This window comes from Anguilla rostrata, chromosome 11, assembly GCF_018555375.3.
Source record: "Anguilla rostrata isolate EN2019 chromosome 11, ASM1855537v3, whole genome shotgun sequence".
Classification (NCBI taxonomy): Eukaryota; Metazoa; Chordata; class Actinopteri; order Anguilliformes; family Anguillidae; genus Anguilla; species Anguilla rostrata.
Genome location: NC_057943.1, coordinates 4234361 through 4378539, shown reverse-complemented (window position 1 = coordinate 4378539; position 144179 = coordinate 4234361). Strand labels below are relative to the sequence as shown.

The 144179-nt window shown below is 44.8% G+C and overlaps 6 protein-coding genes across 15 annotated transcripts in view; all 6 read right to left on the bottom strand.

Moving 5' to 3' along the window:
* Positions 1-19721, bottom strand: part of bcap31 (B cell receptor associated protein 31) — a 24803-nt gene extending 5082 nt beyond the window's left edge. The window contains exons 1-7 of one of the 2 annotated variants that reach the window (XM_064300608.1): positions 19590-19721; positions 13989-14095; positions 13329-13429; positions 12658-12802; positions 9243-9378; positions 1985-2114; positions 1075-1175 (exon numbers count right to left, since the gene is read on the bottom strand). In XM_064300608.1, the coding sequence (XP_064156678.1) occupies positions 1075-1175; positions 1985-2114; positions 9243-9378; positions 12658-12802; positions 13329-13429; positions 13989-14080 (705 nt within the window). In that variant the 5' untranslated portion in view covers positions 14081-14095; positions 19590-19721. Of the gene's footprint in view, positions 1-1074; positions 1176-1984; positions 2115-9242; positions 9379-12657; positions 12803-13328; positions 13430-13988; positions 14098-17627; positions 17820-19589 lie in introns of those variants that run through there. The other variant, XM_064300607.1, reaches the window with a different exon arrangement.
* A 1801-nt stretch (positions 19722-21522) lies between these two features.
* Positions 21523-38391, bottom strand: slc35a2 (solute carrier family 35 member 2). 2 transcript variants are annotated; one of them, XM_064300606.1, is made up of 5 exons: positions 38252-38391; positions 34939-35121; positions 33696-33847; positions 32249-32973; positions 21523-23393 (listed from the first exon to the last, which is right to left on the bottom strand). In XM_064300606.1, the coding sequence occupies exons 1-5, from the start codon at positions 38262-38264 to the stop codon at positions 23366-23368; spliced, it is 1101 nt and encodes a 366-aa protein (XP_064156676.1). In that variant the 5' UTR covers positions 38265-38391; the 3' UTR covers positions 21523-23365. The 2 variants fall into 2 exon arrangements, with proteins under 2 accessions (XP_064156676.1, XP_064156675.1); XM_064300605.1 differs by lacking the exon at positions 38252-38391 and adding an exon at positions 37344-37739.
* A 3457-nt stretch (positions 38392-41848) lies between these two features.
* On the bottom strand, positions 41849-47061 carry pim2 (Pim-2 proto-oncogene, serine/threonine kinase). Its single transcript, XM_064300604.1, has 7 exons — positions 46721-47061; positions 46354-46454; positions 46172-46222; positions 45072-45292; positions 44479-44648; positions 43994-44170; positions 41849-43834 (listed from the first exon to the last, which is right to left on the bottom strand). Exons 1-7 carry the CDS (start codon positions 46782-46784, stop codon positions 43680-43682), a joined length of 939 nt encoding a protein of 312 aa, XP_064156674.1. The 5' UTR covers positions 46785-47061; the 3' UTR covers positions 41849-43679.
* Positions 47062-48583: 1522 nt separating this feature from the next.
* On the bottom strand, positions 48584-92572 carry otud5a (OTU deubiquitinase 5a). 6 transcript variants are annotated; one of them, XM_064300597.1, is made up of 10 exons: positions 91718-92570; positions 89065-89151; positions 83679-83772; positions 62312-62376; positions 62000-62156; positions 61315-61463; positions 53258-53446; positions 50580-50787; positions 49926-50042; positions 48584-49154 (listed from the first exon to the last, which is right to left on the bottom strand). In XM_064300597.1, the coding sequence occupies exons 1-10, from the start codon at positions 92273-92275 to the stop codon at positions 49033-49035; spliced, it is 1746 nt and encodes a 581-aa protein (XP_064156667.1). In that variant the 5' UTR covers positions 92276-92570; the 3' UTR covers positions 48584-49032. The 6 variants fall into 6 exon arrangements, with proteins under 6 accessions (XP_064156667.1, XP_064156668.1, XP_064156672.1 ...); XM_064300598.1 differs by having other exon boundaries at positions 53258-53443; positions 91718-92566; XM_064300602.1 differs by lacking the exon at positions 49926-50042 and having other exon boundaries at positions 91718-92572.
* A 4488-nt stretch (positions 92573-97060) lies between these two features.
* On the bottom strand, positions 97061-120652 carry si:ch211-180f4.1 (uncharacterized protein LOC100144405 homolog). Of its 2 annotated transcripts, none has more exons than XM_064300595.1 (2): positions 120375-120652; positions 97061-102290 (listed from the first exon to the last, which is right to left on the bottom strand). In XM_064300595.1, the coding sequence occupies exon 2, from the start codon at positions 102179-102181 to the stop codon at positions 99947-99949; it is 2235 nt and encodes a 744-aa protein (XP_064156665.1). In that variant the 5' UTR covers positions 102182-102290; positions 120375-120652; the 3' UTR covers positions 97061-99946. The 2 variants fall into 2 exon arrangements, with proteins under 2 accessions (XP_064156665.1, XP_064156666.1); XM_064300596.1 differs by having other exon boundaries at positions 97061-102287.
* Positions 120653-130870: 10218 nt separating this feature from the next.
* Positions 130871-144179, bottom strand: part of elk1 (ETS transcription factor ELK1) — a 29690-nt gene continuing 16381 nt past the window's right edge. For both annotated transcript variants that reach the window (XM_064300594.1, XM_064300593.1), the window contains exons 6-9: positions 144123-144179; positions 142584-142807; positions 140644-140745; positions 130871-140276 (exon numbers count right to left, since the gene is read on the bottom strand). The exon at positions 144123-144179 is cut by the window's right edge and continues 79 nt beyond it. In XM_064300594.1, coding sequence (XP_064156664.1) covers positions 140178-140276; positions 140644-140745; positions 142584-142807; positions 144123-144179 — 482 coding nt within the window. In that variant the 3' untranslated portion in view covers positions 130871-140177. The remainder of the gene's footprint in view (positions 140277-140643; positions 140746-142583; positions 142808-144122) is intronic.

Here is a 144179-nt window from a genome sequence, read left to right as displayed (position 1 = left end):
ACAGTGTAAGTATTGTTTACAGTGTAAGTGCTGAGAGTTGTAAGTACAGTGTAAGTGTTGTTTACAGTGTAAGTACAGTATAAGTGTTGTTTACAGTGCAAGTGCTGAGAGGTGTAAGTACAGTGTAAGTATTGTTTACAGTGTAAGTGCTGAGAGTTGTAAGTACAGTGTAAGTGTTGTTTACAGTGTAAGTACAGTATAAGTGTTGTTTACAGTGTAAGTGTTGAGAGTTGAAAGTACAGTGTAAGTGTTGTTTACAGTGTAAGTGCTGAGAGTTGTAAGTACAGTATAGCTGTTGTTTACAGTGCAAGTGTGGTTTACAGTGTAAGTACAGTGTAAGTGTTGTTTACAGTGTACGTGCAGTGTAAGTGTTGTGTACAGTGTAAGAGTTGTTTACAGTGTAAGTACAGTGTAAGTGTTGTTTACAGTGTAAGTGCAGCATAAGTGTTGTTTACAGTGTAAGTACAGTGTAAGTGTTGTGTAAGTGCTGAGAGTTGTAAGTACAGTGTAAGTGTTGTTTACAGTGTAAGTACAGTGTAAGTGCTGAGAGTTGTAAGTACAGTGTAAGTGTTGTGTACAGTGTAAGAGTTGTTTACAGTGTAAGTACAGTGTAAGTGTTGTTTACAGTGTAAGTGCAGCATAAGTGTTGTTTACAGTGTAAGTACAGTGTAAGTGTTGTGTAAGTGCTGAGAGTTGTAAGTACAGTGTAAGTGTTGTGTACAGTGTAAGTACAGTGTAAGTGTTGTTTACAGTGTAAGTACAGTGTAAGTGTTGTGTAAGTGCTGAGAGTTGTAAGTGCAGTGTAAGTGTTGTGTACAGTGTAAGTGCAGTGTAAGTGTTGTGTACAGTGTAAGTGCAGTGAAAGTGTTGTGTACAGTGTAAGTGTTGTTTACAGTGTAAGTACAGTGTAAGTGTTGTGTAAGTGCTGAGAGTTGTAAGTGCAGTGTAAGTGTTGTTTACAGTGTAAGTGCAGTGTAAGTGTTGTGTACAGTGTAAGTGTTGTTTACAGTGTAAGTGCAGTGTAAGTGTTGTGTACAGTGTGAGTTGTGTGCGCGGCTGTAGTGGGGGTCTGACCTGCAGTTTGGCGTGCTCATCCAGCAGACGGTCGTACTCCACCGTCAGGTTCTCCGCCTGTTTCCTCATGGCCTTCACATCACTGTCAGACTTGTGCAGGACTACAGACAGACAGACAGACAGAAAGACAGTTACAGAGGCAGACAGGCGCACACAGACACGCACATATGCACACACACGCACACACGCATCACACACACGAGTACAAACACATGCACGCACACACACACACACACATACGAGTACAAACACATGCACACACACACACACACGCTCACACACGCATGCACGCACGCACACACACACACACACACACACACACACACACACACAGCTAGGAGGAACGGTAGCACGCAGTTTGCCAGAAATAGCTGCGTTAACATTGCATGGCTTATTACTTACATAAAATGTCCTATTTGTGTCAGACATTTCACACAGAGTGGCTCAAAAGCAGGGCAGGGAGGGAACTGCAGCTGCAGTGCTGCTGGACCATCGTTCAGGGGATACAAATGCCGCATTGAGACTAGCAGCGGACTAACAAGGAATCCGGTTGTCACCAAGATTGTCCATTTTAGTATTTTTTTTATTTTTTTTTATTATGTAAGATTCTAAATCTTTTCATATTGGCTTCAGATGTCCTCATGGGACACTTGGTCACCTGTGTTTGATTGTAATGCACGTCCCAGGTGCACGGCTTGATTGAAGACCATGATTAGCAAATTCATTGAATCAGGTGTGGTAGTGCTGGGCCAAAACGAAAACCCCTGCACCCACACACCGGCCCTTTTCGGGTAAGACAGGACCCCCCCCACCCCCCGGCTCTAAACAGTCAGCCCTGAAACTCAGGTCCCACGCTCGTCTTTTTAACAGGCCTTGAAACAGCTCACGGGGAGTGGGGGTTAAAGTTCACCTTTTTTGGTGGCGTCGAGCTCGTCCTTCAGCTTCTTCACCTCGGTCTTCAGCGTCTTGTTCTCCTCCTCCAGGCTGGCTCCGGGCTTCTTCCCGACCTCGGGAACGTCGATGCCGGCATCCCTCAGTTTCTACGGGGAGAGGGAGGGGACATTCCTGTGAGCCGGACTCACCGATGACCCGCCGTGTCCACGAGGCTCTGAGTCACCAGTCAAACGAGCGAGCGCAGCCCACTGCGGTTTGGGAATCCAAATTTTTTTCTTTCTTTCTTTTCTTTTCTTTCCCCTCAATTCGCTGGCAGCGCGCTGCGGAACCCGTGAATGTCTCTTAAATGCAATTAGTAATTCCACTAAACTGAAACTGCAATTCACGGTGAACGATGGCAAATAAACATGTCCAAAATGTATCTGTCGATGGGTTTGCGAAATCAAGACCACAACGAGTCTTCGCTTATTTCCTCCTATTTCCACAATGGGTGTTTTTTTACCAGCCTGTTACCATTATATGTTTCAACAGATAGAACATAGCCTGATGCAAAGGAATCCTTCTATCACTGAAAAAATATAAACCTGTTTGCTTAAAACATCCATGGCCTTTGCAAAATATTATGAAAAAAAAGCATAAAAGAAAAAGGCACTCCCCACAGACCAACTGAGAATAATCAAATCAGGTTAAATGCCCCAACATGAGGATATTCGCTTTTTGTAGTTTTACATCACATGCCATGCAGATACGAGCAGACGCAAACCCACTTCTAATTTATCCGTTAACTATGACCAGCCGCAGCAGCACGTGATGAAGTAATAACTGTGGCAATACGCGTCCTCCTAAGAATGATCATGGAACTGATTCGATAAGCAGTATATTTTTAAATATATGCTAGTAAATGTGATGACCCTAGCTACTAACAGCGCAGTCCCGAAGTACTGAGTTATCCTAAGTCAAAGTCTAAAGTACATGCAAAACCACAGCATCCACTTGCCACACTGCACGCCGAGTCTTGTACTTTTGGAATCACTGCCATCATCGCAACCGGCAAACTTCACCCGATACTACCTCCCTCTTATCACGGGGACTTAACCATGACCTCAGCCCTCCGCGCTATCTGTAAGGTCACCAGTAACCGTGGCAACTGCGCTTTATCTTGCACTGTTCCCTGAACCCGGATTGACTACATATATTGCTAATATATGCCTATACACTGCTTGTATATACTGCTATGCTCTGATGCGCGAGATGACTGCATGTGTTAACACAATATATACAAGTCTTAACATTATCATTAGAAAAAAAAACAACATATTACTGTATCAAAGCGCAACATTTCGGGCATTGTCATCGGTTCCATGTAGCCTGGCAACAGAGTGGAAAAGTTTCAAATTTCAGATCTACTTTAGTGATTGAAAGTTAAACATCAAATATGTCTATCTGGCTTTAAGGAAAGCAGGAAAACGTCCAACTGTTTTTGTTTTTCCTTTTTTTTTTTTTTTTTTTTTAAATATATATGCCAATTATAAGGGCTGGACAGCCAGAATAACCAGGATGCATTTTAGAATAAGCTGCTGTTCTGTTTCAGAGAGGTCCAGCAGCTCACACAGAAAGCACCTGCAAACACAGGTTGAGCCCCACGGCTCAAGAACTGAGCCGCAATGGTGCCATTACCCAAGCAGGTGCCTTACTTTAGGAATCACTGCCAGAATCGCAACCTGCAAACTTCACCTGATATCACCTTCTTATCGTGGGACCGAACTATGACCTCAGCACTTCACACTATCTGTAAGGTCACCAGTAACCGTGGCAACTGCGCTTTATCTGGTATTGCTCCCTGAACTTGGACTGACTACATGTTGGGCCTGTACCCTACTTACATATGCTGCAGCTGTATGCTGACAGCAAGTCTGAATACGTGTCCTCACTAAACCACTTCCAAATGTTCCTGAGCAGTGAGATTACTGCATGTGACTTAACACAATTACAAAAAACATAAATAAGAACATATACATATTATATATTATTGTCTCACAGCACGAGATGTTGGCTATGGTCATTAGTTCATGCAGTTCGGCTGGAGAAGCATTATTTCGGGTCTACTCTAAGGATTGCAATTAAGTTATGAAATAAGTTTGACTGGCATTAATGAAAGCATTTGTATTTGTTTTTATACACACACGCTTACTTAAAAGGGTTGGACAGCCAGAATATCAAACAAGGATGCAAGTTGGAATCAACAAGTTTGGGCGGATCCAGGTGCTCTTTGGGTAAGGGTACCGGCAAACGTAACCAAGAACAGCTGACGTTACAGAAGCTGATGGAAAAATGTATTTTGCTTCCACGTATCCAAGGTACTATAGATGAAATGGCAGAACTACTTTAAAAAGCCTTCATTATTACATCACGACAAACAACTGAAAAGAAGCATTTGGCACTAGCCCAAATGACTACAACAGCACTTTACAATGAAGGCAAGAACTCAGTCAACTCTTTGCCAGGCCATAAACTTGCGAATGATGTGAGGTCTGGCACGTACTGTAGTAAAAAACACCTTTAATGACATGTACTGCATTATGAAGGCAATGGAAGTGGCTGAACAAGCAAACACCTGAGCCAGCCAGAAGTGACACCGCTATCAGCTCTGGCTCCTGCAGGTACACACGGAGAGCCGGGTTGGGTTTGATCTGCACACACACCTGTTACTCGCATCTCTGCAGGACTTTTAACGGGAGCAGAGAGACGCCTCTAAATCACAGGTCATTCACGAGACAATTGCTGTTGGTTTGGACAAATCTTCACTTCCAAATAAAGCATGCATGTAGGCGTGTGCACACATAAGCACACACGCGTACGCAGGCACATAGGCACGCACGCAGGCACACAGGCACGCACGCAGGACTGCAAAGAAGAAAGCGAAGAATCCGCTTCGCAGCTCTCTGGCGTGCTCGGAGAGCTGGGGGGCCCAGCGTGTCACATATGGAAATAATGGCGTTTAGATGAGAGGTGGACCGTTGCCTACTGTTAGCCAGATGTGCGGAAGGGCTTGGGACCCAAAGCTCAAATTCCAGAAAATGACAGTGGGCTCTGAAATTCATGAACTCACTGCATTTTCCCAGCAACAGGGAGGGTCTCGTTTCAAAGAAACTTACTGCGTTAACAACATGAATTTAACCAAATGTGCTCCTGAAATGGTGTTTAAACACATTTGGCTTTGCAGATGTTAGACCAGGATAGTGTTCATTGTTCTCGGCTAGAAATAGCTGTACAAAATAAGTAATTGTACCTTACTGAACCCGTGTTCAGCAGTTGTCTACGATCATGAAATGCACTTTTTGTACGTCGCTTTGGATAAAAGCGTCTGCCAAATGAATGTAATGTAATGCTTTGATACAAACATTTCCTTAAAAGCACACATTCTGAGGGTTTTTTTCATGGTATTGCACACTCACACAGCAGTTTCATTCAAGACGTACAAACAGAAAACGAACGTGAGCGTGACAAGCGCACAGCCACTTGGGAGAATGGAAATGGGAATTCCGCTATTCCACACAATGGGAAACAACCCTGGCCAAACCTGACCTAATTGCGTGTGATCGATTGAAACTACTCAAATCAAATACATTGAACTGAAATGCAGTTGATATACCCCTTTCACAACTGCCGGTCAACCAGTGATTCAAATAGATTTTGAAAATGAGAACTTCTTCCTATTTTTTTCCCCCCCAAAACTCAGCTTTTTGGAGGGAATCTCCTCGCTCTGGCAACCCTGACTACTACGTGACACTTAGCACTGCACCGCGTCCAAGTAGTTCAGTGTGACTCATCCGAGGTCATCCAGAGTGATATGAAACTGCCTTAGGGCTGCAGACGTCCTGAGGAACTCAACCAGAACATGGACATGAACTCGCAACAGCACAAAGTAAAGATGCCGTCAGCAAAATCTTTTTATTTCTTTTTTTTTTTTTTTTTTTTTTAAAGGGGAACGTCTGAGTGTTCGCCTTTCAGAGAAGAACAAAATTGTGGTTTTCCTCCAGGAATTCACACGGTCGTTGTATCTGGGACAGTTGGTGTGTGATTTTCCGGAGGGAGTGTTCTGTAACCAGACAAATACCTTAGCCTACTTAAGAAACAAAGAAGTTTATACAGCAACTGTTAGGCAGAGAACGATTTTCCCTTATCCAAGATCCCAGCAGACACCGTGAAATGTGCTTGCCTGCAACTTTTCTACAAGGCACACACAACTTGTATTTTTCTGCCCAGAAAGAGCACTAGAAGAGCACAGCTAGAGCACACTCAGACTTTGCCTCTCACAACGTTGATTAAACATCCAAAATTAAATCGCGTGCAAATTTACGCAGTCACTGACAGATCAGACTTCATGACCAAAGTTTGCCACTGGACAAGGGTTTTATAAATATTTGGCCTTACGGTTGGAAAATCACCGTGGCGATGAGGCCGAACCAAAAAAACAATTTTTTTTTAATCTGTTTTTTTTTTTTGTCTTTTTTTTCCAACCCCCAGGAGAATCTCGCCCTGTGACATCAGACAGTTCAGATATTGATTTTGACACGAGCCCTGATATTTCTCACTGTGAAGCCGAGGGCCGGTCACCAGCTCCGTCTTCCTCAGAAAAACTGCGCTAATTTGTGTGGCTGCAGATCGATGGCCATCCCGGTCAGCAGGCACACGAGATCGTGCAGGGAATCGATGCCGGTTTGGACAGCCATCGCTCGAGTGCAGTTAACCAGTCCCGGGCTTCGGGGAGCAGGCGTAAGGACTGGAGGACCCAGGTAACGGAAGACGGATCAACGTTTACGTCTTCAGAGCACACAACCAGACTACGGCGGCCGGAGGCCTCGTGGTATTTACGGCGACTCAAGAACCACTCGAGCCTGAGTCAGGACCGCTCTCTCGCAGGTCATGTGACACGTGGCCAAGAATAGACTGAGCAGAGCTCGCCAACGCGTATTCCGTCACCAGCGGCCTGGATCAATACGCTGCAGCAAATAAAACCTCTCGTTATTCATGAAGGTTTCAGCCTACCGATTTATGAGTTCCTTTCAGAACACCGGTCAGAAAGACGTCTACGTTTTTCTGTGATGACAAAGGGTTCCTTGACTAGTTTGAGGTACCCATCGGGGTTCCCAGACTCATGGGCTAAAGAGCCACAGGGGGTACCGGTTTAGGTCTTTCACCTCTAAATCAACAACCAGAACCATTTCAGACCCAAGAAACCAGGTGAGGAGAGCTAACCTTGGTAATCTACCATTTTACCTGAGCAATCAGGTGCTGAGGAAGGTAAACCTGAACACCCAGTGGCTCTCCACAGTTAGGGTTAGTGTTAGACAACCTGCTTAACAGGATGAGGTCCGGCACAAATCAGTACCATCTATACAGAAACTGCAACTGCACAAACTACTAACGGCCCACCAATCAACTAATACCAACCAGTCAGTGGATTCTGAATCAACTTGATGGTCACTATAAAACCAACCACAATAAAGACCCACAATGCATTGCCAAATACCGGTGCCACTGTCGTATTAATCCTCAGTATCCTGCCAATATTATTCAAGAACTCAAGTAGACTTTCGAATAACTGAGTGTAAATAAATACACTTATATATAGATCACTTTTTTTCCCCAATGTGGAAAGCCCAACTGTAGTCACGGGGCCCTTCGTAACCACGGAAACGTCCCCCGCCAACCCGTGAGAGAGCACAAAGGCATGTGTAGCTAGGCACCACTGTTCCTCACAACAGGGCAGTCCAGCCAGCGGCCATAGTTTGTTTGTTAATGTCAAACTTAAGAATGCTCAGCCTTGTTCCATAGCAACAACCCAGCTCTACTGTTTTTTTTAAAATCATTATTGGTGAAGATATCATTTAAACATTAGTCAGAATGACTAAAGTTCCACCCGAACACTTCTGCAGAAAGACAAAGGCTATTCGCTGAATAAAAACATCTGTTTAGTCGCTGGACTATATAGTCCTTCCCATAATCATTCGTTCTAAAACTTAATTACCATTCAACATTTACAAAATCCACCATCCAAAGTCCACTTGTTCACTCGAAGGATTCGGTACACAGCATCGGCCATTCTGACCCGACCCGAACACAGCAGCATAACGTAGGCATGGTGGAGGAGAGAATCTCAAATTCGCACGCTAGACATGTGCAGTTGGCTGGTGTCGGGAGTTACACGCGTACACGCTATCGAGCACACGCGTGAAGCTGCAGTAATCCCTTCATACAGTAATCCCTTCATACAGTAACCCCTTCATACAGTAATCCCTTCATACAGTAACCCCTTCATACAGTAACCCCTTCATATAGTAATCCCTTCATACAGTAATCCCTTCATGCAGTAATCCCTTCATACAGTAACCCCTTCATACAGTAACCCCTTCATACAGTAATCCCTTCATACAGTAATCCTTCATACAGTAATCCCTTCATACACTAATCCCTTCATACAGTAATCCCTTCATACAGTAATCCCTTCATACAGTAATCCCTCCATACAGTAATCCCTTCATGCAGTAATCCCTTCATGCAGTAATCCCTTCATGCAGTAATCCCTTCATACACTAATCCCTTCATACAGCAATCCCTTCATATAGTAATCCCTTCATGCTGTAATCCCTTCATACAGTAATCCCTTCATACAGTAATCCCTTCACACAGTAATCCCTTCATGCTGTAATCCCTTCATACAGTAACCCCTTCATACACTAATCCCTTCATACAGTAATACCTTCATGCAGTAATCCCTTCACAGAACGCGTAAAGTAGAAGCCCATTGCATTTGAGCGCGAGGCCTTTCGGTCTATGAAGAAGAGTTAAAATGGCCTCAGACCTGCAGAACTCTGCAGGAACCCTGATGGGAGGGTTGGTGTGAAAGAGATGGTAAATGGTAAATGGACTGCATTTATATAGCGCTTTTATCCAAAGCGCTTTACAATTGATGCCTCTCATTCGCCAGAGCAGTTAGGGGTTAGGTGTCTTGCTCAAGGACACTTCGACATGCCCAGGGCGGGGTTTGAACCGGCAACCCTCCGACTGCCAGACAATCGCTCTTACCTCCTGAGCTATGTCGCCCTATGTCGAGATGGTTTTTAGAAGGCAGTGGTTGCTGAGCGGAGCGAAACTCCGCCCCCCACCTTCGCCCTGGCCCCTGCACTCGCCCTCCGCCCTCCGCCCTCCGCCCTCCAAACCTCCGCCCCCCCTACCCCCCACCCCCCCCGCCCCTCGCCCCGGGCCCTCACCTCCTGCAGCTTCTCGTTCTCCTCCATGTACCTCTTGGCGGCGTCGCTGGCGCCCTCCGCCTGCTTCCTGAAGGCCTCGTTGGACGCGATCATGGTGGCCTGCTGGGACAGGAGGGTGGCCAGGCGCCTCAGCAGCCTGGGGGGGGTGGGGGGGGGGGAGGAGGTCAGGACTCATGGGTCAACCACTGCTTTGTCACCTCCTCCTTTCAACTTCATTGCCCTCTTCGAACAGAACTGCAAGGCCACTCTGACAGTTATCATAACAAATCAATGCCACTTTCCACACATATAGCTCACAACATACACATCATACGCCGTCCCTGCAAGCTCAGTTACAGACAGCCCACATCGATTACAGCTCCGTATGCATTCCCTGGGTAAAGCACCGAACAACCGTTTTGAGTTACAGTGCGCAACAAAAAAATCTCTAATCTCCGGTTACATCATCGGGACGCCAAAGGTTTTTTTTGGCAACAGCTGGCGGCAGACCTGCGCTGTAGTGGTGTTTACCAAAGGCCTCGGAGGGGGCCTCGAAGACCCCCTGCACCACCAGGGGTGCGACCGCTACCCCCCCCCCCACCCCCAAAGAACACAGAGCTCCTCAGGCCCCTGTACCCCGGCCAAAAAGAGCGGGAAGGTTCGGGGAAGCAGAGCTTCGGTTACAGGCCAGCGCAGCGAGGGAGAGCACACCCCTCTTCCCAGAACTCGAACACCCGCCCTTTCTCCCTTCTCAGGCCAGGGCTGCGACTGGACGGGACAGGACGGGACGGGACAGGGAGCGGCCGCCAAAAAAGATAAATCACACGTGTGTACTCGCAGCCGGAATCACACTTACTTCTCGAAAAACAAGAGGCACGCGTCAGATGTACCGGACAGCAGCGAGGAGGGTACGTTTCGCGCAAACACTGCCAGGAAGGACACGCTGTTTTCGTCGAACGCGTCCGACGCGGCGACGAATGCTGGCCGGGCACACGTCAGGAAGTATCGCAGGACAGGGCGTCAGGGGGAACATTAAACATTAAACTGAATATTGCAATCGTTTCGCTAGAATATTACCCAACTCGAGTCCTGACGTTCTCCTGTGTGCTGTACGCAGTGTGCTCACCCAGAAACAAACACGCATCCCGGTCTTACGCTCGCTTTGCCATTAACGGCAGAGCGACCGCTCGAAACCACAGCCGGACGTGTTCGGACGGTTCAGTCATTCATGACAGAACAACACGGTTTTAGCAACAAAAAAAAAAAACAACATGTTTTTAAATGCAGTCCTATAGACAGAACGGAGAGCTAGGAGTGACAGGTCATGTGACCGGCTGAGGAGCCAGGGGCCTGCTGGGGGCGAGTGTGACCCCCCCCGCACAGCTGCAAGGGACAGCGGGCGACAGGGCTCACGCGTGCCTGTGTGGTGACTCACTCGGGTCATTTCGGGGGAGCGGTGTGCTGGACCCGGGACTGCTCCCGCTCCCGCTGCCCCCCTCCCCCCCTCCCCCCACCCTCTGCAAGAACTCCTGGTTCCGTACGGGGGAGGGGGTTCCATGGGGTCTTTCGTTGGCGGGTGGCCGAAAAGGAGCCGGGTGTTTTCGGGCGTGGCGCCCACACCGCGAAGCAGCGCGAGCGCATGAGGCAATCAGTCAGCGCGGGCGTGTCACCGTGCAGAAGCACACCGCGGGCCTGTAACCAGAGCCCGGAGGAACACAGCCACCTCTGTGGCATCCCCCCCCGCGTTAAATATAACCGTCCGTTACCAGCGCCCCCGATCACATGTCAGCCAGGCCCGCTAACGCGCAGCTGTCCCCCTGCACCCCGAACTTGGCAAGGGGGGAGGGGGGGGAGGTGGGGTTGGGGACAGTGGTAGCGCACGCGGCTATAGTAGCCACCCTGCAAGCTATTAATAAAGGGCCATTGAGAGGAATACGCCAGGGTCCCTGTTTGGAGAACGCAAGCAGGCAGGACACACACCTAGAGCCTGCTACACCCTTACGCTGGCCTGGGGGGGCGGGGGGGGTGGCTGCACGCTGTCTTTCCACAGTCCCTGTGAAATCCACTCATTACATTAATGCAGCTTTCCAGTATGTTCCAGGTGACCAAAAAAAATAAAATTATATCCAGAATAATCTGGGTCACAAAACCCTAATCGCGCCAGTGCTAACCGGGCCAGTGCTAACCGCGTCAATGCCAAGCAACCCATGCCAAGCGGGCCGATGCTAAGCGAGCTGATGCTAACCAGGCCGATGCTAACCAGGCCAATGCTAACCGGGCCAGTGCTAACCGGGCCCATGCTAACCAGCCCAATGCTAACCAAGCCAATGCTAACCGGGCCCATGCTAACCAGCCCAATGCTAACCAGGCCAATGCTAACCGGGCCCATGCTAACCAGCCCAATGCTAACCAGGCCATTGCTAACCGGGCCCATGCTAACCAGGCCATTGCTAACCGAGCCCATGCTAACCAGCCCAATGCTAACCATGACTATGTTAAATTGTGGGATGAAGCCAACACAGCATCACCCAGGGCAGGGTGGATACCCCGCCTCTTCACACCGCAGAAGGCCGTCATGGTCAAACAGGTGCCCGCAGCCTGTTAGCGCCACCTGTGTGCGTAGCGCCGCCGCCGCAGCGAGCGCACAGCTGAAGCGGCAGCTGGCTACCGCCATTCTGGAGGCCGCGCACGTTAGCCAGCGCTTCCACGAAGCCGCAGAGCAACATTAAGCAATCTCAGAATGTGCTGTGAACACAGTTGGGCCTGCCAAATTTAGAGAAGACGAAATAATAATAAATAAATTAATTTAACTGCGGATGAAGTGGGGCTGTCCTCCTGGAAGCGGGTGATTTACAGTAGCGGGGGCCCCCCCCGGGAATCAGATACACCCCCCCCCCATGCCTGGCCAAGCGCAGAGAGAGGAAGAGCACCTGTCAGACGTTTGACTGGCATCCACTGCTGCGGTCCTGTGACCGTTACTCACGCACTGACACGTAAGAACGGTGTCAGGAATCATGACCCCCGCCCGCCCACCCGCCGTGCCTCGCCCTGCTGTTATGTAACCACCCACAACTGGCCACGAGGCCGGAGGAGCAGGGAGGAGGGAGGAGGATGGAGGAGAGAGGAGGCAGTAGGGAGGACAGAGGAGGGAGGAGGCAGCAGGGAGGACAGTGAGACAGAGGAGGGAAGACAGAGGAGGCAGGAGAGAGGACAGAGGAGGCAGGAGAGAGGACAGCGAAGGGAAGACAGAGGAGACAGGAGAGAGGACAGAGGAGGGAGCACAGAGGAGGGAGGAGGGAGAAGGGAGGAGGCAGGACAGAGGAGGGAGGAGGGAGGAGGCAGGACAGAGGAAGGAGGAGGGAGGAGGCAGGACAGAGGAGGGAGGAGGGAGGAGGCAGGACAGAGGAGGGAGGAGGATGAGGCAGCAGTCACTCACAGGCAGAGCAGCAGGGCGAAGCCTGCGATGTACTCGTTCCTCTGGGCTCTGAACAGCTTCATGTGAATGTGCTCCACGGCTGAGGGGTTGTTGTTCAGGTCCACTGTGTCCGTCACACTGTACTTCCTCACCTCCCTGACCGCATCTGCACAGGAGCACAGAGGCTCAGATACACAGACACAGACACAGACACAGACACACACACAGACACAGACACAGACACAGACACAGACACAGACACAGACACAGACACGCACACGCACAGCAACCGCACACGCACACGCACACGCACACGCACAGACACGCACACGCACACGCACACGCACAGACGCACGCACACGCACAGACGCAGGCACACACACACACACACACACACACACACACACACACACAGGGTAGGCCCAGGAGGGAATGGGGGGGTCATTTTGCTGTGCAGGGGAAGCATCTCCACACACTGCAGCATTTTGTCGGGGGGGGGGGGGGTGTTACCTGCACACCCGCAGCATCGCACTGCACCATTAGCCTTTGTGCTCACAGGTGCGCGCCTGTCCTGACTTGCAGGACCGTGGAGGTTTATTAGCACACATTAAGAGTGCACAGCGCAGGAGCGGAGACGATGCTCAGCGCTAACACGCAAACGCAAGCCCACGCAACAGGGGGCCCGCTCTCACCAATCAGCAGGAAGACCAGGATCCCCATGGCAACCATGAAGAAGGTGTTTCCGTACGTCCTGATGGCCGTCACCAAGCGAGACTTGAAGATCTTGCTCCATCTGACAAAAAAAAGAGAAAGGAAACGGTCCCGTTGCCGTGACAACGCAGGTACCCCCCCCCCCCCCAAAAAAAAAAAAAAAAACCGTGCAAAGAACTGCAAGGAACATTCCTGAAAGACTCAGGGCTCCAGTGTCAGATGAGTGGAGCATCATTAATGCACAGCCCTGTGTTTATAATCATCCTTCCCACAGCTGGATATACTGCATTGCCGATTGCGAGCATCAGTGATAAATGCGGCCATATTTTTAGACAGCACAGCTCGGGGCTGATTTATATCAGCCTACACCATAATCGTCAAGCGTTCCGCTAGCTTTGCCACAGCAAACGGAGCAGCGTGTTCCACGTTCCAGCTTTCTATTTTTAACGCCTTACCTGTCGCTTAAAAAAAAAAAAAAAAAGGCCCTCAACAAAAACACAAACTGTAATCCATTCAACCGATTATCTTTCACTTTCTAATGCCGTGCCGCGAAGGGTGAGCGGGATGAGGGGGGAGGGGTTTGGGGGTGTGGCCTGTGGATGGGCTGGGCGGGGCTGCGGGGGGGGGGGGCGTGGCCTTACCTCTGGGGGGAGATGAAGGGCACGCAGAGCAGCAGTACGGCGAACACTTCGGCGTACAGGAAGGTGGCCACGGCCGTCCACTGGAGACTCATGCTGACCGTGAGGGGCTCTGTCAGGGAGAAGGCAGAGTACAGTGACGCAGGGCTCACCCACTCCTGCCCTCACGGACTCACACGACTGGCTTAACCCCTTAAACTGCTACATCACAAATGCGTGATCGGAACGTTCGTACCCGAACATTCTAATGCTGACGTCACAATCACTACCGGTAACTGAAAGCAGTGGAGTTCTAGAACACTGACTTGAAAACATTCCAAAAAAAAAAAAAAAAAACCTACTCTTCAAAGACCAGGCCAAACCCACAGAGGCCTTTCGTGTACCTACCTACACACGATTGTACGCGTCACTTTGCAAAAGACAAAAACGCCATTCCAAAGAGCCACCATCCAACACTGCAAAAGCCTATTCAGTACTCCTTAAAATTAATTTAATACACTATCAAAACGTGTGAAATTGCAGGAGGGGTTGAGACTTCAACTTTTCATGTAGGCCTATATGGTACCACGTACCATCAGCTGCACAGACATAGTGCGATGCAGAATTAGGGCCAGTCTGCCTGTAAGACCACCCCCCACCCTTCCATGATAAAAAAATGACATTATTAACCATTACAGTAACCATTAATAAACACAATCTCGCAGGTTATCCATTGACAGAGAGCCTCCATCCAGTAACCCAATGTTGAAAGATGAGTAACCAAAAGTGAAGACGCGATTCGCCGTTCTTGCGCAATGACCTCAGGTCAGACCTTACGGGGCACGAGCGAGGCTTCTGAAGGGTCTCAATCTCTCGAGCGTGATAGTGTATCTGCTTTAGACACAGAGAATCAGCTGGGGAACTGGGCGCATAACCGTGATTATACAGTTTCGCGGTGGGACATTTGCACCTTGAGCAAAGGGCATGACCCGACACTGCTTCGGGGGCCAATAACCAAGCTGTACCAACGGCAAATATGTCATATGCAAGCCATGTTTTATTTGCTTAACAGTCCAAGACAGAGGCTGTGTATCTGTTCTACATTACCAATACAAGTTACCAAGAGAATAGCACCATCTCCTTGTTCAGGTCAACTTAATTCTATTTGTACAGCATGTTTTTATTTTTTTTAATTTTTTTTTTTTTACAGAGACAGTCACAAAGATGATTTACAAATGAAAAATTGCCAGAATTTGGCAAAAAAAAAACAGCTGTAAGCCCACAAAAAGCGAGTCACTGTTCAAAGAGGCACACAGTAAACTCTATATAGCAAACTCTGTACAGTAAACTCTATACAGCAAACTCTGTACAGTAAACTCTATACAGAAAACTCTGTACACTAAACTTGGTACAGTAAACTCTGTACATTAAACTTAATATAGTACCATGGGTCACCCATCCAGCACTGCGTCATATGGCATGCTGTAGATGAGTGATTATGACACAAGGTCAGTATTCATCATGCTGCTCACAGGCCAGTCAAACTCATCTGGGGTCACTATATAAAACTCACCTCACCGGCACTCCAGCTGACGGGACTGTAACAGTGATGCAACAGTGCCACCTTCTGGTACTGAGGGGTACATGCACATGTCAAGCCCTAATATAAAAAGCTGCCATTGCATTGTACACTTGGGGAGGGGGGGGGGGAGGATTTCACAAAGCAGGATTACTGAGTTACTTGGGTAACTGAGCGGAGTAAAACCCAGAACAGCTCTTTTTACTTCAGTCCTATGTTCCAGACTTGGGTGGGTTCTGGATTTCACTCAGTGCCAGTTATCTAGTTTACTCAGTAATCCGGCCAAGTGAAATACCCCCCAGGTGGAAGAAAAAATAAAAAATCCACCGTCCCTCCCAGTCCCAGACCATCAAGCATAACATGAGCAGAGCAAAGAACTGGACCAATAGGCTCCTGCAGTCTACACACTGGCCCAGCCAACACACAGGATGGAGATGGAGGGGGAAATTAATATAAAATTATAATAATTATTATAATATTTATATTATATGATTTTATGAAGTCATATAATAGTCATGTAATATTACCACATAGAAAGCATAACCAAATTTTCCATAAACATACTGAACCTAAATTTTAAGGTGGATATTCATCGTTTTGATGTGTAGGTCTGACCTTGTTTCTTGCTGAAAGTCAGTTCTCTTGATTTAGTTGAGTAATTAATTTATTATTATTTTAGTATTGTTTCAGATTCATAAAATTAAAACACATCTCTTCATTTTATGAAGATGGCAGGACCATTAAAAGTTAAGTCCGCATTCAGCATAAACTCAGTGGAATTAGGTTTTTATAAATTAGGTTTTTTAGGCTTTAGGTAGTTTTAGGTTTTTGTATGCAAGTGCAAACCCAGAGGCGCACAAAAAGCAGTGATTAAAAAAGGTCTTGAGCAGGGCTCCCCAACCCTGAAAAACTGCACAACGGTAGACCTCCAGGAACAGAGATGGGCAGCGCTGGTCTTCAGTAAAGAGCTCATATATCTCAATCCTGCCATGAAAAACTGGTTTTCAAAATACTAACAATAATTATTAGTGTTGTTAGTGTCGTTATTATTATTCATTAATTCAAGGTGGGGCGTCAGACACTTGTTGAGTTTGGCCAGGCTCATTTGCTATACTGAGAACAGCAGGTTGTTAAAACTTGCTTTTTTTCCAGTCGAGTCTCTGGCTGTGTGGAAAGCAAACATTGATTTTAGTCACTGTTTGCTTCATTTCCAAATGGAGTTTTAGATTATTTGCTTATGACAACAGTTGCATTGCATATGAAGCGTATGACAGTCAGTTGACTGCATTGGCTATTTTTCTATTCAGTCCTTTTTCTTTCTTTTTTTCGGAGACTGCTGTTTGTTAACGTTTCGTTTCAGACGTGGAGACCAGTAGAGTAACGGCTGAGATGGAGTGGAGCTGAGCGGTTTAGCGCGTTTATACCAGCCGCGGTCTCGCGCGGAGCGGCTTCTACAAACGATCTAATCCTTTGTCATGGGCGCCAAAAGGAAATAGCGCCGCACAGCGTCCGCTTTGCTCCTGGTGTAAATCAGGCAGAACAACTCCCTTTGGTCAGTCAGGCACTTTGATCCGTGGCAATCTGACAAAGGCTATAAATGGGAAAGTCCACAAACCCAAGCCTGCGATTGGACGATCCAGACTGAGGTGCAAAATGAAGGAAAATGATGTTGAAAGAGTAAAAAAAAAAAAAAAAAAACGAGAATGAAAACTGAATCTGAGGTCATTACTTTCAACATTATAGGCCTCTTGAAAGCACATTTTGATTTGGCATACTGGCAAAAAAAAAAAAAAAAAAAAACCATGTATGCTGAAATACACTAATCATTTTAGTAAGGACACTGCTGTAATGCTTTCTTTCACATGAGTGCGTGATGATTATTTCCCTTCAAACCTGGGTTTTCAACAGGGGTCCACAGACAGCTGGACGTCCATGCAAAGTACCGCAGGGGGTCCTTCTCCAGAATTAATGTGCAGTGACTACATAACGACTCAATAGGAAAAGTAGAGTGTTGCCAAAGAATATTTTACGCAGATAAACTCCAGGCAGCGCAAACCAAGGAGCTCTAAAGGTAGGGTACTTACAGCGTCGCTGGAGGAATAGCCGAAAAGATATCAAGAATCCGACTTACTAGAAACTTCAGGCACAGTTGCGCGAAAGAAAATATTTTAAAAGCCTTTAATATAGCGACAGGCTATATCTGCAGATATTACGTTTTTTTTTTTTTTTTTTTAAACCAACCGGTTTCAACCTCGCAGGGTCTTCATCAGGGTGAAAACTAAAGAATGACTCAAGATGAAAGGTTCAGGATAGGGATGAGCAAACAATCGATCACACGTGACAGGTAGGCATGGACTGTCAATCAATACCATGTGACAACGTGATGGGATATATAATGGAAAAAATAAATATGTATATAAAGAAAATAAAAGCGCAACTTCGATGTGTGTGACTGAAATATTTCAACAGATAAACCCTTTAACTTGTGGTAGAGTTTTCGCCTCTGCGCCTGGGTGTGGAGTCAGTCAGTCAGTGAATCAGAAAAAAGTTTAAGACCCCTGTTTTAAAGTAATCAATGCACAGGACCCAGTCTCGATAAACTGGACGAGACAACCGTCTGTGGCAACGCGATGCTGAGTCAGTAATCCCGTTTAAACTTCCAATCAGTACACATTCTAAATATATCAGATGCGATCATGCTGACCAGCGCCCACAACACTGCAGATCGGCTAGCCTACAACAAGGTCACAGGATGCTTTCTTTAGTCTTTTCTCCTTAGAAGAGAAACAGTCCTTGGTCGCAGATAAGACGCATGAAAGATCCTGTTAGCCTGTTAGATCATCATTCCTGCATGACAGGATGACAATTGTTATTGTGTCACCAACAGGCAAAAAAGATGAAAGCAAAATGGTATAAATTTATTTAAAGCGAGATAAAATTCAGACCTTCACTTGCTGCATTAGGTGCGCGAGAAGGCCTATTCACAGCCATCGCTGGGATATGTAACTAGCTAGGCTGTAGAAAGACACGCAAAAATGTGATTGGTGCCAGGCCCCATATCTTCCACTGTAAATTACTTATTCGGCAAAAAAAACCGCATAAGTCAATGTTTCGGCTTTAAGCAGTCTTATTTACAAAGTAAATATTTGAAGAAAAACAGCAGTTGCAAGGAATGGCTGACGTTTAAAACACTGCATGCGCAAGAATGCTCGAACGCACAGCGGAGTTGGGCCGAATTACATTTACAATATTCCTGAAACCACGAACTGACTGCGCCTATGAAGGAATGTTAAATGAATACGCAATGTCCTTATGAGTGTCCTAGCTGTTAATGTTTTCAGTCATCTAACTTGTCACTTAGCCAGGAGTCCGGGATCTCGTTCATGGCTAATATATTAGTTTCCAACACCACCGAACGCATAATATGCATAACAACGCAGTTTAATTATATTTATAATGTTCCTGAAATTTCAAACCAGCCATCTAAGCCAGTCACCGCAAGCAAGTGCTAAATGAATACGCAATGTCCTCGAGACTGTCCAAGATGTTTAATATTTCCAGGAATCTATCTTATAAAGTTCCTTAATTCAAGCAGTGCCCAGATCTTGTTTTTAGATTTTATTTTCCCCAACACCACTGAACGTATAATAATACTGTGTAACGTTAATGTCTTCGGTTTGTAACCTACGCTAGCTAGCCAGTCAGGATAAAACGTGCTGACGCTTTAGCTATGCATTGCAAAGTCTTCCTATAACACACGCACCTATGTTAAAATCTAAACGTTTTCAGTTAGCTAGTCACAAGCTAACATGCATGCACAGCATCAAGCCATTTCTAAAACAATCAGGTATAGCAAGTAATTTAATCGTTAATACATCAGTTGTGGGTTCTAGCTAAACCCTTGTGCTACAAGCTATAAGTAACAGAACACACCCCTTTGAAACACCAATCCAGGCTATTTTAGTTTTAGCTACTTCGTTAAGATTAGCTAAAACAACGTTTGCGTTGAACTTATTGACCATTTGTATCAATTCACTACCACTTACTTTCGTTGCACACAGCAGATTATCCAGAAAAGAGAGCTAGATTGCGAAACCTCAAAATGATATTTCTTTTTCCCTTTCTTCTAGATACACTGTTACTTCCTGTTTTCAAAGCCAACTCATCACTGTCTGAACTTTCACCTCTGAAACCATAGACATATATACATAGACGACCCATTGCCGCTTCGGCCATAGACACGAAACTACGACACCACAGAAACTAAAAGGGTAACAGTAGGCATATTGTTCAAGTTTCTGATATCAAATGGGGGAAAAAAACATCGGACGTACTTTTGCGGCTTGACCTGTATGAAACGTAGCTAATTTTCTAACGTCAATCTACAGTAGCGAAGAGTTAATAAAACTGGAAATGTAGTACATCATAGTGACCCCGAGGTGTCAAACTCTGTTTATAAAATCTAGTGACTGAACCTGGAACATAATAATATTGCATGCAAAACCGTTGGTATTAAGATTCGAAGTGAGCAAACTGATCTCAGATCCGCTGACAGAACAACCAGCCATTCATAATCTTGTTCTACCCGGAGGCTCTTTCGTGATGCACAGGGAAAAACAAATTGAAAGGTGTTAGTGCTGCCTCTAAGTGGCCAGGAGGTGCCGGTGTTAAACCTTAAAATTCTCTACAATTCTTCAGAATTGAGACAAAATGTCTGTTTCTAACAACATCAGTTTGCATCTTAATTCGATCAAAATGAGGAATAGTTTTTATAGCTACCTCTCTTTGGTTGATCTCGTGAAAAAATACAGAAATATTTTCCCCATGATGGGGTTATGTTTAGGATTCTGTATGCTCAAGATCAACTCATAAAATGGAATTTTATTTTTTATTTTTACAGCACAGCAAATTTAGCTGATGCCGTACATTTCTGTTTTCTTCCATTACTATTCTGCCGTGTCTTGTGTGAAGTTTGCTAGGAATGCAATTTACTTGACTGGATCTGAGTCTCCATCTCCTGCAAATTAGCAAATTGGCTTAATAAGAGAGCTGTGGCAACATTTCATGGAAGTCACAAGATATTCCAAGAGGAAAATTTAAATGAAATCTATTTAAAAACAGGAATGCACACACACACATCCCCCACAAAAAACTTCATAAATTATTTCTGCATGACAGAGGCAGGGTTCTGGCCTTCTACCTTGCTGCTACTTTTTTGTGCAAGGAATTTCAATGAAAATAATTTATGCTCATCCAATAATTTTGTGAACAAGTAAATTATTATTTAGGAGATCAGCCCATTTTTACAACTATATATTTTACTACAACAAATTAGGTGAAGTGATTGGCTGGATTGAAAACCTGCATACCCTCAGACCTCCATGGCACGCGACTGAGCACCGCTACTTAACCCAGAGATCTTCAGTCCTGATCCTGGTGGGCCGCAGGGTCTGCTAGTTTTTATTGTTACTCGACACTTAATTGATCAATTAAGGAAGCTAACCTGGCTTCTTGGGTCCGAATTGGTTGCTGATATTAAGGTGAAAACAAAAAACAGCAGACCCTACAGCCTGCCAGTACCAAAAATGAAGATCACTGGCTAAACAAGTGGTCTTTGCAGATGAAACTATAGTAGGGGTGTGCAACTCCAGTCCTGGAGGGCCACTCCACGTGCTGGTTTTTGTTCCAACCAATTGCCTTAGTTTCAGTTTTCTGACAGCTCTATCAACATCACTGGTTCACTCCTGTACTTGAGCTCAGTGAAACCTTTAGGATACACTTGCAGTCAACGGCTGTAGCTGGTGCTTATACAAACGTCCAATCAAATATGATTGCGCTAATTAAATTATTAAGGGCAGAAGTCGGCACAAAATTGTAAAATGGATTGGTACTTGTTGCACACCCCTGAGCTATAGTTTTTATAAAAAAGTAAAAAATAAAATAAAATAAAAACTCATGACACGAAACTTAAGGACTACATCCAGGTCAAAGCACAAACAACAGCGAGATTTTTAATGAAAAGTACATTTAATTGCATTATTCTAAACAAAGGTAACATAATAAGTACACTGTGTGAGTAAAGCAGGAGCCTGAAAAATGTTAGTGTGTAAAATTAAAATTCTTTGAACAGTAATGTACAGTACATGTGAAAGGGGGGGGAGGCACTCCTAGAGTTCAACATATCAACTCGACAAGGTAGTAAAGCTGTGAATTTCTGATTTGCAATACATTTTATATAAAAAAGCATTTCGGTCTACATCCTTTTTTAGTACCATATACCAACAGCGCAACTCTAAAATATTGCATATTAGAAAAATACATTTTTTACCTTGTCATTATTAATAAATATATTTGAAATGAAACTATTTTAGGGCTTTTGTAACTACTGTACAAGACCATACAAAAGCACCATACATAGAGCTTATCTGAAACATGTATAAAAACACACTTTTAATGTCTAAAATATAACGTTTATGATAATGTCAAAGACCGTAATCACGTCAGCCAGTGCACAGATGCTTTTTACTCCTATCAACCATTTCAATGGAAAGGGAGACCTGACAATGCTGAGGACACACCAGGAACAGTACCGTCTTTAATCAGCCCTAAAATTGCTTGTTTTACCTTTGTTGTACAAATAGCGTTTTAGAAAGCCCTGGATCAAATGCATATTTGTTTTGGATTCAAACGCTTTTCCAAGCTCGACTGTGCTTGTCTGGCGTATTGGAACCTATGAAATCCTCTCAAAAAGTGTAAACCCCGCCCCGCCACCTGGTCCTCTTGGCAGGCTCAACTGCACCAGGCAAGATCAACAGAGCACCGAAAAGGTTTTTTTTAACAAATATGTATTTGACTCAGGTCTGGTTTAAGATAATGTTTTATCTTGCAGTGGGGTAGCTAGCAGGTAGCTAGAAGCAGCAGTGTTTCCTCAGGTATTGAAATGCATCGTGGTCCAGTGTAATTCACGATAACAACAGTGAAACATGGGACAATTATAGTTACTAGTGAGTAAAAGAAATGTCAAGTAGGCCATCTAATGAGCTTAAAAGTAGGGCTCAATGGACATGCTTACTATTAAAATATAAGCTGAAATCAACCCTAGGTTTGTATTTGTTGTACCTTACATGCAAACTAACTCTGTAAATAAAAAATAAAAAGATTATATATAGGCCTGTAAATGAATCAGAACACAAAATTATAGCTAAATACTGGCTTGGCTGAATGGTTTACCAATACACTGTCAGTTAAATAACAAATAAGTCATATATAAAGCAATAGCATTTTCTGTAAAAAAAAAAAAAAATTGGAATTCATTATAACACAGACATTACAGTCAACTGTCATTACATATTTTAAAGTGTGTCAGTTCTGTGTCAAAATTCATAAGGCAGCATAAAAATCCAAAAATACTTTTACACCTAAATGGGTTACAAAAGGAGTTTTGTTTTTTTTAAATATGTAAACAAAACAGAGTCCAAGGTCTTATGAAACTCCGTCAATCTCTGGCAGTCAAAACAAACAAGCAAACAAAGAAAAAAAATCACATATCAATGGATTCAATGCCTACTTTTGTCCATCTGTGTATTAGAGGTTAGTTATTAAATTATTAGTCACACATAATAATGACAAATTATTTTTGTTACACCGTCCACGTTACACCGCATGAACCTTGAATGTTGATGTACACATTTGGATTCACAATTACTTAAAAAGGCGGTATGTGACTTCTGATGAATTCCTTTCATCCCTTTGGCGCGGGAGAGGAATGCTGGAGGACGAATCCGGATCCGACGCCACGTTCCGAAAGAACTCCAGAACGGCGTCAACACCCTTTTTCCTTCCCTTGGAACCTACGGAAGAACAAACGACACACAAACCGGCAGTCAGTCGTTACACAACCTGCGCACAATGCGACAGCACAAGAGCAGTTCTCTGAAGTGAAATAAAATCCTGCTAATCCTCTTCATAAATGTGTTGTGTAAGGGAAAAGTGAATCCACCATTAAGCAAGTGTTCACATTTTCAAACAATGCACAAGCTGTGGTTCAACCCATTCGGACTGACCCGTGTCACTGGCCTGCTAAAATGAAGTCGGCCTACGTTAATAGACTCGTAAAGGTTACTTTCTCGTCTTTCCAGCAAAACTCCCTTTTCCGCGTGTCAAATTCCAAGCTTGTCATGTAGACAATGTGACTGAAACAGGTTTAACTGGACTGGGTAGAAAATTGGGTGTTAGCCGTGTGAAGGAACTGTCAAGTGTTGGAAAACTACGGACGCTCCACATCCACAATAATTCAGCAGGTGCACTTGCAGTCTCTGTGCTGTTGGTGGTGAAGCCTTAAATCCTTATAAACCCTCCTGATGATAATGTTTATTTTTTAGGACCAGGACGTGCCTAATTTTTTCCTGACTTGTAAACACTGTTGCTGAAGGTCATAAACATTGTCTAAAGTCTAGAACAGGGGTCCCCCACTCTGGGCCCCAGTGACTGCTGGTGTTATTTTTCACCTTAAAATCAACCACCAGTTCAGACCCCAGAAATCAGCAGAGGTGAGTTAACTGTGTAAACAACCAGTCTAACTGAGCAATTTGGTTCTGAAAAGCAAATTAAGTTGGAAGGAACACCCTCTTTGGTTGTATGAATTTCCGAAGCATCCACTGCAAATACAGTCACTTACAAACTGAACATCACACAAAAAAACAGAGAAATCTTCTTTTCTTCCTAGTAGGTTAACAACATACATACAGTATACTATGATACCAACTATAATAACATCCCACTATTAAAAGTCAGACACACACTTATTTTTTTAAATGAAAAATAAAATATTTAATTTAAAAACATACCAAAGAAATAACATTCGCTCTGTAAATGAAACACATAGAACAGAAAGTACTTTAAAAAAAAAAAAATCCATTCAGTACAAATAACACCTTGCTTTAGTGTTGAAAATGAGTAAAGAAAAAAGAATAGCCACAGGAATTATCAAATCATCAATAAACACATGCATTCAAAAATGTAAGCATGGCATTAGGGCTAGCCGTACTATAGATTATGATAGGAAAGTTTAACATTGTTTAGCCAAATTATTTCTAAGACGTAATACCCAGGACATTCTCAGCTGTCTTCAAGATGTTCACAATCACATGTTTAACAGAAATGCAGTCAGACAGTTTTTGGGTGTGGAGACACGGTATGCATCCTTACACCTGAGCAGCCCCAACCCTGTTCATCGAGATCAACCTGCCTGCAGGTTTTCACCACAACCATAATGTGGCACACCAGGTCAGGTTATGAAATTAACATTGTGGCTGGTAAGATTTTCTACTCTAGCAGCCATTTTGGCAGGTAACCAACCAGGTTGTGTTATACTGGGAAAGGTGATGTGGCTGGAAAAATGTTGAAAAATTGCCGGTGAACTTTTTTTAGAATCCACATGCCACTCTGGCCAGTGGGTTGTGATAAGTGAATTTCATGCCCTACTCAATTCGACTAATTATCAACTCAAAAACATCTGGCTGTTGACTGAGGTGTGGCTTTGTTAGAGTTGGAGAGAAAACCTACAGGACAGTAGATTTCCAGGAAAAGTTTGGCAGCCCTGCTCTAGTTGCTGAATGAGGTGTGCCTTGCTAGGGCTGGAGTGTAAACATACAGGACAGTAGATTTCCAGGAAGAGTTTGGCAGCCCTGCTCTAGTTGCTGAATGAGATGTACTTTGCTAGAGTTGGAGTGAAAACCTACAGGATGGTAGATCTCCAGACACAGGGTTGGGCAGCCCTGCTCTAGCTGCTGCATGAGATGTTCTTTGCAAGAGCTGGAGTGAAAACCTACAGGATTAGGCAGCGGGGGGGTTACACCACTACTTCCACTGTTTCCCTGCCCTCTGCCTTGACGAGTCACATCTACTTTTTAACCATCTGTCTGAAAGTAGCCACCTGGCAGCCAGTCTGTTGTCCATGTCTTACAACTCATCAACCAAAGGTGAGGAAATGGCTTTTTGAGGACTGAACGCTATTTATTAGCATCCGCTGCACCGCTGACACTTTCTGGGCATCACAGAACCTCATTTTCATTCTGTCACGCATCAAATTTATCAGTGGAGCAAGTGACTGACACTTGGGCTTCACCCAAGAGAGTATTCAGATTACTCCTTGGCTGAATGGTGACAGTTACTGCTCAACACCATCAGTGATACGTACATCAGAACCCACAAGCCAGAAAACAACGCTGACGCCCAGCAATCACTGAACACTGATGTCTTTGGGCACTCCGAGTAGACGCCCCCATCGGGACCAGGAACAGTCGAGCAAGGAGCCAACCAATTTACTGCCAATAAGGACTAATAAACAAAAACGAGTGCAGACTATGCTGTATGATCATTTTCCATTCATAAGCCTCGCTCCTCCAATAGTTCACTGAAACATTCTTGTTAAACAATGATGTACATGCCACCCAAAAAAAAAAAAGAAAAAACAAAATATAGGATTATAAGCACTTAAATAAGAATTTATGTTAAAATTCTCTTCACATGTTTACCGCACTACATTCAGTTTTTCCACAGAAAATAAGCGTTTGCCTTGAAGTTCGTATAAAAATCTGAAGGCTTTATTATGGTGTGCTACATAAAATCAAGAGAACATCTTTTTCAAAGCCTCAGCTGAATTGAGTAAATAGTCATCATTTTAATTCATATAGATCCTGCTAAACATACATTAAATAGTCCAGTATTTGGTCACATTAATCGATCTCACGACGTCTGCCCGTGGCAGGACGCATCTTTCACACACAGACTACGCATAGCAACCGCTGCCCCATAGCACATCTGCATTACTCCTTCACAACATTATTGTTCAATTTGTGCACTGAAATCAGTTAATCCCACATACAACTTTTTTTTTCTTTTTTTTTTTTTTTTTTAAAAGGAAAACACATATCATTACAAATTACTCAGACCAAAAAAAAAAAACAAACCAAAAAAAAAACCAAGAGAAAAGTTGTAAAGTTAAAAACCCCACTCCACGCCACCAACGCACAGCCCAAAAATCACCCCTTCCCCAAATGTTTTTAAGTGCATGACTGTCATGCACTTAACCCTACAGTAGCATACACACACACACACACAAAGTACATTCATTCAGTTACTACTTGATTCAATTCCAGTCACGTATCAAAACCTTCTATTAATAAGCTGATTATGTTTGTACAGCAGCTGACTGATATGACATTATTTATGTGATGTAAAAATGTACTTTGCCTACATGAGTTTCCAGTTACTACATAGAACTTTTTTCCCTTTTTTTAAACAACGAGACAGGTGTGAAACCCAGATCGTGTGTTGCTTTCGTGTAGATCAGAGCTGAAAACTGTAACACAAAATTGCAAAAGAATCCTTTCAATTACAAATCAAGCCAAAGCATTTTTTCTCCTCCTTCTATTATATACTTCTTTGATGTAGCATGTGATTTCAATATTTACAATGATTTTTTTTTATTTTTTTTAAAAAAAGGTAATTCCTTACACCTTCCTTATTTGTACAATTTTTGGGCACAAACAGCAACATAATGAATTTAATCAGTAAACAATGACTGATTACAGCCAGTAACACCTGTAAGCCGCCAAATTACATGGAGACGCTGAACCCCTCCACCAAAAAAATTAAAAAAGTACAAACCGAAAAAAAATTGCTTTTTGTGAAATTCAAACAAAAACAACAATGACAGAACAGCAGCCTTTCACATATGATAACGATAAAGCATTTACCAGACGGCAGCCCCTCGACACCTCACTGAATTCACTTCACAGCTGAGGCCGTTATCCCAACGCCAGTTCCTCCACTGCCTAACCCACCCAGGGCCCCCAGGCCTGCTAAAGCCAGATAGGGAAGCGGATCGGCTTTTAGTTCTAACCGCAGAAGCAAGGAAAGTGAGGGAAAAAAAAAAACAAGTGTCCCATGGTTCCTTCACACCAACCTCCAACCGCAGGCCTGCAATTAATCAACGCCGGGTTTCGCTGTGGATTCAGACATCCCTTCCCAAAAGAGCGTGATCGTACCGGCGCGTACTGCAGCGCTACCACACTAACTTAACATCCAACACCAGAGATCAGTCAAAAGAGAATTAACTGGAGGCCTTTGTGAATTCATACCCGTCACACCGGAGGGGGGGGGAAATAAATGAAATATTAAACCGGTCTTTTTCACCCGAGCAGAACCGTTTGGAATACACAACAGCGCTTGGCGTTATTGCTAATGGCAGAGAGAGGCCCAGGGTGACCTGCCTCAGCGTACCACTTCTGCTGGGATGAATCTTCTCCGAAACATTTGGAGAGGGTTCACTTGACCCAACTTTCCATGGCCTGCCCTTGAACAAGTCCTCAATAAGACTATTTCCACAGAAAGTGACATTTATCCACCATCAACCCGGGCTTCAGGGTTTTCCTAGGCTAGTTTTTGAAAGGGTTTCTAATTAATAGCTGCTTGCGTAGGGTGATGTTTAAAAAGACAACTAAAATAGGTACTTTCCCCCACACAAATGCACATAAAGTTTTTCAAACCATATGAAAAGAGATAATCTTATTTATACCTATACGTTAATACCCGTGTATTTTAAGAGTAATCTAATCCCGCATGAACAATTCAGATTAACATCCGAGACCATGACAAGGCAAGTGTTACAAACATACAAGCAAAGGTGGATGTGAAATGGCATTGAAAAATTAATTAATAATAATGATGCAAAAGCAAATTGAACACCGATCTATTATACTAGATACCATTTTGCTGTGGATAAACTTTTTATAAACTCTTAATACCATAATCTAATGGACTTCATTATTAGATGATCAAACAGGCCACTCAATCCCAGAATATCTCCGGTGAGTTTGACAGGACTTTTTGGTTGAATTACAAAATGACGAATGACTGCAATGAAACTTTTCATTATGTTTTTTATTTTATTGTTGGTCTCAGATGAATCAGCAGTTATGCTGCCGTTCCTTTAAAGTTATAGTCTCCACACACTGCTCTTTCTCACGAAGCCAAAGATGGTGACTATGGGCAGAAATTTAAGATGGGGAATAAAAACCAAACCAAAACCCGATAGGCCTCAGAACACCTTATTGTCATTTAAATCCCTCTGAAACTCAGGGCTTCTTACAGCCGAGCATACTTCTTCAATCATCCTGTTTCCATAAAGTCACCTGTCAGTGTAAATCTCCTTTGATCACCCCACCACTAATTTAATCGAAGTAGGCTTCCATAATTTTTTACTTCATGTAAAAGAGTACCTTTCTAACTAAATATGTACTAAACCAAATTCTAAAACACCAATTTGTACATGCAAAAAAAAAAAAAAAAACTTTATGGACAAGCATAAACATTTACATACGCCCCTGACACTTTCTTTAAGTCATTAAAGCACTGATTTTAGGAAATACCATTTTTCAGTTACGCACACACCATCGTATGGAAATACATCGGCACGGATTAAACTAGGTTGAGAAAAGGCACAGCAGCATAATCATGTGATCTCCAAGGTCCATTGAGAGGCAGTATAATACTAGCCCCATGGACCTCCATTTTGTCTCCTCTACAGTGTGGATTGGATGTGAGGCAGTATAAAACTAGCCCCATGGACCTCCATTTTGTCTCCTCTACAGTGTGGATGGGATGCGAGGCAGTATAAAACTCGCCCCATGGACCTCCATTTTGTCTCCTCTACAGTGTGGTTAGGATGCGAGGCAGTATAAAACTAGCCCCATAGACCTCCATTTTGTGTCCTCCACAGTGTGGATTGGATGAGAGGGAAGTACAACCAGGCTTGCCAGGATTAGATTTTCATCATTAAAATGTTAATTGGTGTTTTGTATTGAAGTGCAGTCCAAATTTGGTAACATTCCTAAAAACCCAGTTCCTAAGCGATACGACAATCCTGAAAACATGAGCTTGCAAAGATGAGTCAACTGATATTTTTGAGCAATCATGAACACAGAATTTGAGTGTTTTTTTTTTTGTTGTTGTTGTAAATACCAGAAAAAACATTATTACAGTGGATTATGTATTACATGGAGATAATAAATGAATGATAAGGAGCAAATGATTAAAAATTATCAGACTTATCTGAAAACTGTACTTGCCATTGAAACATAGTTTTACCTCAGAGAGTAACAGCAAGAATGCTAAAAAATAACATTCTACTTCCATGAATTTTTGGTTACATGAACTTTACTATTTGATAATGCTGTGTCGACCACACTTCCTTTTTGAACAGAGGTCATGAAGTTAAAGTAAATGCCGGTGTTTTCAATGAAAGACAAATGGCATTTCAATTGATCTGGGCTATAAAATGTTATGTTAAGTTATCTCAGCGAACCAAGGTAATTATTTGCAATGCAAAGCATGTAACGTAATTATAATGACAATAAAATTTAAATGATTAAATCTGTGTATTTTCTTTTTGCATAAATCACTCGCATAATGGCTGTTTCTCACTTGTTCGATAAAGGAATGCCTTTCATTTTTTTTAAAAGTGTATTTTCACATTTTAATGTGACTGGGCTTTAGTCATGTGGGCAATAGCTAAATAAATAAATAAATAAACAAAGGCCTAATTAACGGCAGCTTGACTCCACAGCGATCACAAAGAGCCGCGCCGAGGTTGTTTACGAACTCGTTCCACAGCGAACAGCGCCAGAGACGTTTTATTTATACGAGCTGTTTTTTTCATTTTTTATTTAATTTATTTAATAAATTCCTCTCCTGGTAGTGCACCCTGGCGTTTTATCCCAAAAGAGGGTGAGGGTGAGGCCCGCTGAATATTTAAACACGCTGTCTGTTGCTACGATTTCTCAGTGACTAGCCATTAAAAAAAAAAAATCAGGAAAGACTGGAATTCACTAGTTGAAAACAAAAAAAGAAAAAAAAAAGAACAATTTTATGATGTGAACAATCCAAACAGCTGCCTGACACCACTCGTTCTACAGAACACTCACACAGCATGGCGTGTCTCAGAATAAGATACAAGTTGATCCTTCATTAATCATCACACCTTCATCTCAAGTCTGTTTAAAATGTTGCCACGTGACATTCCCGGCCAGCTCTTCGGCATTAAACGTCTCGTTACAGTTAGGAACACATCACGGTGATCTGGAAATGCGGGAAAGTATGGCTATTGATGTCATAATTAATATCATGTTACTAAAAGGCTGTTTAAACCGGTTTTTCTTGAATATTAAAAGTGGTTCCATTTCAACGGCAGCAATAACTAGCTAAAAAGCCAGTTACATGTAGAGAACACCACTTCATTAGGCATCCCTGAATGCAATGCTTTACACAGACAGGACCAGGGGAACCCAAGATGTGCTTTTATATAGATTATCTTTGCTATAGGTCCCTTTATGAACTACCCTACACATACTACCTTATGGCTGTAAGTTGAGCTCAAATGGCACAAACTGGAACGGTATCACTTTGCTTTAAATGAGGACTTCTACTCCTAGCAGCCATCTGCAGTTTAGCTATCAATGCAAAAAAATAAAATAAAAGAGGAATCAAGCTTCCACTATTGAGGAATTTGGATTTTTGTCATATATATTCATGCAATATCGGACTATGGACTTGAGTAAAATAGTCCCCATTTACACACATCCTTCAGCTCTCACGTGCAGTAGCTGCACTGAAGTAGTTCAGTTGGGATTATAAATGTTGTGGCAACTTAGTGTATGTAATGTCTTAAATAGCAATGAAATGAGATAATAACGGAAAGGGGGGGGGGGGTACATCATCGATGCAGAAACGCAGAACTGCAGACGACGTTCGGTACGTTGAGTTCTTAATAAGCTCTGATGCGTTTCATGAAAATTAAGTAAGATATTAATAGCATTAGCAATAAGGCAAAGGATGCCATTTGCAATGATGTTAGTTTCTAGAGACTTACTGTATGTGTTGGTAAGGCATTCCAAAAATAAAAGAAAACGGAACATGTAACATTACTGCTCCCAGTAAGGACAATTTGTTTGACTTACGTTCTAAATCATCAAACAAATTTGTTAAGGCAATCCTACAGATAAGTGTAGATGTGTGCTGGATCATGCGTTAGAAGAAATATCGATACTTTTGAGAAATATGTATAAAATAAAACAAAAGGCATTGAGCAGATTATGGTGACATTATGAAGCCACATGGCTCTAGGACTTCATTCAGGCCTTCGTCTATGCATCTTCGTCCGATATCCCTCCGTAGAACCTCGTCATGATGCTTCCATTGGTAGTTTTTTTTTCCTTCTCCTTTTTTTTTTTTGATAATCAAAACTTATTGTGCGAACTTCATTGGCCAAACGCAAAGAAGGCATACAGGCCAAAACGGTGGTCTAGGCGCAGTGAAAAAGGGAGAGGTGCATTCTGGGAACAGTAGTCCAGAGGCTGAGGATCTTTCAATGGCTGTGGCTACAGAAGTGAAATACAAAGTCTCCATACCCTTCCTATTTATTTTCTTTTATATTTATATATATTAAATTAAAAATTGGTTTAGTTCAGAAAATAAAAAAAAGAAATGTTCAAAAGCAAAAAGACAAAGACGAAATGTAGAAAGAGGGGTTAGAATTAGTTCTCTGGGGGGGTGGGGGTGGGGGGGGGGTTGGGGGCAGGCGACAAGGATTTGAGGGACAGGAGACAGAAAAGACGACAGGTTTGTTCATTTCACCAGGACTGACTTGGGGAGGAAAGCGTCCGTCTCTGAGTCTCCGTCGCCGTTGGACAAGTGGCTCCGTGTGTGCGAGGAAGAGACGGAGGAGACGGAGGAGGAGGCCGCGAGGGAGGGCGCCGCCGCTTTGGGCAGACTGTACATGTAGACGGCCCCGATCACCATGCCCGCGCCCAGGGTGAACAGCAGGTCCACGTGGAAGCCGAAGAGGTAGACGGACGTCACCGTGGAGACGATGATGGAGAAGGAGGTGGCGAAGCCCTTGAGGATGTTGTCCGCGTACTTGACCACCACCGCCACCAGCAGGCCGCCGAAGGCCTGGTTGAAGATCACGCCCCACACCATGGGCGTGTAGCCGAACAGGAAGCCCTGCTGGGCGATGGCGGCGCCGTCGTTCCACCACAGTCCCAGGAGGCCCAGCAGCGTGCCGAAGAGGCCCAGCTGCACGTTCCGCAGCCAGACCGAGGCGGAGCTCCCCTTCAGGATGCGCTCGAAGTACACACCGGCGAAGCCGGACGACAGGCAGGACACCACCACCGCCACCAGGCCCTTGGCGTAGTTCTGGTTGGTGTTCAGGACGGTGGTCTCCTTCTGCTTGCCCTCCTGCTCCACCTGCACGATGGCCACGCCCGCGAACAGCAGCACCAGCGACACCCACTGCACCCGCGACAGGCTCTTGCGTAGCATGAGCACGGAGAACAGGGCCGTGGTCAGGATCTTCAGCTGGTACGTCACCTGGAGGGGAACAAACACCGCTGTCTCACTCTGGAATGGGTGTATCTCACTCTAGAGCGGGTGTATCTCACTCTAGAGCGGGTGTATCTCACTCTAGAGCGGGTGTATCTCACTCTAGAGCGGGTGTATCTCACTCTAGAACGGGTGTATCTCACTCTAGAGCGGGTGTATCTCACTCTAGAGCTGGTGTATCTCACTCTAGAGCGGGTGTATCTCACTCTAGAGCGGGTGTATCTCACTCTAGAGCGGGTGTCTCTCACTCTAGAGCGGGTGTATCTCACTCTAGAGCGGATGTATCTCACTCTAGAGCGGTGTATCTGACTCTAGCGGGTGTATCCCACTCTAGAGCGGGTGATTATCAGATGAACAGGAACGTGGCTGCAAGGGTCCCACTCCACGTGATGCAGCAAACATTTATTTTCTCATAAGAGAAACTAGTTTTTATCCCATGATATATTTATCTTCTTTGGGGTAAAAAATTAAAAAAGGTTTTTCTTTTTTATAATTAAAAATTTGCAAACATGGTACTTGTGCTCATACACAAATAAGAGCAGCCCTTTAACCCTTTAACGTGTAAGATAACAAATATGTGATTAGAATGTCCTTAACTGAACGTTCTAATGCTGATGTCACAATCACTGCAGGTTACTTGAAAGCAGTGGAGTTCTAGAACACCGACTGGCACCCTACAAAAAGGTCCGTTACAGCCGGAGGCGCCTCACCTGGAAGGTGGCAGCCGGTAGGTTGGAGATGGCCACGTACTGGAGATTGTTCTGCAGCGTGTAGATGAGCGACGGGACAGCCAGTTTCAGGGTGTCCCAGTACTGAATCGCGATGGAATCGTACAGCAGTCCAATAAAGTCCCTCACGTTCCCTTCAGTCACACAGGCGGAGAGAGAGAGAGAGAGAGAGAATCGGGGGATTAATACAGGTATTATCAACGGCAGCCACCGTTTAGGTGTGTGTGTCTGTCTTTGTCATGTGTCTATGTGTGTGTGAGTGTGTGTGTATGTGTGCAAGTGTGTGTGTGTGCATGTGTGTGTGTGTGTGTGTGTGTGCACAGCCCAGTGTAAGCTGACATATTGGGACTGCTGGCGTGGATGCTTAGATCAGGGCTGCCCAACCCTGTTCCTGGAGATCTACCATCCTGTAGGTTTTCATTTCAACCTTGGCACACCTGATGCTATCAAATAGCAGCTCAACGGAATCTCTAGCTGTTTAACAAGGTGCGTTCTGTTTTGTTAGGGCTGAATCAATAAATGACTACTTTTACAGTGCTACATACTTCAGCTACAGCGACTAGCACACAGACTGCGCCATACAGGCCAAAGTTTGACACAAACCAACATAAACCACCGCCAGAGTAAATGCAGCTGCTTGTCTGAGGGTATGCATTTAGGACGCAGTTCACCGCAGTGATGGGTATGAGAGACACTGCTTACAATATCAACACTTCTGGGGCAAACCCAAACATGACATGACAGGTCACGAATACAAAAATATGAAGCCAGAGGCCTGTATCATGAAACAGGATCACAGAGTTAGCTGGATAACTACGGCAAGTAAAACAAAGAACTGCTCTTTTTACTTCAGTTCATGTTCCATATTTGGGAGAGCTCCGGGTTTTACTCAATGCAGTTATCCAGCTAACTAACTAATCCTGCTTCATGAAACAGGGCCCAGCATGACTGAGTTAGCTGGACAACTCCACTCAGTAACACCCGGAACCACTCTTTTTACTTCAGTCCATGTTCCATATTTGGGAGAGCTCCAGGTTTTAATCAGTGCAATTATGCAGCCAACTCAATAATCCTGCTTTGTGAAATACCACCCACCCCGCCCTCCCCTCCCGCCACCCCACCACACCCCTCCTTCAAGACAGTCTGGATTGTTATTGGGGGGGGGGGGCGTGTGCGATACATTCCAGCAACGCTTCACATTTCGACGCGATTACGCAACACACACCTCTCCTCTGGAGCAGAAGGATGAAGAGGCAGGTGAGCACCTTGAGCACCTCCGCCATGACGACCGCCGACGTGGTGAAGAAGCGGTCGCCGGGCAACGTGCGCACGTAGCGGATGCTGAGGATGAGCGAGGCATTCTGGACCACCAGCACGGCCAGACTTATGTACTTCAGCTTGGTGTTACCTGTAACCGAGAAACACACCAAATCCCCTGTGAGCTTTGTGTTAACCTGTAGCCGAGAAACTCACCAAATCCCCTGTGAGCTTTGTGTTAACCTGTAGCCAAGAAACGCACCGGATCACTTCTTCTGTGACGCCTCAAAGGCACTCCTAGTTTGGGTGTCAGCGTAGTACAATAATGCGTAAGGAACTGGCTTTGCAACCTAAAGGTCACAGGTTTGATTGCCAGGTAGGACACAGCCGTTGTCCCCTTGAGCAAAGGTGCTTAACCTGCATTGGTTCAGTATATATATCCAGTGCATATATGGATACATGCATTGTAGAAAAATAAATAAAAAATAAAAGGTTTTGTATATTGCTCTGGATTAAAGAGTGCCTGCTGTATGTCAGTAATGTAATGTGCTCAAGAACTTGATGTGAACCTTCGGGCACAGTACAGATTCTAATGCTGCTGTGCATCTACGCAAGTGTCAAGCATGAACCTAGCACATATCTGGGGAACTGAAAACTACAGGCTGTCTAAAAGAGCAACTGTGTGCACTCTTTCAAAAGGACACGCTCCTTCAGCTCACCACTCCCTTCGATTCCCACCACATTTCATTGACAAGTTCATCCTTCAGCCACAATCTCTATCCTTTTATTCCTTTATTATGTGCAGTACACCATAAAACCAGGTTACTGTCCTAAAGATCTGCATAAAAATAACAAGTGAATCCTTAAAACAGTTGGAAAACAATGGATCCCCTTACATATTGAGGGTGGGTTCATATCATAGGAAATACACACCTGTCTTTATTCTGAATTTCACAGGCATTCTACTTTGCATGAGAACAAACAATCACGGTTCGTACTCCAGTGTTTACTTGAGCAATACCTGTGCCAGGACTACTAAAGGTAGCTTTGAGGCCAAATGCATATTTTGATATTCAATAGTGCACTTAAGATGCATGTAATTATCAGGGAATACATATGCAATGCACCATTGCAAACAGATGACTTATCTTAGGATGAAACCAAAATGTCCAAATAAATCTTTCAGCACAACACGTAGAGCTGACGTTTTGAATACAAAACCTCCATCTCAAGTGAAAAGGCTCCTCGAAAAATTGCAAGATTTCTATTCTTTTAAAAATTCTGCCTGCATCTTTAAAACATGCACACATCTTTATATAGGCTATACTGACCACAGAAAAAATATATATATATGGACTCAGTTTATGATGCTATATGAAGAACAAACTAAAGTTGGTCCTTCCGCTTATCAAATAAAACATAAATGATGAAAGCATTCGGAGTACGTTAGACTATAGCAGTTACACCTGTGCTTCGCCTTGGGTAAATATACCTGGCCAAATCATAAAGGTAGGCTCATTTCAGTACACGTCACCACTACCACCCCACATGCAAAATCACGGTGGAAGAAAAACCCCCCAAGGAAGTTTTTAAGTCCCTTAAAAAACCACCAATAGCAACTCTGCTTTTACAACTTTCAGTAACTAACGTTAGTACTTGTCGATAAGCCAGTCTGCACTAGGATCTATTGCCAAGTACGCGACACTAGCTATCATTTTTCCAACGAGCTTGCATTTCACAAATTGGTATCCTAACTTTTTGAACCAACAATCCTCGGGTTAACAATGCAACTGATGTTCCCTCATCCACAAGCATAGACGTTACTCAACACAATCAATCAACTTTAGAGAAATGTTCTCTAACAGGCCTAACGTTAATTTACCTAGGTAAATTAACCTAGCTACAATGAAGGGATAGTTACATCTGGGAGATTGCATTTCACTTCATGCTTATTGCTGTCATCTTTATTAAGAGCAAAATTAAGTTGGGTAGCAAAGGATCCTTCTCGATTATTGGTTAGCATAACTAGCTGGCAGTGTATACAGCTCACTTGATCAAGGTGTACCAGTTATCCATCTATTCCCAGCGAATAACATCTAAAGACCCCACAAGCTGCAACGTTTACGCATTTTCTCGTATGGTTTAGCATTCAAAAATCACACCATGTAATGTTATGCATTTTCGTGGAGAGCCCACACAGACAGTAAACGTCAACCCATCCAACGTCAGCTTAGAAACAGCTAGCTATCTCTTGCTAGCCAGCTAGACAACGGTAATTATGTTGAGCAAAATAAAACAGACGATGGGTAAACCCTATCAAGAATTTTCGTTGAAGTTTGCTAAACAGACTGTTATCGGGCCGTCTTCACTTACCTTCGCTCTGTCTACGTGCGGGTGTCTTGTCTTCCCCGACCCCCTTTCCTGGGCCTTGACTGCTCGCTGCCATGTTGGCATTAACGTTACGGTGCAGCGAGCAAGCTACCTCCTACCAGTTTCCGGATCTGAAGTAAACTCCCCCCCGAACAACCACGGTCAAGCCTGCATCGTCAGTTAACAGTCCTGTTTTTCGTGTTCTGAATTGCCCTCTACGCCATTCCTGGCTTCGTGGAGCACTGTCGACCGGGATCCAGTTAAGATAGCAGTGAGCTTTTAGATGTGACCAACACAACCATTTCCTTGTTTCGAACAGCTATGTTACACCAATGGCTACGTACAACATTATTGAGATCGGTGGTATAACTCCCAATGTTCCATCAACCCCCTCTAGGGGCGACGAAGCTGTGCGTTCTATTGGTGAAAAGGGGGAGCGCAATGCCATTGGTGGACGCTGTTAGGAATGCAACTCACAATGGGTTCATTGTGACATACATCAGTAAGAATACATTTCTTTTGCCTAGCGTGCCTATAGAAACTGAACTTTACATGTAGATTTCAGAGTAGTCATCCGGTTGAAGCGGTTTCTGCCTTTTATTAAGCTGGCGTCATTTTTTATTTATTTTACCCATCTGTTTTGAACCATGCGAAACCAGGGATCCCGATGCATCCATAACTCAAAACCACGGGCGCGGAGTGTTATAAATCTAAAACTGTATGAGCCGAATTGAACGTCCAGCTGCAAAATAAAATGCGATTGTTTTCATTGCGCGCATCTAAGTAACTCAAAGTAAAATACTGTAAACACATTACCTGCTATCTATCCGTCACTTCTGTAAGAACAACAACGGTGCTGATACAATTCATTTGAAACACAACTATATAGGGTATAGAAATAGTTAACATACCTATGACACACATGGTATTAATGGTTCTTGTTGATCAAATATGTATCAGTGGCTACATTTGTTTACCACAATCGACGTCTTCTGGAGCTTCTGTTATAAAGTTCAACCGACCAAATTAAATGCTTGGGATAATTAGCCTTCGGTGAACAGTAGTCCCCACTGAGAAACGGGGACACTTTCGCAATGTTCACCAGCCCACGAAACTTAACGTTTTACCTTCGTACTGGGTGTTGAAAAAACTCCACGCCTGCTTTCAGTGAACTGGATTTTCAAGTGTAAATCCTTCCTACGCCCTGTTGCTATTCATGTCTGTTAATATATATATATAAATCACTTGAAACGTCCTTATCCGGACTACGATCCTATCTTTAATAGAAAAGTTGATTCCTTCTTCCGGAGGTTTAAGATCTTAGAAACATCACAGATGTTATATAACCTAGTTTACTACGCTAGTTTGTGGTTTAGACAGTCAAAAGGAACTCTCTGCTATATAAAGAGAAGTGATTAATCCATTGTTCAAGCATGGTTCACTTAATCGAGCCATCTAATATTATGTTTGTTTATATCCACACTATTCAAAGTGCATTAACATGTTTATCAATGAACATAATCAATTATTTTCATCCACCCCTCGAAGAAATACTACACATTTTTCCAAGTTAATATTTCTCACCTTATTCACCACTCTTTCTCTGCTCAGAAGGCTTAGCCAATCATAATGCTATGTTCAAAACGACAAATAAAGTAATTTACCTTGACACAGAACATACTAGGAAAAACATACCAAAAGAAAATCAAATAAAAACGTATTAGGCATTATCTTTATTTGTAAAGTGCTTGCTGCTTAATATCTTGCAGGAAATTGCTCAGTGTAGTAGCTTTCAATGCTCGATAGTGATGTATATCCAGTCCATTTTATGCACATCCATTCCAGTGGGCTTCCACCTTTCATGCTTGAGAGTCTTTGCACGTGCCAAGAAATACTTGGAAATGTTCAGTTTAGTTATTATTTACCTGTAATATGAAGTTGTGTTCTTTGGTTCTTGTTAACCTATTGAGAGTAGAGGGTGGCATTAAGAGAGAAATACTGTTACTTTATTATACTTTGAGCCACAAGAGCGTGTCCTGCTTATTTGTGCTGCTTCCTGATGCTACGCTGTCACTGTGACAAACCGGGGTCAGAACTGCCACAAAAATACCTTTGAATTGTCAAATTTTCCTCATTATTTAGCAGTAACACAAAGTTGTTTGTTCTATGGTTTCATGTTATCGTTTATCCTTTTGAGAGTCGAAAATTACTGGAGATTTGTCATGTTACAAGTGGATACTCAAGGTGATATCTTTGTTTAACGGGAAACCCTGTATGCAATTGCATTGCTGTAGTGGTTTGCAATTAGGCTCCTGGTGTAGCTAATGATATGTATTATAATTCAGCTCATCATTAACAATAATCTCCAAAGAGAGGAGAAGGTAGTGGGGAAAATGTCAAAGAAAAATGAACCACAAAACAGTAGTGGCAGCAGTCTGATATGAACCTCAGGACCACATCCACATATGGCCCTGCCTAAGCTGGTTTAAGCTGTGTTTTCAACATTCCTAGCTGATTTTAGCTGGTTGACCAGCTGTTCACCAGCTGACTAGCCTATATGGTCAGCTAGCCCATCAGGTGGACCACCAGCATACTCTACCTGCTTTGTTGAGCTAGAGACCACTTTTGACCAACCACAGACCAGCGAGCAGTGCAGAAAACACAGCTTAACCCATCTTAAACCTGCTTGGAATCCCAGCTGGTCTTAGCTGGAATTTTCGGTATGGGTCTGCACACGATCCTGCTGCACAGCTCCATGCACAAGTGTGGGAGGGACAGACGTGGTTTGAGATGCACAATTGGTGATGTCACAAACTACACAAAATACTACTACTACTACTACTATTACTACTACTACTAATACTACTAATAATAATAATAATAATAATAATAATAATAATAATAATAATAAACATGTATACAGACTCTTGACCTGCACAATTCACAAATGTTTTGCAATGGTGTGTCTATATATACAGCTTGAAAGGAAAGAAGGGTCGCACACTCTGTTTACTCCAATGCAGATTTTTATCTCCAATGTTTCAGCAGCAAGCTGCCTTCGTCAGGGCTTCAGCACAGCAGTTCTCACACATACATATAAGTTACTGACATACTGGATGCACCTGTGAGACAGACAATCAAAATAGCGTGGTGTTTAAACACAAATCTACACACAGAGTTGCGAAAGACAGTCTATGGGAAGAAGAGAACAGTAGTAGCTTATTATTACTAGTTGTGTTCTCTTTTGATCACATAATGACATAAATTTTGAAAAAAAAATGTGGCTGTTGCATTGATAGCCATTCAGCCAATGACTGAACTCATTGAGAATGCTGTTGCTGGCATTCAAACGCATCATTGTTGTGCTTTCCTTTCTGATCCTGTGGCCATACATTTGCATCCGTCTACCTCTGCTCATATGCCCTTTTTTGGTGTGGTTCAGTCCTAACCTTGTGCAGGTTTGGATTTAGATGTGACCCCGATCACCTGTATGTTTTAAGAACATTTCTGGGATTTTTGCTTAACAAGATTATCATTGTTCCTTTCAGAACTGGACATTCTAGTTTCTTAATTTATTACCCTGTGTAGTCAATAGCATTATTTGTAGGGTATTATTATTATTATTATTATTATTATTATTTATCCTGAAAGTTCTTATACTGCTCATAGAGGATTTGGTATTGGTCTTCCGGAGACCATTTTACCAATAAGGGTACATTTCAACCAATCAGCAGTGAATCATTTAGTAGGATGCAAATCGTGTAGCGAGCTTGAAATTAATATCCATTACAGAATGAACACGCCATGTCATCTCAAGCTCTACTGTTCTGAAATGGTATTTCATCAAAAGGAAACTTTATTATTTTAATGTTCATAAATTTTGAAATAAAAGTATGCCTTTTTTGTTGTTGAATGAATACTTTAGATATTAGAAAAACGTGTTTGTTCAGGGTCTTTAAAAACAAATTGTATGACAAGCACTGTTCAAGTGGCGTTATAACATTAATGTCACAAATGCTAAGCACTTGATGAAATTCCAATTCGTATACATCCCACGCGATGGCGCTGTTTAGCTGCGGTCGCACAACTAAAGCGAGGGGACGCAGTGAAATGAATGACTTGGTTATTTTCTGTTGCCGTTTTTTTTGTGCCTCACGTGCGTCCCCCCGTCCCTCCCGCAATGTAGACTACAGCTTCCTTGGAATTAGTCACGTGAAATGTGGTATGACGCACTTCACTGGCTATAATCCAGGCTCTCGAACATTTCCACTTATCAATGCCTAATACACGTATGCCTACGTGCATATTTTCTTTCAACGCACATTCACTGGAAAACTAAAAATTCATTTTTTGCCCCCAGTTTTTTTCAGACATAGGTCACTATATGTGTGGGTCCACTGTTATTGTGGGACAGATAAATTAGCTAATTCTGAAGCGCAAAGAATATAAACTTGTGCTATCCTTTGGGGGTGATAGAAGCAGGAACAGAAATTAATCGAAGAAAAAAATCAATCTTTCAAATATTTTATTGACAAGTAGTTATTTTCTTTGAAACAATATTTTAATAAATAACATATTCAATTTGTCTTTGCATTTAAATATAACATGTAATGTGACAATTGTCACATTACAACAAAACAATACATAAGTATTTACAACAAATAGAACTGTTCCAACCCCAGTGGGTAACTAGGATTACCTAAAATAGAAGAAGTACTGCAACATCATGTTGTTTTAACCCCATCTCCTTGACAACTGGTCAATATTGAAACGTGTGCAATTGTTTTCTTATTGAACAACAATTCAGGAAATACACTCTGAATAATTCAACCACTTTTCAACAAAAGAACACTTCTTTTTTCCTCCCAAAAAGAAGGTATCAAATGGCAGGGTATTAGAAAAGTTATTTTAAGCATGTGTTGAAGTCATGAATGGATATTATAAACTGAACATCCAAACTGTACCTGTTTTAAGTACCTAATGTGGGCACTACAAAGCATTACAGCTAAACCCAACGTTCAATGCTACTTCCCCACATGATATATTTAAACAGGTAAGTGGCCAGGAGAAAGTGAAAACAGAATTCGGTGAAAAACAGGGTACGTTTGGTCCAAAAGGTTCCTGCTTTCGCCAAAAAAGGAAACAAATAAATAAGCAAAAGTAGGCGAGCCGGCTCTCAAGGCAGACTGTGTTCTGGGGCCTGCTGACGCCAAGCTTCCTGAGGCAGACGAGGTTGTTTTTGGCTCTCTGGGTAAACATTCAGACTTAACCTGAGACACAGACTGAATAACTTGCTCAGTGTAAACAAAAAAAAACACAACTAGTTGACTCAACATTTCTGGAGACAATGTACAGTTATGTTCGACTAAAATAAAAATCTGTACTAGGCTTCATTTTCCTGGTTCAGTGTGACGTTCAGAATTCCGGTTCACTGCTCCAGGCAACCTTGACGATTGTACCACCCGAGGATGAGTAGATCTGCCGAAACATTTAAAGTAAAGCACACGCACAAACACACACATCTATACATGTGAGGGACTCAGAAGCCAACTGCACGACCACGGCCCTTGTGAGAGTCCACATGGTTTTCCCCTCCATAACTCCACAGTGGGTGGCTTCAACGTCCCAAGATGCAGTTTGGCAACGACTCGATCTCAGGAGCTCTTTGGAGATGAAGGCTTTTCTGCCGTGTTCCTCTTGTGAGTGGACTTCCTCCAGGGGCAACGGAAATACGAGTCACTGTTCCCTCATAAAACTGAGGTACCAAACGCCACCGCTTCTGATAATAACCTGTAAAACCAGGTCTCCACATGGCAACGTACACAGATTCAGCTAATCCATATACCGGCCGTTTTCAGACTTCGGAAAACAGAAGAGAATACGGGAAACTTCAACATGCCCATTGCGCTACCAAGACTTAAATAAATAGATAGACCACCCTTGAAAATAAATAGCTGCTCAGAAAATAAATAGAAAACATTAAGATTTAAATCCACAATGATGCATGTGGCCAAAGGAGTACTGTGTAATTCGACAATGGCTTCAACCCTTCAAACCTTTATCTTTAGAGTCTAGTTATTTCTAGTTGTTTTCAGATTTTGCAAAACTGCTGTTACAGTTGCAACTTCACCCCCCTATTCAAACACCACAAAGACCATCAACAGTAACTACTGCTGAAGCTTCAGACACTAAAACGATTTAAATTAAAAGTATAAATATGTTCACTCAAGGGGGAGAGATGAGGTGGAGAGAACCAGTGCATTAATAAATCGGAGTTGGCAGTCGTAAAAATAAGGCATGTGAAGTTTCCCCCAGACCCTTTTCCTAAAAGCCCAAAGTTCACAGGCTTGACTGGCTGGGCATGCCGTCCCCTCCCTGCAGGTCCCCACAGTCGTCCGCTGCGGCCTCCATCCAGGGGTGGAGCAGGATCTGCTCCAGGGACGGCCGATCCTCCGGCCGATAGGCCAGACACCAGCGAATCAGAGACTGGCATTCTGCGGGAGGAAAGAACAGCAGGGGCTCACTGGTCTGGCTCATCGTGTGTGCATTATTCAGCAAGGCAAGCGCAGGGTCATTCTGAGCAGCACCGTTCCTGCGCGCGCTCTCATGGGCAAAACGAAGATAACGACGTGAAAGAGTCGCTCGAGACTCACCGCTGGAGACGCGCTTGGTGAAGCTGGGCTGGGCTTCCACGATCTCGCCGTCCCGCTCGAAGGGGATGTCGCCGCACACCATGTCGAAGAGCAGCACGCCCAGCGACCACACCGTCAGCGGCCGCGCGTGGTAGCGGTGGTGCACGATCCACTCCGGGGGACTGTACACTCGAGTGCCTGCGCAGGGACAACAAGCACGGCAACGTTAAGACACCGCAATGCGCAAGAGCACCGGGAAAACTGAACAGCTACGTTAGACACCGCAATGCGCAAGAGCACGGTACACAGAAAACTGTACACGCGTCTCTGTTTAATCACACACATAGAGCACGGAGAAAACTGAAGCATCTCTGTTCAATCACACATGAACTGGTGTGAACATACAAACGCTGTTTCCCACTCTTTGGAAGTAAGCAATTTAAGGTTTAAATAAATATGAGATGGACCGCTTTTCATGGTGCCCCTGGGCTAAAGATCTCACTCACCCTCAAAGTCTGTGTAGGCGGAGTCTTTGAGCAGAGCGCCGGAGCCAAAATCGATGATCTTGACGTCCCCGGTGCGGGTGTCCACCAGGACGTTTTCATCCTTTATGTCCCTGTGGACCACGCCCCTGGCTTGGCAGAACTGCAGAGCTTCCACTATCTGCCTCATGAACCTGAAAAACACAGCAGTCTGAGTATCACACAAGCTCACATGCTAACAGCACACAGCACCAACATACAACCTTACACCCTCTAACAGCACCAACACACAACCTTACAATCTCACAACACAACACAACACACAACCTTACACTCTCTAACAGGGCTCTGTGCTACCATTTTTCTTTTTTCCTCAAGGGTTGAAAATTTTTTTAAGCACCCTAGTAAACCCCAATTAGCAGATGTGCTCCTAAGTCAGCCAGTTTGCCAGTTAGCACACATCAGCTTTCAGGAGCAAATGCTCCTAAAATGGGAGCACTGCAGAGCCCTGTCTAAAATGTACTGCACCACTATTTCACTCTTTCGGGGGTGAAGATTCCCTTTTCCTGCAGGTTCAAGCCCATAGGCCCTAACCTCTGACTGACAGGCTACCGTACCTCTGGGCAAGAGGCTCCTCCAGCGCGCCGCGCTCCGTGATGAAGTCGAAGAGGTCCTGACAGGGCTGCGGCCTCTCGAACACAATCAGGAAGCCCTGGCCGGGGATCTCGAACCAGTCCAGCATCCGGATCACGCCGCGGTGCAGATGGCCAGCTCCCGCCCCGCCCCCCAGCTGCAGCAGCAGCGCGATCTCCATGGGAACCAGGCCGGCCTCGCCAGGCTGCAATAGACACAGGTTGTGTAAACACGATCAGCTGATTCGTTCAGTCTGTGACATTTAAGACGCTCTTTGCAATCTAGCCCGCTCAATCTGATAACATCAAGCTTCAGTGTCTTTTGAACTAGACTGGCTTTTTCCAACGGCGACTGAACTTTGTTTTAAATACTGTCAACAATGTTCTGTAGTATTGCAGTAGTTCAGTATTTGTATGCAAAACAAACTACATTTTAAGGATTTGTCTTAAAATGTAGCCGGATCGACACGAAAGCTACAAGGAAAAAGCCGTCGTGCAAATTTCCCGTTTGTTTTGAAAACCCCGCAACACGTCACTGCCACGTCACCAAGGATAGAAAAAATGGAAGCAGTTGGTATTGTTTTTAGTTTCCAGTAGGGGGGGTACAATGGATTATTATAATAAACCACGCTATTTCTGGGAGGGGGAGGCCCGATGCGGAATTTCCACATCGCTCTTTTTCACCGAGCGTCATCAACATTCTGGCTCGCAGCCACGACTCCACGGACAGTTTGTAAACACAGATTAAGCAGCTAGCCAACTTTACGGGCATACAACGACAGATGAAACTGCAACGTTTCTTTAGTTACCATCATTATCATCATTATTAGCAATATTATTACCCCGCCTCCCCGCTAATTAAAATATAATCACTGTTTACGCATGAGCAATAATTTGAATGTTTGGAAGGTAGATAACTGGCTATAGTACGCTACAGTACTGTATACTAGAATAGACTATTAATATTAAAACGCATTTTAAAAATAAGGTGTTAGCTACTGTAGCGACCTATCGTTAGAGATGGCAACAGTCACAAGGAGTAGGCTACAGCAGCTGCAGAGTTCTTTAACCACAACACAACTTACCAGTCGCGCCCATTGCTGTATCCTGTCACTAGAAATTTTCTTGATGGCCACCTATCAGAAGAAATAAAGTAACGTTAAAATTACAACGTGAACAGCATTTTTAGTATTCTTCGGTTGATTTTCAAGACAGGTATGTAAAAAAAAAAACACAAAGGTTATTCTATTAGTTTGCAATTAGCTACCTGCAAGCCGTCAGCGATGCGTTGTCCAGCGAAAACTGACCCGAAACCACCGCTTCCCAGCAGCGCACCAACATGATATAGTTTCTCAAATGGCTCCTTGGCTACGAAAATGAAAACATTTAGTTAGATACAGTAAATGCAGCTTGCCTGGTATACGCAGCATTAGTTTACCATAGCTAGACTATGTTATCGTTTACACTCTGCAATGCTTGCTAGTTAGCAACCACTACTAGACTAAGTTACTGGTGCCCAACTGTCCAGTTTGATCGCCAACGTTAGCGATACAGGAGGTTAAACATAACAACTTTCCATTTGGGCTACGGAGAATTGTCCGTTATTACAGTTAACGTAGACGGCTTCTTCTTACCAGGTTTTCCTCTAACGTCGTTAACTTGGTGCAAGTACAGGTCATCCATACGTTTGTCCAACATTTTCAAATCGAAGCTCAAAGAAGATCAATGTTATCCAAGAAAGACAGCAGTGATGTCGCAGTGAAAGCTTCAGTTCAAAATGAATAGTAGTCCATACCGAGGAGACACAAAATCTGTTGGAGAAAAAGCTAGATAAAATCCACACCGCGAATTGTTTCAACTGCGTTAGTAGACGAGCCTTCTCATCTGAACGGAGACTACTCGAGTTTCCTTTCGTTCAAAGTTTGTTGGTGTTTTTAAGTTTACATGTGTAATCACGCCCCACTCGCACATCCGCCCAATCACCACTGACTTGCTTTGTGTAGTTTGAACATTTATCCAATCAAAACGGAGCATGATTTAAATATTTAATGTTAACACCTACAATAGATACCTTTTCTCAGAATTTAACCGCTCAGTCAACGTTCCAGTAAATGAATGCGCTCTGGCGGGTTACTGCCTTGTGGTTTTTTTTAGCTTCTGCTTTCAACCAGTTTCTCAAATAGCCTAACCTGGGTTTCCCGCGTTCGCAAACTGATAAAAATAAATTCACGTTAAACTAACATAAACTGTCGGTTGCATCCCAAAACGAATGTGACATGGCCGCTTTTTTTGGTTGTGTTATACTTTACGCTATTATGGTGGTCTAAATGTCAAGTATATGGCTTAACATATCTAAGTCGGTAACATGTACAAGGACATTAGAAATTATAGCTATGGACATCGTGAATTTGTAAACCTGCTATGGACATTGTGAATTTGCAACGTCTGAGAGTTCAGCGTGGATAGAAACGATGGCATTTCAAATGGTTCTGAATCGTTCACTGCATTGAAACAAATTTACTTGCAACAACTTTTTTTTACAAAATCTTTTGACTGAAAACACTCATTCTAGTTTTTGCACCACATCACTTAGGGATTTGAAAATAACTGTATTACACAGTACTGTACCAACCACTTGGAAGGGCAAAGGGCATCACATTTTTTTTCTTCTTTTTTAAAAAAAATATCATTTTTGTAACATTTCTGGATTGGCCTCAGTGCGATTTCCTCACAAAGAACAAAAAAAAAAAAAAAAAAAACTGATTTAGACATCTAGATCGTAAGCCCCGTGCTACCCAGGGGTGCCATGGGGGGGGGGGGGGGGGGGGTGATAGTCATAGAATCATAGTTAGGATGATTCCAAGGGCCCTGACTGAAGGGGACCCACAGAAAATATTACAACATAGGATTTTCTGGGGTGGAGGGGGCCCAATGTGGGCTCTTTTCATGGGGCCCAGAACCCCTGGCGCTACCTCTGAGAGTAGCCCAGTGAAATACTGAAGCATTGCCGACGATGGGCGATCTGGACTGAAACATTGCGTACGAAACATGCCGTTGAACACAAAACACTTAACACGGCACCCGGCAATAAGCAGTCAAAATCTAATCATTCCCCACTGGAATGTTGAGTGATGTTATAATTAGAGTACATGGTGTGCATCCGAAGAAAGTCCTCTGTTCTGGTACAGGTACATTACGCTTGGGGGGGGGGGAATGTAGTTGGCTCCACAGAGCAAATTCTATGATATATACTATGTTTCAAATGACTGCAGACTACACAGTGACTGAATTATGGGCCTATTCATGTTTAAAAACCTCACAAATACTTACAACCACCACTCTGCACATAGTTCTATATATATATATATATATATATATATATGTTTTATAGCGTTTCACACAATTAAGAATACAATTTTGGTCAATTATTTACACGACTGGTTTTCTATTAATGGAACAGATTAAACAGGAAAAAGGTAAATAAATGAAAGTATGCATTTTTCTTCAGAAAGTTTTCTTTTTTATTCCAAGAAAAACAAGTATTTTTCATCCCAAAAAAGAGAAAATAAAATAAAACAAAATTATATTAATTAATCATTAAGAAGATAAGTATGACATTATTACAATTTTAATTCTTTCTTTTTTCTTTTTTTTTTTTTTTGTATTTTCTATGATGATGTTCGTTGTGTTTATTTTAAACATGCACCTAAATAAGTCCAATGGTGGTCAAGGGTATTATAAAGGAAGGGGCTGGAGAGGCTGATTATGATGGTACTGTATAGACGTCGTGAAGAAGAGTCAGAGATGGAAAGATGGGAAGAGTAAAAGAGAAGATTGGAAGATATTTATGATGACTGAGAAAAAAAATGAGTTTTTTTTTCTGTTCTGTTACTTCCCAGTTGATTTAAAAAAAATTTTTTTTAAACCAACACCCCCATCCCCAATATCAACTACTGTCTGGGGAAGGTTCTCTGTGCATCGCGTTCTTTTTCATACTGTCGAGGTACTCTTGTTGTGAAACCGCCAAGACGGAAGCCAAAATCTCATCATCCTCCCAGTCCGTTAAGCCTAAAGCAAAGAAGAAGAAGAAAAAAAAAAGGACACAAATATGATTTCTGCAGTGAAAGAAGTAAACGTGCACATAAATTAGCACACAAAATACAACGATACAAAAGGGCGGGGGGGGGGGGGGCTGGTTCCGTTCGATCAAGTTGTGAAGATCGCCACCCACTACATCAACAAGGGATGCCCCCTTCAAGATCCTTTTTTCCCTCGGCTTGTGTCATATTCAAATACTGGAACTGTTTGCATGCTCTTCGCCGACGCTTCTGCACCTGGCAAGTTTCAACACAAAGTCGGCTGTAATGTTTGAAACCGGCAGTTGTCTAGTGTGAAGCCAAAAAGCATTCCTTTTCACTTTCGCTCCACTTTTTTTTGCCACCGGTGGTCTTTCTTGTATAAAACCTAAATCATCCAATCACCTACTTTTATAGATTTCAACGCAAAGGTAATTGAGACATGTCTGTAGAAGCGATCATTTCTGTCACGCGGCACTAGCCTACGCCAACATGGCATCCGCCTCCAGTGTTAAGAACTGAGAAAATGACTCCCTCATTAGTTGAGCATCAAAGTGCACCTCATGTATTTTCTCAACCGGATTAAAGCAGGTTCAAGACTACAGTCTTACAAGTAACCTCTGATCCATTCCCCCTCTGCAAACAGAAGACGACTTCACGTGAGTGCAGGTGTTCAAAATGGCCGACCGTCAGATGTGGTTCTGAAACCTGAAACGGGCAATTTGCCTGCCGTTGTGCGTTCGCGGAGAACGAACCGTCTTACCGAAGGCAGTGGGTGACATTTCCTGCATAATGGCGCGGTACTCCAGAGCGGGGTACAGAGACACGAGGGAAGAGGAAGTGGCTCTGTCCGGCCCCACGCACGACTGGCTGCTGGGACCTGCAAGACAGCGAGAGCACACTGGCGTCGGGCACACTGCAGCCTGCACAAACTCCGGGGTCCGCGTTTTACGCCCAACGTTTCTGCTCGATACGCACGCGATATGCCACTAGCCCTGCAAGGCGCAAGGTCACAAATACGTGCTTCGAGTGCTCTAAACTGAACATTCTAATGCTGATGTACCAATCACGACTGGTAACTGGCGGCAGTGTAGCGTAATGTCTAAGGAGTTGGTCTTGTAACCGAAAGGTTGCAGGTTCGATTCCCCGGTAGGACACTGCGGTTGTACCCTTGAGCAAGGTCCTTAACCTGCATTGCTCCAGTATATATCCAGCTGTATAATTGGATACAATGTAAGTCGCTCTGGATAAGAGCGTCTGCTAAATGCCTGTAATGTAATGTAATGTAATGTGATGCAATTGAAATCAACAAAGTTCTAGAACACTGAAATAGAATTCTTTTGGGGGGACACCCCAAATCAAAGGGTTAAATGCTATACTTTTAAAACACTTGTTTATTTCCCGAAACTAGACAGACCTGGAGCACAGGGTGACGGGGGCTTGGGCATCATGAGGGCTGCCCCAGCAGGGGAGGGGGGCTTGGCAGCCGTGTCCGAGTGGGGAGGGTCCGGGTGTTCCGGCGAGGGGGCGGAGCTGCGTTGCCGGGGGGAACGGGCGCTCCAGTCCTCCAGACCGCTGGACGCGGCCGCGGTGGCTGAGCTGCAGGTGGCGCTGGCCTTCCGGGGCTGAAAAATGGGGGGGGGGGGATGGCATTAAGCCAAAGTCATGCTCCATGGCACGACACTTTTGACAAGCGTCGCTTGAAGAAAATGAAGACATCACACAAGGTTTATACACTTTAGCCAAGGCCGACGGGGAGGGTTCTGTTGTTTCTATGGCAACAGGACAACAAAATCCTGACCATTTCTTTACATTTGCAAACGTTCCAATTACATAGCGCAACAAAGTACAACGGCACCTGCAAAAATGTAAAACTGTAGAATTGCGCAACATTTTTTCCATTGCCATTTTTGTTGTACGACAGTTGTCGAGAGTGTCATGCGACAAGGTATAAATCCAGCCTAAAACACCCTATTTGAGATCTGGGGACCTCAAAATAAGATTATTCAAACAAATACCAATTCCAGACACTTGTCTATGTTTATGTTTGCAAGAAGTAACTTTAAATTGACGTAACGCATGCATGTTACGTCCAAAGGTAAACGTTTATTATTGGGGGGGGGGGGGGAAGGCTATTTTGACTACGCCTTCAACTCCAACACTACAGCTTTGGAAAAAGAATCCAGCAATGACTGGTGGAGGTGTTAAAATTGTTTTCCAAATATCATAAACACACACTTGGACTTAAACGCGTGTTCAAACCTCGGTTTATGTTTATTTCCAGCCTGCCCGCTGGTCAGCAGCTGTCGCTTGCGGTTTGTTTTGTATTCTTTCGGTGCATTTAAAAAAAGAAGCCCTGGTTTAAGGAAAGCTCAGCGCACAGTCTGACACACAGCGCGCCTAACTACAAACACAGACTCCCGCATTCACGCTGAGGCACGGGCAGGAAATGCCCAGAGGCACCAGCCCGTCGTGATCTCACTCTCTGCAATGTCTGCCTTCTGTTATTCGCGCTGCGTCTGCACAGCAAGGTACATCACAACAGGCCTCCACCCAGCGCAGTGTGCCAGTCACCATGCAGTGCTTCCCTTTATTCTTATACTGCGTTTGTGTTCACACACATCTTTCAGTATCGCCTGCAATAAGTGAAGGAAACCAACAGCTTCCTATGTCCCTGGGGAGTGCTGTACACGCTCACTGCTGCAGGCAGAATGCTGCTGCCCGCATGCAGCTCCATGTATCTGTATACACAAATATCAGATTTGCCATTTAAGAACGCAGGAAAATCCATGCAGAACCTGTATTCTCAAATTCAGACCAGCTCCGTTGATACCCAACGAGAATGGCTTGGCAGAACAGCTTTTGCTTTCGATAAACTATTTTGCTTTCATTTTCTATTTTGTTAAGATAACAAAATATAAAATGAATTATGTAATAGATTCCAGAGCCAGGACAATGCACTGGTCATCACTAATATCTAGTATTAAAATCATTTTGTGAATACAAATGTAGCTTAATATAGGTTTAACGCATTTTTTCTTCAGATAAAAGAAAAGGCAAAAAACTAAGCTACATAGTATTTCTACAGGAATATTTCTGTGATTTGTATTCATCATGTATTAAATATTCATTGTTAAACCTATAAAGCCAACTTATAAAGAAATAGCCAAACGTGAATATCTGTTGCTGTTTTTCCCCTCCAAGATCTCAGATATGTACATTTAATTAGTTAAAACATAAAGTAGCTTCACAAACCTACAAACACCTACATTGATTGACTGTATTTATACTGGCAGTTTCTAAGGGCAAACTCTGTGTTGTTCAACTACGTTAACAGATGCCTGACTGTTCCCCGATACTTTGCCAATACTTCACATAACGATCAAAACTGACTTGTTACCAGCTATCTTTATAACATCCAGTCTTCCTTCAGACATTTTTTCTTACGTTTCCCCACCTCGACCGCCATTTTATTCATTTTGACTATCTTAATCGATTAACCATATCGTATTCTACACATGATTCAATTTAACGAGCACGCAAAATACTACTACGCAAGGCCAACAGGGTCACCTGACCGAACGCCGGGTTCACATAAACTGGTGAGTTATAGGAATACCGCAGACTTCACAACACTAACCAACACCATCACAGGCGGGCATGGTGACAATGTGCAGGTGTGACAATGTGCAATCTCGCAAAAGACCTGGTAACAGACTGTCAGTTTCTTTTTGATATTTTTTTACGCGCAAAAACGAAAATAAAACCAATATAATAATAATGGAACTAGGTAGACGAAGAGAACGTCGTTTTTTAACTGAAGTTGTGATATTCTCTGGCTAAATTAATTTCAGCAATTTCTGAAAAAGTGTTTTTTTTTTTTTAGTACATCGATGGAATCTTTTAAATGGCAGACATAAATAACTAAATTACAGACACCAAAAAAAAAAAAAAGGAAAAAATCCTCAAAGAGGACAAACTTTCTCAGGTGGCAGGCGGAAGCGTCCATTAAAGGGGACGCTCGGGGGCGGAGTTACGGGGGAACCGGGCGGGCGCGGAGCGAGCTGGCCGGCGGAACGTTCCGGAAGCCCTCACCTGCCGGGCCTGCTTCTCCTGGTCCTGCAGCCACTGCAGGTAGGACTCGCGCGCCACCTGCTCCTCGATGGCCTCGTTGGTGGCCTCCCAGTCGGTGGCCCGCTTCTTGTCCTCCAGCATCTGCTGCTCGATCCACGACTCCTCCGAGGTCTTGATGGCGTTCTTCATTAGCGACTGGTCTGCATACTGCTGGGAGCGGGAGAAAAGGGGGGGGGAGGGGGGGTCAGAGTGTAGCACAGTGGGTAAGGAACTGGGCTTGTAACCGAAAGGTCGCAGGTTCGATTCCCGGGTAAGGACACTGGCGTTGTACCCTTGAGCGACATAGCTCAGGAGGTAAGACCGATTGTCTGGCAGTCGGAGGGTTGCCGGTTCAAACCCCGCCCTGGGCATGTTGAAGTGTCCTTGAGCAAGACACCTAACCCCTAACCCCTAACTGCTCTGGCGAATGAGAGGCATCAATTGTAAAGCGCTTTGGATAAAAGCGCTATATAAATGCAGTCCATTTACCATTTACTTAACCGAAATTGCTTCAGTATATATCCAGCTGTATAAATGGATACAATGTAAAATGCTATGTAAAAAAAGTTGTGTAAGTCGCTCTGGATAAGAGCGTCTGCTAAATGCCTGTAATGTAAAAAATGTAATGGGTCAACATGGAGCACGCGAACCCCGCTATTGGGTCCTCTGCCTTCACCAGTATGTACGCGCTGACGCATGGGGCACGGACACAGGAATGGGTCTGAGGTCATATCAAAAATAAAAAAGCGTCCACACGAACCTCTCCTCAGTGTTCATTCATGGGTAGCACTTTCACACCGATGTTCACATTTTAAAATAAACCCCATTACCCTGAGGTAACGCAGAGAAAGCCACCAGCTACAGACCGAGGACTTCATATAAAGTGTGTTTATGTTCATAGTTTTATAAGTGTGTGTTCTGTCCATAGAGTTTTATAAAGTGTGTGTTCTGCTCATAGAGTTTTATAAAGTGTGTTCTGTCCATAGAGTTTACCATAAAGACACAGAGGGAGATGCATCGCAGTATTCTGCATTCACTTCTTTTTGGAGAACCCATGGCAGTGCCACTGATGTGTCACAGCGAACACAGGAAAATGCTAAGGTCAAGTGAGGTCAGCGGTGTGTCGAAATGACCAGAAGTTGCAGTTCCAGCAGAACACTGAAAATAACATGCATTCCGATCGCTGCACTTCACCCGGTCCAGTGTCCACAGTGTAACAAATATTATTTTATTTTTTCCCAAGGTGGAGTTTGTACTTTGGGGATGCCGAGCTTACATCTTTTTTTTTTTTAATCAGGCCGAAACAGATGAGCTCACCAGTTCACACGTCAAAATGATTTGGAAGAGAGCTCGACAAAGCAGATTTTTTTAAATGCCACCGTTCGTTTGTCTTTTTGTTTGTCTGGTAAGGAGACGACGTGTGAGAAGGAGATGCAGCGTCAGGTGACCGTGCCTCCTGTGCAGAAGCCCCACGGCCTTGATGTCGTCGAAAGAAGCGGAGCTTCGGAAACGCGAATCACGCGTTGAGGCCCCGCTCCAAGCGCTCGCCTTATAGGTCTGCTTCTGACCTCTCTCAGCACATAAAAACAAGCTCTGTGGGATCATGGTCCAATAGCAGGACCCAAGGTAGGAAGAAGAAAAAAAAAAAAACCCATATGCACATCCCAGTCTGTAGGTGCTGGAGTTATAGGGGAATTCACATGTAATAAGAAGGAAAACCCCGTACACTACTTCAACAGCAGGAACCGTCAGCGTCAAGGCCAAATAAAACACACCGTAGTAAGAATACAAAGAGGTGCCCAACCTTCAGGAAACTGAAGACCACATCAGTACTACCTCAACTGTAACCTGCTCAACCCATTTTACTTGCAGTGATAGATCCCCTATTACACTATTGTTACTATCTATTCTACCGCTCCTTTGCACCGGGCTGGTCAGTGGAGGACGGGCTTTAGAGCCGGGTTCCTCCCAAGATATCTTCCCATCGGGGAGTCTTTTTTGTCATCATCATTTGAGGGTTTTTATTTTTTCCTCAGGTGCTTGCTATTTTGGGGATTACTAATGCAGTGATTACTAGTGCAGTGTGGTGTGTGCCTCCGTGGTGGTTCTGGGGGCTTGTTGAGCTGGTGCAGTGTGTGCCTTGTCTCTCTCTCTCTCTCTCTCTCTCTCTCTCTCTCTCAGGGAACACTGAACGTCCTGGACTCCTGAACACCATGCCCACACAGCCTGTTCACAACGCCCGCCTCCCACTGTCACCAGACAAACAGGGAGCTAGCTACACACAACTGACCCTGATACGCACACACACACACGCAGTAACTCACACACACACACACACACACAGCGTCACTATCCTTGGCAAACAGGGAGCTACACACAGCTGACCCCGATACACACACACACACACACACACACACACAGACAGACGCAGACAAACACACACGTACCCAGACACACAGCGCCGCTGTCCTCAATAAGCACAACTCCCCGGCTCCGCAGATAAGATCAGGACTGCATTTCAGGCACAGAAAGTTCCAGAACGGCCACACTGGGACCTTTCTTTTTTGTTTTTTTTTTGTTTTTTTTTATCTTCGTGCCCGTTTTGAGTGCGGCAGCGTATTTGCGTTTTAATTGTTGTTTGCCTTATCGCCCGGACGAGGGACAATCTGTGAATGCTTGTGAATGCTTAGGAAATGTGCTCATATAAAAAAAATAAAAATAAAAAAAAGGCCCTTGCTGTTCCTGGGCATGAGAGCGATAAGCAGTGGTTCCCTTTATCCCGAAATGACCCCGCCCTTTACTCATTTAAAACACTGCAGCTGTAATGCTGCGGCTGCATGATAAAGACGAATGAAGTCATTCTTTCACAGGGGGTTCTCGCTGTACCCCCGTCAAACAAACGCAGCTTTGGCGAAGCTGCAAAATGCTTATGACTGAAGAATAAAAGATCAATGGAACAGAATCAGCGGCTGTAAAGAGCCACGAAGAACAGCGACAGATCCATCCTTAAGGCCCCGAATGCTCTTTATAGAGAGTTATACGCAAAGGAGGTAAAGGAGCAGAACACAGCCGTGTGTGTGAGAAGGCCGCAGAGGGAGCGGGGGCAGTGTCCAGCGGCTAACGCTACGCTGAGCAGGAGCGGAGAAGGAGCTGAGCAGCGCGTGACTCTCCGCTGGCCCACAGTGACATGCTGCTGCAGAGATAATTACGGCGCTGCCAGTTTGTTTTTCATTTCATTCAGACGATGAGGGATGAGCTGCTGCTGCAGGACAATAGAAGCCTGCTGCCCCAGGGGCCTGCTATACGGCTACAGAGATACACGGCTACACAGCTACACGGCTACTCCACACGGTTATATGGCTACACTGCTACAAGGCTACTCCACGCGGCTATACGGCTACACTGCTACAAGGCTACTCCACACGGCTATACGGCTACACTGCTACACAGCTACTCCACACGGCTATACAGCTACAAGGCCACTCCACACGGCTATACGGCTACACTGCTACAAGGCTACTCCACACGGCTATACGGCTACACTGCTACACAGCTACTCCACACGGCTATACGGCTACACTGCTACAAGGCTACTCCACACGGCTACAAGGCTACTCCACACGGCTACAGAGATACACGGCTACAAGGCCACTCCACACGGCTACAGAGATACACGGCTACAAGGCCACTCCACACGGCTACAGAGATACACGGCTACAAGGCCACTCCACACGGCTACAGAGATACACGGCTACAAGGCTACTCCACACGGCTACACAGCTACAGAGATAAACGGCTGCACGGCTACTCTACACAGCTACACGCCTACTCCACACGTCTGCTCTACACTAGGGTTGTCACAATACTAGAATTTCTAACTTCGATACCAATACCCAGGAAAATATCGATATTCGATACCGTTTTCGATACCACGGGGAAAAAAATGACAACACACTAAGAGGCATAAAAAATATTTTTTAAAAACACGGGAACAATATTTTAAAGTTGTCTGAGTCTGTGCGTTGTTAACAAACCAACTAGCCAACAGTTCGCAAGGCCGGGGTAGAGATGCATGCACAAAAGTAAAGCCCACATTTCTGGTCGGAAGGAGAAACACAGCTACTTTTAAACATTGTGAAAGGCTTGGATATCAACAGGTTATTGGATATACGCAAATATCGCAACGCCGACGTTTTCAAGGAGGTGGTTGAACGGATGAAAGAGGGAGGCTGTGTTCGCACGGTCGAACAAGTCCGCCACCGGTGGAAAACTTTGAAAAAATCCTATTTTGACGTGTAAAAATAGCCATGTAAACAGCTTAGTAGGAATATTGTCTTTTTCGGAATGAGGGCAAAAACCGGAATATTTTGTGCATGTAAACGTAGTCAGTGATGTTGAAACGGGAGCTGTCACTAACCTCTCGAAATTCCATATCGAGACTGGGGTGTCGGTCCTTCAGGTGCTTCGCCAAGTTTGACGCGCTACCGTGCTTTGTCGTCACCACTTTGTAGCACTGTTTGCATACAGGCCTGTCGATATCCTTAAGCCTTTCCTTGTTCGTTTGCCTCATATGCAAAATACTTCCAAACAGCACTTCCGCCGTTTTCCTTTTCGACCAAAACTGGTCGTGGAGGCTCTGCAGCACTTGCCATGTCGACAAGGCCCTTCCACACTGTTTTACTGACGACAACGCCGCTGACGGCTGCTGACTGTGCCGGTTTGCAGCGGTGCGGGGTGTGTGTGTGTGTGTGTGTGTGTGGCTAGTGGAGGAGGCGGAGAATGCGCTGTTGGTATCGACAGATTCGATACTGTTGCAAACGAGCATTGTACCCGTTTCAAATTTTTGGCATCGAGTAAGTATCGAAGTGTCGGTATTTTTGACAACCCTACTCTACCCGGCTACACACTTACTCTACGCATTTATATGGCTACACAGCTACATGTCTACTCCACACGTTTACAAGGCTACAGAGCAACACGGCTACACGTCTACTCTACATGGCTGCACAGCTACAAGTCTCCATGGTTACACGCCGACACAAATACTCAGCTACGTGCCCACAAAGCCGCATGGCTACAGCACACACACACAAGGACAGGGGCCAGATGACACCCTGACTGAGTCGAGAAGAATGTCGAATGACGCAGACTTATTTTAACTAGGCCTGAATAGTTTTGAAGTACATAGGCAATTACTGTGTGATGTATTCCAAATATGCGGAATACACGAAAGCCCAGGCAAATAACATTAATAAGACGATTCACAGCTGCAAGTGCATAAAATGGTCTCGTATATGTTAAAAAGCGTTCGAATCGAAGCTGAAATTTGACCACCAGTTTGACCGAATGAAGACAGATTCCTGAAGGAAAGGAGGAGCAGAACGTAGAGATACAGAGTTCTCTGACTCTCGAAGGGGCACCTCAAACATCTGCTGGGCTGCGTGTGGACCGTCACAGTGTGGTCATTAGGCACCTCCAGCACAAACAGGACAGATCGCCGCTAATGGGCTCCTCCCGGGAGTCAGGGACGTGTGGAATGTTTCTCCTCTCCCAAGCCCCGCCCCCTGGCCCTTTGATGTCAGCCTGTCCTGGAAGGGGGACAGCCCGGGCCACGCTTTCCAGCCTTTCTGGTCTTTGATTGAACTAACGACTGTCGGCTTCTGCTCTGCCTCTCTGCTAAACAAAAGCCACGGGCCCCTGAAGTTGAGCTCGCAGACAACGGGGGGGTATCCCGAAGGTGAGCTCACAGACAACGCAGGACCGTCCGAAGCTGAGCTCACAGACAGACAACGTGGGACCGTCCCGACTGGCTCCTTCTAAAGCCGCCAATCCAGAAGTCTGGGCGAAGCTGTCGCAGAGAAAAATACATGCTCCGTGCTACAGACAAAACATCGGAGCCACGCGATTTAAAAATGTACCCTTAAACGTCATAATCAAGGCTGGCATTCCGTCCCGAAAGCCCAGGCCTCAGACGCGATGTTTGGGCTGTTCTGCCTGGTGCACAGCTGCCCTTACACGTCATAATCAAGGCTGGCATTCCTCCCGAACACCCAGGCCTCAGACGCGGTGTTTGGGCTGTCCTGCCCGGAGCACAGCTGCACATTAGCGATCCCAGCGCCAGTTTAACATCGGGCCTGTTTATAGGGCGAATGCAGAAACGATGCCCGGACGATGATTACTGGGCTCGCTACGTCCATCGCTTAAACAGCTGCTCTCCGGTGACAGGCATTTCAGACTCGCAGCGCTAATGATAATACAGCCACCAGCTTCCACTGAACTGCCACTGAGCTGTGAGCTGAGTGCTGTGAGCAGGGTGCTGTGAGCTGTGTGCTGTGAGCTGAGTGCTGTGTGCTGTGAGCTCCTGTGGGCTGTGAGCTGTGAGCTGTGTGCTGTGAGCTGAGTGCTGTGTGCTGTGTGCTGTGAGCTCCTGTGGGCTGTGAGCTGTGTGCTGTGTGCTGTGAGCTGAGTGCTGTGAGCAGTGTGCTGTGAGCTGTGTGCTGTGAGCTCCTGTGGGCTGTGAGCTGTGTGCTGTGTGCTGTGAGCTCCTGTGGGCTGTGAGCTGTGTGCTGTGAGCTCCTGTGGGCTGTGAGCTGCGTGCTATGAGCTGTGAGCTGTGTGCTGTGAGCTGTTTGTGTGGGCTGTGAGCTGCGTGCTATGAGCTGTGAGCTGTGTGCTGTGAGCTGTTTGTGTGAGCTGTGAGCTGTTTGTGTGAGCTGTGTGCTGTGATCAGTGAGCAGTGTGCTGTGAGCTGTGAGCTGTGTGCTGTGAGCTGTGAGCTATGAGCTGTGTGATGAGTGCTGTGAGCTGTGTGCTCTGTACTGTGAGCTGTGTGCTGTAGGCTGTGAGCTGTGTGCTGTGTGTGAGCTGTGTGCTGTGAGCTGAGAGCTGTGTGCTGAGAGCTGTGAGCTGAGAGCTGTGTGCTCCTGTGTGCTGTGAGCTGTGTGCTGTGTACTGAGTGCTGTGTACTGTGAGCTGTGTGCTGTGTGCTGCGTGCTGTGTACTGTGAGCTGTGAGCTGAGTGCTGTGAGCTGTGAGCTGAGAGCTGTGTACTGTGAGCTGTGTGCTGTGTGCTGAGAGCTGTATGCTGTGTGCTGAGAGCTGTGTGCGTGCTCCTGTGTGTCTCCCAGGTCCAGCTGGCTGACAGTGAAACGTGCTTGTGTACACAGTCGGGGCCACAATTACACACCACCGCTACACTTCAATCAGACAGACAGGGGGTTAATGGGGTCGGATTAGTTTCTTTCACACCAAGTCACCAACCGCAACATCATAACAAACGGCCTCAGCCCTTCACTTCAGCCTCCCTGCTTGTCCCAGAGAGAAAAGGCCTCACGTCTAACTCCACGAGGAGACTGTACTGTGTTATTAAGACGCTAGCCCATAGCTCTGAACCATTGTGTTTCTGTTTGGGTTCGCAGTCGTGTTGTGGACGTGTGTCCCGGTGTACCATGTTTTTGTTTGGGTTCACAGTCGTGTTGTGGAAATGCATCCTGGTGTAACGATTGTGTTTTTGTTTGGGTTCACAGTCGTGTTGTGGAAATGCATCCTGGTGTAACGATTGTGTTTTTGTTTGGGTTCGCAGTCGTGTTGTGGAAATGCATCCTGGTGTAACGATTGTGTTTTTGTTTGGGTTCACAGTCGTGCTGTGGAAATGCATCCTGGTGTAACGATTGTGTTTTTGTTTGGGTTCACAGTCGTGCTGTGGAAATGCATCCTGGTGTAACGATTGTGTTTTTGTTTGGGTTCACAGTCGTGTTGTGGAAATGCATCCTGGTGTAACGATTGTGTTTCTGTTTGGGTTCGCAGTCGTGTTGTGGACGTGCGATCTGATGTAACGATTGTGTTTTTGTTTGGGTTCACAGTCGTGTTGTGGAAATGCATCCTGGTGTAACCATTGTGTTTTTGTTTGGGTTCACAGTCGTGTTGTGGAAATGCATCCTGGTGTAACGACTGTGTTTGTGTTTGGGCTCTCACTCGTGCTATGGAAGTGTGTCCTGGCGTAGCGTGTTTTTGCAGGACGTCCCGTTCATGGTACCCACCCCTGGTTTGAAGGCCGGTAGTCCCAGCCCGACCCCGATGGTCGCTTTGTTGGGGTTCACCACGGAGTTGTAGTGAATGTTGCGGTGGTAGCTGACCCTGATTGGCTCGTCGTTGTTCTGGTGGATGCCATGGAACGTGTTGATTGGTTCTGGAACATTTAAGACAGGAGGAAGGGGGTAATTGCAGATTTATAAACATCAAAAATGCTACTTTTCAGTTGTCTTGAAGAATAGACACAGTTACTGTTTTCAAGTTTTGAACTTGAGGCAGGATATTTGTTGAAACGTTTTATAAATTAATTAATTTAAATGTTATTGGCTTAAGCATGCTTTTGAATGCTTTAAGCTACTACTGTAAATTTTGCTCATGGCCAAAATAAAGGCCCATCTTCTGCTTTTTCTATTTGCTCTGCGAATTTAATGAACTTCACTACCTAGGGTACTCTAGGGTGAACACAAAAGCAATCCCTATTGGTCCAAAACTTCTGTACTTCAGTATTATTTAGGCAATTGATGTCTCGGTCAAAGGCTTCTCCATTACGAATTGGATGTACTTAAAAAATTGGATGTATTTAGAAGTGACTTCACCATTTTGCTTTTGACTATTTTGGGGGCATTCTAACGATCGGTCTGAAGACCCCTCCGCTCCTCTAACGGCGGGTCAAGTTCCCCGGGTGCCACACACCTGTACCGTACTGGTAGACCTCCACAGGCCGATTGTACATCTCAGCCATCGCCTGCATCTCAATGTGGTTCCCGTGACAGTTGTTTTTCCTCTTCCTGTTGATATATGTGGTGAAGTCTTCCGTCACGTAATTCGAGAAGTAATCGGCGTTCTTCATCTGCGAATGAAACACACGTCCATGTTGTTTTCAGTCTGTTGTTGGCGTTGCTTTTCGGTCTTAAGCAGCCAGGGAGCATTATTACTCTGGGCACAGGTCCCGAAGTTTCATAGCTGACTTTCGTTTTGATTGGCAGACGTAGAGAGATGACTCACCAGGTAATCCATACAGTGCTTTCGCACCACTTCGTGCATATCTTGGTCTCCATACACTTGATCGGCTGTGAACAGAACAAAGAAGGAAGAAGAATGAGGTCTTCAGTGCAAATTCTTACAACTGTCCAAAAACAAAGCTTTTCTTCAGTTTAAGGATATACAAGAGAGCAGTATACATCTAATCATGCCAAGTCTGCACTTTGCAGTTTATGCATTTCAAAGTTTGCCACACGCTTGAAAATAGAGACTTCTGCAATGACTCTTCTTGATCTGACTGAGCAAAACATTTCCCTTATTAAGTCAACCCCAAAAAGAAAGATGCAAAAACATTCACTGCCAAAGCTGTTCCTTGTAATATTTTTATTGAACCTTTATTTACCCAGGGTAGGTTCGCTGAGCACGGATGCTCTTTTGCAGCAACGCCCTGCTTCACATTCACACACATTCACACCTGGGAGCTGCCCGGTACAACCACAATCCTCTACTGTTGGCCACTGAGCAGCTCCACTGGAGGGAGAGAACATTTTTTAGCCAATTAAATCAGGGGATGATTAGGTGGCAAGTTTTTACCTGTAACTGTTGAGAACAATTCCATTCATGACAACACAGTTTCATTCTTTTCATTACTTATTTAATTTGTGCATCTGCCACTGCGGTTCAGTTGGATGCACTGTCCCTCTGTCCCTCTGTCCCTCAGCTCCTCTGTCCCCCTGCCTCTCTATCCGGCTCTGTTTTTGTTTTCGGCCAATGAGTGGATCACACTGACACGCATCGTGTCATCCAGGTGTGTTGCCGGGATACACACCCTGATCCACATGTGGTCACTGAGCACAGGCCTGAGGCCACTGCTGCTGTGATGTTTATAGGGCTGCCGGAAAGGGCTCAGGCTGCCTGCCATTACACACTTCCTCTAATAGTCTACTGTCCAGTACAGTAAAACAAGGGATTCCGTTTAAAAAAATTAAAGTGCAGTGTTATTTTTCCTTCTTTTATTTCTTTCCAATTATTATGTTTTCCATTTATTTCACCCAAATAAGTCAAATGAAACGGTGTAAAAATGTCTGCTTGTGTCTTTTTAATGCGTCAGGTCTTTTAGTGCCATGCATCATTGATCTGAGCTGGCCGTGGAGACTGTGAAACCGACGTTTCATTGCTGAAGTGGGTGCGAACCCAATGCCGCTTTGGTGACGACCACACGCACCATCTACACCAGTCCCTGTGTTGAGTCACCGACGACAACCGCAGATGTAAACAAGACCCGGCTCTGGCCCCTCCCTATTCTCTTCTGCCTCGGCCCCCACCTTCCTGAATCTGATATGCAAATGAGCGCCAACCTCAGCGCCCGGTTCCAGCAAGTCACATGATGCGGCAGCAACATCTTCTCAGAATTTCTTAGTCAATTTCCTCTTCAGCAGTATCGCCCAAACGTAGCGAGAAGAGTTAAAACGGAGGCCACGGAAGAAGAAGAAGAAAAAAAAACAAGCTTATCAACTGAGGACAGAAACCTCCACATTCTGTTTAGTTTTAAAACTCTCACTGTTGGGCTACTATGAATTCATTGACATGTGAATTTTAATTGACAATTTAAATTGAATTTTAATTGATTTAATTGTCTCCATGATCACAATGTGCCAGATATCAATCACTTGAATGGGAACATTCCTATGTTAATTAATATACTACACGATTCTTTCACTGCAGACTGTTGGTGCCGCAGCAGCATTGTGGAAATTGAACATGCCCTGCAGGTTCTGTTTGAACGAGTGCTGTGGGTGGCAACTTTCTCGGCTGTCCCGGGACCACGGCTCAGATATGGTTTGGGTTTCTCATGCAAATAGGGGAAAAGCCCCCGTGGCCGTCCAAGGGTGGGGGGGGGGGGTGTTGGGGTAGGGGGTTCTGAAAATTCCAGCTTGAGCTTTTGCATTGGTATCACACTTCCATGCAAAAATGAAACTATAGGCACAAAGACAAGCGATACAGTCACAGTATAATTAAAGTATAATTAGTATAATTAAATAACAAATGCACACGGGTACATTGGATTTTACTGAAAATAAGACTCTGTAGTTTGACACTTGACACAGTTAATTGACACAAATTGACATATTTAGCATAATGACACACGTAATGACCACATTTTCACACAGTTAATGAGGATGACATGTAGGCAGAGTTTCTGTTCTGTGCGCTGATGTTGTTTTCATTCGACAGGTTCACCAGATGTGTGTTTGCCCAGGGACAGATAAGAGGTGGGTTTTTCTCGGTCAGAAATTCCCCTTCTCTTTTTCACATCACTTTGACTCATCTGTTATTCTCATCCCTCTCTCCTCCCCCCCTCCACCACCCTCCCCTGCCCTTTTCTGCCCAGGCTGCACACACCTGAAAGCCTGCACCTGTTTCGAGTGAAGTCATTTATGATCATAACGCACATCAAGTCATCGCAGCAGAGACGCGTGACCGACAGCTGCCTTTTTCCACAAATAAAGGTCAGCATTCACACGCGCTCCTGCTCCCGCTGGTGGGCTGCCACACTGAGCCCGCCGTGGCGCATCGGGCATCCGATGGCACAGCGAGCCCGATCAGAGCCGTTAGCCCTTCAGCGCGCCCGGGGAGAAAGAGGAAGAGGAAGAGGAAGAGGAAGGACTGCTTTAAGCGCGACACGGCCAAGGCGTCAGCTTACCGCAGAAAAAAAAAGAAGAAAGGGTTTTCACGAGAAAAGAGAAGTGCAGAAGGCCACATGCCTGGAAAAGAGTCAACCGCAAGCTACATCTTCGACAGGGGAGAGACGGCGCCAAATAAAATATTATCACTGATAAGCAGTAATCAAGTTTCTAAGAAAAGGGGCGGGGCCTTAGAGCTCCGCTGACGCAGGCAGTGAGCCAGAGTTCCGCCCGGCTGGCCTGCTCAAGGCTGATAAACAGGCCCAGCATCGGCCCACTGCAGCTCCGCTGTGGGGCTCAGTTACAGCCCACTGCAGCTCAGCCGTGGGGCTCGGTTACAGGCCCAGCATCGGCCCACTGCAGCTCAGCCGTGGGGCTCGGTTACAGGCCCAGCATCGGCCCACTGCAGCTCCGCTGTGGGGCTCAGTTACAGCCCACTGCAGCTCAGCCGTGGGGCTCGGTTACAGGCCCAGCATCGGCCCACTGCAGCTCCGCTGTGGGGCTCAGTTACAGCCCACTGCAGCTCAGCCGTGGGGCTCGGTTACAGGCCCAGCACGGCCACTGCAGCTCAGCCGTGGGGCTCGGTTACAGGCCCAGCATCGGCCCACTGCAGCTCCGCTGTGGGGCTCGGTTACAGGCCACTGCAGCTCCGCCGTGGAGCTCGGTTACAGGCCCAGCATCAGCCAACTGCAGCTCCGCTGTGGGGCTCGGTTACAGCCCACTGCAGCTCTGCTGTGGGGCTCGGTTACAGGCCCAGCATCGGCCCACTGCAGCTCCGCTGTGGGGCTCGGTTACAGGCCACTGCAGCTCCGCCGTGGAGCTCGGTTACAGGCCCAGCATCAGCCAACTGCAGCTCCGCTGTGGGGCTCGGTTACAGGCCACTGCAGCTCTGCTGTGAAGCTCGGTTACAGGCCACTGCAGCTCTGCCGTGGAGCTCGGTTACAGGCCCAGCATCGGCCCACTGCAGCTCCACTGTGGGGCTCGGTTACAGCCCACTGCAGCTCAGCCGTGGGGCTTGGTTACAGGCCCAGCATCGGCCCACTGCAGCTCCACCGTGGGGCTCGGTTACAGCCCACTGCCATGCAGCTGCCTGGGGCTCGGTTACAGTCCCCTGCAGCTCGCCGTGGGGCTGGTTACAGGCCCACATGCCCACTGCACTCCGCTGTGGGGCTCGGTTACAGGCCACTGCAGCTCCACTGTGGGGCTCGGTTACAGCCCACTGCAGCTCTGCCATGGGGCTCGGTTACAGGCAAAGCATCAGCTCCTCTCCAGCATTTTACGGGTTTTCCTTCGCTCTCCAAGGGCCCGTCCTAAAACCCTGCAACCCCCCATTCACAAGTCACACACGACCCTTTCACCCTCTTTCTGAAATTCCAGACAACGTACTCCACTTCAATAGCAGAGCAAAGGAACACTGAAATACACTGCTGCGCATCAGACGTTATAATTCCCCATTGTGTGTGTGAGTGTGAGTGTGCGTGTGCGCGTGCGTGTGAGTGCGTGTGCGTGTGTGTGTGAGTGTGCGTGTGTGAGTGCGTGTGCGTGTGAGTGCGTGTGTGAGTGTGCGTGTGTGAGTGTGTGCATGTGTGTACGTGTCGGCTCCTTGGCCTGATAAAGTGATAAGAGAGGCAGCTTCCTTACTCTGGAAAGCACGCGGTTTAAGAACTCAGCGCCACGTGGAAACGCGTGGAGACTCCCAGACTAACGTGCCCCCCCCCCCCCGCTCCCTCCCCCCCAGTGAGACGGCAGACCGCGCCGGATGCAGGCTAGCTGCGCGAGGGCTACGCTCGGCTCCGTCGCCCTGCCACCGTGCGGTTTCTGAGCGACAGCCGTCGACTCGGGGGGGGGTTGCCAGGGAGACGGCAGGAAGTGCTCTGTCGGCTGCCCATCCTGCCGGGTGCCCGTGACCCACATCTCACTGGCGCGCCACGAGCCGGTCCCCAAAACGAAAACACAACGCGATATTCCCCATGAACGCGCGGTCCCTCCGCACTCTCCTCAGCCCGGTCACAGTCCCCTCAGCTGTACGGCAGCCCCCTGCCGATGAACGCCGTCTGCCTCCCGTCCACACCTTCACCAGGAGACGACACGCTACGGTCACATCATTACACTGCAGGGTTAAACTGATCCTGTCCTCCAGTCATTTTGCATGCTGTAGTAAGCACGTAATCCAATTTAAATACATGTAAGCCTCTACGTTCTCCAGTTGTGTCCCATAACTTTGTCAGGAAGTGATAAGCTAGCATTTATAGTTCTGGTTGCGGTTTTTACCCTTAAACTGATTGTTTTGTGTGCTGTAATGACTACGGGATTCAGGATTTGAATGCGTTTTTAGGCCTTTATGTAGCCGCTGCTCTCCAACTGTGTGCATGAGTGCGTGAGCGCGACCCACGGGCTAGCTGCTATGTCACAGATCACCCCCTGACCTGGCCCGGTCCCCTACAGCCCAGACAGCGCCCGCCTCGCTGCAGCCTGTTTCAGCCGGCGTCATGGAAACCATCTTACGATAGCGCCAGGCAGCGTGCCAGCACTGAACGAGACCAGCGGCAGGTCAGCGCGGTGAAAGGCCGAGCCAGACTAGGCCCGGGACCCGTCAGCCAATCGGCACTCAGCCCTGCCCAGACGCGGGACGCCAGGGCACAACGGAGAGAAAAAAAACACCGGCGGAAAGTCACCCAGGAGGCCGGGAGCCGGGACCCTGACGCAGCCTGGAGCTCTAGATCCACCGCCCGGCTCCTCTAAGCTGCTCTATGCTCAATCACACCATATCAGTCCTCTGTTATTCCTGTTTGCTTTCACCTCTGCTGTGACCTGCTCGACCCATTCTGTTTGCTGTGATAGATCCCTCGAAGCATTTCTGCCACATTCCATTCCACCGCTAACTTTACACCAGGCTGGCCAGTGGAGGATGGGCTCCCCCCTCTATAGCCGGGTTCCTCTCCAGATTTCTTCCCATCGCCACCGTTTGAGGGTTTTCACCCCACTGGGAGTTTTTTTTTTTTTTTTTTTTACATCTTGTACCTGCTATTTGGGAGTTCAGGCCAGGTGTTTGCTCTTTTTGCTCTGATTCTTGTCTTGCTACTCTGTAAAGCATCTTTGCAACAGCTCTCTATAAAAAAGCGCTATACAAATAAAACTGAATGGAACTGAATTGAAAGTAGTAAGACCGTGAAGGTACAAATCGATAAAAGTCATTGAGAGGTCCACATTCATTTCAAATTCATGTCTAGATAATGCTTCCAAAAAAAAAAAATTTTTTTTTAAACCCCACAGCTTTTACACGAAAGTGTGTGAAAGGTCATTTATGCATTTCATAAGAGTGCCCGGCTTTTTTCACAATGAGACAGGGGTGACCGTCAGGATTTCTCAATGGGAGCGTTTGCACTGCCGTCTGTGTTTACAGGGGGGACCTTGGACAACCCAAACTGTTGTTCCCCCCAGCCCAGGCCGGGGCGAGACGAGGCCGTGGACTCGGGGGGGGGGGTATGTGGGTGAAAGGGAACTGGTTCAGTCACTCCCGGGCCACAGTTCAACATGCCGTCGCGTCTCGAAGCCCTTTGGCCCACTTCGGACCTGGCCACGGAGGGACCTGCTAAAAATATACCCGTGTCTCACATAGATTATTTCAAAGGTTTCAGAGAGATTTCAAGGATTTACAGACAAGCCGGCCGCAACGCGTTTGGCCGAAATATTCCGACGCTCTCCGTGAACGTTCGGTTCATCCCCCTCGATGACGTGGACCCGCTGGTGAGAGTTCGTTCTCCGCGTGTAATTCGGCGCAAAAACGCGGCAGGTCGAAGGTCGCGTCGGCTTTGTCTCGAGGCGCTCGCGTCGGTCGGCGGTCAGCGCCGTTTGAGAAAGCCACGGCGCCGTGGCATTCCGGCCCGGGCGGATCGATTGGACGACGGCCCTCCTCGGAATGCGCTGACCGCCGCGGACTCCGCCACCGCCTCACAGCTCCGCTCTGCGTTTGCGAAACGCGACACGACGCCCTGTTCTCTTCGCAGGTACACCGTTGTGCAAGAACGGGCAAAAAGAAAAAAAAGAAGCTCACTGGTAAATACTAATTCAGTACGGCACACCACCATTAGCAGCTCTATCCTATCCTGCGCTGCACAGTGGCCTGTTTCATTTGAAAGCCAACTGCAGGCGTTAAAATTTGTTTCATGGATTTACGTTGAAACTGACGAGAACAGTTACGTGAACTCAAGTACTGTTTCCAAAAAAAAACAGCTACACGGCGCCTTTTATTCGCTTCTGCTTCAAATGAGCAAATATTTCCCATGTTTTTTTTGCTGTTGTTACCTAGTTTTTCCACATTTGACTGTAGAGTGATTCTCTTCAGAACACAAATGAAATCATTTAGTATTGCTGGAGGACCGTTCTGTCTCCACGCCTCACAGAAAACGTTTTGTTTCGACTTAAGACCCCCACAGCGTTCTGAGCACGCGGTGAGCTCACTTTTCAGTCCCTGGAGCTGCCCCCTACCCCCCCCCCCCCACACGTACCCCCTCCCCGTGCCTCCACAGCCGAGGAGCCAGAGAGACTCTGGTCGGGGTCGGGGGGGTTATGGGGGGGGGGGGGTTGGGCAGGAGAATTCCCCTCTGTGAGAGTGCACGTGTGCCTGGGGATCAGCTGCTCTGACCACATGTGCACCCCCGTCCCCCCATACACACCCCCCCCCCCACACCGCTCCCCCCCCGGTCCCCCCCGTTTGGGTGGAGAGAGGCAAAGGGGAACCTGTGGAGTTGTGTAGTCATCCACACACAACATGCTCTCCCTCACGTACGCTGGCTTCAGCCCAAAACTCAACACCAGGCCACTATTCTGATCAAACTGATGATAAATATGCAGGAAACTAGTTTAAAATAAAGTCCCTAAAAGAAGATGGCGGAAATAATTCTTGACCTTTCTTGTGTGTCATCAAAACTGTACTTTCAGATCATCTCGAAGTAAACCATGTGATAATGTGGATATATGCATATTTAAAACAATCAAACGCTACACAAAAAAATCACTTAATAAAATGTATGTAATAAAATAAAAAATTGCGCTTCTTTATGATACAGCACTAAGAAGGTGAACACATCTAGTTTGATATGACACTCAGCCCAGCAGCTCAGTGCACTGGCAGAAATCCAACAATAACTTAAAAAATAAATAAATAAAAAAATCAGTTTCGTTTTCCAATGTTGTTCATATCCACAGCCGCAGACAGAGCCAGAGGAGTGCTGCAGAGGAGCAAACAGCAGCTCTGATTGGCCTGGTGGAAAACATGAGCACCGCCCCGGAGTCTTCCCCTCCTGAAGCCTGCCTTAGCCTGCCCTAATGGGTAAATGGGGAAAGTGTTCTTCCAGCGCTGTGGAGAGCAATCCAGCAAAACCTCAACCTGCATACAGCAGCGCAGTATCCATTCTACACTGAGTGGAGGGGCACTTAAACAGTAGCAATGGAACCTGTACTGAGTAGTGAAGAAGGATGTTTGGGGGGGGGCTGGTAAAGGGGGGGGGGGGGTGGGGGGCTGGTAAAAGGGGGTTTGGGGGGGTTGGAGGAAAGGGAGGTTGGGGGGGGGCTGGTAAAAGGGAGGTTTGGGGGGGGGCTGGTAAAAGGGGGTTTGGGAGGGGGGGTTGGGGACGGTAAAAGGGAGGTTCGGGGGGGGGGCTGGTAAAGGGGGTTTGGGGGCGGTAAAAGGGAGGTTTGGGGGGGGGGCGGTAAAAGGGGTTGGGGTGGGGGGGGGGGGCTGGTAAAAGGGGGGTTTGGGGGCGGTAAAAGGGAGGTTCGGGGGGGGGCTGGTAAAAGGGAGGTTGGGGGGCTGGTAAAAGAGAGGTTACATCACTGCAGCCCCCCCTCCCCCGGTCTTCATATAAGCAGCATTCTCTTTGTGGTGTGGGTGCACAGATTCTTCCCTGTGCCGTGTGTTTGTGTGTACGGGCTGCAATTATAATAATTAGCCTTCTTTAAGGTGGCAGTACAGAGATTCCCTTCAGAGAGAGAACTTTCCAGAAGGGGGCGTTCCCGCGATGGCGAGGGAGGAGAGGGGAGAGGGGCAGACGGGCAGGTAAACACCCTGCGCCGCTCTGTCTCCACACTCCTCCGCCCGTCAGAAAAGAAAGGATGGAGCTCAGGAGTGCGTGATCCGGCGTGTGACCCAGCATGCATTGGGCCAGGCTCGCCGATGCATTTGCTTTCTTTTTCCCTGCTCAGACAACACAGTTCATGTGTATTTTAACCCCGTGAAGAGGATTCTTATTTAGATTTAGAATGCTTTTTCAAAATTCCAAGTCAGTGTTCTAGAACGCCACTGCTTTCGGTCACCAGGGGTGATGGTTAAGTCAGCTTCGGAATGTTAACAACATTCTGATTACATATCTGTGACCTCACACCTTAAAGGGTCAAAGGCACAGCCGGTGTATTGTAAATAAGAATACGATTCCGGGAAGGTAAAACGCATAATGAAACCAGCTGGGAACGAGAACGTGAATTCCTCATTCCAAGCCGTTCGTGACGAAACATTATTTTATATGTTTACAACAGATGAAGCTATGCGCACATGCGAGAACAGGAACGCGTATTTACTGGACGGAACAAAGCAGTCGTTCCGTCATTAGCCTGCACCTTTGTTTCGCCTCAGAAAAGCCCTGTGAGAAAACTTCCTGGGGGAAAACAAAACAACACGGCCCCGTTTTATTTAAATGCAGCCATGCTGGTTTTTGAGTGTCTGTAAACAAGGGTTATTGAATGCCGCTGGACTAGGAGAGAGTAATTATAGCATCACAGTGTGCTAACTGGTGTTTCATGTAAAATAAACAATACGTTAAAAAAACACCTTTAAACTAACTGAGCGGAGGACGATTCCCAAGGACTGTGGAATTTCCTCAAAGTCAGTCTGAGTTTCACACAACCATTATATTCAATGACCCCCCCCCAGGGCAGGAAACTAACTTTTTCATCCACCAGCCACTGTGCCTCGGTGCGTCACAAAACACAGCAGCCAATTTCACCGTTTTACCATACAGCAAGACATTTATAATAGAACAGGGCCCCTCAGTGATGGGTGGGTTACCTGCCAAAGCGGCTGGTAGAGTAGACAAACTCACCAGCCACAGGCAAAAATGCACCAGCACTCAGCTGGAGGCTGGTGCTCATTACCACCACCCCCCCCCGCCCCCACCCCCACCCCACCGGGACCCTCGGTAAATAACAACAGACAGTTTACGAAACCCAAAGGTGCCGCAGCAGAGTCTGTGCTGGGGAGGGGGCGGAGCCCGTTCCGGCACGTCAGCGAGCCAATCAGACGCTTCGAAAGCAGCGTTCGGATCCTGCAGACTCAGGCGGGTGAAACCGGAACGAAGCGTCGCCGGGCTTCCGCCAGGCGCTCTCAGCCACCCCCGCGAGCGCCCAGGGGGGCAATCCTTCAGAGCGGAGAGTCCACATTCCGGCATACCGCGCGCGGGAACGAAGGGAGCGTAGAGAGACGCGCGAAAGAATGTCGGCCGCACCTTCGACCCTTCCGTGCGGCTCGCCTCCATTCCATCACCCATTCCGGTCGTTCACCGGGAAGCGCGTCTGTTGACTTCGCACTTGCAACCGCGCTTTTGTTATGACTGGGTGTGTGTCGTGCCAAAAAAAAACCAAAAAAAAAACTACCTTCAGTTTCCACCTGCTGTTAATTCCAGTTTCGTCGGGTTTTAATCCAGTATCTCTAGGGGGATATACTTCGTAGAATTTACCAAAAGGAAAAAAAGTGATATATATCGTATGACGTATTTTGGGTGATACAGAATATGTGTTTTGGGTAAAAAAACAGCCTTGGGGGAGTTTTTTTTTTTTGACACTGATAAAGACACACTTTAGGGGAAATGTAAAATTTGATATGCCGTATTTGTACGCAACGTACATTCCTTTATTCAACAAGGATGTTTCGGCTTGCCCGGGGCAGTGTCCTTACTGGTGACAACGATGTGGTGACAGGAACTTATTATCCAAAAAACCAAAAAAAAAACAAAAAAAAGTGCGGGCCACACAGAGTGTAAACTGCACACTCATACGCAGCATGAACACACCCACCCCGTTTGGTGTGTTTTTACAGGAAGAAGACGAGCTCTGGTGAACATATTCCCACTTCCCCCTACTGTGTCACAGCGAGAGCTGAGTTTCCTTTAGCCACAGTTACATCACCAGCAGATCAGAGGAGCTTCCTCCCCAGGCCCACTGCACTGTGGCCGTGACATATGCCACGTACAACGCTACATACTAAATTACAGATGCATTCATCCATCTGCCTATCCATCCATCAAATTAGATGCATTTATATATCTGTCGATCCATCGATCTATCTGTTTATCTATTTATCAAATTACAGATGCATTTATTGATCCATTTATCTGTCTGTCTGTCTGTTTGTATATTTATCCATCCATCCATCCTTCAATCCATCCATCCATCCATCATCTTGGCTCAAACAGACTTTTTGTTCCTAGAGAAGTACACCGTTTCTATTTGCTTCCATTCTCTTCCACAGGTTGAAACCTCTCTGCAGCTTGCTACAGGGCAACTTTAATGATTTCTGCTTTCTCTCTTTCTGAAACGGTTTTTTTTTTTTTTTTTTTTTGGAGTACAGTACTCTGGGGCCAGAGGCTCCATATGAACACACGTGCATGTCTTTCTTCAAGAGGATAATTGGCTGCTTCAAAGAGCTCAAAACACTAATGTCAGAAAGGTTAGGGCATCATGTTGCAGCAATGGTTAAAATTTTAGTTAGAGCCAGAATAAAACTGTAATTCACAAACAAGCGGACACATCAACTGGAGACTATTGGAAACTGAGAGGGAGATTGCTGTATTGTATGTTTACTGTTTGAGGAGGTTACAAACGGGTTTGGTGATAATTGGGAGTTGTGGGAGAAAAATATGGAATACTGAGATGGGCGATATTCGTTTTTTCATTCATGTTTTACGCTCAAAAGAAGAACTACTCATCAGATTATCCATCAATCCATCAATCCCCAGTAATCAGAACAGACAGGCTATACGTTTGGAGAGAGGCTCAGGCATTCAAAGAAGCCGAAATCCTGTGAATCCTGTGACATTCTGTAACAATGCAGTTACAAAATGAACTCCCACATGACACATGACTTCTGCAGAAGAGGATCACATGCAGCTCGCTGGAGTAACTAGTACTTACTCAACAGGGCGGAGAGCAGACAGAGGACTGGTTCGGCTCAACCCTATACAACCGTTCAGGAAACACGGTTATGCTGAAACTCTGAAACGCCCGGTGTTAAGTAAGAGCGGGGGCCGGTATGGGCGTGAACACTCTCCGCAGTGTTACTTTTCTCTGCATACTTATTTCTGGATGATGTGACAGTGTTTCAGGGGAGAGTGCCGGAGCATTAGGAAGGCAAGCACACGATAGGAGCACAAGCAGCACAGGCACACCCCCGCTCCTGGCACAAGACCAAGACCAGCAGCTTCAGAGGCTACAGGGGGCCTCCCTCAGCACCTCAATACTTCCAACACTTAGTACCATAGTACTGCACCCACTCAATACTGTCTACACACCCAGTACCTCAGTATTGTCTACACTCTGCACCTCAGTACGGTCTACACACTCAGTGCCATAGTAAGCACATGGGCACCACTGGAGTGCCTACGGTCCATACACACTCTCACCGTGCCATAGTACCAAGCACACCTCACTGAGGTACGGTCTACACACTCAGTGCCATAGTACTGTACCCACTCAGTACGGTCTACACACTCAGTGCCATAGTACAGCACCCACTGAGTACGGTCTACACACTCAGTGCCATAGTACAGCACCCACTGAGTACGGTCTACACACTCAGTGCCTCAGTATTGTCTACACTTAGTACCTTAATAAGGTATCCACTCAGTACTGTCTACACGCTAGATATTTACCTAATAATGGTCTTCAGTCAAGACCTAAACAAGCGGAATCAGGTGTCCTAGTGCTGGGACAGGTGCTGGTGCTGCATCCACACCAGCCCTTTATGGGATAACTGGATAACCCTGCTCTGGGGGCAGCTCCAGACAGGACGAACACCGTACTCATCGGACAGCCAGAGCACTGACGTCTGCCGAGAACCCCTCAATCCACATCCCCAGTGTCCACGGCGTGTGCGAAAGGAACATCACTCACTTCACAACAGGTTTGACTCTGGGTTTTTATGAGCGCCGATCAGAATGTCTTATAAGCAATAAGTGCTACAAAAAAACAAATCTGTGGTCAGTGTTGTGATCTTACAACTAAGAAAATGGAAGCAAACTAAAGTTTGTTTTGCCATCTTTAAAATATATCTTGACTGGTTCAATGCTTAAGCTTAACAGGTTGTTAAATTAGCTGCGCACTTCAACCTGACCTAATTAGCCAAACCCAGGACATTATGACTGAAACCCAGCGTAGGGGGTGGATCCCCAACCCGGGACTGAGGAACGCGATTCAGGTCATTTGCACCGCACTTCCTCTGCTCTTGCACAAGAGCCTGTTTGTTATTGGGGCTCACTTCCACCCGCGACCCAGAGCGGTGCAGCTCTGTGAACCAATGAGGAGACGGCGTTCTTCACAGAGACGCCGCAGAGGCCCGGGTGGGGTAAACAGCACGGGTTTGTGTCGTAGCGGGGCTGGCCGCTCGTACCTGGGTCAGGGCACTCCGCTCCCACGCCTGACCTTGTGTACGCAGCGCCACGGCGGTCGGCGCGGCAACGACCCCAGCCCTGAATGCCATGCCACGCCACGCCAACAGAGCGGCTCCCGATGCCTTCTCCCGCGCAGCGCGAGCGGAAGGGAACAGGGCCGGCCCGCCCCTGCCGCGGGCCGTACAGACGCGCCGCTGCGCCGCTTGTTTGTTTACACGGGGAGCCGCGCGCCTTTGAATGATTTTTGAATGATTTTTGAATGCGTTTAATGGTCCACACGCCTGGCCTCAGGCAACCTCACGAACCCGGCTCAACCTCTGCTGCCCAGGAACACCCGCTGCCCACTGCCCGCTGCCCAGGAACACATACCCGCTGCCCACTGCCCGCTGCCCAGGAACACATACCCGCTGCCCACTGCCCGCTGCCCGCTGCCCAGGAACACATACCCGCTGCCCACTGCCCGCTGCCCGCTGCCCAGGAACACATACCCACTGCCCGCTGCCCAGGAACACATACCCACTGCCAGCTGCCCAGGAACACATACCCGCTGCCCGCTGCCCAGGAACACATACCCGCTGCCCGCTGCCCAGGAACACATACCCCTCATGCCCAGGAACACATACCCCCACTGCCTGCTGCCCAGGAACACATACCCGCCCCGCCCGCTGCCCAGGAACACATACCTGCCCGCTGCCCAGGAACCATACCCGCTGCCCAGGAACACATACCCGCTGCCCGCTGCCCAGGAACACATACCCCCTGCCCAGGAACACATACCCCCTGCCCACTGCCCAGGAACACATACCCACTGCCTGCTGCCCAGGAACACATACCCACTGCCCGCTGCCCAGGAACACATACCCACTGCCCGCTGCCCAGGAACACATACCCACTGCCTGCTGCCCAGGAACACATACCCACTGCCCACTGCCCAGAAACACATACCCGCCGGCCTGCTGCCCAGGAACACATACCCGCTGCCCACTACCCACTACCCACTGCCCCTCACTACACAGGGCTCACAGCCTCTCCTGCCCAAGAGCAGATACCCACTGACCGCTGCCCACAGCCCACTGCCTGCTACCCACTGCCCCTCACTATGCACAGCTCACGCGAGTCTACACAGGGCCATCTCTACACTACTGGAGGCCTGAGGAAAAAGCCCTTTCCAGTCGAACTGCATCCCACACAGGCGTGAGGGGCTGTGACTGCGGACCATGGGGGTTCTGATTAGGGACCGGGGGGGGCTCTCGTGGTGGTTACATGAGGTTAACATGAGGGTTCTCATGGAGGTCGTGATTATGGACCACACCCCCCAGGCAATCCTCTATGTCGCCTAAAACCGGCCCTGGGCCTACATCCGACTATTTCCATATGTGCTGCCTGTGACCCGCTGACCGGGCCAAGCCCAATGTAAATGACCCAGACCCGAAGGAAAAAACGCATCACTCCACTTCCTGCCATCACACCCCGCCTCCCACACCAATAACACACACAAATACGCCCTGCCTCCAAATCACCAAGTAACACACCAATGACAAAACACACAAGCACACACTGCCGGGCCAGCTGCCCAGCCACACCTCCACTGTGTTCCTGAGCATTGCAGGCAATGCCGCCATTTCCTCACCATCAGGATCTCGCCGAGCAACGAGGCTCCCTGTATACACGCACGCCTCATGTGCACGCGCACAGACCTTCTGTGCATTAGCCTGTGCTTACTGTGCGTACCAGACTCGATGTCCACGGCTACGGATAACGGCTACGTAAAGACGACTGCCCCTTATCTGACCTGTGTTCTGCATTTGTTCCACTGACCTTCGGTACGCACTTGCTGTACTTCGCTTTGGATAAAAGCGTCTGCCACATAAAATGTAATAATAACAACGTGCACATACGCATACGTAGCCTATAATTACATACATAACTGTGCCTGTATACAGTGTATGTTATGTGCATGTATGAAGTGCTCTTGTAAGAGAGATAGCCACCCCCACCCCCGCACATATACATACATAGCCTACATACATGCATACGTATGTGAGCGTATATGTGCATGTATATAGGGCTCTCGTAAGAGAGATAGTGCCCCCCACATGCCCCCCGCCCCCCCCCCCCCCCACGGGCTGTTTTTCTGCGGAAATACGAAGGAAACGCAGGTCCCCTGGGAGGAAGGTGAGACCGCCACAGAGTGTGATGAGTAAAACTCAACGGCGGCCGACAGCCGGCAAAACCACAGCGGTGTCGCTGAAACTAAACTACCCACAATGCACCTCACCGCACTGCAGGGAAACTTACGGGAAATTAGCAGCCCTCCAAAACCCCGCCCCCCTGCGCCCCCCCCCCCCCCCCACCACCACCACCACCACCACCACCATACTGCGTGTAAAATGACTATTCTCCTCAATGACCCCGCTGACATTTTCTCTGAAAAAATTCCACCGAAAAGACCACCGCATTTGCGCAAAAAAAAAAAAAAAGAACAAAAAAAGAGAAGAAAGAGAGCGGTCTTAGGGGAAAAGGAGGGGATTGTTTGGTTTGTTCTTTTCGAGGCACTCGGTCGCACCGCCCTGACCTTGCTGGAACCGGGCCGGGGCGTCAATGAATGACCAGGGCGAATGGACCCAGGGGAGTGTCGGAGTCCCCTTCGTGTCACACACTCGCCCCGATGCCAACTACCCCCCCCACCCCCCCCCCAAAAAACGGCGGTTCATTCACAGAGCAGCCAGGATCCCTGGAGAAACACAACAGCCCCCAGTGTCCGCACGTGTGTGCCACTGCTTCAAAGCAAACGAAGCAAGCTTAACTAGCTGCCACCACCATTACTTACTCCACCAACAGAGATATCAATACAGGACCGGTACTTTGAGATTAGTACCGAACAGCCTATATTCTATTATACACTATTCATTGTATTTCCAAGTGACAAAATAAATGGTAACACTTTACTCAAACCCTTCGACATAAAGCTAACGGAACACTGTCATACAAGTGACGTCACAAGATGGCATAACAGATAATGTCAGTTTGTATGTCAAACGACATAAAGCTTGTTGTATTTTCATCGGCAAAATGTCACGCGGTGCGTGTTATGTCGACATCACGTCAAAGGGTGAACTACAGTGTTACCAAATAAAACTATCGGCTCTTTGAAATTCGCAGTCGAGTCCTCCGGCAGACGCTTCCAGGCAAAGGGACTTTACAGAAACTCAGCTCTGGCTCGAGGCCTGTTTCTAAGCGCACGTGGGCCCGTTCGACGGCAGCACGCGTTGGATTCGAACCCGAATCCCCCTCTGCGAAACGGGGTGCGGCGTTGCGGCGTACGAGCTCCCGCAGTCCGCGGGCGGACGGGCGCGGATTAAGGGCGAGAGGGGCCCGGCCCCGGCGTCACTACTACTGAAGGGCCGGGAAAAGGCCGATGCAAAGCGACACGGTCCCCATGCAAACGGCTCCGGGCCGGCCGAGAGAGAATGCAAATGCACAGGGCGCCGCGCCTGCCTTCGATGCCCACGCCCGTCAGCTTTTCATTCATACAGCCTGTTTGCAGAATGAGCTGTCACCAGAGGCGTGTGCTTCACGTGAGAGAGTTCGTTTGTAGCCGTGTGTGTGTGTGTGTGTGTATAGTGTGTGTGTGTGTACTGTGTACAGCATGTGTGTGCGCATGTGTGTGTGTGTACATATAGTGTGCGTGTGTGTATGTGTGAATAGTGTGTGTGCGCATGCGTGTGTGTGTGTGTGTGTGTGTGTGCGTGTGTGTGTGTGTGTGTATAGTGTGTGTGTGTGTATAGTGTGTGTGTGTATATAGTGTGTGTGCGTGCGTGTGTGTGTATAGTGTGTGTGCGTGCGTGTGTGTATATAGTGTGTGTGTATAGTGTGTGTGCGTGCGTGTGTGTATATAGTGTGTGTGTATAGTGTGTGTGTGTATATAGTGTGTGTGTGTGTGTGTGTGTGTATAGTGTGTGTGCGTGCGTGTGTGTGTATAGTGTGTGTGTGTGACTGTGTACAGCATGTGTGTGCGCATGTGTGTGTGTGTGTGCGCGGGTGTGTGTATATATAGCGTGCGTGTGTGTATGTGTGAATAGTGTGTGTGCACATGCGTCTGTGTGTGCGCGGGTGTGTGTATATATAGTGTGTGTGTGTGTATAGTGTGCGTGTGTGAATAGTGTGTGTGCACATGCGTGTGTGTGTGCGCGCGGGTGTGTGTATATATAGTGTGTGTGTGTGTTTGTGTATAGTGTGCGTGTGTGTATGTGTGAATAGTGTGAATGTATATAGTGTTTGTGTGCGGGTGTGTGTATATATAGTGTGTGTGTGTGTGTGTATAGTGTGCGTGTGTGTATGTGTGAATAGTGTGTGTGTATATATAGTGTGTGTGCGTGTGTAGAGTCTGTGTGTGTGTGTGTGTAGTGTGTGTATGTATGTAGAGTCTGTGTGTGTGTATGTGTGTATAGTGTGCGCGTGTGTATGTGTGAATAGTGTGTGTGTATATATAGTGTGTGTGCGTGTGTAGAGTCTGTGTGTGTGTGTGTGTGTGTGTGTGTGTAGAGTCAGTGTGTGTGTGTGTGTGTATAGTGTGCGCGTGTGTATGTGTGAATAGTGTGTGTGTATATATAGTGTGTGTGCGTGTGTAGAGTCTGTGTGTGTGTGTGTGTGTGTGTAGAGTCAGTGTGTGTGTGTGTGTGGGTAGTGTGTGTATGTATGTAGAGTCTGTGTGTGTGTGTGTGTGTGTATAGAGTCAGTGTGTGTGTGTGTGTGTGTGTAGAGTCAGTGTGTGTGTGTGTGTGGGTAGTGTGTGTATGTATGTAGAGTCTGTGTGTGTGTGTGTGTGTGTATAGAGTCAGTGTGTGTGTGTGTGTGGGTAGTGTGTGTATGTATGTAGAGTCTGTGTGTGTGTGTGTGTGTGTATATATAGTGTGTGTGCGTGTGTAGAGTCTGTGTGTGTGTGTGTGTGTGTGTGCGTGTGTAGAGTCTGTGTGTGTGTGTGTGTGTGTGTGGGTAGTGTGTGTGCGCGTGCGTGTGTGTGTGTGCGCGGGTGTGTGTGTGGGTAGTGTGTGTGTGTTTTCACAGTGTTGTGAGACAGCCCCCTCAGGGAAAGGAAACATGAGCGCACAGCGGAAAGTCCTCGCCTCCCTCCCGCGGAGCAGCCACGCTGCAGAGCTGATCGCCGCAGCCCAGGAGCAGCGCGAACGCCCCGCAGAACGGGAGCAGCTCGTCTCCCATTGGCCGAGGGGACGCACGCGCCCTCGCTCACGGGCGTTCTGCGCCGACCCCGCCAGCAGAGCTTTCCCCACTTCCCCTCCTCTTCTGACCCCACGCTTTTTAAACACGTGTGTGTGTGGTCCTGGGAATGGAACAAAACCCTTTGGAAGCCGGCTGTCTTTCGCAAATAAGTTTCTTTTTTTGTTTTAGACTTCCTCAATACTCTGTACTCTACAGCCATGACACTGACATTGTAAAACACAGTAACATAAAACACATGGATGATGATGCCAGCTAAAAAAGAAAAGGTGTTAGAAACGCAACAGAGGACCATTTAGAACATGAACTCTAACCTTCAATCGTGTGTTAGAGGCATTTCAGACATTTCAAAATGGCGCAGGTGGTCAGGCCAGGCACTGGGGGAGGATGGACCAGGCAGGTGACCTGCACACCTGACTATGGAGGATTGAGGACAGTCAGTGGCTACAACCTGGTATGGAGGACAGGACCAGAGGACCTGCAACCTGGTATGGAGACAGGACCAGGCAGTGAGCTGCACACTGGTTATGGAGGACCAAAGACCAGGCAGGTGACCTGCACACCTGGGTATGGAGGACCAAAGACCAGGCAGGTGACCTGCACACCTGGGTATGGAGGACCAAGGACCAGGCAGGTGACCTGCACACCTGGTTATGGAGGACCAGAGACCAGGCAGGTGACCTGCACACCTGGTTATGGAGACCAAGACGGCAGGGGACTGCAACCTGGTAGGAGTCTAAGGCACCAGGCAGGTGAGCTGCACACCTGGTTATGGAGGACCAAAGACCAGGCAGGTGACCTGCACACCTGGGTATGGAGGACCAAAGACCAGGCAGGTGACCTGCACACCTGGGTATGGAGGTCTAGGCACCAGGCCTCCTCCCCCGTCCAGCTCTTGCGTAACTCGGCCCTGGGCTGGCATTTCCGATTGTTACCGTGCAGATTGATTTCACGCCCTGGGAACCGAGAATGCGCCGGGTGCTGTTTCCGCTGGGAACTGATGAAAGTGGGGCGCAGTAAATGGCACTCGCGTCCCCCCGGGGGGGAAGGAGGGAGAACAGGGAGAGCCTGAAATGAGAAGCCGTTCTCACACCCCCCCCCCCCCCCACCCGCCCGTGTCCTGGGACAGAGGGGTGGGGGGGTGGGGGTGGGGAAGCTCGGCCACTATTGTCCCCAGACTGCATTCTCCAAACCAGGCCACCTCACAGCACATTAACCGCCTCAGGACTCAGGCTGTGGCAGGGGACTATGCTGGATAGAGAGCATAAGAGGCTATGAGATGCCCTGCTGTAACCACAGGAAATGGCGCCATCTAGTGTGATTTTGCTGACATTACTGGTTGACTGAATTTTGAACAAAGAAGACATTTTAAAGGCACAGTACACCATACACAATGCCACCCATGTACATGTTCGTTGCTTAAGAGGCAAGTATGTTAATTCCATAATTTGACTACGGTTTCCATGAAATCACTCGATGAAATAATGAAACATTTTAATCCATGCTATTTCAACATTTCTGAAATACTATCATTCTGCAGAAAAAACTGGTAGAAAACATCTTTGTTGTTGCCCTCTAACGTTTGAAAAAGGATTTCTGCATTACGCTCTGGCCCCGCCCCAATTGTGACATCAGAGTACCACCTTGGAGGTACTAGTATGTCATGCAGATGTCAATCAAGACATCCAGCCAGAGAATTGTTGCGACCAGAAAAATTTGTCTGTTTACTTTTTAATACGATGGAACACTGCCGAAACACGGGGCCCCGTTCATAAACATTTTCATATTCCACCTCAACAGTCCACAAACGATATGTTCATGAAAGCATTTGAGGTGAGAGGTGGCGAATCCCAATTCACGCGTGACGTGCAACGCCTAGTTTGATTGGGTTTCATGAGCCGGGCGCAGCTATGCCGTACAAAATTCATTTGCATAACAGAATGCTTTATGCAAATGAGATGGACACACCCACTCCACCCAACCCAGTGCGCATTTTTCAAAACTGCTAAGTAGGCGGAGCCAAGCTGAAACAGTAAGTGCAATTACTCTTTAAAAAGTGTCCTTTAAATTTAATTCCACTTTAATTCTGGGCCTTGCTAAAAAGCTAAGTAGTTGCTGATATTGCTGCTGCTGTACATGGAGTATCTATCCATAAAACACAATCAATTTAAGCAAAAGTTCACAACATCACGTTTATATATTCGAGTGTAGCCAGGCTGCTAACCCAGGAGAGAAGGTCATCACTCGTCTACTGACAGCTCAGAAAATATCCCCCGGACTCGGGGATTTCCTGAGAGGCATTCCAGAAAGGCAGGGGGAGACAACTCCGGTCCTGGAGGGCTAGTCCGTGTGCTGTTTTTTGTTCCAACCAGTTACCTTAGTTTTAGTTTTCTGACGGCTCTACCAACCATGCTGGTGCACTCCTGTTCTTCAGTTCACAGTAAAATCATTAGGATACACTAGCAATCTGCAGCTGTAGCTGGGACTTTTACAAATATCAGATCAATATATAATTACGCCAATTAAATAATTAAGAGCAGAAGTTGGCACAAAATCCCGAAACGGACCGGCCCTTGTTGTGCAGCCCTGCAGTAAGGAAGCCCTGGGTCAGTGCTTGAAGCACTGACTGCAGTCGTCCAGTAGAGGGCGCTGTGTTTAAAAGCGGTGTTTAAAGTGCAGAGTGGGTTCACTGTGACACGGGCGGGCAGAGACAGCCCTGACCCCCCCCCCGTGTCCGCCCGACCCGCCAGCCCACCCCAAGCCCCCCCCCCCCTCGTGTCCGGAGTGTGAGAGCACGGCGAGCCCACCTACCGACTGCTCGGAAGAGGCACGCTCCGTCTTCTTTCATCTTCTTGATCACAAAGCCTTTCTTCTCCCCCAGGGCTTTCTCGAACCAGTGTTCCTGCTGCGGGAAAACAAAATGGCGCTTTAGAAAGAGGAGGAGGAGATGGGTGCGTAGGGAGGGGGGACGGGTTCACAGACCTCGAGGGGGGGGGGGGGGGGGCTCAGGTTACCCATTCATTCAGGCCGGGGCCGAGGGCAACGGGACGGACATTCTTCACTCAAATAACAGGCTTCTTTTACAGGACGTCCCATTAGAAACCCGCGCCCTAAAAAAAAAAACCCCCCTTCCACTCAAATTACACTTCAGTTTCACACAAAGGGCGTGCAAATAAATAAAATACAATCGTGTTATCAACATAATAAAGTAATTTAGGATATTCCATGTGGATGTGGATTTTTAAAATGCTCTTGACGTCTCCTGAATTTCCTGAAATTTCCCACAAAGAAAGTCCTTATGGAGGAAGGACACTGATGCAAATTTGAGATCTGGGTCACAAATACGTTTTGAGAAACATGCAACTTAAGTGCTAGTTTTTGGAATTCATGGCTAAGTGAGTGATTTTGAGCCATACACTACCCCAGTAACATTCTGCCATTATTATATTGCTCACAGGATGTTCAACACTATTATTAGCCTACATTGAAAGTCATTTTTATAGTCATTTATTAATCGTGTACACATTCTATGTATATAGTAAATATTTCAGAAATACTATTTTTAATGTTACTCATCTTTTCATATGCTGTTCTATACCCTACACTGTGTAATCCGTTTAATTAAGCAGGATCACTAGCACTGCTAGCCACAGTCCATTTTGGGGGAGGAAGGGGAGGCGAGTCAGGTGAAGCCCAGGGAGGGGTTGTTTGTGTGCTGGACACAGCGAATCGATGAAGACACCCAGCCCCCCCCCCCCCCCAAAAAAGAATGGCACCCTAGGTGACCGCTTATGTGGCCTATGCCCTGAACCAGCTCTGAGTGAAGAAAACCAATCACGTTTCTGAATGCAACATCACTCCCATTTTCTCTTGTACTGTTTTATGCTTTAAATTTTGTTACATTTAAAACAGATTTTATTTGCATTTGCATTTTATTTGCCCCCACTCCCCACAAAGTGGACTTATCTCAAAAAGTAACACAAACTCCACTCTGTGTCAGTACAAGAGCTCATAAAACATGTCAAATGATCAAAAATGGCACCAAGATGTTGTTGGTTACAGTGTACTGCATGCTTCTCAGAAAATGTTCATATCCCAAATCTCAAATATGCATCAATATCCTTGCTCTATAGAAAGTTCATTCCTGGAAAATTCCACAAATGTCTGAGGCAGGGGAATTTTGCATCCCAATTCACACGCAACGCCCTGCAAATAAAATCCAATTATATGCAAAACATTTTTTAAGTTCCCAAATAATTACCAGAAAAACACCACGTCATGCACAATACAGTTGTAGTTCAGACTGAATAAGGCGGCAGTGTAACATAGTGGGTAAGCAACTGTGCTTGTAACCGAAAGGTCAAAGGTTCAATTCCTGGTAACGTAAATGCTAATGTAAAAGTTGTGTAAGTCGCCCTGGATACGAGCGTCTGCTAAATGCCTGTAATGTAACGTAGTGTAATGGATAAAAACACATAACATGGCTATGAGTGTGAACGTATTCTCTTCCATAATGAATGCACAACTGCTGGACACCAAGCTCCCAGGTAATGTGCAGACAGACAGACAGACAGACAGCTCCCTCTCATTATCGAACCGCGAATGGAATCCATAACCGTGGCCCTATTCTGTTTCACAGGGTTCACACAGAAGGTATCGCCTCATAATTGCCCATGAAGGAGAAAAACTGCCATCGAGATGGCCTCAGCTGAGAGGCTGATGTTGTGGTGAAGAAGCCTTGGGCCGCAGGGACCCTCCATCAGCCCCAGAAACAGGTCTCCTGGGCCACATAAAACCCTGAGCACCGTGGCTACATTGCAGCCCTTCAAAGGCAGCGTCGCCTCCTGTCACCAACACTGACCGGCGTGCGCAACACTTCAAAAGAACCTTATTTGATACTTTGCAGAGCACTGGTCATCGCAGCCTACTTAAAAAAAAAAAAAAAAAAATCTGAAATGCAAAGCAGACAGAATAACCCCCCCCCCCACCCCCACCCCTCATTCAGGAAACAGAAAGACACATGACATCTAGGCCAGTACTGAAAAGGGGAGTGCTACTAGCCAGAGCACGGGGCATGGCTGCAGCTAGCCCTGCAGCTAGCCACCACACCAGCGTAGCATGCATGGTCACCCGCGGCTGCGTGTCAACCACAAGAGCGCTGAAATGCACTGTAACGTTCTAAACTAGGCCAGCCGGCTAAATACGGCTTCCCTGGACCGTCAAGCAAGGTCAGAGACGGCAAATTGACTTAACAGTGAACGAGCTCATCTGATGGACAATGTTTGTGAATGTGACGTGAACAACTGCAACGCATCAGTCTGGGAAAAAGAACATTTTATTTGCTAACCAAAATATTTTTCTCAGAGTAATTGTATTAGATGAAAAGAACAGAGCTACTAATCGTCCAACATTTTCTGAGCATACAATAGATCGTATTTAGGGTTTTTTTTTTGTTTGTTTGTTTTTTTTGTTTTGTTTACTGCTCATCTTTATCAAGAGTGTGAATAACATTGCAGCGCATTAAATATACACATTATTACATCTTAGATTGGGAGCCTCAGTTCAGGCTCTCTCAAAGGTCATCAGAGAACGCACAGACGCATTGTCTAAATGAGAGGACTGGGCCGTTTTGCAGGGAATTTTCCCTGGACAGGATGTGTAGCATCAACTACTAGCACTTCACAGCCAATAGGGCCCCAGCCTTTGGATCAGCCTACCAGAGGCCCTGAGTACTGCAGAAAGTGTGGATATTTTACATTACAATACATTACATTACAGGCATTTAGCAGACGCTCTTATCCAGAGCGACTTACACAACTTTTACATGGCATTTTTTTTTTTACATTGTATCCATTTATACAGCTGGATATATACTGAAGCAATTTCGGTTAAGTACCTTGCTCAAGGGTACAACGGCAGTGTCCTACCCGGGAATCGAACCTGCGACCTTTCGGTTACAAGCCCAGTTCCTTACCCACTGTGCTACACTCCGTTCCATTTTAAGAGAAAACTCACAGCGCACCTTTTTCAGTTAGGTTGCTTTTACTTAATCAACTTATTTATCTACTGTTTTTTTTGTGTTCATCTTGTTTTACTGTTTTTATCCTATCTTGTTATAACCTACAGAAATAATCTGCAAGTATGCCACAGCACATGTGCTGTTGACAGCAGACCTGTAACGTTGTACACACATACTCTTTCAACATCTTGCATTTTACCTTGATTTTACATTAAGCACTGTGAATTGCAGCTTGCACATGAATTGAACTATATCAATAAAGTTTCACTGATTTGACTGAGCTCTGTGTGGGCCTGCCAGGCACCTCATGCTTTCCCATTACAGTCAAAGTACATCTCCACACAGCCGCCCAGCAATCCTCTCACCACAGAGACGTTTGAACGTCGTACTGCATCGGGGGGGGGAAAAATTTAGCAAGGCGGCTACATGAGTGCCCGAGTGAGTGACTAAAAGGTTCCATTCCTCGGGTTACGATGGCATAAATGCCCCCCAAAAACTGCAGCAGTTTACCAGCTGCCATCGGAAAGAGAATCACTTTCCTCCAATCAGAGCGCTCCGTCCCGCAGTACTGTGAGAGGCTAAGCAGTGTGGAAACAGGAACAGACTTACAGAAGGTGTACCGGTGGTGGGGGGGACACCAGAAATGTACACGAACATGCGAACGGCAGCCCCAAAAATGAGAGGAAGAACAGAAGGTATACAGGGTTCATACACTTTTTCACCAATGATTTTCAATGACTTTTCCATGACTTCTCCACAACCTTTAACTGAATATCCATGACCAAAACAAATGACTTTATCTCAGCGGGACAATTTAAAATTATTTATTGTAACACTAAGTAAAATTAGGTCTGCATCTGAAACATATGGTGACTCTCTAAAACAAATAAACACCAGACAGACACACTTAGATACATTCTCTCATATTTTAATTCGAATAGTTTTTGTCAGTTTTTCCAGTCGAACGTCTTTCTCTGTAGGCTACATTCGCTAGTTAGTACACTCAGTATGTGCCTTAGGAGCTGACGGTAACCCTTCTAACCAATCGTGAGCTTGACATTCTTACCTTTAATGCTGATTTTAAATGGGTTAATATTAGCCTTCAATCACTCCCTTTCGCTGCACTCCACTGTCACGCGACACAAAGAGCTAACGCGTTAACTAATGTTACCTAAAGACAAAAGTTTATGTTCAATTTATTAGCGTTATCGAAAGCTGAAAAGTTGAAGCGCACGATTACGGCATTTTTTTAAACGTTAACTTAGTGTTTTAGCGACCCGTTTGAAACAGCTCATTTCTCCGATGCAGTTTACTGGCGGTTGATTTAATTAGCGGTATTAATGTGACGAGAAGCTCTTTGTCGTTTGAATGCATAACACGCAATTCCTTGAAGAGTCGACACATTTTATGCGTGACAGTTAACTGTTACTTGTAAACCGTACTGTTATATTGTCGTTTTTATCAATAAAAAATCTATTGCATATATTGTTGGTGCTCCTTACATTTGGTGGTGCTCCTAACTTTTTGAAGTTGGGAGCACCAGTGCTACGAAGTAAAAAAGTTAATTTCGAGCCGTGATATATTATTGAAGCTGCACTTCCCTGGCATATTGTCGGCACAGTAGGGCCTACGTTTACTAACTGCTACATTAGCAGAAGCGTGCCTGTTGGGCGTGCCAGTAAACAGACTGAGCCAGACTGAATTAACTTCTCACACCACCAAAATACCGCGAAGGTTACGTGACAATTTACGTTTTATTACTATACATACTATTTTTACGATTGGATTAATTAGTAATTATATTTGATGCAACTTTAGCTGTGTTTCCATTACTTTTCCAAAACTTTTCAAAAAATATTATTTTCCATAACTTTTCCAGGGCCTGGAAATTGCATTTTAAATTTCAATTACTTCTCCAGGTTTTTCATGACCGTACGAACCCTGGGTATATAAAAAAAAGAAGTAGGCTAATAAAAACAATTACATGTCCCTGACCGAGGAATGACATTCGCCACCGGGTTTTTTTTTGTACCGATTAAGGAAACAGAAACAGCACCATCTTTTTCGGGCGCTTTCTGAGAGCAGATACAGAAGGCAGAACATGTGCGCAGACCAACTCCACCCTGGCTGCTCTGGTGACTTACTACCGAAAGAGGAAAGATAAATGACTGCCCATACCAGTGTGCTGGTGTTCCTTTCCCCAAGCGAAATCAAATCTGGGTCTACATATTCAGCGCAGCGCCCGTCTCTCACTGACGTGTACAGCTGTGCATTAAGGAGAAAGTCAGCACACAGTTACCCTACAGTTAAAAACAACGCAGTACTCCTCATTGTAAAACTAAAAACTTCGAAACTTTCCATTGGTATTAAGCCTACGAAATGTAACACAATTCTTAACATAGGCCACAACATTTTTGATGTCAAAATGACAGGGTCTAACAAATACAAAGCTAAAATATTTTAAGACTGAGAGTATAAAAAAAATTAAAAAAAAACTTTCTTCCTCCTAAAAATAATAACTTTTATATCAGGCTATTCTTAATACTAAACAGCATGATTTTATTCACCTAATTCACACAAAACAAGTGGACCTGTTTACACACACACACTCAACACTACATATACCAGAAGACACTGCTAGAAGCTGCTTGTACTGACACAACAGCCAGTAGATGAATATAAATGGGTTGTCTTATTGTGCGGAAAACAGCTCCTCACCCAAGCATCTGTTTTCAGACCGGTAGAATGTCAGGCCAAATATTCAAAGATAATGTTTATGGCTGTTATATTAAAAGAAGAAGAAGAAGAAGAAAAAAAACACTTTGCAGGGGCTTTTTAAATATCTTCCAGATGCTCGTGCACAAGTGCCTGTCAGTCTTCTTGTCTGTTGGGATATGCAAGCAGCCTCACACACACACACGATTGCCTGCTGACAGACTTCAGAATGGGGCAAATTAAAATAGATGCTGAACATTGCGAGACCTGGGTGTTGGCCTACAGAACATAGGATAACTTTTGAATGTGAGTTCAGGTCTAAATGGTCACAGCGAGTGGCCTGTTGGTGAAGCTTATACACTCAACATTTTGTAGCATCTGATTTTGGTGCAATTTACAAAAAAAAAAAAAAAAAACTAAACATGACTCCCCACTGTTAAGGAAGTGAGTCCTTTCATTGGGGTTTGGTGTATATCTGCTCAAATAAATGTCTTGAGGGAGGTGGGCACAGCATCACACCCTGAACAATATTAAAAAATGAAAAGTGGCCATTCAGTCATCACGCAGTATGGAGCAGAGGAGGGCGGTTATGGTGATGGGCGTGAGCAGGTGGAGGATGTGTAAATTACAGAAGAGCCAGTAGAGTTCTGAGCAATGTGGGTGTGCCAAGGAGAGTTAAAGAAGAGCTGTACCTAGCATATACCTGGATTGGAAGGGATCATAGTCCTCTACAAAAATCAACTTGAATACATTTGACTGACATACTTTCGGACAAGCAAACTGCCGTGTTAATTCAGCCATTTCTCACTGAATGCTTAGAAGTGCTTTCATTTGACCACGTGGCCACAGAGTGGCTTAATTATGAATTCTGAAAATATTGGGACACCATGATGAAGACTCCATGACGACATTTTAAAGGAATTTTTTTTTCTGGAAACAAAGGATACAACTAAATCTCTGTAAAATGGGAACTCAAATGACACCCAATAAACTGTACTATATAGCCTGCTGAAAATTCCAATTTAAACAAATTTAAGCTGGTTTAAGCTATGTTTTCGACACTTTTAACTGGCCAACCAGTCGTTCACCAGCTGTTCTCCAGCTGACTAGCCTGTATAGTCACCAACCTATAGTGTCCACCAGTTAGACCACCAGCTTACTCTACCAGCTTAAACAACTTTGACCAGCATTGTCCAGCTAGAGACCAGCTCTGACCAGTCACAGAACAAATATGACCTGCAAGAAGTGTCAAATATGTGACAAATATGAACTGCAAGAAGTATGTGACAAATATGACCTGCAAGAAGTGTCAAAAACACATCTGAAACCATCTTAAACCAGTTCAGAATCCCTGCTGGCTTTAGCTGGAATTTTCAGCAGGGTACAGTTTTGCAGTACTTCATCGTACTGCAAATAATATCCAAACGAAGTCATCCATTTTATGTAGGAACGAGTCGCTTCGTTTGCTCCTAATTTCGAAATTCTGAGAGCGATGATTCATTCAGCCCATGAATCGGATCCTGTACATCTGGTTCATGGCGTGAAAGTTCACATTGTCTAACTGCAGCTAGCGGTAGATGCTATGAACAAACAGGAACCGTCCAGCACCACGAGATGGTAACAGCTGGCGTAACTCAATATGCTGTGTAATAGTTTTCAGTTCACAGCTACAGTATGAAATCAATTCGACGAAGTCAGGGAATAACCAATGTTTGCTAACTAACTACCCAAGAAAGACTCTCTAGTCCGTGCACAATCAGAAAATCATAACATGACATGCTTTCTTCAAATCAGCCTGCTAGCCAGATTACCTTACGACAGGCAGATGACTGTTAGCTATATAATGGGCATCACTGTAATGTTAGCTAGTTATCCTATATACCAGAAGAGAACATTTGAATGAGGAAGTTACAAATGACTATTCGACTATTCGCCCTCGTAGAAATTCATTGACAGGTGACAACAGCTAGCTAGCTAGCTAGCTAGCGAGCTAGCTTGCTACACAGCTAAGTGTCAACGTTTTGCTTAGCGGTAGCTAGTTATGCCAGCTTACGATCTAGCAACGTTTTCATAAGCTTTTTTTCATGATAGCTAGCCAACGTTAGCGTTACTTTACCTGTTCGACTGTTGCTGGGTCCATTGACTGCAGTCTAGATGCATTCTCGTACTCGTCTTCACTGTTGTAACCAGCCCCTTCCTCTGTGTCAGGACTGGGACCCCCACCACCGCCCCCAGTTACACCGACTGCCCCTCCACCGGCCACTCCACCGGCGCAAGGCGCCTGTCGTCGCCTTTTACTGAGACCGGGCCCAGAACAACAACTTCCGATCCCCCCACCGCAGCCTACACCACCTGACAGTTCCCCACGTCCTCCGGCGACACATGGTACCCCACCACTTCCACTTCCATCCACTGGCCCGACGGGCGATCCCGATCCTACAGGCGGAGGGGAGGCCTGTTGTGGCCGGGAGCTAGCTTCATTCCGTCTGTCCTCCCTTGACGAGGGTGGCGCGGCCTGGTACGGCCAGGGTGGCGGAGAGGCCCTAGGCCTCGTTCCTGCCCGACCCCCGTGTGGATGCTGATGTGGGTCAGAACCGCTCCTCCGATCTGCTTCGTCCGGATGGTCCGACACTCCGACTGTCGAGCTCGGTTTCTTCTTCGGAAGAATCGTCATGATTGTGTCTGTTATTAGGGAGGGGGGTCAGAGGGGTGACGATTCCTCCTTTTCAGCGAATGATTTTGCTAGCTAATTGTGTTGGTTAGTTGTTAAACTTTTATAAATCGTATGTTATCCTTGAAACTATTTACGAGAAAATTTGAAAGTAAATATTCCAAGTCGCTCTGAGCTCTTACGCTCGGAGAACAAAAACAAACGGTCTCTCTCTTTCCGTCCTCCAGGCTTTCCAGCTTCTACAAAACATCAACACACAGACCTGACGACAGGCAACGTCACTTCCCTTTGCCGGTAGTTACTGACAGTACCCTCCCTGGACCGTCATTCTGCCTAGCAACCACGATACCGGTGGTCTTTGCTGGGTACTTCTACACATGTCCGCGGTTATTATTTCTATCTATTTAAATAACGGTGGAATAGCTAATCAAACACTTGTGAAAAACCGCAAAATAGGACGTGAGTACTACGTAGTAATTTCACCCAGGCAAGAACGTTACCAAGACTGTTTTGCACTGACCAAATATGCTCTTCGTGAACCGTTCCGTTTTTTTCTTCTTGACTTGAGCAGCAGTTGTCATCCCGGTTGACTCTGGCTGTTTTTGCGTCCTTGCTGTCAAAGGCCAGAGTAGCGCGTTCACATGCAGTCAATGGCCAAATAGTACTGTGAAACAAACTCAGCTTTCACTCATAAGGACGTTAAAAGAGCTGCATATGACAATCTGTCGCAGATTTAATGAATTATTCATTTATTAAATACAAACCATATACATAAATGGTACAAACATGACGACAATTAATGGAAAGGGCTTTGCGTCTATATATAACACTAAGCGGTGTGTGTGTGGCATAAATCTAACACTGCATATCAGCCAGGTAACACCATCCTCATTGTGAAGTGTGGTGGTGGTAGCATCATGATATGGGGATGCTGTTTAGCAACAGGGACTGGTAATCTGGTCATGATTGATGGGAAGATGAATGTGGGACAATGCAGAGAGATCCTGGATAAAAAGCCATACCACCATACAACCGAATGGCTGAAGCTAACCAAGTGTGGGCTTGGCTAGTACTTGGTATGGGAGACCACCAGGGAATACTGAGTTGCTGTTGGAAGTGGTGTTGGTGGGCCAGCAGGGGGCAATCTTCCCTGTGTTCCAAATAAACCGCAAAAGTCCCAGCACAGTGACGGGAACACTGTGCTGTAGGAGATGATATCTTTCGGATGAGACGTTCAACCGAGGTCCTGACTCACTGTGGTCATTAAAGATCCCATGACACTTGTCGCAAAGAGTTAGGGGTTCTCCGGTGTCCTGGCTAAATTCCCAATCTGGCTTTCTCAAACTTGCCATCTAATCATCCCCTGATTTAATTGGCTAAAAAAAATGTTCTCTCTCCACCTTAGCTAATGTGTGGTGAGCGTTCTGGCGCAATATGGCTGCCTTCCATCACCCAGGTGGGGGCTACACATTGGTGGTGGGTGAGGTGAGTTCCCACTCATCACTGTTAAGCACTTTGAGCGTTCAGAAAAGTGCTGTATAAATGCAATGATTCATTAAAAAAAAAATCTGCTCCCCTCTGCCAGGAAGCTTAAACTGGGGAGGAAGTTTGTCTTTCAGCAGGACAACGACCCAAAGCACACTGCCAGAGCAACACTGGAGTGGCTTAAAAGGAAGAAAATTGATGTCCTTGAGCGGCCCAGTCAGAGTCTTAACCCCATCGAACCCTAACCCCATCGAACATCTGCGGCGAGACCTCAAAATGTCTGACCACCTGCTGCTCCTCAGATAATCTGGTACGCTTCAGCTATTTTGCAAGGAGGAATGGGCAAACACTGCTTCCTCACATTTTGTGCAAAATTAATAGAGACTTATCCAAGAAGACCGCTGGCAGTAAATGGCTGCAAGAGGTGGTTCAGCCAAGCACTCAACAAGGGGGATGAATACTAATGAACTGTTGATATTTAAATTTTTGAATTTGTATTTTTTTAACGGTTTATATATATATATATTTTTTTTACAGTGGTGCAGTAGGTAGCACTGTCACCTCACAGCAAGTGGGTCCTGGGTTCGAGTTCCGTCCCGGCTCAGGCCTTTCTGTGTGGAGCTTGCGTGTTCTCCCCGTGTTCGTGTGGGTTTCCTCCGGGTGTCTCGATTTCCTCTCCCAGTCCAACGACATGCAGGTTAGGCCAATTGGAGACTCTAAATTGCCCACAGGTGTGAGTGCGTGAGTGAATGGTGTGTGTGTCCTGCGATAGGTTGGCGGCCTGTCCAGGGTGTATTCCTGCCTCTCGCCCAATGCATGCTGGGATAGGCTCCAGCACCTCCCGCAACCCTGACCAGAATAAGCAGGCATAGATAATGGCTGGGATACATTATAATTTTTTTCTTCTGCACTGTGAAAAAGAGTGTGTGATTCGCAAATTTATAAAAATCCCAGGATGTGACAATAATTTCTGTGAATTTATGTGAAAAAAGTAATGGGCGCTGAGTGCTTTTTCAAGGCACTGTACATATGTGATAGAAAAAACTACAACAGAAAAAAAGAAATTGTGTGAAAAATCTTGTGAAGTTTCCCAGATCATGCAGATTTTGAAGTCTTGTGACGAAGACAGTGCTTGGGGATGCTGACGTTCTGGGGACCAGACTATAGTCTTTAGTCAGCTTTTTGCTCTGATCACTGAATGGGTATACCCCAGTTAATGTAGCCTACCAGTTGGGACAGATATGGGAGAGAAAACAATTATTTGCAAATGATTCAAATGTTTACTGTATATTCTATATATAGAATATTATTGCACTGTACAGAAATATTGTCAATCATTGTTGTGGTTCTCTTTCCCTGTTTGTTTCCATAAACAGTTTTACACATCAGATATGCATTTCACATTTGAGATCACCTAGGCTGACCAGACCAGTCCTCTTTTTCTCAGACATTTCTTCTTTTGGGGAATGAAAATATTCATCCAGGTGGGATTTCTAAATTCCTAAAAATGTCTTGGTTAGGTTTTGCTCACTCAATAGACTGTATATGAACAAATATCCTCGTATTACAGTATGCTCATAATGCCCGCTCCTGTCCTTTTAAAAAAAATCTATGATCACCCTCGTCTTGTATTTTACCATTGAAATGCACTGTGCCATGCTATCTGAGTCCAGATGGATCAATTGATTGCTAAACCTAATTTTAATTTAAAAAAACCCTTTCCCTCAGGTTCCCGCACTAATATTTTCTCAAAAGGCAGCAAAATTGTAGATCTAGTTTTATTTAGCCTCAGTAGGACTACTATGAAAGCCCATCTGTAACATTACATTGTTGGTATTTAGCTGACAATACTTACAGTGCAAACACAAGTGCAAAGATCTAGGGTTGGAGAGAAGTAATTGTGTAAAATGGCAGTTATAATCCCAAGAGAGACAGTAAATTCAAGAAGAGCAGACTTAATTGACAATTTAACTCGACACCCTTATTTAACATTAAACTTGAAAGCTATACAAAACAAGAATAAAACAAGCATTAGACCAGTGGTTCTCAACTCGGGCCAGAAAGGGCCGGTGTGGGTGCAGGCTTTTGTTCCAACCAAGCAGTTACACACCTGATTCTACTAATCAAGGTCCTTAGTAAAGACTCCAAAGGTTGATTAGTAGAATCAGGTGTGTAACTGCTTGGTTGGAACAAAAGCCTGCACCCACACCGGCCCTTTCTGGCCCGAGTTGAGAACCACTGCATTAGACTATAATATACAAATAGGAACAAGGAACCACAGGCTCTGAAAACAGAAAAAGAAGTCACGCTTAATCACGTGCTGGGGCAAGGTGAAAGTGTTAGATAGGGCTGAGTCAGAGGAACTGAAGTTCAGTCTGAAGGGGTGGGTCTTAGGTCTGTATCTAAAGATTTCCAACATCTCTGCTGTTCTGAATCAGCGGTGGAAAATCCAGGTTCAGAAAGTGAAAATCCTCCCCAGTATTTTTTTCCCCCACAATTCCCTGGATTTGCTAATCAGCACAGCCCTTCACCCAGTAGTTAGAACTAATTAGTGTAATCAGCTGGCTGAGTTCATTGGTGGAAGAAACACACGGCAGGACTTTTACTTTCTGACCCCTGGACTTTCCACCTCTGGTTCTGCCAGTCACAGGTAGCTCATTCCATCACCGAGGAGCCGGAACAGACATCAGGTTTGGGATGGGGGGGAAGGGGGTGAGTCCACTGTCCCATGGTTGCAGGTGTCTGGGGTCTGATGATGTTTTCAAGGTGTGAAAAAGCAGCCCCCTTAGCACCAAGGCTTTTAAATTTGGGCAGAGAATGACGGTCACATGGGAACATTTTGGGTGGTTGTAAGTGTTCTGGATGAGCCCAAGGAGTCAGAGAGGCCAACCAGGACAGAGTTGGAGTCATAAAGACATTTACATTGTTGGCACAGACACAACTGCGTGACTAGAGTCAGTAAAACTCATATCTCTTTGGTGATAACTTTGGTCCAGTATAACAGGAGCTCACTTTCTTTTCTTGGAAAAATGTGCGATTTCAGTTAACATACTTTGGATTCACTTACCTTGTAGTCCAAGGTAAAGGCCTTCACAATGCTGAAAAGAGGCAAACCTAACTATGTCTTTTCATTACTTAATGATAATTTATATATCCCTATCAATGCCAGGTTGTATTACACTTAGCCTTTGTATTTTTCTCCTGACATAAAACTATAGTGTATACACCACAACCACCTTATATCTTTGGATACAACAAACGCATTCACAAAAACAACAACTACAACAGCAACGTATTCTAGGATTTGTGATTCTGTTGTTTATTACCATTTCGGAATAATTTACATGTTTCTTACAGCAACAATTCAAGTTATTTCCAACTGAGTTATTTCTATATAAAATATATACTACAGAGACACATATCTTTACAGCATTTTGTATGATTGGTCATTCATTTAATTAAAATACAATAATATGTCTTAAACTTTATAAAAAATACCCTGCTATTCACTGATAAATGGAATCCATAAAGAACAATGTTTCTTCATAATCTTCCACTAGGGGGCGTATTTTGATCTCACAACATTTTTATACATTATTCTCAGGTAATATCTCTAAAACAATGTGCTAAAATCTTTTAAATAAAGAAATTCTGAATATTTACACTTTAAACGTACATATAAATAATTACTCTAAAGTTAACATGAATAATATGTGATCCATGGCGGTGTCCATAAAGTCATGCTGGACTGCTAAATATTGAGCATTTTAATGTAAATATGAAGTAATAAAAAAAAGACTAAATGCAAACTCTCTGCTGGGATTCTGTTCTAAGTACAGTGCATTTCAGTCACAGCATATTTAACCCAGAGCATTTATTTTACTTGTATTCTTTCTTTTAAACTTATTCAAAAGCATACAGATACATATCACCAGTAAATGAAACTGTTACAATTTGTTTTAAATATACATCGCTGTGGCTCCATACAGTCATATTCATTATTATAACACAATATTTATGTAGCTTAAAAATAAAAAATGTAATATGTCTATTATCACAACAAGCATTATTAGGTGTTGATATTCTTCCAGAGATATTGTCAGTGAATACATGCGTTTTTTAGAAAAAATAATAACTTCCTCCGCCAAATACACTTGAGTGCTAACAGGACATTCAGAGTGCTATAATTATTCTGTTTGTAAATGATCTATGTGAAGACTGAAATTAATACATTCTGACATCAAGAGTCACTCCAAACGAATCCATGGTTTATTACAAGAATTTACCCCATACAATACACATTGTAACTGTATCTGTGCAGCAGTCAAAGCACTGGTTTGAGCTCGACTGAGCTTAGTGTGCACCATCTGCACCAACTACCATCTTAATTTAAACATACAACATTCCCTTGACATGTCTAACACAACTGGCAGGGACTAGGTTTAGCATTACTATTAATTATATGTGCAAACAAGTACATCACAACTGCCTCACTCTCTAACCGCAATTTAGCTGTTTGTAATTTTATTTTCTTATTGTTCTTTTTTTTTTTTTTTGGTAATATAAAGACTACAAATCCCACCATGTATTCATGAAAATGTAAGGTATCCATAGAAAAATTTGATGATTAGGGTCACCAAATTCTCAAACTCTAATAATCGATATACTAAATACGTTTCACAAATATTTGGCAGGACTCCAGGAAAAACATTAACAGGTCTGGCTTAAAACCTATTTAAGGTTTCTCTTGTCTTGGATGTATGGCCAAAATGGGCAAACAATGGATATGACAGACTTCAAGTATCCATTCACGAATATGCATGTAAGCTTTATTTGTAAATAATTGCTGAACATACAAATCACCGCCCACTCCATCCAAATGTCGCTGATCTACCAGTTTGGCTCCTGCAACTCCACTGAGTGGACTCCACTGGCTACCAGGTGTAAATGTAGCCCAAATCCATTAAAAATGGCCATACAATGTTCCTTAAACAGTTCAGAGTGAGAATCAGAATCAGGAACAGAATCAGGACCAGAATCAGGATCAGAATCAGAATCAGAATCAGAATCAGAATGGAGATCAGAATCAGAATCAGTACATCCTTTGGCCCTCATCCCTCTCCACATTCCTGGCTGCTAACTCAACTCCTCTGAAGCCATTTGGCTATTTTCCCCCTCCTCCCCCCTACTACCACTGCCCCATACTCCCCTCAGAGTTGTAAAATAACTTTGGCCTCATCTCAAAATACTCACCTTTTCAGAACAGACTTGGAAACCCAACTAATCTGTCACAAATATACCACTATAACTGAATCCACATTTTTCTCAGACAATGGTTCTGCTGACCACAGTCTGACTTCATATTGATTGCTATAGATCACAGTAATGGCTATCTGATATCCGGAAAATTGTTTCCTATGTTTATAGTTGTACAATGTTTATTTTTGCTATCTAGTTTTCTCTAAATTATTCACTCATATGTGCATCAGATCAATAAATAGAAATACACAGATAAGTAAAATATAAAAAATAAATTATACACGGTCACAAATCCACTAATGAAGCCTCGGGAAGCAGCCATTCCCAAAACTGTCACGTGAGCTAATTTTGGCACTCAAATTAACCACTGATTTACATCCAAGCAGAAAAGAAAGCAAAGGGTAACGTCCCATTCCAACCTAAGGTGGAAGGGTTTGGGAAGTTTGTGAGGTAACTGGACAAGCTGGAATTTGGAACCCGGAATGCGCATACACATTCCATACGGGCCTCTCCAGGCATCTAAACCAGGAGACCGGAATGACAAAACATGGTCGTGTATTGAAGATCTTGAAACCTCTCTCGCCTCATTGTTTTACTTATATAAACAATATAATGATATATATTCATCATAAACAGCTTGAATTTTGTGCAGCTCAATTACTCAAGGCTTAGACCATTTTGTACCTGTCACTTCTTAAGACCGCAAAAACATTTATATTCCTGCTAAGTGCAAGAGAAATCAAAGTGTGGGCCTAACAGAAAGAATGTGATATTTACACATTTAAAAATACATCTAACTTTCACCATCACGTTGTTCTGTTATTTTCAGATGGCAAACGAGAGCAAAAAAAAAAAAACATAAAGTCAGATTATACTACAGTTTCGAAAGTCTATTTTTTTTTTCGTGTTTCAACAAACGCCTGCTTCCGACTACCACATGTATGTCTTCGACGTGTCTATCTGTGAGTTCTGGGGATCGACCGGGCCCTCCTTCTCCTTCTCCGCCTCGCTCTCCCACAGGTTGATGAGGGGCGGGTAGAGGTCGTTCAAGGGGATGGACGTGGCGTGCTGCATGTACTTCTTCAGTGAGTGGTGGCAGGACTTCTGCTTCACGCGGCGGCCCATGTAGAAGACCAGCAGGGCCATGATGCAGATGGCGAACAGGGAGCCCATGACGGCCGCCAGGGCCACGTTGGTGGGCTGCGCCACCATCTCCACGGCGAAGCTGGCCTCCTTGGTGGTCACGTTGATGCAGGACCGCTGGACGGGCTGCTCCGAGGCGGACATGGTCAGGCAGACCTGGTACTCCGTGGAGGGCAGCAGGTGCGTCAGGTTGTACTCCTGGACGTCGGCGGGGACGTTGGCCGTGTAGCTGATCTGGGGGTTGTCGATCTTCATGACGGCGCTGGCCCACTTGGGCTGGCCGACCTCGTGGGCGGAGGACGCGGACGGGAAGACCTTCCACTCGAGCACCACCGACTGGGAGTGGATGATCTTGGCCAGAACGACCAAGGCCCCCGTGGAGTTTCCCGAGCCTTCCCCCGCGCCCCGCCCGCCGCCGCCGCGCCAGTCGCTCCTGTCCACGTGAACGGTGACGCTGCGCGTGTCGGCGCCGTCGGCGTTCCACGCCACGCACGTGTAGAGGCCGGCGTCCTCCGCGCCCACGTGGAGGATCTCCAGGGCTCCTTGGTCCTGCAGCCTGTGCTTCTTCTTGGCGCCGCCGCTGTCGTTCAGGGCTGGCGAGACGACCTCTGAGGTGACCTTGTCGCCGGTCGGCGTCACCCAGTAGAACTGAGGGGCGGGGTCCGCCCCGGCCCAGCAGTGCAGGGTCAGGGGCTCCCCCGCCGAGACGTTCAGATGGGGCGGGAAGGTGTGGAGGGAGATGAGGGGAAGGCAGGTGTTGCTGGCGAAATTCCAGCTCGTGGCGACGACCTCCTGGAGCGGGCGGCCAGCCAGGTGGGGCGGGAAGGCACAGAGGGTGGTCTGAGACTCCAGCAGCCTCAGGGTAGACTGGTTCCCCAGCACCGGCCACCAGGTGGAGAGGCAGTCGCACCTGAGTGGGTTGCTATGGAGACTGAGCTCGTCGAGTCTGGGGAAGGAGGCGAAGAGTTCGCGGGGCAGGAGGCTGAGGTCATTGTTGCTGACCAGTAAGGTGCGCAGGGCGCTCACGTCCATGAACGCAGCGCGGTCGATGTAGGACAGGTGAGGGTTGCTGCGAATCTCCAGCTTGGCCATTTCTGGCAGGTTTGCGAATGCTCCCCTCTCCACAGCCACCAGTTCATCCATGTTGTTCAGACTTAGTTCCTCCAAGTGGAGGAAGTCCTGGAAGTCCCCCTCCTGCACTCGACTGATGGGGTTCTTGTTGAGGTCCAAAAACTTGAGGTTGGGCAGTTCGCGAAGGGCGTCCTTGGGCACGGACATCAGCCTGTTGTCGAAGAAGGAGAGGCTCTCAAGGTAGTCAAGGCCCTGAAATGCCCCTGGAGGAACCTCCTTGAGCCCCATGCCAGCCAGCACCAGGCTATGCAACTTAGAGAGGGGATGGAAGTTCATGTCCTGCAAGCCCAGAATGGGGTTCTCCCCAATCATTAGGATCTCAAGGTTGGGGAGGGATTCAAACCAATGACTGTCTATGGCCACCAGCTTGTTGGAGTTAAGATGAAGCCTCAGCAGGTTACTTAAGCCTGAGAAGGCCTTCGGGCCGATGGAAGAGATCTGGTTGTGGTTGATGTACAGTTCCTCAAGGTTGGCTAGGTCCTTCAGGCAGAAATCGGGAAGCTCCTTCACCTGGTTCTCCTCCAGGTAGAGGGTGATGAGCTGGGTGAAGTTATTGAGTCCAATGTCCCGGATCTGCGTGAAGTGGTTCTGGGAGAGGTCCAGCTCCGTGAGGTTGACCAGACTCTGGAGCTCCACGGTGACGTGGGAGATGTTATTACTCTGGAGAAGCAGCACCTGAGTGTCGCCTGAGATATTCGGGGGTACCCTGCTCAGATGCAGCTCGTTGCAGTCCACGGTCCTGGCCTGATGATACACGGACTGAGGGGTGTACCACGGACGAGTTTCGCACACGCACTGCGCCGGGCAGGAGGAGCCGGCCAATGAGCAGTGACACAGCACCAACAGGAGGCCACAAGACTGCAACAGCGCGCAAAGGATTGTTCTCTCCATTGCTTTTTTTTTTACGATTGTGCAGCAACCCCGGTGAAGCTTAGACCTTGGAACGTTGAAGGATGGACAGGGCAGGGTGGATCACAGTGATTCCTGCACCAGATTTCTGCTGAAGAAAAAAGGAAGACATCATTAGTACACCGCAGAACCGATTATTAACCACAAACTGATATTTCGCATAAATATTACACAATCTCATTTCATCCCATTTCAAATGAATCCAAACATTAATAATTAAATATACAGGAGAATAGCAGGGGCCATAGTCATTATTCCTTTAATAGAAGGGACCATAGTCATTATTAGGAAAATAGTCATATTCCTCTATAGACAGAAGTAGGGCATCTCGTTTTTATTTAGTGATTTTCATTTAGTTGCTACACTTCATTCCGCAGTTAAAATAGTCACTGCAACTTTTAAAAGCTATGGACTCTTAAACCAAGAGACATATCGATTGTGGGCATTTTTAAAAAATCCTCGAGTAATTATTTATTTATACATACATTGTCCACTCTAACAAATGCAAACGTGAACATATTTGTTTATTGTCCGAGCTCTGCTCCGGCACGGAAATAAAAGCACGGACAGAATGAAAAAATCCCTGTAACGGCAGAACGAGAACACTTCTCGGAAGATGAATAGGGTGATGAATAATGACTGCTGTGATATCAAGCTTAATGCTCCCATGAATTACTGCCGCAGAGGAAAATGAGTTGCCATTGGACATACGCTGTGTATAAAACACCAGAGAGCCGCGACGGTAAAGCACAAACAGCCGTAGGAGAAAACCCAGGCCGTAAAAATGATGCAGAGCTTTCGCGGCGCGATAAATCTACCAAAGCTGTGAAAACATCGCAGGACCAAAGACAGCAAACTGTCTCCCTCCTCGCCTCAGCCGAGACTTCATAAGGCACTTCTGTTCGGTTATAGCCCAGGAAGTACAACGTTTATGATCCCCCCCCCCCACCCCACCCCACCCACCAAGAGAAGGCAAGGTTAACGAAAGGGGGTCGTCATGGCAATTGGCAAAATTCTAATGGCGGCCATTTCCTCAGTTCCTGTTAATTAACGTAATTTTAATTGATCTACATCTTCCAGCACGCATCTCCGTTGAAGCTCACCCCCCCCCATACCCATACCCAGCACCGCCCCCCCAACCACCCCTCCCCCCTTCGTTTCCTGCGTTGCCACAACGTTCCTTTCCCGCTTTCGCTCGCGGCAGACGCCGGATAATGAGCCCAGGGTTTCCAGGGTGGGTGTGGAAAGCCGGTGGGAGGCCGGCGACAGATAACAGGCATCGCCGCACACCGAATCACCGGCGGCCTAAACTGTTGCCTCCGCAGCTGGGCTCTGCTTTTGTTTTTCTGGAACAGCCCAGGGTAAGGCAATCCCGCGCCTAATGAAGAGCGAGCCAACCGTTTCACCGATTTACTGACAGAGAATTTACGCGTTTGTCGAGACTTTGCGTGGGATCCTCCAGCGCCCCCACCTATTGCCAAGTGGGCCGTCTTCCGAGTACAAAACACTGCGTTTACTGTATCTTGTACTACCCTTTGTTTGGAAACTTTAGCCTGTCAATTTTTATCTTAACAAGACCAACTGAAATCTGCTTCAGTCAATAAATTTATCACCGACTATAAAACCTCGCTCTCCTGAAGGCCTCTCCTGGTGGGTGTACTGATACTGTATCCTCCACTGCCCGGCCCTACTGAAATGTGTCAGGAATGCAGCTGATTCACCAGCACGTCAGCAAAAATCACAGCAAAAGAGGCCGACTGATGGAAGCAAACAGGCAACAGGTACAACCAGACAGCCGCAATAAAAACTGGCCCTTAATGGACACCGTACAGCTGGGTGCTGCAGAAAAACAAGGAACATTTACATTACAGGCATTTAGCAGACGCTCTTATCCAGAGCGACTTACACAACTTTCACATAGCATTTTACATTGTATCCATTTATACAGCTGGATATATACTGAAGCAATTCCGGTCAAGCACCTTGCTCAAGGGTACAACGGAAGTGTCCCACCCGGGAATCGAACCTGCGACCTTTCAGTTACGAGCCCAGTTCCTTACCCACTGTGCTACACTCCGTGTTTGAATAAACCGTTTGAGTACAAACAGTACGCACTGTGCTCAAGCGGGTCACAATACACACCTCCGCCACCTACGATTTTGAATAAGATAAGATAAGAGCTGTTTGGGTTCACGGAAAGACTAAACAGGTTGAGCAAGAGAGTCGGAGTCTCGGCCATCAGAGATACGAGATCAAAGCTTCGCTTGTCGCGCCCGGCGTCCTTAGCTTCCGCTCACATTTATCATGCCAAGTTTCACCGCGTTTATTCAAAGTTACATCACCGCGAAGGAGCTTTGTGCATTTTGGCATGGCGCCTACTTAAGTGTGTACACCCTTTTTTAAGGACACAAGGACAGAGGACTCTATGATGTAATATCCTGTAATTCCTCGAGCCACCAAATGGCTGGCACTGGCACATGCCGTCTTCAGCGTAGGAAAAAATGTCTTTAAAGTTTTGCGGCACAGGGGGTCCGATCTATCTGTATAATCAAAATAGCTCTTCTGAATTAAGCAATAAATGTTAAACTAGCCTGTTGGCAGGGCTATAACTACCATTGAGGACACTGAGGTCGTGTCCTCTGTATATTTTTTATGTCCATTTCTAAAGCCTCTATTTAATTTCATTTTTAGTGAGAGCATCACTTGTAATTCATTTAGCAGGGGAATGAACGGTCTTTAATGTTCTATCAAAATTAAGCATAATTTAGAGGCGTGCTGCATTTACACCCTAAAATGCCTCAATTAAATGACTAAATTAAAAGGGAAAAAATAGCGTACCCCACCCCACCCCAACCCAGCTGAGTCTCTTAACCTTTTTAAGGACCTGGTAATGCCCATGTCTAAGTGTTCCCATGTATTAATATATTTAAACTGGGATGTAAATCGAATTTACGCTCCTTTAATAGATGTGCACTAAACCATTCCAGGAAGTTTCAGGGAGGCCGTGACAATTCCCCCCCCCCAACCCCCATCAATGTTGTTCCTCAATCAGTCTGCCCAAAATAATTATTCTCCCCATGTGCATAAACGCATGTGTATGATGCAGAAGACTGCAGAATCACTGCACATGCACAGGAATGCAGAATCACTGCAGAATCAATGCACATACAGAAGATTGCAGAATCACTGTAGAATCATTGCGCATGCAGAACATTGCAGGATCACTGCCCATGCAGAAGATTACAGAATCACTGCACATGCACAGGAATGCAGAATTACTGCAGAATCAATGCACATTCAGAGGATTGCAGAATCACTGCAGAATCACTGCACATGCAGAACATTGCAGAATCACTGCACATGCAGAAGACTGCAGAATCACTGCACATGCAGAAAATTGCAGAAGCTTGCAGAATCACTGCGCATGCAGAAGCTTGCAGAATCACTTCAGAATCACTGCGCATGCAGAAGATTGCAGAATCACTGCAGAATCACTGCACATGCAGAATCACTGCACATGCAGAATCACTGCAGAATCACTGCGCATGCAGAAGACTGCAGCATCACTGTGCCGGCACGTCGTCCCCGCATCCCCGCACCGAATTTAATCTGCGCAGCGTTCCGAAGCGCTCACATGACGAATCCCGCGACGAAGCCGAGCCGGTACACCGCGAGGCGCGCGGAGCGTGCAGAGCTCCGACACCCCGAGCGCTCGCCAGAGAGGGGAGAGAAACGAAAACGAACTCGAAAAGGCGGGAATAATTACCCCCGTCTCCTTTCAAGCTCCGTACACAAATTGAGTCCCCGGGGAGCCGCACCAGAGCGAGGGGGAAGCCGCGAGCGGCAGAACGGGGGCTGCCTGGAGCGCCGGGGGGAGTGCCGGGGCGCGGGGAGCTGCCTTTAAGGCCTGCCGGGCTAGCACGCAGCGGAGCACCTGCCCTGCTCTGCCCTGCTCCTGCTCTGCCCTGCCCTGCCCTGCCCTGCCCTGCTCTGCCCTGCCCTGCTCTGCTCTGCCTGCATCTGCCATGCCTCTTCAAAGCGCCTGCCTGCTCTGCCGCTGCTCCCGTGTCGCTCTGCCCGCACATGCCTGCCAGTCCCCCCCCCCCGCCCCCCCGCCCTCTCTCCCGCCCATCGCCCGCGAGACCAGATTTCCGCAGCAGTTACGCGCCCCACCCCCACGCCCCCCCCGCCCCCTCCCCCGAGCCACGCCCTCGCTTCGCGTTCAGTTAGGCCCCCGGCCTGCCCGGTAAGTGTGACAGTGCCCACCACGCCTGTCCGATCACATTAGAGAGCGGGCGGCCTGCTCAGGACCTAACCCCTGCAGGCCCCCCCGCCCCCCCCCCTCTCCGCGCAGGAAATGGGGCCACCTTGCCACGGCGCCATGGCAACCTGAGAGGAAGTGGTTGCGGCGGGACCCCAGCCTTCCCCCAGGCAACCATCGGCGACGAGGCATCCTCTGGGGTCGCCTGGGCCCCCCCGCCCCCCGCCCCCCACCCCCCCCCCCCCCGTACTCACGCGCGGGACCGCGGGGTGGAAAACAGCAGGAAAGTGCAGCTGGATCACAGGGAGCAGAGAGCCACTCCAGAGGAGCGCGCAGTCAAAATCAGCTAAATAATTTACACACGGAAATCAAAAGAGGTGACCGAAATAGAACAAGAAAAAAAAAAAAGTTATGGGGACTCTGATAAAATACTCCATGCGGCACGATTCAGTTTAAAAATGTAAATATACGTACAAAATGTAAACACACATAGGCACACATATGCATGTGCACATATGTGTACATACCGTGTTTGTGTGTGTGTGTGTGTGTGCGTGTGCGTGTGAGTGGGAGAGGGGAGTATAAAGAAATTCTACATTAAACCATAAAATATTAAGAGAAACTATATTAAATAAATATTTTTTTGAAGAAAGAAAGTTCCTCTTGTAGATAAATATTTCAAGCACTGATACCCTAAGGAAAATAAAATCTTAATCTGATCTTTCCTAATGTCTTTTTAAAATTCAATTACTCCAAATCAAAGTATTACACAGTGCTCTGTACACTTAACATAAACTCATTATAGATTCCGATATATGCAAGCACTGCAGCAACATGTAAGGCTACTTTCAAACTCTAACCTTGCCTAATTATGAAATAGCTATTAACATTTTGGTCTCTGTACCTTACTAACATCTAAACAACGATTATCAAATTCATAATCATATTTTTAGAACTGCCATTATACTCGCCTTTAACCTCAGAAAGGATCAGGTTTCACCTAGACCAGTGTAAAAAACACTCTCTTGTAGACTTCTAGACTAAGTATGTACACTTACTTGAGTACTGTTCCCCATACTCTAAATCCTACTGATACGAGTTGTTCAGATTCAATAAGGCAAAATAGTTAAAAATTATATTACTAACTTGTTATTTTCCAGAAAGTTTTTGTGGATCGCTCATATGATACATTTCATTTTTTTAAGAATGCATGCATCTGAATCCAGTATAATTCCATCCAAATTATTTGCTTGTTTACAAGTTTAATTAATGGCCATTCCTATTGTTAATTTCTATAGATGCGTGCGTACGTTCTGATACGTGTATATGGATATTTGTACATGTATAAAGTAATATTTCTCTATAAATTCAAATGTAGTTTCCCGATTTGTAAATTTTCTATTTTACATAGTATGTTTTTGTTCTCTTCCTTTCTGGCACACAGTCTCTGTATTTTAAGTTATTTTGTCAGCTTTAATATACAAATTTGTTATTCGATCAAACTGAATATTTTATTTTAACCACCGAAACTGAAAAAAAAAAATGTGTTTACTAGCTTTCTCTCCGATGAAACACACTAAGATATTGCCCCCGAATTTTGCTGGCTATAAATAATTCTATCTGAGCTTTTGAGTGCTTCAAGAGCTACTCCTCCATTACAAAAATAATAGACGGCAAATGTCTCTCCTCATTACGGATATCGAAATCAGAAGCACTCAGCCCGGACGAGCACCCCTCGCGTCACAATCTTTCGGGCTCAGCGATGGAAAGTCTATTTTCTGAGAACCCTAAGGAGCCGAAAAATAAATAAATAAAAAAACGAGAGCATTACCCTGTTTCTGACTTTGCTGTTCCAAAAACGTTGACGACAACAGAGTGAATGCATATAATGTACTATTTACACATTTTTAACCACATCCTGAATGGATGAGACTGAGAGGCACAGAGCCTCAATCCGTTTTTTTTTTTGGATGGATTGTTCACAAACAAGCTGACAGAAGCAATAATTGTATTCTGAGACAGAAAGCACCGTTGTTGTTGTTTTTTCTGCAACCGCGAAGCCACGTGCGGGGATCATTACCGTAAGAATGTATGACTAAGACCAAAAGCGCCGTTCGAACAACCATGAAATCACGCGCAAGATCGGAACAGGAAAACAGAGCGGCTCAAAGGACTTCGCGAGTCACACATTCAGCAGTTAGAGACACACACACACTCGCCCTGACACGGGCTACAGGACCTAGCGCTGTCAGCTGATGTGATGGGGAAGGGGAGCTATCCTCAGGGATCAGAACAGGCCTAGCAGAAGAAAAAAAATGTTAGCAATAAACATCGGCCTCAATTAAGGGACGCTGCAATCTGCTTCCCGGAGGTATGTCAATAACAACCGGCGGATATGAACACGTATAAGGTAATCCGACCTGGAGTGACACCGCTAGCCACAGAATCTCTAGGCCTCGTTTTGCTTTCTGCCACAGTTGAGATTTTTCAAACAATTAGCTACAATAATGAACATCGGTTTAATGTATATGGCTGTCACACACTAAAATCAGAAGCATTAAATGTCTCACAATAAACTAAACTCTGGTGACATTTTAAGTGCTTTTTTAATTGTGCCAATTGCTTTCTTTTTGTCTCCATGAATCAATCAATAAATTGGTCTACAGAGATTTGGTCGTGAGTGCCAATTTGAAAGCCGTTCCCTGTGTTGGTTCACACTGGAACCACACATCGGCGCATGCGGACACACACGTACATTTCTGTCCGGATAAGCGTTGACACTCAACCCAAATTTCTAAGTCCCTGATTGGCTGATCAGCACAGGCAACCACTGCATAAAAATAAGTGCATGTAAATGCAGCCTCAGAAAATCCAAGCAGTTCTAACTCTGCGCTATCTGACCGGTTAAAGATTTCACTGCACTGTAGCCTTGCGGCTAAGCCATGCCATAATCCTCACATTTATCTAAATAGCCACATGGTTCACCTTCTCCCCGCGTAAACCGTAATCTTCAACCCCACTCTTTTGTCACTAATTATCCGGAGCGCTATATAAGAACAGCTGTGAACTCATGCTGCCTTTTGAATGTCTTTGTCTCCATTCCCTGCCACCGGGGAATGCCGTTTTTTTCATTTTTTTTTGTGTTTGAGATAGCCTGACAGGGAGAGTGCCCTGGAAAAAGAGATTCCCAGAAAGGCCCCTTTGCCAGGCTGAGAACACTCGCATCCACTTCCTGTGCGTGCGCGCGTCCATGTCAGAAAGAGTTCCCGTCTGAAAGTGACAGAATCTCTCTCCGCCAAGGTCAGACTCTTCCGTCGTGACCCAATGAGATCTCGCCCTCGTGCGCTCAGTCGACGCTGACTGTCGACAGTGCTCAGTGGAAGGTGCTCTCCGCTCACCCTTCTCACTATCCGTTCCTCTGATCTTGCGGATTGTTGAAAGAAACACCTAAGTAACTGCCAAACCTCTCTTCTTGGCGAGCTGCATCAGTCCGGTGAGACCACAGATACGAGATTTAATCCACCACACGGCTGAGAAGGCTCATTCAGAAATGTAAGTCAATCCACACAAGGCCAGCTTTTTTTTTTTGACTCACAGATAGAGCTGAATTTATCTTCTTTCTTTCTTTTTTTTTTTTTAGCCAAGCATTTCACAGGTCCTTCTTTTGATTGGCAGGTCTCGGCCTGCCCGCCGGTCCCCCCACCTGACACACCCCGATCCCACTTTGTCACCACGTTCAGTAACCCTAGCAACCGAAGGTCCCAATTCTCATGACATCAACAAAGATCTTTCAGTCTCCTTTCCTTTTTTTTTTGTCTTTGTCACTCTCCTCTCTTTATCTTTATCACTCCCCCTCCCTCTCTTTCTCTCTCTCTCTCTCTCTCCTTCTCTCTCTCTCTCTCTCTCTCTCTCTCTCCCTCTCTCTCTCTACTGCAATCAAAGATATTACCACGCATTTTGTTTCAGCATGTATGCAGAGAGCGCTGATGCGGTTTCTATTTCTGCCTCTCCCTGGCTCTCTCCCTCGGGGCGCGGTGTTGATGCCGCTGTCTATTTTATGCCTTTGAGCGCGCAGCCTTCAAAGTGCTCACAGACTCCGACAGCGCACTTCAACTAGCGCCCCATCGCTTTACAACCGAGCTAGCAGGCCGCACCGTTTAGCCCTCGGTCATCGTACGGGGGACCAAGCATCTCGATTTTTTTTTCTACCGCTGGAACAGAATGCATTTGCATTTTTTTTGGCCATTAGACTTGCCGACTGGTATTGTTGCTAGAGGGATGATTATCGGTTAGATTTTGCTAATACTGATGCTAAAATGGTACTTTGAAAATGGGGCCAGTGCCTACACGGTGCCTGAACCCATTTCTTCTTTAAAATAAAGTGCAAACAACAACCTTAAAGAAAGTCCATTTAATTGCCAAACTTATATGTGCGATTTACACCCTTTCGCCTTTCGGCATTTTGACCGAGTTTAACGTCAGCTAACGTGCTAGCGTGCTAGCGGTACTAACGGCTGCTGTCACTGAGTCGACAGAGCGAGTGTATCATCGGAAATAATTCCACAATTTCCCATGCATTATTACATTTTTTTCCTCTGAAGAGTCTGCAGAGTGAGGAGCATCAGCACGTGTAAACACAGAAATGGAGCAAAACTCATCCTTGTTCATACGGTGAGTCACACAACACAAGCCTCCAAGAGCATTACGTTAACATTAGCATCTGGCGGTGTTGTTCTCGAGCATACTCACTTAATCTACTGTTGCAGCGCTGACAACTCCGCAGGTCTAACAGGTTGGGGGAAACCTAATCTATTTCAGAAGAATGAAAAGAGATTGGGTCGGACATCTTAGACACGCCCTTTCAGTGAATAATATGCAGATGGGCTCTGACTCCGTGATTAAATTACTGACCCACATGTGGCACGCGGAAGGCTTAAGCAAGCCGAATGCATAAAGACACGTACTAAAACCAGTAATATTAATAAACGTTTCCTTTGCACACAGATGCACTGTATCAAGTACAATGTCACATATGCAATGTAAAACATTAAAGCCAAATTAGCACATGATAGTAGCAACAGGAAGAAAAAAAGAAAACACTGGCACATATTAAATACAGAGAGCTTCAACAGCTGTTGGGTGAATTTATTTAATAAAGAGTTAAGCTAGTCCACTCCCCTGACAAGGCAAAGCACTCCACGGAGTTTGTGTTTTCATTTACAGGAGATTACACAGCCAGATGTTCAAACTACCTCAGAAAAGTTCTGTTGCTAATGCTGTACCTTAAAGCAATCCTAAATCATGCTTAACTTATTCAGACGTTGGCATTCACGTTTCACATAGTTATTATTATTTGCCCTTTGTATCCTTAAACAAACAAAATCTAAAGGCCACATTCTATACAACTGCCATGCACACAGTGCTTGAACACTGATAGGTTTTTTTGTCAATTATTAAACCAGATTTTGTTATGCATGCAGAATTACAAATGCCTGTTATTACGCAGGTACAAAAAATTTAGCTACACTGAGTAAACTTCAAGTGCTATGCAGTAAGACTAACATGCTCAACCCTTTAAGATGTAAGATAACAAATATGTGATTAGAATGTTCTCAACTAAACATTCTAATGCTGATGTCACAATCACTACTGGTAACCAAAACAAAGGGTATTCAAATCTCTTTGACCAAAAGCAATGAAGTTCTAGAACACTGACTTAAGTAAGTAATGGTAAGTGCAGGGAATATATACTGCTAGTGCTGTGACCTCACAGCACGTAGGTACCCAGTTCAAATCCCAACCGAGGGCCTTTCTGTGTGGAGTCTGCATGTCCTCCCTGTGTCCGGGCGTATTTGCTCCTGGTACTCCGATTCCCTCCCACTGTCCATACCCCCATTCATGCCTCACGATCAGTCAAAATTGCCCTTGGGGTATGAATGTGCGAGTGAATGGTGTGTGGGCCTCTGCAATGAATGGGTGTATACGTGCCTTTCACCCAGGGTATGCTGGGATAGACTCCGACCCCCACCACCCCCCGAGCCTGAACAGGACTAATCGGTTTAGAAAATGGATGGATGAGCATTGTGTGAACCAACTGATCTGGCCAATCAAAAGCTCACAGTGGACTAGTAGTGCAGCACCATACGTATATCAATGCCTGACAATGATATTTCCCTTACAGAAATGTTTTTAATCCAGCCCAGAGGATATTACATTTGCCTCGATACCTCTAAATATCAGCGCATCATTATTTGGTTTGACTACAAGATGGCACGAAACTGTACTCAACTTGTTAGAGCATGTTCTCCCCCCCCCAAGTCCTCAATGGTTTAACATCTCCTGCATCCCACATTTCCCCCACATTTGCAGCCCGTATTGAAGTCGATGAAAAATTCATGGGCGCTTTATTAATTATTAAGCGAGCTGCCGGCAGGTTTTTAATTTTCATCCCTGCCTTTTAGGATGGAACCAGAAGCATCTGTTAATTGGCCTGAGCGGAGAGCTTTGCTCCAGGAGTTTTACGGGACGTCAACACCTTTTGAAACCTTCCCTCCTGTGACTCCCCCCCTTCTTATCGTCAGGGTCACTCTCTTTAGAAATCTGCGTTGATAGATGTTCTTTGACGAAAGCTGTTTTCCTTTCCTTTTTAAAAAAAAATAAAAATAATTCCCAAACACCCCCCGTGGTTTGCCTTCCAAGATGGACCATGCACGGGGATTTCTCATCTGTTTGTTACCAATGCCCAATTGGCTGCCATAAGCATGATCTCTTTCTTCCTGAAAGAGGTGGAAATACACTCAGCTGGCATCGTTTCTCTGACCCCCCTCTTCCAGCACCGAGTCTCAGGCACCCCCCCCCCCCCAAAATGAGTTGCCACCAACATTAGATTGCTTGTCCTCCCATCAGCTAGATTATGCTTCCCTCCCTGCTGTAGACATTATCTTGATGGGTGTCCATCAAGGCACAGTACTTGGGTCATTGTTGTTCTCTGCCTATACACTAGCTCCTTATTGGATGATAAATGTGCAGAGTTAATGATATTACATTTATTTTCTCTGACAACCTCTGACAAAGATTGTGATTGGGCTGGGAAAAAAAAAACATGGCTTCAGCCAGGTCTTACCACGGGGACTTAAAAATAAAAAAATACTTATGATATTAACACTGCAATATAATCATGCATATAATCACTGCCTGCAAAGTGGGAATTAACTTGGTTTCTTTGTTATCTGAGTACTTAATGCAAAGCGTATGACTGCAGTGGCTATTGGTGGAACAAAGCCATACTTAAAATGGAATTCATAAGCAAGAGTTCAGCACAGAAGCACAAGAATAAGCACTTTTTCCTGCAAACACCAGAATTTACATTTCTGAAAACATTTCTCTTGCCCTTTCTATAAATGCAAATTGAAATACCTCCAAGTTATTGAAACGCATTTAAAACAGATGGCTTTCAAACCTACTGGCAGTAAAATTGCAATGAAGTATTCAAGGGCATAGCCTATAAAAGCAATCAAACCTAAAATTATTGCTTCAATAATCGTCATCAACCACTATCACTAGTGTTTGAATATTAATAATAATACTAATAAAAATGGTGTTAAAATATTACAATTATTATTGCTGTTGACTTTCTAAGAACCCATTCCAGGTATTGTAACATTATGAGAAAAGAATAGCAAAAAGCTTCTTTTTTTTTTCAAAATTTCAAAATTATAATCATAAAAGACAGCCCAATTGAGAAACACATAAATGCACCAACCCAGTGCTCCACGTGCAGCAAAAAAAGCCTTTAAAACAATCAAACAACAAAAGGCTTTTAATTACTAAAGCTTGAGCAAGTTGTGACAGCTTTGCTACGTCTATGTGGGTGGTGCACGAAGGTCAAAAGCGACTGAGGATGGACATGAAATAAAGAGGAAGAGCCTGGGCTTGTCAGGCCAGACACTAAAAAAAAAATAAGTTTATGCCAGGCCACTGCTGTAAAGAAGCACGGCACTGAATGGAAGAGGTTTGCAGAGTCAGGCGATATAAAGCCTGAATGGCGAGAACTACTTAATGGAGTGAAAGGAGCCTTCTTTCTCCGAGTCTGAGCCCTAAGTACTGTGTGTAAACACGCTAAATTTCCCTGTACACATGGGACAGGGCAGTCTACGATCAGTTGACAGTGGTAGGTCCACTTTAACTAACTTTAACTAACTATGACTCTGCTCTTCATGTATAACGAGATAGATAGATTAGATAGATTAGATAGATAGATTAGATAGATTAGATAGATAGATAGATAGATAGATAGATAGATAGATAGATAGATAGATTAAAATGAATTAAAAATGCATCACTGCAGGGGAACGACAGATGGATGGATATATAGATAGACAGATAGATAGATAATGGAAGAATGGATAGATAAATAGATATATAGATGGATAGCTGTATGATAGATAGATAGATGGATATATGAATAGACAGAATTAAAATGCACCACTGCAGGAGAATGATAGATAGATAGATAGATAGATAGATAGATAGATAGATCGACAGATATATAAATAGACTGATAGATAGATGGATATATGGATAGATAGATAGATAGACTGATAGATAGATGATATATAGATAGATAGATAGATAGACTGATAGATAGATGATGAATGGATAGATAGATAGATAGACTGATAGATAGATGGATAGATGGATATATGGATAGATAGATAGATAGATGGATAGATGGATATATGGATAGACAGAATTAAAATGCACTACTGCGGGGGAATGAGCCTTGCTCAAGGACATGCCTTACAGCTTGTTCATGTGCATTTGTTCTGGGACATAAAAAGCTCCAACGCACTCTCCTCCCACAGAATCCCTCGCTTTGAATGATAAAATCTCTCAAGTTCACTTATTAGCTCTGCAAATTAAAGCATAAATCTGATCCTCAAGCAAAGTGTGTCAGTGCATTATGCAAAGCAACGACAGCCTTTTTTTTTTTTTTTTTTCAATTTCGTTGCCGGCTTAAATAATAAAAAGACGTGCCTGGTACGCGAGAGAGCGGGTCATTTCTCGCTAAATCACACAATCACACTGCGCCAGCGGCTCAGCTCGGTCAACATATGGTGGGCATTTTTCTCATTGCTGTTGGAAATTATTTGAATTCCTGCAACATTTTGTTTGCACACTGGGCCTAGTCACCTTGAGCACGCCCACTGGACAGTTTAAGGGCCGCCTGCTCTTGCTCAGGCTTTTAAGCTTTGGTAATTCAAAACGTATCAAAAAGCACAAATAGTATCCCAGCCCACCTGTTTATTTTGGCTGAACCATCACACCCAGTTGTGAATCCTAATCTAGGTAGTCCCAGCCCACCTACTGTAGTTATATCCAGGCCCAACTACTGCATATATATATAAACATTTCTGGCGACACTGCTGGATTCAGCACTGTACTGTTAATCCACTGCAGACCCACAGCTGAATCCTGCAGTTATTCCTCAGACTCTGCCCCTTTGCCAGAAATAAACGCGGGAGGCTTTGATTAAGATTAATTTACACATCAGAAGTAATTCGATATACGGCGCGCACCGAGGAGAGGCATGACCGCCGCTCGGGACATGGCGCTAACACAGAGAGCACCATGGGAGACATTCTGTAGACGACGAAGACAAGAATCTGCATTTCGCTTCATTCTGCGCTTGAATTCTGTAATGCAGGATTATCTGTTGCTTAGGCGACACCCGTGTCAAGGGGGGAAATTAAATCAGGAATCAGTTTATTCAGCTGGGGGTGGGGGGGGGGGGCTGGGGGGCTGGGGGGGGGGGTGGTTTGGCCGCAACATTCAAAATAAAGAACCACGAGGGAATCGTAGAGGGGGGATATGGTCTGTCTTTCGGGTGAGACTTCAAACCGAGGTCCTGACTCACTGTGGGTCATTATGGATCCCATGACACTTACTGCAAAGAGTGAAGGGGGGGGGGCTCCCCGGTGTCCTGGCTAAAATTCTCAACCTGCCACCTAATCATCCCCCCCCTCCCCCCCCCAGTTTAATTGGCTAAAAAACCCGCTCTCTCTCTCTCCCTCGCCACCTCCTGCTGATGCGTGGCGAGCGCTTTGGCACAAAATGGCCGCCGCGCATCACCCAGGTGGGTGCTGCACACTGCTGGCGGTTGAGGAGATTTTCCCCTCTTAATTACCGTGAAGAGCACTGAGTGTGAGAAAAGCGTGGTATAAACGCAAGCCATCGTTATTATTATTAGTCCACAAGGTGGTACACAAGGCTTTCTGGTCACGAGCCACACGACTGTATCCATATTCACTAACACGATGATTCACCAAGATCTCCAACATGATGGGAATTCTAATATCTATCTGGGTTTATATAAGTAGGGTTAGTAGATATAATTTTTGGCTATAAAGGCATGTGGCTTCTTAACTACACACAGTGGTGCAGAATGTTGCTTGTAGCCATTTCCTTAGTGTCATCCTTGTCTAGGTGAACATGGGAATTAAAAAGATCATTGAAAATTCAAATTATACACAAATATAGTGAGAACAGAGATTTGGTCTGGCTAACAAAATGGCGGAACAAAATGCAAAAGGAAGATCGGAGAAATTACCATTCCCCACAGTCCCTGGCCTGGTGTAAGGAGCTGCTTTATACATTTTTCTGATTCAGGGCCAGAGTACATTCAAATGTACAAATGGTAAGTGGACGACTGATAAAAATTAAATTATTACCATTCGTGCACTCCAGACGTTAAAGTGTTATTGCACACTTGTGCATCTGAAAATTTGTATTATTTAGCAAGACAATGTTTACAAATAACTGACATGTGAAATTAATAATTACAGTTGGTTCATAAACATTGCTTCAAACAGAGCACTACTTTATTCATAAAGAACAAACATTTCGATCTGGTGACCTTCATCAGCATATACGAACCCAAGGGACAGATTAAATCCAAGAGAAATTAATCACTGTCAATCAAGATTGATCTTCAGATTTAACCTGAAGATTCATCTTAAGATTCAACTCATTATTGATAATACAAAAAAAAAAATATCAACTAGAACTCATTTTTAAAATGTGTTTGCCAACTGGAAATATTTTAATATACTAATATAATCAAATGAAGTTAATTCAAAGTTAATTCAGAAGACCTACAGCAGCATGCATTTAATTGTGCTTAAAGGCTGATGTTTTTCATACTTTCTTCCCAGTAAATTCCACACAAGAGATCTTCATGGGCCAACTGGGACCAGAACACCTGATACCTGACCCATGACCGGATAGGTTCTAGTCCAGAATTTTATCTCACCATTTTAGGTCATGGTCAGACGCACACAACATCTCACATATGCACTAGAAACTTTAATATTATGGGTACGGGTTGATAGACCGAAAGTCTCTAATAGTCCATGCTGTCACTGAAGCTGCTACTTCCTGTGCTCATGCACCCAGGAGGGCGGGTCTTGCACACGGCAATCAACCAATCACTGCGGTGCACGGATGCGCCCGACGAATCAAATCGGGACCGTGCCAGCGCCGACCGTGCCCAGTAGCTCCAAAGGGCAGAACACAATTCAGGGTATTGGGATGGGGGATCTAGCGACCCCTACTGGTCGACAGGATGCACGTTATAAGCCAGCATATGAAAGGTCTTCCTCTGACTCTTCTCTATGTGAGCTTAGCAGTAGCCTGTTATGTGGGGGGAGAAAAGCAGCTTGTGACACCACGTGTTTTGGAGAATGCGTCTACACACTCTCCCGAATCTCCAGTGGGGTTACGGCGACTCTTCAAGTCTTCAATTCTGGTCAGGCCCCCCTGTCACCACTACCCGCACCCTCCTCCCCTCCACCCCCCCCACCAAAAAGGTCTTATGAACTTCTGCTTCTCTTGCTCCATTGCCTGATGCAAAATTTGTGACACTGCCAAATATCGAACCATTGCTTCCAGAATCAAAACTGCATCCTGTCGTGGGGAAACCTAAAGTTCAGTCCCCTGCAGCTTTGACCCTTGACCTTATTGAGAGCGGTGACATTTGTCACTTCCTCAGCCACGACACAGAAATGCACAATCCACAAATTACTGGCCGCATTTAAAATGTGCTGCACAGCACGTAGTGACCACAGTAGAGTCCACGTGTGATGTCCTGTCCTGTACCGCCAGTGGAAGGCTGATCCATGCAGGTGTACTTCCAGGTAAAAAAGACGGCAGTGCCGAGAGGCACATTCCGCACAGTCACTCTACGGCCATAAAACAGAAGACGAACGTCGAGGTGCCTCGGAACGGTCACACGGCGCTCCGTGTAGAACTATCACCCCCCCCCCCCACCCCCCCACCCGCGCTACTTCCACTGAAGTCTGAACACGGGAGGAAACAAATCAGCTTTATCGATCCCCCCGTTTGGAAAGCTGTGTCACGAAAGGTAACCGTGAGGGGGGGAAATGAGGAGGAAGGTGTGGTGTACTGGGCGTACGTACTGTAAACACATGTTTGCACTGTGTCTGCTGTCACTTCAGTCGTCCACATACTATGGAATATGGCACAATATTTTATTACTTATATTTATGAGGGAAAAAAATACTCAGACAATTTTTTGCATCTTGGGCAATGTTGATGCTGTTGCATTCATAAGTTAGAACATATTTTAAAGTATCCTCTTGTCTCAAAGGCACACAACAAACTATGGAGGAAAAATAATTAGAAGATAGCAGTGCCACTCGCAATAAGCAGTCTGTTTTTTTTTTTCCCATTTCAATAAACATTTCGCAACTGACGTTATGAGCGATCAGCCTGAATGCATTCAGCGTTCCAAGTGAGTGGGCACAGTTCACTAAGAAAGAATCCCATCTGTTTACATGCTCCTGTCTTCAACACACAGTCAAGCAATATGTTGCCATGTTACAGAAGTGTGAAGTATAGGAAGACAAAGCCATGTATGAAGTAGCAAAAAAAAAAAAAAAAGATAAAGGCAGTTATCTGAGCCGCTTTGAAAATTACCATTGAAATATAAAAAAATATATATTTTTTAAATTTTTTAAATAAATGCATCCTGGAGCAGCTGTTCAGGCAGATTCTTACACAATGAGATCAGACAACCCTGTGTAGTTAGATATGAATAAAACATGGCAAAGGTTATACATTATTAATGATTTTCTTTCAATTTGGAAGCATGCATTTGTGAATGTTGCCTAATATAACATAACAACAGAACAGAACTGTTGTGTGAAAAAAGTTTTTGGGACTTGACCATGCAATATTTTATCCACCATTTATTTCCTTTTAAAAAATATTTGTCAGATGCTTTTATGGACTGTGCACTTAAGTACATTTTTTCAGTCACCTGACAATGTTTATTCTTCCAGTGCCTTGGATTGTCTACATCATATCTCAAGTAATTTGGTTTTTTTAATTATGTGCAGTACATGGACAACAAGGGAAAGATTTCAGTTGGGAAAGGACTTAAATTCCTCTCACCTGCAAGTCTGCTGTCTTTCCCAATTCCATCTACTACCTAAATTATATTATTATACAGCCTATTTGAAAAAGATGTGGATGGCGATTAGATACATCAGTCCAATTTAACTTGAATTGTAGGACTGTTAAAACAGAATTTCCTAATATAGCTTATTAATCCAACAAAAGTAAAAAATAAATAAATAAAAACCCTGTAAACTTGTGCCAGCACATTAACCTTATGTCCGGGCACACATCATCATACCCACATATATGCACTCCCCCACCCATCCACCCTCCACACACGCACGGATTTGAACAGAGATCGTACCCACCACGCCAGCCGGTCAATAAAAATGCGGAAAACTTGTGGGTGTCTTTACATCTAACTTTAAATACACTAACACGGAAAAAGGTCAGCGCGAACTGGAATCAGTGAGCCGCGTAAAGTAACGCCCTTACCTCCAGCAATATCAGGCGGACTCCAGTTGAGAAGATGCACTTGCGTTGCACTCACTGTAATTTTCAACGTATCCCTGAAAATAATCTTGCCAAAACGAACATAACGTTCGCTCAATGCAACATTTTTTTTCAAATTAAACGGTTTTCGCTATTTAAAAGCTAATTTCTTCTCTTTCACTCCGCATGTGTTTGCCGTTCAACCGCCTCAAACATCTCCCTCGCATCGGCGCATAATAGCCTGTCTCCTTCTGTCTTTCACTGTATTTGAAGGACCGTACGCGCCCTGAAGTACACGCCTCTTACATCCGCGAGATACATTGTCATTAACCAATAATATTGTTAGGCCACGTGGCTCCTCCAATGAAATCGAGGAGGCGGTCGTTCTCTCTCCATAGAATGATGTAATGGTCCAGTTTGGGTTCTATGCTAACACTTACCACACATGCAGCAGTAACGGGATGATTTAATGCTCTGGACTTCTTATTGTCATAGTTGTCTCGGGTGACTCGAGTCATCATTTCTTGCCGATAACTTGGACCTACGTAATACCTTGGCGCAAGCATTCATGTACAGTCGGCAGCATATGCCACCTACATCAAAAATATATTATCTTTACAATTCAATGACAAGAACAACAACAATAATGCTAATAGTAATAATAATTGTAATAATCTTGTGTACTTTGTTTAAAAAAAACATGCCAGTGGCTGTGTTAAATAAACAAACTGACACACTCGGTGCTGCAGATGCTTATTGCTGCTAAAATAATAAATCGGCCGCTGGTTTGAATTCATTTACTGAAAAAGATGAAGAGCTCCATGATTTCCAGTCCCCACCAGAAGTGTCATTTTGACTGCCTATGGAGAAAATGATTTCATCTGAGACCAGGGCCACACCGCTCCACCTTAATTTAAACCCTACAAAGCAGTTGTAGTGATGATGTTGACAGAGTGAGCCCCATTGTTCCGGCCAGCCTCACCAAAAACGCTCGGTGTGTTAAATGCGCCGGTTCTCTCACATGTGACGCAGTCTCCGTATGTATTTTCAAGCCTCGCACGGTGAAGACACAGGGCCTTACAGTATTCAATAAGCAGAACGCTCGGTGACGCTTTACAATATGGGCACGTGAACTGGCATTAAATAATGTAGTTGTCAACTGCTAACTGCTGAGAAGTTAATCTAGTACAGCTTTGCTAATGTATTTCTACATCATTGATTAACAACTGCATTAGTTAATTCCAGTTCATATTGGGATTTTTAAAAAATTGTTCGTGTAGCCTATGTGTTAATGGATAGCTAATAATAAGTTTATGTTTTGATAATGTATAAATAATCATGTAACTGACACATTAATGCATTTGTTAACTACTAACTAGATGTTATGCTTAATTAACATATTGGTACATCATTAATTCATGTTAACACCTACATTAGTTCATGCCAATTCATGTGACCTTATTGTAAAGTGTTGCTGAACCTTCTGTTATGTTTGAACACTCCTTGCATTCCGTGCTTGGTACATTTTGGAACATTCTTCAGAGGTTGTCTCATGGGCATGTTTTGGGGAGAGAAGTGTTTGCTCCACTAGGCTGGTGGTGTGGGGCTAGATATTGCAGTGAGTTAAAGTATGTGATTGAATGTAGTATAAAAGCTGCCATATGCATAAAAAAATACTTTTCTTCCACCATATCTGCAATGTTATGCTACTGTACATTCAGTTCAATCCAATTTCAATTTTAAAAAAAAAACTGAAAATGAGCACTTGCAAATCCAGTTCCATTTGCCATTACATATTTGCTAATTATGACATATTTTTACAAACACACACACACACATACACAGACACATGGACGGACACACACACACACACACACACACACATATAATGTAAATATTTCATATTCGTGAATTTTATGTATTTCCCACATATGGGCAGTAATATAACTCCATATGGAAGTAATGCTGGAGCTATTTGTTCAGTAGTCTGATTACCTGAAGATTTAATCCATCTCACATTTCGTGGGGCCTTACAATGGCAAATGAGGAGGACATGAAACAGGTGTAAAGGCATTAGGAGACGGTTAAAGACGCAGTGCTCATTTTAAAATTGGCAAGCGTTAGCAAATGATGTACAGCGCGATGTACGGATCCAGCGCATAATTTGAATTGAAGAGAGCGCTTGGCTATCCCCCCAGGTACACTGAAAAAACTGCAAACACAGGTGACTTCTATCTTCCTCTTTTGTTGCTATTTCTGAATCTCTGCTTTTCTGTGCTATGAATTTCATTTCAGAGGAGTTTGTTCAGCAGGGAGAACATGCGCTGCTGCCAATTTCGCTGAATTCAAGCGCACCATCAAACGCAACTTCAGTGAATTTTTTTATTTTATTTTATTTTATTTTTTTGAGAAAGTTGAGGCATAGATTCCGTATATAGGGCAAGTCTGTGAATACTGTACTCGAGTGAACTTGAGTGGGGGAAAAAAGTGAAAACCTTCATGTGTTGGCAGGGGGGAGAGAGAGAGGGAAAAAAAAAAAGAAGCTCAAACTTCCCAACAAACTATATGTCGCATTGTGTCTTGAGAATTATAGACTATTGAAACAACGGTAAAGTAGTTAAGCTTATGTCAGGTCATTGTTTATTTATAAATAAATAAATAGGTGATTATTGCGACATATCTCAGGAGGTAAGAGCGGTTGCCTGGCAGTCAGAGGGTTGCCGGTTCGATCCCCCGGCCTGGGCGTGTCGAAGTGTCCCTGAGCAAGACACCTAACCCCTAACTGCTCCGGTGAATGAGAGGCATCATTTGTAAAAGCGCTCTGGATAAAAGCGCTATATAAATGCAGTCCATTTACCATTGCACGTAAGAGTATTGATAACACTCGGGAACCTCTGCAGTTTCAGGTAAAAAGCGAGCAGCACCCCGTCTGAAGCCACGATGACGTCCATCACTTTTGGTGAACAGGTAGTCACAGGCCCAGTGAATACATCACTTTAAAAGCCCGCTCCTGACCTCCCACTTACATCTCAACGGGGCGTCTGCAGCCTCGTTACCGGAACAGAAGAATAATAATAAGCCACTTTATGATTGTGATTTTTAACCCTCTCCGATTGTGCTCTCTGTTTGACTGCAGAAAGTGCTCCAAGTGGGAGAAGAACCGAGAAATGATGAAGAAAATAATATGGTGTGAGATTTCTCTTACAGCCAAATCTGAAGTTTAATGGCAGTGATTAATAGTTAGTTACCATAAATGATATATTGTGTATCCCAGCCTTATTTCATTTTCTTACTTCTATAAAATACATTGTGTTCCAGACTTGTATAAAAAAGTGCTATATAAATAAGAAAAAAAGTTACCAACTGTCATTATCACTGTTTTTATTTATTTGTTTTGAAACACTCACACAGAAGAATTTACGGATTTATTCAGAACAGCTAGATTTTATTTAGTGATTTCCTGAAAGATAGCTGCTGTTCTCTGTTTGTATAAAGGGAGACCATGCATCAGCAAGCAATGTTTAAAACAAAAATCAAAATGAATGGATTGCAAAGATTAGGATTAGAGTAAATTAAATACTCTATTTTCAACCCCGTCAACTTCCATAGCCTTTTAACTTAATTTCTCTTTGTCATTTTGCTGACACTTCTTTAGGCTTAGTTGATTTTCACAAAGTTATTGCTTGTCTGGAAAATAATATTAAAGCCAAAATGTTTGATAGGATTGTTGTGGCAGTAATTCTTCACATGTGACAGAAAGTCTTCTTATCTTGCAGATGCAAACCTTCATTCAATATAGTTTTAAAACCTATGGATTGCTTTTAAAATGTCAATTCTTATATCATAGCATCGCATAGTGTTGCATTTACATAGGTGTTAGCATGTAATTAGGCAGTCATTTCGGGTAAGCTGTTGCATATTACCGCAAAAGTTTGTAGTTTTCACCTACCCTAGCGCTTGCTGGTTTCCTTCAATATATGTTTTCTTTTTTGCCTAGTTCGATTATTTCTTCTCGATTTCGTAGTCTCAATTTTGTAACTCACTCAATTCGAGCTTCCTTTGACTCAGCACTTGATTATAGGGCTCTATGTGGATCAGCTGCTGATCAGTGTCTTGGAGCCAGGCAGTTAATTGGTCAATGAGAGCAGCTGTGGTGCATTTTCTCTTGTCCAATGAGGACGCCCTTCCTGTTGGCATTAAAAGAGGCAGGAAATGGCACTGTCAGGTTGATTTCGGCTCCTGTCCTTTCTTACTACGCAAGATATGTCAGCTGCAGTATTTTAGCTGGGAACTTGGCCAGTCTGCAGCTTTCCTGTTGCAGTTTTCATTGCTTCAGTTGTCATACCTATGGAGGATATTCTGTAAAAAGAATTTGGAAGCCTGGCTATTTTTGAGGTGTTGTATTTAAAAAAAACTGGACCTATTTTGGGTTTCCTGTGCTATGGCGACAAGCAAATCTAGACTTTTCTAATCATTGCAAGTGTCTATGCCACTTGCCCTGCAGGATTTACTATTGGTTTTGTTTATTTTATTACAGTTAAGTGCTCAAAACCTTCCTCCTATCCACACAATTTCTTTTATTTGCTGTTCAATAGAAAATAAAGGATTGTAAGTTCTAAAGGGAAAGGGGGGGGGGAACCCTCAATTTTAGTTTTCTTTGCTTATGGTGTATTGAAGGGGCCTTTATTGCATAAAGAAGAGTCATTTGATGCATCATAACTTATAAAGTGAATTTATTCTTTATTTTTTATGTGGTTGGGACTAGTATTCAGACTCCTTCCTGATCTGCTGGGGTTCAGGGATAGCCATACTGCCATAAGCAAAAGTAATAAATATAAACATAGTGTTATATTGACTTAGTTTAGTTAATTTATTTGACGATTCACTTTAAAAGGACAATTACATGGTTGCAAACACCAATGTACATGCACAATTTAAAAAAAAATCAAGCATAACACAAAAAAGTCATAAGACATTTCCATTGTGGTCCTTGCTGTAGCTTACTATAAGAGAAGTTACTTTTGAGATGAAGGTCTGACAGAACCTTATAATTCTAATCTCTGACAAAACAAAACATGTCCTTTCCCCTCACCAATACACAAAGACACACCCAGGTCCTAACGCCAGGGCCCTACAGTGTATCAAAAAGCAAGCTTACTGAGTTATCTGTAAAACCCGGAACCCTCCCAGATCTGGAACATGGACTGAAGTAAAAAGCTGTTCCAGGTTTTTTTTTTTTATACAGAGCAGTTATCCAGCTGACTCAGCAATCCTGTTTCGTCATACAGGCCCCTGATTAGGTGCAACTTGTTTCAGAACCCGTAGTTCCTTGCTACTGTTCATTCAATGCTCAAGAGTAGTTTTGTTCTAGTTTGTAAGATTTCGTTTTTTGTTCAGTAGGGTAGTTGACAAGTTCGTGCACTGCCTTTCTCTCCTGGGTCTATACTGCTTATGTGGGGAATTAATGGACTTTGATGCCTGAACTTTACACTTGTGAGTCAATCTGGGTAAGGGAGAAATGGCGTGGTGAGTGTATCTAGCTTGATTAACCTGAGGACACTGACACTGTAGTGAAACAATCGGAAGTGTGTATACTGAACGTGTCGTATTGGGGGTATGGTAGGCTTGGCACAGGTGACACACAGGCGACTGTAATAGAACACTCAGATGAATTTGCCCCCTGAACTGTGGCAACAAAGATAAAATGGGTGGATCATATTTTGAGACAAACCGATTTCTCGGTTTGGGTGTGTCGAAGTGTCCCTGAGCAAGACACCTAACCCCTAATTGCTCCCAACGAGCTGATTGGTACCTTGCATGGCAGCCTTTCACCGTTGGTGTGTGGGAGTGTGAGTGTGTGTGTGAATGGGTGAATGAGAGGCATCAATTGTAAAACGCTTTGGACAAAAGCGCTATATAAACGCAGTCCATTTACATGTATGCACATGATGTAGTCAGATTTTCCACAGCTATTTTAATAATTGTAACTTTCTACAGTCCAATTAGAGTAAAGGTTAGCGAAAAGGCAATTGGGCAAAGCCTCCTGAGTCGGTGCACATAACCGCAGTGTGTAACCTTGAGTTTTATGGTTGGGACATGGCAGGTTCTCCATGAGCGGGAAACATTATGTTGCCGTGGGACTGCAGTGGAGGGAGGGGAGGCTGCTCTGCCGGAACAGCGGCAGATGTTGAGAACGAGCCGTCCAAAAATCGCTGCTGCTCGCCCGAGACCGGGGGGTAGAACTCGCGGACGCGACAGCACCGGAAAAAGAAAAAGAAGTGACATGTATTTGTGAGTTTAAGTGCCCCCCCCCGTGCGTATTTTTGGCAGTTTAATGCATGGGACTCGTGCGCCTGTCGAGGCGTTCTGCCACGCCGGATGGAAAAACAATCACGTCCCTCGAAAAATCCGGGATTAAGCTGGATTAGGCAGGCAAATGTTAATTCTCCCGGGTTTGTACATGGGGCTTCACTGTACTTGTCCGGGCTTGGTCTCTTGCTTAAGGGGGGGGGGGGAGTCACATTGCTGTTGGCACGGTAACACCCACAGCCAACAGGTCCATAGTGGTATGGCGGGACATGTTAGCGGGCAATATTCCAGCGCGTTTCCGCAAACACAACCAAACCATGTGCTCATAATAAATATTATCCAGTTTGCTTTGACCTTCATTGTGGGTGCAATGGCAAACTGTTTTCATTGATAATGAACTCACAAGAAGCTGTGATTCCCCCCGCCCCCCTTTTCTCTTCTTATAAATATACTCAAAGGTCATTTTCGAAAGCAAGTATTTCCTAAATACCATATCATCGTGTTGTCCTATTACGGGCACGGAAGAGGTGTTTTTCTCACAAATAATGAGGAAGGGAGTTTGCGTCGTAGCACGGCAGCGTTGTTGAAATCGTTACTGTTTACGGTCGATGGGATCCATTGATCCGGTGTTGGGTCACAGCGCTGAATCATCATCAGGCCGGTAAAGTGCCACGGTGTTCCAGGATATACCTCCCCCCTCCCTTCCTCTTAAACAGGAACCTCAGTCACAGAGAAGTGTGCGTTAAAAGCAGTCCCACAGCCACTCAAACTGTAGCCTGACTCACAGAAAGTTTACTCAAATATTCTATGTGTTTTATATATACATATATGCAGTATGTAAAGTGTACCGCTACTGCTTCACGTAGTAACGGTTCATTCCTGTTGTCTTGAAGCAGAATACTGTAGGGGGGTAAAATATTACGTCTCTTGATTAAAATCAAGGGAAATAACTCTTTCATATGAAGTCATTATTTTTTTTATTTTATTTTTTTTAGATAGGACTGACATCATTTGCCTTCATAACGTAATGTGAGGACATCTGAGTGGTTGTGAGGACATCTGAGTGGTTGTGAGGACATCTGAGTGGTTGTGAGGACATCTGAGTGGTTGTGAGGACATTTCGGAGGCTGATGTAATCTGCAGATCGGGCACTGACTGACTCAGCCTCTGAGCGCATGGTCGAGCACAGGCGTTACTCTAATGGCTGTCTGGCCACTGGGGCCCCCAGTGCACCACCCAATTAGGGCAGGGCATCGATAGAACAGGTAATTGCAATTCAATATGGACTTGAGAATGATGGATGGCTGAAATGCTTATGTTTGCATGTAATGGGCAAAGTGTGGTGTGGGGTTTTTTTTTTTTTTTTCTCAACAGATCCTCAAGGTCTACTGTCATCAGCTACTATATTACTTCCTAATAATCATTATTATGCTTTAGAATGTTTCCAGAATGCGTCGCAAGGTCTACCTAATTTTGTAATTGAATTCACTAGTACTTATTGATAGCCTTGAGGTCATTTGTATGCATGTGTCTAGAATTAAAATTATTAATTTTTTTGTGTAGCTTACTGATAGTAAATCAATGGACAGAATGTGACCAATGTAATCTGCACCTTCCAAGCCTAACCAACCAAGCTTATGGCAATTTTGACATTATTTGTGATGCACTGATTTCAAATGATCTTTTTCTTTATGAATAAAATGAAAAGTGATTCATATGCAAAGGACCAGTATTGAAATATAATCATTTCACAAGTGTGCATGCAGCCTTATGATATTGGCATCATAGTCTGTCATTCATTTGTATGATTATAATTAGAAAACATCCATGCACTTAGAACAGTACCACTTCATATCTTCCAATAAGATCCCAGCTGCAGTTATTTTTAATGGCCTAACATTATGTATGCCTGTAAATTCTCCTCAAGTATGAGCATGCTAGACATTATGCCAAATTATAAATAGCCTGTAATGGATTTTTCAACAACCAAGATCAATACCTTTTCATGTAGAAAATATTGTTCAGTTTAAATCTTAAATTTATAATTGCAAATGTTTAGTAAATTAATTATGAGTATCTTGTTCAAGTGACAAGTTTTAATTTTACGTTTTTATTTTTTTTTTGGCAATGTATACAGTGCATGGAGGAATTATGATAAACCTAAAACATTAATTGCAGGCTCTCTTCCTGCGTGTTGCCGTGGAGATGCAGTGAGCCACAGGGAGACCTTGGGAGTATTTGGGGGCAAATCCCTGGGGGCAGGTCAGGTGCTGATTAAGTCAAAAAGGCCCAATTAAAAGCTATAGAGGAGACAGAGGAGAGAGCGCCATATTATATTATGACTATTACATTCATCTACATTCGAGTTTCATTTTTTAAATATGATTTTAATAATCCCAGTGTATGGCGTTATGTTGCGGTTTATAGGCACAGGTTAAGGTGCATGATGTAATCCTAACGCTGTTCCTCATTGATATTCATATTCACCTTGTGGCCAGTTAGAGGACAGCCAGGAGAGACTGGCTGAATTAATAAACAAACAAGGAGAACATTTTTAGTAAATAGAATCCTAATGCACAAGACTACAAACGCTGCGACGACGCGGGTAACCATTCCAGCCGCCGTATGAACGTGTTTGACTTCCTGGTCAAACGCGTGCGAGAGGAACGCAGGATTTGACCGCAGCGGCAAAAACAAAACAAACCAAACCAAACCAAAGACGCTACGGGTGGTGCATCTCGCTGAGGGAGGGCGGCAGCACGCGTCTCGAGCGGCGCTCCGGGTGAATAGCATGTCTAATTAAACAGCAACGCGCTGAAAGGCCAATCAATTCGGGGAAATGAAGCGTTTGGCGTCTCCGTGATCCATTACCGCGGTTGCTACGGTGCCACCTGCTATAGTCCCCACACAAACGGCCGGCGCAGACAACCCAGACACCCCGGGCCCTCCGGTCTCCAAGCATCATCAACCGCTCATCTGTCCACAATAAACAAATCGCCTCGTCATTTCTCCATTAAGCTCCTAAGTTCATCTTGAAGAAAATTTTAGCTAACCTGTTATTAATCAGCGGATGTGGATGGACGTTTATTTATTTATTTATTTTAACATTTTCCGCCATACGCGTAGGTTTGCGGGCAGACAGGGGGGACATTTCACCCCCAATATTTTCATGTGAATTAATTGCTCGTAGGCTTGAGACTTGACATTTCACTATGCGAGACTAGGTGGTCTAGCAGTGTGCCTCGCCCAAAATTGAAATGAAACCAATACCTACGAATTCACCTCTTTAAATATCATGCACATATTCCAGGTCTCCACCACTAGAGGGTGGGTGCAGTCTTTGTTATTAATATTAAATATTACAATATTACATACAGTAGAGTTCTTGCATGGAGATAATCTGTTAAACATTTAATCATTTAATTTAATCAGGTGCACGAGCAGAATGAGGAGGCAAGGTTAATTAGTTGACACTTATCATGTGTTAAAAATAATGGCTTTTTATAGCATATTAGACACAGCAACAATGAAGTAAAAGAATACATAAAAACTGTTTCTTGGAGGAGGTTGGAAGTGTTGGTTTTAAAATGAGAAACCTCAGGTAAAGAAAAACAAAACAGAAAAGTGAATAACATCACATACATACAGCATTAGCAGATTTATCAGAGCGTAACAACTTTGTAAGGTGCAGAGTGAAAACACTAGAGTTTGCAGTAACCTGACAGCTGATTTGTTCTGGATAAACTTACAAATATTTTTATCCCCCCCCCCCCCCCAACTGTACTCCATTGATCCACCAATATGTGGAAGTAATATTCCTCAGCACGTTGTTTGTAATTGTAGCCCAGAGCAACATCGCTACTGAAGTCTGGTACAGAATCGAGTGAGGGCCGTTCTATATCCACACAACAAATTTGCTGAGGGTAAACAAAAGCCTTTCAGCTAGCTGGCTGAAAATTGTTTTCCTTTTCAGTTGATTAAGGCAGTAATATCCTGTGAGCGTTTCCTGTTACCTCGTTGAATGTCTTAATGTATTGGCAGTTTGCTGTGCCGTTTTGTGCAGTGTCTCCATTATAAATAAATCGTGAATGAAACCGCGCTGCACCTCACTGCTCTTATGCTTTTTGACAGCCGATTCTCCCCTCGCCTGTGTCTGGCAGAAATTGCTGGTTGTTTTTTTTTTTTCTTCCCGCATTTATGCATCTTTAAGTGGCAGTCCACTCCATCTTCTCTTCTCCTCTGCTTTTAAAGATCAGTTGCAAATTGTGAAAAACAAATAAAATCTGTCTGCATACATCCATGACCAGCGGGATATTGGTTTACTCCCATCAGTCAAAGTTTCTGTGTCCACATTTCACTTCCTCCATAATTATCTGTAAGTGTCATTTTATCAATTTTTCTTAAATCAAATGCACACTCCACAATTGGTCCCTAATTGCATAATTGGCCATGTCTGTGCTGATGGCCTAACAATCGCAGGACACATAATGCCTACAGGAACACTTGGAGGACAACTGCTGCAATTTTTCAAGTGCATGAGATTTAGAGAGTCCTCAAATTTAGTAACCAAAACACACCTACCCCGGGTAGATTTGCAAAGATAACAGCAAGCTCATACATATTGTATATACCCTATCCATGCAGATGTTTTTTCTTCTCTCTCCTCTCTCTCACACTCACTCACTCTTTCTCTTTATCTCTCTCTCACACACACACACACACACACACATAAACAAACAAAAATATAATGAAGTCTCAGTTGACACACACATTTACCCCTCTCTCTTCGATACAGTACAGAAACAGAACGGAATCTCACTTGACAGCATCTAATTTCGGGAGGATTAAGTGGGAAGCCTAGCTTTCTATCAACAAACAAACTGAGGTGGTGATTTTCTCAATTACTTAGCTGGCACCAGACTCTGTGTTGCGGCAGTGGTTAATAATATGCAAAACTGCAATGGATTATTATATGACGGCCACTTTTAACATCAAGATACTAAACACGCGTCTTTCTCCAGATTGGCCTAATCACACTCAGTGCCATGGTGAAATCTGGGTCTGAATGAGAAGCAATGCTCGGACGCGCGGCAGGTCCCCACCACTATTTATAGGGACCAGGTCAGTGCGCAGCAAGACCTTTAGGCCATGGACACAGAAATCAATGCTTCCTTACCCTTTCACCAGCCTGCATTTGCAATTGTAACATTTAACCACCTCACAGCAGTGAACATAACCGCGAGTTGCCATGACAACGTCTTGCTTTTTTTTCTTTTTTTACAAACTTTCCCCAGAACTACACTAATAAGGAAACAACATCAGAGCAATTTTAAAGAACAAAATAGGACTTTATTTAATTTTTTTTAATGTCAGTTCCAGTTTTTTTTATATATATATTTTCTTTTTTTTTTAGAAAACAATATTCATGTTTTTAACATATATAAACAAAGTAGACAGTGCAGATTAAAAATAGTTTTGTCTCTTTTTCAGTAGGTACAATATATTGAGAAATCATTAAAAAATAAAAGCGACCCCTCCCTTTTGTAAATAAATCCCCAGAGGTCATGGTACGACTGGGAAAGGGAGGAGACCGTATGCACATCTGCAAAGTTATGCAACAGAAAATAATGTTTAATCAAACTGTCATTTTACTCATTGAAGCCAGAATTATTGGACATATTTGCACAGACGTTTACATCAAGTTTCTCCACACACAGAAAAAATACATTCTTAATATACAAAGCCATACAATATAGATTCTATTACATAATATAAAGCCTAAGAAGAAGAAGAAAAAATCAGTCAGTCTCCTTAGATTCAGCGCGTTTTGTGTGAAGAATATGTATGTACTTACAAAAAGAAAAAAACAGATACTATAGCTCATAATTCAGTTATTTTGACATGAGGTGTCTGACCAAAGCCTTCTGTGTAATAATAGACATAAACTAATTGAAATTTCAAATGTGTGATATCCCAAAAGAATGATTCATTATGCATTCCACCTCCGGTGACTATAATGGAATGTTAGAAAGCAAATCCAGTGTTTGGTGAATGAGGCCAGTCTAAAAATAAAAAACAAATACAAATAAAAATCATATAAAGCGTCCATTTAGATTTGGCCCGGGTCCATAATGATAAGCTTCACTCTACGTTATTCTACTGCTAATGTGCTCAACAGTACACAGGGAAAATACCGCATCAGAATATACAAGACTTACATGCTGAAACAACACGTTGTGCTGGCTTTTAGACCACAAACAATCAAAGTTAGTATCAACACAAGCTCTCTGCTTAGGAAGGAAAGCTTTTAAACAAACAAATTTTAATTGTATTTTCTTGTTTCCAAAAATCTTAGCTGGTGATCTATACAATGGTGCTTCTACAAGTCCTCCATTAGAGTCGTTTACCATTGCTGTGGTATTTGCTACTGAATGTAGAGACCGTGAAAATGCAATTTAGCATGTAATAATTCAATGAGCCAAGATCCCCCCCACCCAAAAAAAAAAGATTAAAAAACATAGCAACTGTCATGTGATCAGGACCTTAAATATTGATATGGTTCATTTACATGAGTAAGCTATATGTTTACAATTATAATTAATTGTCTAAAACCAAACCAGACACTGGAATACAAATTGGGAGACCCAAGGATAGATCTGTACAACAAACCATAATTGTATGACCAATATTGCCACCTTGAAGAACAGTGCAATTTATTTTATTTTTTTTGTCCAGCTGTTCATGTACAATGATCTGTCAACAGAAGTGTTTCAGTGTGGTCTTACTAGTTGTGCAGGGTCATTAAAGTCTAAATTATTTAACATAAAAAAAAGATTTTCATCTACCATTTTTAACACAGCAACCCTCCATCTAACTTTAGGTAGAAGTCAAATTCCTGTGTTTACAATTAAACCACTACAGAGTTTTTAAAATTTTGCATATATTAAAAATAAATGTACACATTTTTAATTCCGATTCTTTCAAACAGTATTTTTGAAAAATGCCAACATCATAACTTTACTTGTGTGGACAATACTTCGTTTACTGTCCTCAACTCCTTTTGAATTGTGGCCTTTGATGTAATTAAAATACTCTAATACGTTGAGTGAGTGGACAATTATACATTTTAAAAATATATAAAGAAAAACGTCACTTTTTTCCACCCAAGGACAAAAAAAAAAAACAATCAAACATCAACAAAATATTATTCTCCAATCATTAAGGCTTTGGTTTCATCTTTTGAATGGCGGCTTACAATAGTGATATAAGTATTTTAACAGTCTTGAAAAGGGCTTCAGTATAACCTGACAATTGATTGTACTGTATTTACAGAAAGCAGCCACTAGTGCTGAAAGGACCAAATTGCATTGACGCCAATTGGGATATGGGGTTCCTGGCTTGCCTGCAATACCTGCTAACCTTTAAGCAGCAACAACAGTCAACTGTTAATACGGTATAATGACGTGACATCCCGTTCCAGACTCCTTTTACAGTTAAAACACTGCTCGGGCCTATTAAAGAGAACAGAGCGCATGTAAATAATGGAAAACAGGAGGACACAGTAATGCTTGCCATTAAAGAAGTGTCACCTGCTTATAAAGGGGGTAGAGGACAGAGGAGAGTTTGCAGCAATATTACAGTGAAAAATGCTGATTTGAAGGGCTACTCGTTTTTAAATCCAGGGGTTAAGAACCAGAACTAGAGATAAATCTAAACTTGTTCTCCTCGCAATATTGGCTGTACTGTACAACATGCATCTTAGTCTTACTCACATTAGCTTTGTTTTAGTGTACTTCAAAAAAAAACTCCTGAAGCTTTTCCCTTGAAATAAATTATACAGTACACCGTTCAAAGCCACAATCTCAGACCCAGTATTTAATGGCAAGTGTCAAATGTTAATTATCTGACCTCCGAGGCATGAGGAAGGGCTGCCTAATTATAGGCTTAAAATAGATCTTTACTCATTCCTACTAGAGAAGGGATTTTATAAATAACTATGTAAAATACACTTACAGTACTTACATCAAAGATCAGGTGCTAAAAAAAGGAAATTTTACAAACTCTGGAACAGAAAGAGTCACATGCTCCTGTTACACAAAGCACAACAGCGGTAACAATGCATCGTGTGTCAAAGCAAGGCTTTTATCAGAGAGAAAAATAAAGCAACTTCACGAGCATACATATAAACATTTAAGTTAGGATTACAGGATTTCTGAATTCAGATTTCATTTGTGAATGGCTAGAATAATTTTAAATTTAAAGGTCACAGTGAGCAGGCTCGCTATCGTAGGTCATGTGACACCAAAGCTATCTTCCATAGTAAGGGCCCTACCTTTAAAAAAAATTAAATTAAAAATAAAAACATAATTTTTCCCATTTCAATTTGTTGCCCCTCAACAGCATTTAAGCAACTGTACCTGCATATGAACAAAGGACTTCGGTGTGGAAAAACCACAATCGTTTTTAACTCAACCAATCAAGCTCCACAACCAATCAATGATCGAGTTAAGGGTGACTGCTCAGCAGTGAACAGACGCTTTACATATTTTGCAGGACATGCACGTCAGATAAAAGCAATGCTACTGACAGGTCATCATCACCTTGAAAATGCAGATTTATCATTATCCTCCAATGGCCTTGTGTATTTCAATGGTCTTGGGATTCATGAAAAGTAAAAGTATATATCACATCTGATAAAAGTCGGATTATGAGATTTCTTTTTTCTGCAACTCTCCAATAATGTGGGTAAAAAACGTACATTTAACAAGAAGGCCTGCAGAGATAACCGCATACGTGGAACATAAATAAAAATGTAAGACTACTTTTTAGTGGCTCAAATATGGCATGTCACTGTTTTCTCTTCACCATAAATGCAGTCTCCTCTGACTCAGTTACATTTGCCATGTGGTATATTTCGGCCAATCGGGGCCAAGGGCACATTAATGTGTGTGTGTGTGTGTGTGTGTGCGCGTGTGTGAAAAGCCTTATGTTAACACACATGAACAGCCTGAGATTCTCTGGCACCTCATTAGAAGGTGGGAAAACATCCTGAAGGTGAGCACAATGTTACTTGATATGAATGGACACGGTAGTTCACAATGCCCAAAATGACAGGAGCAGTTTTAAAAGTGCAGCCATTTCAATAAATGTTTTCTTTTTTAAAAATGATTATTAAAATATTTTTGTTATATACACATGATGTTATGGCTTTGAGTCCAGACATCAACTTGGCTTTAGTATATGACCCTACTGCTTTCATCTATCTTTAGGTGGTGCTTTAACCATTTGAAGTTTTTGTGTGGATCCAACCTGATCCTAAGCCTCCTTCGCCAAAATCACACGAGGGTCTGCAAAATAACAAAAAATAAATAAATAAAAAATAAATATCTGCAAGACCTGATTTCGATATGGTCTGATGCCGTTAGGAAACTTTTACATTTCTTTGCTAGCAGGGCCTTGGTACTTAACAACAGATATATTTTCGGGTTGTTGTTAGCATTAAAGTTTTTCTTGCAAATCAATTTATTTACAAAACGGGCAATGTTTACATGCATACAGTATTCCAGATGGTCCTTCCCCTGGTGGGTCATATTCTGAATGAGCCGTTTACAAACACCATGAAATATTATGGCGACTAGTATTTCTTCATACTTGACAGTAAGTAGAACCAAACTTCACACTCGCAAGACTTTTGCTTTTGTGCTACACCATGCCATTTTTGCACTTAAAATAACTTGCTTCAAATAACTGGTATCATCAATATTTTCAACAACGCTTTCATAAACATTTTAAAACGAAACATTCAAGACGAGAGCATTTCCAGGAAGGTATTATCTCGATTAGGGTGTTTACATAACCCCATATTCTGATTAATTGAACAATGTCCTACACAGGTTAGTCATTAACCAGGATACCTGGTTATTCCAGCTAAGGTTATTTAAATATGGTGTTTGCATGTCTTGCGTCGTAGAGTACTTGAATATGTCGGTTAACATCAGAATACTAGTGTGCTTGTAAACTTAACATTTAAGAACAGCAAAGTCTCATAAGAAAAACACATTTGCAATTTACAGTAAGAATTTGCCCTAAACTCCCAACAAGTTTAACAGAACGCGATCAGGATATAAGAGAGAATTCTTACACCAGTAACCATTTAGTTGTCATTTTAAAACACTGTCAATGAACACTCCAAGAATCTCTTTAGAAATATCAGATTTAGAAATTGATTTTCTTTTAACCTTCCGTTCTTTATTTTACAGTTTGCTGGTGCAAGAATGAAATGATCATTAGGTTAATAACGGATGCTTCCACCTTATACGGTGGACAGGATATTCAGCGTTGGAGCAAACCCAGCTCCTCTTGCATCTGTACTTTTATGATAAGAACAAAATTCATTTTCGAGTGTACAGGCTTCAAAATGCATGGAGCGAAGTGTGGTTAAATTAAACTGGACTACTGCTAGCATTTATATGATGGTCGTATTAACGGCTTACAACAATTCCAACTGGGATGGTCAAATCCTGGACTGAAATCTCTCCAGGGCAAGTCCTCTTTCTTTAAAGATCCGATGGAGTTGATTTGATGAGTAAAGTGCAATACGCTGAATCACTGGTTCCTCTCAGTATGGCCATGTTTATACTCCAGATAAGGTGAGAGGAGCAAGATGAGGGGGAAAAAAAAAACAGGCTGGATGGTCACATGACCAGAAGTGCCAAAACTGTCTACAATTCTGTAAGTGCTGCTTCGTAGGCAATGACATCATTTCAGCTGAAGATTAATAAAGATTAGAACATTTCTTTGGATGTGCATCTGTAACCAGTGTCAGCGCGGGTTCACAGATAGGGTAATACAAACAGTCAAACACTACTTTTGGATTGGTGGTCACCTTGCGTTGAGTACATGTATCGCAAGACAGTGATTCAATCAAAGCTTAAGGGCCATAGCCTTAGCTTGCAAATTAAAACTGTGTCACTTTTCCTGTTTCATTCGGCTACAGGTATGACAAAATGGGGATTTCGTGTAAAAAATAAATAAATAAAAAAAGTTAAGGTAAAAACTTTGCACTTTGAATGGAATCCCCACCCACAAAATTACAATTACTCAGATATTCTCCATAATCACATAGACACAGTCACATGACCAAGTAACAACGGCAACAATTAATCATCACTGTCCTCGATGTGCAGATTGCCAGCTCAAAGTGTGAAACACAAACTCTGAAACATAATCGCCGCGCACCTAGAAGGAAATGCTGCCTTGGATTTGTACACTAAGAAACCGTCAACATCCACGTGTTTCAACAGGCTATTCTGCTCCAGTTTACATTTTAGGAAAGGTCATCACATTTGATGCTGGACCAATCACCAAGTGCTCAGAACATGTGATAAATACCCATGTTAAACGGAGGGGCATGTATCTGAAGCTCTGAACACCGATTGCATTTGTCACGGTGGTATCTGCAACCGATTCTGTACAACAAGTGCATCTAGCAAGCCCCAAACCAGGAATGTAAGCTTAGAAAAACAATGAAATTCACATACTTGGAAAAATCTGCATAATTTTTAACGCTGAAAATATTCATTCAGTACTTCCATGGATATACAAATATTTGTTTTTAAAAAAGCAACAGGCATTTCTTTACTAATAGCAACCAATTACAATTTTTTTTTTTAACATAGATAATAATGATAATTGGTATTATTTGCAAATTTCACAATATTAGGACTGCAACCAAGTCAAACAATTCAACTACATGTCTTGTGTGAATGAAAAATATTAAATAGCTATCATCCACTATCCGCCATTGCAAATATTTGCATATCCAGTGAAGATACCATGAATATACAATTAACATTTTTTTTTAAAACATTCAAATTATGTAAATTCAGTCAGTACAGTCAGGTTTTTTTTGTTTGTTTGTTTGTTTGGTTTTTTTTTTACACAATACCCTCTTCTAAAATATAGTTTCAACAATATATATCATTCTATGCTTACATCCAATGAAAGTACAACCCAGAACCCAGAGATTTCTTTTCTCTAATGCACTACTCAAGTAAACTCTGGATTTTCAAATTTCAGCATTTGGTAGAATACAAGAATAAAGAGTATTATAGCCCTTTTTTTCGTGAATGACAGCAAACAGTGTAGCTTTTAAAAATAAACATTGTTTTAAGATTTCATCAAAACAGCTGGCTTTGGTCTCCTCTAAGTATTCATAAAAACATAAAACTAGAAAAGTTTCACGTGTACGGGACACTCCATAGACCCAACTCCATCCAGGAAATGAGCACACATTGTTGTCCAAGTGCTTTCTTTAACACACGGTCATACGGACGAGGAATAATTAAAGAAAGACTGGAATGAAACCCGGACACACGCAGAATGGAAAAATTCAAATTTCGGAACGCGATCCCATGTAGTTTTCCTTAAAAAATAAACTATCAATTCTTTCATTGCAGCTTCGAAAAACATCCACGTGCTGTAGAACGCACCCCGCTACGCAGTTTCCAGGAAAACATGACTCCTTCCACATCGTTCAAAAAAGAAAAAGAAAAAAGAAAGTAAAAAAAAAAAAAAGAAATTCCGTGATTGCAAAAAAATGCTGTAACTACCCAGGAACAGAACGTCACGACCGAGAAAGAGACGAGGTTCTTTTAGTCCTGCGTGGCGTTTCGAAAACGTGACTTTCGGGAAAAAGGAATGGGCACACGGGTGCACTGTGCGGAATGGCATCGCCACGGTCGTCCGTATTTCACCTGTAAATTTCGTCTCTCTCGTGGCTCGCAGAGTTACTCCAAACGCACCCCGCTCGACATCTGAATACCATCAAAGAAACAAAAATGGCAGAAACGATGGAATGGGCGAGAACTGTCAGAATAAAAGCATTCCATGTTAATACTCCTCCAAAAATATATATGTATATATATATATACTTTTTTTTTTTTAAACAAAACAGAAAAAAGCTGGTAAAGACACCGTTTTCAAGGTCGATCAGAGCCCCGGAGGATGATAAAACCCAGCAGTTTCAATAACAAAGAGAGAGAGAGAGAAGGACGCATTTACATATCTACTGCTTAGATATAAAAAATAAAAAAAAGAAATAATAAATAATAAGAAATGCCGCAGAGGACATAGAGCAGGTAAGACCGCCAGTGGGACGCAGTGCCGTAAAAGCCCCCGGTGTGCCCCTCTTCCACCACTCAGGCACAGGAGGTGGGCACCAGCAGGGGGGGGGCACAATGTGCCAGCGGGCACACGGGCCTTTCAGACGGCGGCACTGGACGCATCGCCCCCCGCTCCGAACGCTCCAGCGGCGACGCGTGCCGCCCGTCCGTCTACTCTGACAGTCCCTAGGCTACTTCCTGTCTGGCAGTCCCTAGGCTACTTCCTGTCTGACGGTCCCTAGGCTGAGCTGGGAAGTGACCATAACCCACCCACCCCCCCACGCCTTCGCCTCCCCCCCCCCCATGGGGCAGGGAGAATGAAGAAGGCCATGGCCTAGGGCTTCTGTGGGCCAGGAGACAACACAACCGGAGTGGACAGCCCATCCACGCTGAGAGCTGGGATATGGATCTGATTGCTTCCGTTGGAGGGGAACTGGGAGGGGGGGGAAAAAAAGAACAAATAAAAACACCCTTTTCATAAGAATCCAAAAAATATGGACTGACTGTCAGAAATTTCTTAATGAAAAAGACTTGCATGTGACACAATGTTCTACCTGAGTGAACCGGATAGACAAAGACATCCGCAACACGTCTGCGGCAAATACAAAAGCGATTTACCGACTACAGATTGACTTGTCGCCAGATTTTTCAAGCTTAAACTCAGCTTTACATAAATCAGACTGCGAAAAGCCAAGATCTTAGGCTTCCCGCTGCAATGCCACTTCAGCGCAGCAGGGGGAGCTGTGGCTCCGATCACACAGGGTGAAGTGTGAAGTGCAGTGCAGCAGACGGTGCCGTACCTGGAAGGAGAGCTTGGCCGGGCTGCGGGGAGCGATGGGACTGAGCGTGCTCCAGAAGTGGATGGTGGATGGGAGGGGGCTGGGCGTCAGCAGGACAGGGGTCTGATGGGAATGTACAGCGCGAGATTAAAACAAAAACCATCCCTTGAGCCCAGAAACAATGTCACTGTTCATTCATTTCTGTTCATGTCCCTTACAAAGAAGTTGACAAAAGTGACAAAAACAGTGAGCTTCAAGTTGCCCCACACATCAGCAGGCTGTAGCTGATATACACACTGCAAGCACTCAGATTCATCTTGGGACCACAGCAGTGGGCTGTGCTGTAGATACAGATATGTTCCAAGGACTTGCTTTGCCCATAGATTTTGGGCTGGAGAGAGATCTGTATCCTCTAATTTGACTGTGCTGGGGAATATACTCCGCACTTGACTTTATTACTTGCTGAAGTATACTTCAAGTATACTATTTTAGGTGTTACAGAGGTATAATTGCAGTTTTTTTTGTACTTGAAGTATGCTGATGTACACTTGAAGTATATATTTTATACTGGAGATTTATTTAAGTATCAGTAAAGTTCATACAATTATACATCAAGTACACTGAAGTACATTATGTACATTCTATGCCACTGACCGAGATGAAGTCAAGTCAGATTTTATTTATATAGCACAACTCAAATCATATCCAATGAAACTCAATGTACTTCACATTAAAATCAATAGCACAAAAAAACTGTATATGACATTACATACGTACATAAAAATAAGAACCCCCCATATCCTGCCCCCCAATCACCAGACCTGCATACAAACATTCAAGCTCACAGACACACAAACCTGAGCACTAAGTAAAGGCTCCAATTTAAACTCCATTCAAAAGCAGACTTAATACTTAAATTTGAGCTTTAAAAGTTCTGAGGACTGAAAGCTCTCAAAGCCCGCTGAAAAGCTCACAGCGCACTGAAAAGCTCACAGTGCACTGAACAGCTCACAGCGCACTGAAAAGCTCACAGCGCCATGAAAAGCTCACAGCGCACTGAACAGCTCACAGCGCACTGAAAAGCTCACAGCGCACTGAAAAGCTCACAGCACACTGAACAGCTCACAGCGCACTGAAAAGCTCACAGCGCACTGAAAAGCTCACAGTGCACTGAAAAGGTCACAGCACACTGAAAAGCTCACAGTGCACTGAAAAGTTCACAGCGCACTGAAAAGCTCACAGCACACTGAAAAGCTCACTGAAAAGCTCACAGCGCGCTGAAAAGCTCACAGCGCACTGAAAAGCTCACAGCGCACTGAAAAGCTCACAGCGCACTGAAAAGCTCACAGTGCACTGAAAAGCTCACAGCACACTGAAAAGCTCACAGCGCACTGAAAAGTTCACAGCGCACTGAAAAGCTCACAGCACACTGAAAAGCTCACAGCGCGCTGAAAAGCTCACAGCGCACTGAAAAGCTCACAGTGCACTGAAAAGCTCACAGCGCACTGAACAGCTCAGAGCACACTGAACAGCTCACAGCACACTGAAAAGCTCACAGTGCACTGAACAACTCACAGCCCACTGAACAGCTCACAGCACACTGAAAAGCTCACAGCACACTGAACAACTCACAGCCCACTGAACAGCTCACAGCACACTGAAAATCTCACAGCGTGCTGAAAAGCTCACAGCGCACTGAAAAGCTCACAGTGCACTGAACAACTCACAGCGCACTGAACAGCTCACAGCACACTGAAAAGCTCACAGCGCACTGAAAAGCTCACAGCGCACTGAAAATCTCACAGCGCGCTGAAAATCTCACAGCACACTGAAGCTCTGAAAGGCCACGGTGAGCGCGTGCCGCAGTGCTCCTCGCAGTCGGCGCGTTTGAACGGGAAACCCCTCTCCCTCCCCCTCTCTCTCTCTCTCTCTCTCTCTCTCTATCTCTCTCTCTCTCTCACCAGCGCGTGCGAGGTGATGACCGTGGGCGTCAGCGTGTTGGTGGCGCTGCCCGGCGCCAGCAGGCTGTTGACCATGGCGTTGGCCTTGTCCAGCGACAGGCCCGGGGGCAGAAGGGTGGGCGACGAGGGCAGCTCCAGCACTTTGGGCTTCTTGGCTTTTGGCGGCTGAGCTTCCTGCGGGGTGGTGGCGGCGGGAAGGGCGACTGCCGGGGTCACGGAGTTCTCTGCGGGAGAGGGGGGAAAAAATAAAAGCGCATTTTAAATCAAATTAGCATACCACTGTACCGTCCAACCTCCGCTAGGCCACCTCTGCGCTATGTGAACATCTGTGGTGTCAACTTTTTAAGACTGTGTTCTGTCTGTATTAACTTCTATGTATTTCATAGGGTTTGAGACTGTTTGCAGTCTCTGTATAGTGTCAGATTGTACAGAACTTCGGTCGACAGCAGTTGTTTTTAAATGTGCTCTCAATGAAAGTGACTTGACTTGGCTTAGCAGAATGTGCCAACTGAGTCCCGGTCCTCTTGGTAAAATGGTTCTGATGTTCTGTGCTGAAACCTACAGGCAAATCAGGCAGGCTACTAAAGACCAAGATGATATTAAAGCATATCTCAGACCTCATAGAAATTTTATTTTTTTTCCCCCCATAAACGTAAATTTTACGTTGAAGTCAATAATGCGTTACCAGCCCTTCCACAAGGCACAAAATAAGCAAAGACTCCCGTTGCAACCGAGCGGCCAAAACCGGGCCTTGTTTTTTGAAGCTCACTGCCTGGTCTTTGTTGAGAGACGTCGCTCACTAGCGCCAGTAGCAGTTGGCTCCAGCATAGATCAGCTACCCGTTTCAATGCAAAAAGTCGTACCGATGCGGTCAAAATACGAAGTCAATTTCTCTTCCCCACCAGAAAATGTAGTTGCAGTAGGTGTTTTATTTTTCTCCATCATGTGTCTCCCCATGTGCGGATTGCTTAAGTCACTGTGTCATTTGTACAAGAGTGTAATATTTCGTGGATGAATCAGGGACAGTTTGCGTCACTGTATCTCACGCGCTTAGTGGACGACCGGACTCCATGCCCATATAAGGGCCCCCCCCTTTTCCCTACTGCGCAGTCTCTGGCTCCAGTTTGTACAACATGGCGGCGCCCACAAACTACATTTCCCAGCCTTCTAAACGCTTTTCACCAAGCCCATGGAGAGTCAGTGTGGGTGACGTGACAGTGACTTCGTTCATATTTTCTACAGTCTACACTTTACCCCAGATTATACCTACAACAGTTGATTCACATTACACAGCCTCTTGAAGCCCCTGCATAGATTTCTTGACATAATAAGTGTCTTGGATGACAAAAACGTTGCAGTCAAAATATTTTCAAAAATATATTTTTAAAATTATTTTACTGAATGTCCCTTGTAGTGTAGGTGTCAGCATAGTAAAATATAAATAAGAAACCAGAGACTCATATCCCCCACAGGGGACAGAAACGAATTGCCAGGTCTTGGGAGGATAGCGTATCGCTCTGAGGCAGATTTTCGGTTTACCTGGTAGCTCTGCTTTGTCTTTCCCGTCCCCTTCCCCCTCCCCCACGGGCTGGGTGG

What these genes read in the sequence shown, in the direction of transcription:
- pim2 (XM_064300604.1), bottom strand. Translation starts at nt 46,784, where the DNA reads ATGTTGGACAAACGTATGGATGACCTGTACTTGCACCAAGTTAACGAC. An exon ending in GAGGAGCCTCTTGCCCAGAG is followed by an intron (nt 44,649 to 45,071) that starts GTACGGTAGCCT and finishes TGTGTTTTTCAG; the next exon opens with GTTCATGAGGCAGATAGTGG. An exon ending in CACCAAGCGCGTCTCCAGCG is followed by an intron (nt 43,835 to 43,993) that starts GTGAGTCTCGAG and finishes TTCCTCCCGCAG; the next exon opens with AATGCCAGTCTCTGATTCGC.
- si:ch211-180f4.1 (XM_064300595.1), bottom strand. Translation starts at nt 102,181, where the DNA reads ATGGAGAGAACAATCCTTTGCGCGCTGTTGCAGTCTTGTGGCCTCCTG.
- otud5a (XM_064300597.1), bottom strand. Translation starts at nt 92,275, where the DNA reads ATGACGATTCTTCCGAAGAAGAAACCGAGCTCGACAGTCGGAGTGTCG. An exon ending in ACCCAGCAACAGTCGAACAG is followed by an intron (nt 89,152 to 91,717) that starts GTAAAGTAACGC and finishes CTTAATGCACAG; the next exon opens with CTGTACACGTCAGTGAGAGA. An exon ending in GTGCCTCTTCCGAGCAGTCG is followed by an intron (nt 62,377 to 83,678) that starts GTAGGTGGGCTC and finishes TTCTGTTCACAG; the next exon opens with CCGATCAAGTGTATGGAGAC.
- slc35a2 (XM_064300605.1), bottom strand. Translation starts at nt 37,416, where the DNA reads ATGGCAGCGAGCAGTCAAGGCCCAGGAAAGGGGGTCGGGGAAGACAAG. An exon ending in CGCACGTAGACAGAGCGAAG is followed by an intron (nt 35,122 to 37,343) that starts GTAAGTGAAGAC and finishes TCTCGGTTACAG; the next exon opens with GTAACACCAAGCTGAAGTAC. An exon ending in ACGGACGCTTTCCTCCCCAA is followed by an intron (nt 23,394 to 32,248) that starts GTCAGTCCTGGT and finishes GTTCTTCCGTAG; the next exon opens with GTTCCAAGGGAAGGAAAAAG.